We start from the raw sequence: 144,179 nt of genomic DNA, 5'->3' as shown, positions 1-144,179 counted from the left end.
TATGTTTTTGCATATAAACAACATCCTAAAGCTTTTTGTCCAAAAGAATGAAGAATATCTTTCAAACATGAAAAAAATAAGTCATTTAGATGTCTAAGCACAAAGTTATAACCAAAACAAGTCGATTTGACTACTACCTAAAACACTTGTTTTAAGGAAAATTTGACTTAAGTTTTGATTTTGACATTCAAATTTGCCAAATTTGTTTTCTTACTATAATTTAAACTCAACGCGTTAAACCATACCTGAAAATGATGAATGATTAGAAAGATATGGTCAAAACAAGTCAACTTGTTAGTGCAGTCCAAGCATGTCGGTCTAGAATTGTAGGAGTGAAGTGTTGAGTTGATATAATTTAAAGAAGGCAAGAGGCAGGGCCAAAGTAATATAAAAGTAGTACGTATTTTTCACATTTTCATGTTTCTTAGATTACACAAAGGGATATAGCAAATAAAACTGCTAATGCCACGAACATGTCGTAAACTGTTAAAGCTTCCATGAGTACCCTGACTGAAGCAACAGAAATTAGGGGATTCATATTAAGCTCCGAACAAAAAAAAAATGAAGAAATGGTTAATGATATAATCAAATAAACAAATTAATTATTATATATTACTTAATTAGTGTGCTTAATTAATGTTATTTATATATTTATAATATTAATTAGTTGCATTACTTTCATATTCCATCAGTAAGATCCATCCAACTAAACTAAGAACCGCCAACCTAATTTGCGAAGGGATGATATTTGATATTACTGAATCATCAAAAGTACTTCAGTATCTCGTTTTTATTTCCTATCAAATTTTTTGTAAATCCATATAATATATCCAAACCCATTCTTTCAATTCTTCATTCCTTCATCTTTTTTAAACGCTTTCATGGGCTTGACTTTGTATTCAATCCACAAATACAGATAGAGATAGAAAAAGAAGGGCTTATATTGTAATCATATGTGGAAGGTGGAATCTATACCTATATAAAGTCTATAGTAATATAGGGAATGAAATAATATACATGGGTAGTCTATATATATAACTATTGAATATCAACTATCACATATACATGTGTTTCTTCCATATAAACCGTCATCATCTTATTTCTACTTAATGGGATCAGATCCTGTAATCATTCTTCTAAGCATACACTGGATTACACGTATAATATGTAGCTACGCTATCTAGCTCGACCCACGTAACCTACTTGATTTTTACTTGTCTTTATCATTATCTCACAAGTATTCAAACGAAGAGATTCATCAAAGCAAATCATCATATATCTAGATTTGATTGATTTATTCAATTGCAATTAATTCCAATTTTGGTTAATTGTTGAATAGAATGGAATGAAATAGCAACGGTTTCGCATAACATAGTTCATGTTGTTTGGTCGCACGACCCAAACGAGTCACAATTATTACCCCAATAATGAATCATCGTAATTGACTGGTGAAAATAAAGGAGATGTAAAACTTGAATAAGACAAAAGGGGATCTTAGAAAAAATTGGGAATCCCCCCCTTTTTTTACAATTCCGTAGTGTAATATGTAATATAATAAATATTAATATTGTACATATATTTCTCTTGCTCTTGTTTTCTTCCTACACTAAATACTACATATCGTAAATAAATAAATTTATATCAATCATGTTCCTCAAGAAAGTATCTTGAGCTATGCATGAATTAATTATTGGAATAAGATTTATGGGCTTACTTAATTTTGAATTTAAATCAATTAAAAAAGAAAAAGCAACTCTTTGAAATTCAAAGCATTATTTTATTATTTATTCGATGGAAAGCTTCTTAATGATGACCTTCCATGGATTCACCTGTATAAACCACAAATAAGGTTGCAAAAATCAGAGCCTGAATACCGCTTGTGAATAATATGAGGAACATCACATGTATAGGAATCTCTAAATGTATTAAAGAAACAAGAACAACAACTACTAATTCAACCGCCAACATATTCCCGAAAAGTCCAAAACTATGTGATAAAGGTTTTGTGAAATCTTCTGAGACATTAATTGGTAAAAGTATTGATGTTAGTTGAATCTATTTACCGAAATAACCCAATCCCTTTTTAGAGAGGCCTGCATAAAAATGTGCCACTAACGTCAGTAAAGCTAAAGCAACATTATCATTCCAACTAACTCCCCATGAGGTAATTGTATGATTCTCCAAGGTAAAAGCACACCTCACCAGTTAGAAACAAAAATAAATAGGAACAGAGTTCCAATAAAAGGAACCCAAGGACCATATTCTTCTTGTCCACTTTGAGTTTTGCTCATGTCTTGAATGAATTCAAGAACATATTAGAAAAAATTCTGGCCGTCGGTCAGAATAGTTTGTGGATTCCGAACTGCTATAGCAGCTGAACCTAATAAGATAGTAATTACAACCAAAGAAGTTATAAGTACTTGGGCATGCACTTGAAAACCTCTTATTTGCCAATAGAAATGTTGGCCTACTTCCACAACGGATATCTCGTATAACTCCTTTAGTGTGTTTATGGAACATGGTAGGACATTCGTAGGACCGTCTGACAGAAATGAAACTTAAGAATGAATTGTTTTCATTCAACCATTTCTTTTTCTACTCTCTTACCTAATTTAATCATATATTCCGGTTACTAAATTTTATAGGACGACTATTAGGCCCGCTTTACTATATGGTACGGAATGTTGGGCTGCCAAGAGACATCATATTCAAAAAATGAGTGTAGCTGAGATGCGTATGCTGAGATGGATGTGTGAAAATACAATAAAAGATAAGATTCAGAACGAGGAGATACGTAAGAAGGTATGCGTTGCACCCATTGAAAATAAGATGAAAGAGAATCGTTTACGGTGGTTTGGACATATTCGGCGAAGGCCTAATGATGCTCCAGTTAGAAGGATGGAGAAATGAGAAAATATATTAGTTAAAAGAGGTCGGGGTAGGCCTAGGAAGACATGGATGGAGGTGATAGGAAAGGATATGAATGCTTGGATAGAAATGATTGGAGGAGAAGGATTCATGTAGAAGACCCAAAATGATTTTCTTTTTTGGTTCATATCGCCGACCCCAATTGTTTTGGGATGAAGGCGTAGTTGTTGTTGTTGTTGTATTCCGGTGTACTAAATTAGTATAACAATTCATTGGTTTATTTGGTTATATCATTAACCATTTCTTCATTTTTGGTTGTGAGGAGCATACCATGAATCCCCTAATTTCTGCTGCTTCCGTTACTAGACATAAAACTTGCTTCTATTGGACCCAGAGTTAGTCAAGGTACTGTTATAGGCCAAGCCGTAGAAGGTATTGCTAGTCAACTAGAAGAAGAGGGTAAAACACGAGGTACTTTATTGCTTAGTTTGGTTTTTATGGAAGCTTTAACAAATTATGGCCTGGCCGTGGCATTAAGCACTTTTATTTGTTAATCTCTTTGTGTAATCTTAGATACGTGAAAACGTTAAAAATACGTACTTAGTCACAATTCATGCTTAAAAACATTATGCATAACTTAACCAATATAAAACACAAGAATTAACATGCACAAGTCAAACTTTCTTAACAATAAACACTTATAAAGTATGAAAAAATAACAAAAACAAGCTCAAATAGGTAAAACCCAGAATCCTTAAAATAGGACCGATCTAAAAACACCTCGAACTGGTCTGAAACGACTTAGAATCAGCCATCTAAGGGTCTGAACCGGTTTTGGACCTAATGAACCGGTATAATACATGAACAAACAACCCTATAACTGAATGAGAAAATCTGTCTTTTTATGGATTCATAAAAATAGGGTCTCTACATCTTGAAACTGATGAAAAACTAAAAAGAACCAGTCAAAAATAGCTCTGAACCGGTCCTATAAAGGGTTGTATCGGTCACTGATCCAATTTACGTATAAATAGTGCCCAGACCGTATTACAGATCTTATCCGATCCAATTCGGATATGGATTCGACACATAACAGAAACCCATGTTTGACCTGATCCAAACAAGATCCGAGTCAAAACCGATCCAAACATGATTCGGGACGGACCCGATCGAAACCAGATCTAGGACGGACCCGATCCAGCAAAGATCCAGATCCGACCCAATCCAAATTGGAACCGGGCTGGACCCGATCCAAACCGGATCCAGATTGGTCTCAGTCCAAAAAGGATCAGGGTCGGACTCGAAAAGAATCGGATCTAAGTTTGACACGATCCAATCCGGATTCGGGTGTGACCCGATCCAAACATAATCAGGGTCTGACCTGATCCAAACCGAAACCGGGTCCGATCCCAACCGAATCCGGGTCAGATTCGATCTAAACAGGATCTGGGTCAGACCCGATGCAAACCAGATTCAGACCAGACCCGATCCAAACACAATCCGGGTTTGACACGATCCAAACCGAAATGGGGTCAGACCCGATCCAAACAAGATTCAGGTCCAACGGGATCTGAGAATGACCCGATTCAAACCGGATCCAGGCCCGACCTAACCCAAACACAATCCGGGTTTGACCCGACACAAAAAGGATCCGGGTTTGACCCAACACAAACAGGATCTGGGTTTGACTCGACAAAAACAGGATTCGGGTCAGACCTGACCCAAATACGATCCGGTTCGGACCCCATCCAAACATGATGTGGGCCAAACTCGACCTAAAAAGGACCCGGGCCAGACCCATCCCAAACAAGATCTGGGTTGAACCCATCCAAAATAGGAGTCGAGCCAGACCCGATCCAAACCGGATCTAGTTCCAACTCGATACAAACACGATTCAGGTCCAACTTGATCCAAACATGATCCGGGTCTGACCCGATCCAAACATGATCCGAGCCGCACCCGATCTAAACCAGATAGGGGTCCGACCCTACACAAACATGATTCAAGATGGACCCGATCCATACTGGATCAGGGTCCAACCCAATCCAAACAAGATCCAGTCCAAACCTGACCCAAGCAAGATCCGGGCGACACCTGATCCAAACCAGATCTGGGTCTGACCTTATCAAAATCGGAAGCGGATCCACCCTAATCCAAATAGGATCCAGTCTAGACACGACCCAAACATGATCCGGGATGGACCCGATCTAGACCGAATCCGGGTCTGACCTAAATCAAACAAGATCCGAGCGACAGTCGATCCGGGTCCGACCTGATCAAAATCGGAACCGGGTCAGACCTATCCCAAATCGGGTTCAGATCAGCCGCGATCCAAATAGGATCCGGTCTAGACCCGACCCAAACATGATCCCAGTCGGTCCCCATCCAAACGTGATCCGGATTCGACCCGATCCAAACTTGATTCAGGCCGAAAAAAGATCCAGAAAGGATCCGTGCCGGACCAGACCCAAACAGGATCCGAGATGGACCCAATACAAATGTGATCCAAATTCGACATGACCCTAACAGGATACGGGTCAGAACCGGTCCAAACAGGATACAGGCGAGACACGACCCAAAATGAATCTGTGTTGGACCGAATCCAAACAGGAACTGGGACGAACCAGATCCAAACGTGATCCGGATTAGACTCGATCCAAACAATGATCTGAGGTGAACCTGACCCAAACAAGATACGGCTTGAGATTGATCCAAATACATATATGCATGATTGAATCACAATAATTTTTTTGACAGACTTATAACAATATATGTATGATTGAATCACTATAAAAATTTTTTGACAGACAAAGAACCCACATGCAAGATTGAATCATTATGAATTTTTTTTGAAAGACTTAGAACACATATATTCAAGATTGAATCATTATGATTTTTTTTGACAGCCTTGGAACACATATATGGATGATTGAATCACTATGAAATTTTTTTGACAGCCTTAGAACACATATATGCATGATTGAATCGCAACAAATCTTTTTGACAGTGTTAGATCAAATATATGCATGATTGAATCTCTATAATATTTTTTGACAACCTTAGAACACATATATGCATGATTGAATCAGCATGAATTTTTTTTGACAACCTTAGACTACAGATGCAAGATTGAATCACTATGAATTTTTTTTACATCATTAGAAACACATATAAACGTGATTGAATCACTATAATTTTTTTTGACACCCTTAGAACACATATATGAATGAGTGAATAACTGATTTTTTTTAAGCCTTAAAACACATATATGCAAGATTGAATCACTATGAACTTTTTTTACAACCTTAGAACACATATATGCATGATTGAATCACTATAAAATTTGTTTAACAGCCTTAGAACACATATATGAATTATTGAATCACTATAAATTTTTATTGACGGCATTAAAACACATATATGGATGATTGAATCACCATAAATTTTTTTTTGACAAGCTTAGACTGCATATCTGCATGATTGAATCACTATGATTTTTTTTTTAACTGCCTTAGAACACATATATCCAAGATTGAATCACAATGAAATTTTTTGAAAGCCTTAGAACACATATATGCATGATTGAAACACTATGAATTTTTATTGACAGCCTTAAAACACATATATGCATGATTGAATCCCTATAAATTTTTTTGACAACCATAAAATATATATATTCATTATTGAATCACTATAAATTTTTTTTGAGAACCTTAGGACACATATATGCAAGATTGAATCACTATAAAATTTTTCTGACAGCCTTTCAACACATATATGAATGATTGAATCACTATGAATTTATTTTGATAGCCTTAGAACACAAATATGCATGATTGAATCACTATGAATTTTTTTAGACAACCGTAGAACACATATATGCAAGATTCAATCACTATGAAATATTTTTGATAGTCTTAGAACACATTTATGCATGATTGAATCACTATGATTTTTTTTTGACAGCCCTAGAACAAATATATGCGTTATTCAGTCATTATGATCTTTTTTGACAACCATAGAACACATATATGCATGATTGAATAACTATGATTTTTTTTTACTGCCTTAGAACACATATATGCATGATTGATTTTTTATTGACAGCCTTAGAACACAAATATGCATGATTGAAAAACTATGAACTTTTTTTGACAGCATGTCTGAACGAATATGAGTTTTTTTTATAGCCTTAGAACACATATATGCTTGATTGAATCACTATGATTTTTTTTTGACGGCCATAGAACACATATACGCATGATTGAATCACTATGAAATTTTCTCGACAGCCTTAGAACACATATCTGCTTGATTGAATCACTATGAATTTTTTTGACGGCCTTAGAACATATATATGCTAGATTGAATCACTATGAAATATTTTTGACAACCTTAGAACACATATATGCATTATTGAATCACTATGAATTTTTTTTGATAACCCCAGAACACATATATTTATGAATGAATCACTAAGAAATTTTTTTGAAAGCCTTAAAAACCCATATATGCATGATTGAATCACTATAATTTTTTTTACAGCCTTAGAACACATATATGAATGATGGAATAACTATGAAATTTGTTTGACAACCATAGAACACATATATCCATGATTGAATCACAATGAGATTTTTTTGACAACCTTAGAACACATATATGCATGATTGAATCCCTAGAATTTTTTTAATAGCCTTAGAACACATATATGCACGATTGAATCACTATGGTTTTTTTTTGACAACGTTAGAACACATATTTGCATGATTGAATAACTATGATTTTGTTTTGACAGTTTTAGAACCAATAAAAGCGTGATTGAATCTCTAAGACTTTTTTTGACACCATTAGAAGACATATATGCTTGATTGAATCATTATGATTTTTTTGTGACGGCCTTAGAAAACATATATGCAAGATTTAATCATTTTGAATTTTTTTTACAGCCTTAAAACACATATATGGATGATTGAATAATGATAATTTTTTTGACAGACTTAGAACGCATATATGCATGATTGAATCACTATAATTTTTTTTGACCGCCGTAGAACACATATATGCTTGATTGAATTACTATGAAATTTTTTTGACAGCCCTAGAACACATATATGCTTTATTCAATCATTATGATTTTTTTTGACAACCGTAGATCACATATATGCATGATTGAGTCACTATGATTTTTTTGACAGCCTTAGAACACATATATGCATGATTGAATCACTATAATTTTTTTTTGACAGTCCTAGAACACTATGATTGTATGATTGTATAATTGAATCACTACAAATTTTTTTTACAGCCTTAGAACACTACATATTTGTATGATTGAATCACTATGATTTTTTTTATAGCCTTAGAACACATATATGCTTGATTGAATCACTATGAATTTTTTTTCACAGCTTTCGAACACATGTATGTATGATTGAATCACTATAACTTTTTTTGACAACCTTAGAATACATATCTGCATGATTGAATCACTATAAAAAAGTTTTGACAACCTTAGAACACATATATACATGATTGAATCACGACGATTTTTTTTTGATAATCTTAGAACACATATATACAGGATTGAATCACTATTTTTTTTTTGAAAGCCTTAAAAAACATATATGCAAGATTTAATCACTATGATTTTTTTTTATAGCCTTAGAACGCATATATGTATGATTGAATCACTATGATTTTTTTCGACAGCCTTAGAACACATATCTGCATGATATAAATTTTTTTGAAAGCCTTAGAACATATATATGCACGATTTAACTACTATGATTTTTTTTTACAGCCTTAGAACACATATATGCATTATTGAATCACTATGAAAATTTTTTGACAACTTTGGAACACATATATGGATGATTGAATCACTATAATTTTTTTGACAACCTTAGATTACATATTTGAAAGATTGAATCTCTATAAAAAGCTTTTGACGGCCTTTGAAAACATATATACATGATTGAATCACTATGAATTTTTTTGATAGACTTAGAACACATAGATTCAAGACTGAATCACTATGATTTTTTTTGACAGCCTTAGAACATATATATGCTTGACTGAAACACTATAAATTTTTTTTGACAGCATTCAAACATATATACAAAGTTTTTGGACAACCTTAGAACACATATCACTAAGAAGTTTTTGGACAGCCTTAGACCACATATCACTATGAAATTTTTTGACAACCTTAGAATACATATATGCATGATTGAATCACTATAATTTTTTTTGGACAACCTTAGAACACATATATGCTTGATTTAATACCTATGAAAGAGTTTTGACAAGCTTAGACTACATATACGCACGATTGAATTACTATAAATTTTTTTTGACATCCTTCGAACATATATGCATGATTGAATCTTTACAACTTTTTTTTGACATGCATGATTGAATCCCTATAATTTTTTTTAACAACCCTAGAACACATATCTACATGATTGAATCACTATGAAATTTTTTTGACAACCTTAGAACACATATATGAGTGATTGAATCACTATGATTTTTTTTTATATCCTTAGAACACATATATGCAAGATTATATCACTGTGAAATTTTTTGACTGTCGTCGAACACTTATGTGCAAGATTGAATCACTATGAATTTTTTTTAACATATTTAGAACACATATATGCATGATTGATTCGCTACAAATTTTTTTGACAATATTAGAACACATATATGCATGATTGAATAACTATAATTTTTTTTTGACAACCTTAAAACAATTACAAAGAAATTTTTTTGACAACCTTATAACACATATATGCAATATTGAATCACTATAAATTTTTTTTGACAGGCTTAGAACACACACACACACACACATATATATATATATATATATATATATATATGATTGAATCACTATGAAATATATTTGACAACCTTAGAACACATATATGCATGATTGAATCACTATAAATTTTTTTTGACAGCTTTGGAACACATATATGCATGATTGAATCACTATGGAATTTTTTGAGAGCCTTAGAACACGTATATGAAAGATTGAATCACTTTTAAATTTTTTTGACAGCCTTAGAGCACATATATGAATGATTGAGTCACTTTGAATTTTTTCTCACAACCATAGAACACACATATCCATGATTGAATCACTATGAGATTTTTTTGGCAGCCTTAGAACACATATATGCATGATTCAATCACTACAAATTTTTTTTTACAACAATAGAACACATATATGCTTCATTGAATCACTATAATTTTTTTTGACAACCTTAGAACACGTATATGCATGATTGAATAACTATGATTTTTTTTGACAACCTTAAAACACATATATGCAAAATTGATTTTTTATTAATAGCCTTAGAATTCTAATATGCATGATTGAATCACTATGAAATTTTGTTGACAGCATGATTGTCACTATGAATTTTTTTTTTGATAGCCTTAGAACACATATATGCATGATGGAATTATCACTATGATTTTTTTTTGACAGCCATAGAACACATATACGCATGATTGAATCACTATAAAATTTTCTTGACAACCTTAGAACCCATATTCTAGTCAAATCTAAGTGTATTTTGTCTTTACTACAAGTAATTTTTATTGGTTAACTATGCAATGATGGAAGGCTTGCTAACCGGAAGGCATGGCATAGTGACTAGTGACGAGAGCAGGGAATCTATGATTGACCTGCCTTAGCTTGTGTTCCTGTTTCAGGTGAGGATGCAGGCGCTTTCGGGTTCGGTGACGGGACGGAAGTAACAAGGTATCGCATAGCAAAAGGGCCGGTGTAGAACTAGTACGAGCAGCTATTCCTTTAACTTGGCGAGCAGCATTCATTCTCCCCTGTGGCTTGCTACCAATTCAATTAAAGCTCGCTCCGTGGGACTAGGATGGAAGGGCAGTGGCTTGACCCGAGGAGATGAAGGTGACTCATGTTCCAGTGAATAAACCTCTTCTTTGTGACTCCTCTGCGGGCTTTACTTCTTCAGTTGGCTTGCCTTCCATAGTCTAAAAGGCTTGCTCCTTCCTAACCGAGTTCAAAAGAAACGAAACAAGGCGAAGAAAGGCGATAACAATCATTGTTGTTTTGCCCATATCTGCGGGTACCTTAATTGCCCTTCTCCCTCATAGAGGAAATAAGGTAGTTCGATCGTATACTATTTGTATCTGCTTATTTGAACTCCTTCTAACGACCTACATATTCTGTTATCATTTTCAATTGGACAATCCATTAATCCATTGGAAGAAGATTTTAACTGGATAAATCTTTTTTATTTTCACTTGAGACTCGGAATCGAGGAACTTTCCATAGGACCTATTTTATTATGCTTGATTGAATCACTACGAATTTTTTTGACGGCCTTAGAAAAAAATATATGCATGATTGAATCACTATGAAATATTTTTGATAACCTTAGAACACATATATGCATTATTGAATCACTATGAAATTTTTTTGACAGACTCAGAACACATATATGTATGAATGAATCACTATGGAATTTTTTTGAAAGCCTTAGAACACATATATGCATGATTGAATCACTGTGAATTTTTTTCGACAACCTTAGAACACATATATGAATGATGGAATCACTATGAAATTTGTTTAACAACCATAGTACACATATATCCATGATTGAATCACAATGAGATTATTTTGACAACCTTAGAATACATATATGCATGATTGAATCCCTAATTTTTTTAAGACCCTTAGAACACATATATGCACGATTGAATCACTATGATTTTTTTTGACAACCTTAGAACACATATATGCATGATTGAATCACTATGATTTTTTTTGACAGTTTTAGAACCAATATAAGCCTGACTGAATCCTATGAATTCTTTTTTACAACATTAGAACACATATATGCTTGATTGAATCATCTTTAAAACACATATATGGATAATTGAATAATGATAAATTTTTTTGACAGACTTAGAACACACATATGCTTGATTCAATCACTATGAAATTCTCTTGACAGCCCTAGAACACATATATGCTTTATTCCATAATTATGATTTTTTTGACAACCGTAGATCACATATATGCATGATTGAGTCACTATGAATTTTTTTGATAGCCTTAGAACACATATATGCATGATTGAATCACTACAAATTTTTTTTGATAGCCTTAGAACACATATATGTATGATTGAATCACAATGAGTTTTTTTTATTGCCTTAGAACACATATATGCATGATTGAATTGCTATAAAAAAACTTTTGACAACCTTAGAACACATATATACATGATTGAATCAATATGATTTTTTTTATAACCTTAGAACACATATATACAAAATTCAATCAATATAATTTTTTTTAAAGCCTTAGAACACATATATGCATGATTGAATCACTATAATTTTGTTATAACCTTAGAACGTATATATGCATGATTTAATAACTATGATTTTTTTTGACAGCTTAGAACACATATCTGCATGATTTAAATTTTTTTGATAGCCTTAGAACACATATATGCATGATTCAACCACTATGATTTTTTTTGATAGCCTTAGAATACATATATGCATGATTGAATCAGTATGAAATTTTTATGCATGATTGAATCACTATAATTTTTTTGACAACCTTAGATTACATATTTGCATGATTGAATCTTTATAAAAAACTTTTGACGGCCTTAGAAAACATATATACATGATTGAATCACTATGAATTTTTTTTGATAGACTTAGAACACATATATACAAGATTGAATCACTATGAATTTTTTTTCACAGCCTTAGAACATATATATGTTTGACTGAAACACTACAAATTTTTTTTGACAGCATTCAAACATATATATGAATTATTGAATCACTCTAAAGTTTTTTTGACAGCCTTAGAACACAAATCACTATGAAATTTTGTGACAACCTTAGAATACATATATGCATGGTTGAATCACTATGAAATTTTTTGGACAGCCTTAGAACACATATATGCTTGATTTAATACCTATGAAAGATTTTTGACAAGCTTAGACTATATATACGCATGATTGAATTACTATAAATTTTTTTTGACATCCTTAGAACATATATGCATGATTGAATCTTTACAATTTTTTTTGACATATCTACACGATTGAATCACTATGAATTTTTTTGACAACCTTAGAACACATATCTGAGTGATTGAATCACTATGATTTTTTTTGATAGCCTTAGAACATATATATATATATATATATATATATATATATATATATATATATATATATATATATATATATATATATATATATATATATATATATATATATATATATATATATATATATATATATATATGCAAGATTGTATCACTATGAAATTTTTTTGACTGCCTTCAAACACTGATGTGCATGATTGAATCACTATGAATTTTTTTTAACATATTTAGAACACATATATGCATGATTGAATCACTACAAATTATTTTGACAACATTAGAACACATATATGCATGATTGAATAACTATAAATTTTTTTTGACTACCTTAGAACATATATGTGCATTATGGAATAACCATGATTTTTTTTACAGCCTTAGAACATATATATAAAAGATTAAATCACAAAGAAATTTTTTTGACAACCTTAGAACACACATATATATATATACATGATTGAATCACTTTGAAATATATTTGACAACCTTAGAACACATATGCATGATTGAATCACTATAATTTTTTTTGACAGTTTTACAACACATGTATGCATGATTGAATCACTATGGAATTTTTTCACAGCCTTAGAACACATATATGAAAGATTGAATCACTTTAAATTTTTTTTGACAGCCTTAGAACACATATATGAATGATTGAATTACTTTGAATTTTTTCTCACAACCATAGAACACATATATGCATGATTCCACTATGAGATTTTTTTGACAGCCATAGAACACATATATGCATGATTGAATCACGATGATTTTTTTTTGATAATCTTAGAACACATATATACAAGATTGAATCACTGATTTTTTTTTTGAAAGCCTTAAAAAACATATATGCATTATTGAATCACTATGATTTTTTTTTTTGATAGCCTTAGAAGGCATATATGCATGATTGAATCCCTATGAATTTTTTTTGACAGCCTTAGTACACATATCTTCATGATTTAAATTTTTTTGAAAGCCTTAGAACATATATATGCATGATTCAAATACTATGAATTTTTTTTTACAGCCTTAGAACACATATATGCATTATTGAATCACTATGAATTTTTTTTGACAACTTTGGAACACATGTATGGATGATTGAATCACTATAATTTTTTTGACAACCTTAGATTACATATTTGAAAGATTGAATCTCTATAAAAAACTTTTGGCGGCGTTAGAAAACATATATACATGATTGAATCACTTTGAATTTTTTTTGATAGACTTAGAACACATATATACAAGATTGAGTCACTAAGAATTTTTTTTGACAGCCTTAGAACATATATATGCTTGACTGAAACACTACAAATTTTTTTTGACAGCATTCAAACATATATACGAAGTTTTTGGACAGCCTTAGAACACATATCACTATGAAGTTTTTGGACAGCCTTAGAACACATATCACTATGAATTTTTTTTACAACCTTAGAATACATATATGTATGATTGAATCACTATGAATTTTTTTGGACAGCCTTAGAACACATATATGCTTGATTTAATACCTATGAAAGGTTTTTGACAAGCTTAGTATGCACGATTGAATTACTATAATTTTTTTTTGACATCCTTTTAACATATATGCATGATTGAATCTTTACAAATTTTTTTTTGACATGCATGGTTGAATCCCTATAATTGTTTTTAACAACCCTAGAACACATATCTACATGATTGAATCACTATGAATTTTTTTTGACAACCTTAGAACACATATATGAGTGATTGAATCACTATGATTTTTTTTTATAGCCTTAGAACACATATATGCAAGATTATATCACTGTGAAATTTTTTGACTGCCGTCGAACACTTATGTGCATGATTGAATCACTATGATTTTTTTTAACATATTTAGAATACATATATGCATGATTGAATCACTATAATTTTTTTTGACAACATTAGAACACATATATGCATGATTGAATAACTATAATTTTTTTTTGACAACCTTAAAACATATATGTGCATTATTGAATAACCATGAATTTTTTTGAAAGCCTTAGAACATATATATGCAAGATTGAATCACAAAGGATTTTTTTTGACAACCTTATAACACATATATGAGATTGAATCACTATAAATTTTTTTTGACAGACTTAGAACACACACACACACACACACACACACACATATATATGATTGAATCACTATGAAATATATTTGACAACCTTAGAACACATATATGCATGATTGAATCCCTAAAAAAATTTTTTGACAGCTTTGGAACACATATATGCATGATTGAATCACTATGGAATTTTTTGACAGCCTTAGAATACATATATCAAAGATTGAATCACTTTTAAATTTTTTTGACAGCCTTAGAACACATCTATGAATGATTGAGTCACTTTGAATTTTTTCTCACAACCATAGAACACATATATGCATGATTGAATCACTATGAGATTTTTTTGGCAGCCTTAGAACACATATATGCATGATTGAATCAGTACAAATTTTTTTTGACAACATTAGAACACATATATGCTTCATTGAATCACTTTAAATTTTTTTGACAGCCTTAGAACACGTATATGCATGATTGAATAACTATGATTTTTTTTTTACAACCTTAAAACACATATATGCAAAATTGATTTTTTATTAATAGCCTTAGAACACAAATATGCATGATTGAATCACTATGAATTTTTTTGATAGCATGATTGATTACCTATGAATTTTTTTTTTATAGCCTTAGAACACATATATGCATGATTGAATTATCACTATGATTTTTTGTTGACAGCCATAGAACACATATACGCATGATTGAATGACTATGAAATTTTCTTGACAGCCCTTGAACCCATATTCTGGTCAAATCTAAGTGTATTTTGTCTTTACTACGAGTGATTTTTATTGGTTAACAATCATTGTTGTTTTGCCCATATCTGCGGGTACCTTAATTGCCCTTCTCCCTCATAGAGGAAATAAGGTAGTTCGATTGTATTCTATTTGAATCTGCTTATTTGAACTCCTTCTAATGACCTACATATTCTGCTATCATTTTCAATTGGACGTTCCATTAATCCATTGGAAGAAGATTTAAACTGGATAAATCTTTTTGATTTTCACTTGAGACTCGGAATCGACAGACTTTCCATAGGACCTATTTTATTATGCTTGATTGAATCACTACCAATTTTTTTGACGGCCTTAGAAAAGATATATGCATGATTGAATCACTATGAAATATTTTTGATAACCTTAGAACACATATATGCATTATTGAATCACTATGAAATATTTTTGACAGACTCAGAACACATATATGTATGATTGAATCACTAAGGATTTTTTTTGAAAGCCTTAGAACACATATATGCATGATTGAATCACTGTGAATTTTTTTCGACAACCTTAGAACACATATATGAATGATGGAATCACTATGAAATTTGTTTGACAACCATAGTACACATATATCCATGATTGAATCACAATGAGATTTTTTTGACAACCTTAGAATACATATATGCATGATTGAATCCCTAATTTTTTTTAAGACCCTTAGAACACATATATGCACGATTGAATCACTATGATTTTTTTTTTGACAACCTTAGAACACACATATGCATGATTGAATCACTATAATTTTTTTGATAGTTTTAGAACCAATATAAGCATGATTGAATCACTATGAATTTTTTTTTACAATATTAGAACACATATATGCTTGATTGAATCATTATGAATTTTTTTTGATAGACTTAGAAAACATATATGTAAGATTTAATCAATTTGATTTTTTTTGACAGCCTTAAACCACATATATGGATGATTGAATAATGATAAATTTTTTTGACAGACTTAGAACACATATATGCTTGATTCAATCACTATGAAATTTTCTTGACAGCCCTAGAACACATATATGCTTTATTCAATCATTACGATTTTTTTTGACAACCGTAGATCACATATATGCATGATTGAGTCACTATGAATTTTTTTGATAGCCTTAGAACACATATATGCATGATTGAATCACTACAATTTTTTTGGCAGCCTTAGAACACATATATGTATGATTGAATCACTATGAGTTTTTTTTTATTGCCTTAGAACACATATATGCATGATTGAATTGCTATAAAAAACTTTTGACAACCTTAGAACACATATATACATGATTGAATTAATATGATTTTTTTTGATAACTTTAGAACACATATATACAAAATTCAATCACTATAAATTTTTTTTGAAAGCCTTAGAACACATATATGCATGATTGAGTCACTATAAAATTTTTTATAGCCTTAGAACGCATATCTGCATGATTTAAACTTTTTTGATAGCCTTAGAACACATATATGCATGATTCAACCACTATGAATTTTTTTTGATAGCCTTAGAACACATATATGCATGATTGAATAAGTATGAATTTTTTAAGCATGATTGAATCACTATAATTTTTTTGACAACCTTAGATTACATATTTGCATGATTGAATCTTTATAAAAAACTTTTGACGGCCTTAGAAAACATATATACATGATTGAATCACTATGAATTTTTTTTGATAGACTTAGAACACATATATACAAGATTGAATCACTATGATTTTTTTTTCACAGCCTTAGAACATATATATGCTTGATTGAAACACTATAATTTTTTTTGACAGCATTCAATCATTTATATGAATGATTGAATCACTATGAAGTTTTTTGACAGCCTTAGAACACAAATCACTATGAAATTTTGTGACAACCTTAGAATACATATATGCATGGTTGAATCACTATGAAATTTTTTGGACAGCCTTAGAACACATATATGCTTGATTTAATCCCTATGAAAAGTTTTTGACAAGCTTAGACTATATATACGCACGATTGAATTACTATAAATTTTTTTTGACATCCTTAGAACATATATGCATGATTGAATCTTTACAATTTTTTTTGACATGCATGATTGAATCCCTATAATTTTTTTTACTAGCCCTAGAACACATATCTACACGATTGAATCACTATGAATTTTTTTTGACAACCTTAGAACACATATATGAGTGATTGAATCACTATGATTTTTTTTTGATAGCCTTAGAACACACACACAAACACACACACACACACGCACACACACACACACACACACACACACACACATATATATATATATATATATATATATGCAAGATTGTATCTCTATGAAATTTTTTTGTCTGCCTTCAAACACTTATGTGCATGATTGAATCAATATGAATTTTTTTAACATATTTAGAATACATATATGCATGATTGAATCACTACAAATTATTTTGACAACATTAGAACACATATATGCATGATTGAATAACTATAATTTTTTTTTGACTACCTCAGAACGTATATGTGCATTATTGAATAACCATGATTTTTTTTTTGACAACCTTAGAACATATATATAAAAGATTAAATCACAAAGAATTTTTTTTGACAACCTTAGAACACATATATGCAAGATTGAATCACTATAAAATTTTTTTGACAGCATTAGAACACACATATATATTATTGAATCACTTCGAAATATATTTGACAACCATAGAACACATATGCATGATTGAATCACTATTATTTTTTTTGACAGCTTTACAACACATGTATGCATGATTGAATCACTATGGAATTTTTTACAGCCTTAGAACACATATATTAAAGATTGAATCACTTTAAAATTTTTTTGACAGCCTTAGAACACATATATGAATGATTGAATTACTTTGAATTTTTTCTCACAACCATAGAACACATATATGCATGATTGAATCACTATGAGATTTTTTTGACAGCCTTAGAACACATATATGCATGATTGAATCACTACAATTTTTTTTTGACAATATTAGAACACATATATGCTTGATTGAATCACTATAATTTTTTTTGACAACCTTAGAACACGTATACGCATGATTGAATAACTATGAATTTTTTTTGACAACCTTAAAACACATATATGCAAGATTGATTTTTTATTGATAGCCTTAGAACACAAATATGCATGATTGAATCACTATGAATTTTTTTTGTACAACATGAATTTGTCACTATGAATTTTTTTTGATAGCCTAAGAACATATATGCATGATTGAATCACTATGATTTTTTTTTGACAGCCATAGAACACATATACGCATCATTGAATCACTAAGAAATTTTCTTGACAGCCTTAGAACACATATATGATTGATTGAATCACTATGATTTTTTTTGACTGCCTTAGAATAGATATATGCATGATTGAATCACTATGAAATATTTTTGACAACCTTAGAACACATATATGCATTATTGAATCACTATGAAAATTTTTTGACAACCTCAAAACACATATATGTATGAATGAATCACTAAGGAATTTTTTTGAAAGCCTTAGAACACATATATGCATGATCACTGTGAAATTTTTTTCGACAGCCTTAAAACAACATATATGAATGATGGAGTCACTATGAAATTTTTTTGACAATCATAGTACACATATATCCATGATTGAATCACAATGAGATTTTTTTGACAACCTTAGAACACATATATGCATGATTGAATCCCTAAATTTTTTTTAAGAGCATTAGAACACATATATGCATGATTGAATCACTATGATTTTTTTTGACAACCTTAGAACACATATATGCATGATTGAATCAGTATGATTTTTTTTGACACTTTTAAAACCAATATAAGCTTGATTGAATCACTATGAAATTTTTTTTGACAGCATTATAAAACATATATGCTTGATTGAATCATTATGATTTTTTTTTGACAGCCTTAGAAAACATATATGTAAGATTTAATCATTTTGAATTTTTTTTACAGCCTTAGAACACATATATGGATGATTGAATAATGATAATTTTTTTGACAGACTTAGAACTCATATATGCATGATTGAGTCACTATAATTTTTTTGACAGCCTTAGAACACATATAAGCTTTATTGAATCACTATGAAATTTTTTTGACATCCCTAGAACACATATATGCTTCATTCAATCACTATGATTTTGTTTGACAACCGTAGATCACATATATGCATGATTGAGTCACTATCAATTTTTTTTGATAGCCTTAGAACACATATATGCATGATTTAATCACTACAAATTTTTTTTGATAGCCTTAGAACACATATATGCATGATTGAATCATAAGATTTTTTTTTGACAGCGTTAGAAGACATATATGCAAGATTGAATCACTATGATTTTTTTTTGTCAGCTTTAGAACACATGTATGCATGATTGAATCCCTATAACTTTTTTTGACAACCTTAGAATACATATCTGTATGATTGAATCTCTATAAAAACTTTTGACAACCTTAAAACACATATATACATGATTGAATCACTATAAATTTTTTTGATAACCTTAGAACACATATATACAAGATTGAATCACTGTAAATTTTTTTTGAAAGCCTTGGAACACAAATATGCATGATTGAATCACTATTAAATTTTTTTGACAGCCTTAGAAGGCGTATATGCATGATTGATTAACTATGATTTTTTTTGACAGCCTAGGAACACATATCTGCATGATTGAATTTTTTTTGACAGCCTTAGAACACATATATGCATGATTCAACCACTATGAATTTTTTTTGACAGCCTTAGAACACATAAAAGCATGACTGATTCACCATAAATTTTTTTTGACAACTTTGGAACACATATATGCTTGATTGAATCACTATAATTTTTTTTGACAACCTTAGATTACATATCTGCATAATTGAATCTGTATAAAAAACTTTTGACGGCCTTAGAAAACATATATACATGATTGAATCACTATGAATTTTTTTGATAGACTTAGAAAACATATATACAAGATTGAATCACTATGAATTTTTTTTGACAGTCTTAGAACACATATATGCATGATTGAATCATTATGAAAATTTTCTGACAGCCTTAGAACACATATATGCATGATTGAATCACTATGATATTTTTCTGACAATCTTAGAACACATATATGCATGATTGAATAACTATGAAATTTTTTTAACGGCCTTAGAAAACATACATGCATGATTGAATCACTAAGAATTTTTTTTGACACCCTTAGAACACAGATATGCATGATTTAATCACTATAAAATTTTTTTGAGTGCCTTAAAACATATATATGCTTGACTGAAACACTACAAAGTTTTTTTGACAGCATTAAAACATATATATGAATGAATGAATCACTGTGAAGTTTTTTTGACAGCCTTAGAACACATATCACTACAAAATTTTTTGACAACCTTAGAATACATAAATGCATGATTGAATCACTATGAAATTTTTTGGACGGTCTTAGAACACATATATGCTTGATTTAATACCTATGAAAGATTTTTGACAAGTTTAGACTACATATACGCACAATTAAATTAGTATAATTTTTTTTGACAGCTGTTGAACATATATGCATCATTGAATCTTTACAATTTTTTTTTGGACATGCATGATTGAATCCCTATAATTTTTTTTAACAACCCTAGAACACATATCTACACGATTGAATCACTAAGAATTTTTTTTGACAATCTTAGAACACATATATGTGTGATTAAATCACTATGATTTTTTTTGAAAGCCTTAGAACACATATATGCTAAATTGTATCACTGTGAAATTTTTTTGACTGCCTTCGAACACTTATGTGAATGATTGAATCACTATGATTTTTTTTAACATATTTAGAACACATATATGCTTGATTGAATCACTATAATCTTTTTTGACAACATTAGAACATATATATGCATGATTGAATAACTATAATTTTATTTCGACAACCCTAGAACATATATGTGAATTATTGAATAACCATGAATTTTTTTGACAGCCTTAGAACATATATATGCAAGATTGAATCACAAAGAATTTTTTTTGACAATATTAGAACACATATATGCAAGATTGAATCACTATAATTTTTTTGATGGCCTTAGACCACATATATACATGATTGAATCACTATGAAATACCTTAGACAACCTTAGAACACATATATGCATGATTAAATCACTATAAAATTTTTTTGACAGCTTTAGAACACATATATGCATGATTGAATCACTATAAAGGTTTTTGACATCCTTAGAACACACATGAAAGATTGAATCACTTAAAATTTTTTTTGACAGCCTTAGAACAAATATATGAATGATTGAATCACTTTGAGGTTTTTCTCACAACCATAGAACACATAGTGTATGATTTAGTCACTATGAGATTTTTTTGACAGCTTTAGAACACATATATGCATGATTGAATCACTACAAATTTTTGTTGACAACATTAGAACACATATATGCTTGATTGAATCACTATAATTTTTTTTGACAGCCTTAGAACACGTATATACATGATTGTATAACTATAAATTTTTTTTGACAACCTTAGAACACATTGATGCAAGATTGATTTTTTATTGATAGCCTTAGAACACAAATATGCATGATTGAATCACTGTGAAAATTTTTTCACAGCATGATTGAGTCACTATGAATTTTTTTTTGACAGCCATAGAACACATATATGCTTGATTGAATCACTATGAAGTTTTTTGACGGCCTTAGGATAGATATATGCATGATTGAATCACTATGAAATATTTTTGACAACCTTAGAATACATATATGCATTATTGAATCACTATGAATTTTTTTGACAGCCTCAGAACACATATATGTATGATTGAATCACTAAAGAATTTTTTGAAAGCCCTCGAACACATATATGCATGATTGAATCACTATGAATTTTTTTTACACTCTTAGAACACATATATGAATGCTGGAATCACTATGAAATTTGTTTGACAACCATAGAACACATATATCCATGATTAAATCACAATGAGATTTTTTTGACAACTTTAGAACACTTATATGCATGATTGAATCCGTAGAATTTTTTTAAGAGCCTTAGAACACATATATGCACGATTGAATCACTATAATTTTTTTTGGCAACCTTAGAACACATATATGCATGATTAAATCACTTTGATTTTTTTTTTTGACAATTTTAGAACCAATATAAGCATGATTGAATCACTATGATTTTTTTTTACATCATTAGAACACATATATGCTTGATTGAGTCATTATGAATTTTTTTTGACAGCCCTAGAAAACATATATGCAAGATTTAATCTTTATGAATTTTTTATGACAGCCTTAAAACACATATATGGATGATTGAATAATGATAATTTTTTTTGACAGACTTAGAACACATATATGCATGATTGAATCACTATAATTTTTTTTGACTCCTTTAGAACTTATATATGCTTGATTGAATCACTATGAAATTTTTTTGACAACCCTTTAGAACATATATATGATTTATTTAATTACTATGATTTTTTTTGACAACCGTAGATCACATATATGCATGATGTGTCACTGTGAATTTTTTTTGACAGCTTTAGAACACATATATGCATGATTGAATCACTATGATTTTTTTTAAAGCCTTAGAACACATATATGCATGATTGAAGCACTATGATTTTTTTTGACAGCTTTAGAACACATATATGCGTGATTGAATCATTATAACTTTTTTTGACAACCATAGAATACATATCTGCATGATTGAATCACTATAAAAAACTTTTGACAACCTTAGAACACATATACACATGATTGAATCACTAAGAATTTTTTTTAATAACCTTAGAACTAAAAGATTGAATCACTATAATTTTTTTTAAAAGGCTTTGAACACATATATGCATGATTAAATTACTATTAAATTTTTTTGACAGCCTTATAATGCATATATGCAAGATTGAATTACTATGATTTTTTTTGAAAGCCTTAGAACACATATCTGCATGATTGAAATTTTTTGACAGCCTTAGAACACATATCTGCATGATTCAATCACTATGATTTTTTTGACACCCTTAGAACACATATATGCATGATTGAATCACTATCAAATTTTTTTGACAACTTTGGAACACATATATGCATGATTGAATCACTATAATTCTTTTTGACAACCTTAGAATACATATGTGCATGATTGAATCTCTATAAAAAACTTTTGATGGCCTTTCAACACATATACATGATTGAATCACTACGATTTTTTTTGATAGACTTAGAACACATATATACAAGATTGAATCACTATGATTTTTTTTTTACAGTCTTAGAACACATATATGCATGATTAAATCACTATAAATTTTTTTAGACAACCTTAGACCACATATATGCATGATTGAGTCACTATGAATTTTTTTTGATAGCCTTAGAACACATATATGCTTGATTGAATCACTATGAATTTTTTGCACGACCTTAGAACATATATATGAATGATTGAATCACTATGAAATATTTTTGACAGCCTTAGAACACATATATGCATTATTGAATCACTATGAATTTTTTTTGACAGCCTTAGAACACATATATGTATGTTTGAATCACTAAGGAATTTATTTGAAAGCCTTAGAACACATATATGCATGATTGAATCACTATGAAATTTTTTTGACAGCCTTATAACACATATATGAATGATTGAATCACTATGAAATTTGTTTGACAACCATAAAACATATATATCTATGATTGAATCACAATGAAATTTTTTTGACAACCTTAGAACACATATTTGCATAATTGAATTCCATACAATTTTTTTTAACAGGCTTAGAACACATATACGCATGATTGAACGCCTATGATTTTTTTTGACAACCATAGAATACATATCTGCATGATTGAATCACTATAAAAAACTTTTGACAACCTTAGAACACATATACACATGATTGAATCACTAAGAATTTTTTTTAATAACCTTAGAACTAAAAGATTGAATCACTATAAATTTTTTTTAAAAGGCTTTGAACACATATATGCATGATTAAATTACTATTAAATTTTTTTGACAGCCTTATAATGCATATATGCAAGATTGAATTACTATGATTTTTTTTGAAAGCCTTAGAACACATATCTGCATGATTGAAATTTTTTGACAGCCTTAGAACACATATCTGCATGATTCAATCACTATTATTTTTTTGACACCCTTAGAACACATATATGCATGATTGAATCACTATCAAATTTTTTTGACAACTTTGGAACACATATATGCATGATTGAATCACTATAATTCTTTTTGACAACCTTAGAATACATATGTGTATGATTGAATCTCTATAAAAAACTTTTGATGGCCTTTCAACACATATACATGATTGAATCACTACGATTTTTTTTGATAGACTTAGAATACATATATACAAGATTGAATCACTATGATTTTTTTTTACAGTCTTAGAACACATATATGCATGATTAAATCACTATAAATTTTTTTAGACAACCTTAGACCACATATATGCATGATTGAGTCACTATGAAATTTTTTTGATAGCCTTAGAACACATATATGCTTGATTGAATCACTATGAATTTTTTGCACGACCTTAGAACAAATATATGAATGATTGAATCACTATGAAATATTTTTGACAGCCTTAGAACACATATATGCATTATTGAATCACTATGAAATTTTTTTGACAGCCTTAGAACACATATATGTATGTTTGAATCACTAAGGAATTTTTTTGAAAGCCTTAGAACACATATATGCTTGATTGAATCACTATGAAAATTTTTTGACAGCCTTATAACACATATATGAATGATTGAATCACTATGAAATTTGTTTGACAACCATAAAACATATATATCTATGATTGAATCACAATAAATTTTTTTTGACAACCTTAGAACACATATTTGCATAATTGAATTCCATACAATTTTTTTAACAGGCTTAGAACACATGTACGCATGATTGAACGCCTATGATTTTTTTTGACAACCTTAGAACACATATATGCATGATTGAATCACTATGATTTATTTTTGACAGTTTTAGAACCAATATAAGCATGAGTGAATCACTGTGATTTTTTTTTCACTGCATTAGAACACATATATGCTTGATTGATTCAATATGAACTTTTTTTGACAGCCTTAGAAAAAATATATGCAAGATTTATTCATTTTGATTTTTTTTACAGCGTTAAAACACATATATGGATGATCGAATAATGATAAATTTTTTTTGACAGACTTAGAACACATATATGCATGATTGAATCACTATAATTTTTATTGACAACCTTAGAACACATATATGCATGATTGATTTTTTTTAAAGCATTAGAACACATATATGGATGATTGATTCACTACAATTTTTTTGATAGCGTTAGAACTTATATATGAATGATTGAATCACTATGAAATTTTTTTGTCAGCCTTAGAAAACATATATGCTTGAATGAATCACTATGAAATTTTGTTAACAGACATAGAACATTTATATGCTTGTTTGAATCACTATTAATTTTTTTTGATAACATTAGAATACATATATGCGTGATTGAATCACTACAATTTTTTTTGACAACCTTAGAAACAATGTCTATTTGATTTAATCATAATGAAATTTTTTTGACAGCCTTAGAAAACATATATGCATGACTGAATGAGTATGAATTTTTTTTCACTCCCTTAGAACATATATTCATGATTGAATCACTATAATTTTTTTTTGCCAGCCTTAGAAATTATATGCGTGATTGAATCTTTACAAATTGTTTTTGACATCATTAGAACACATATATGCACGATTTAATGCCTATAATTTTTTTTAACAACCTCAGAACACATATCTACATGATTGAATCACTATGAAAATTTTTTGACAACCATAGAACACATATATGAGTGATTGAATCTCTATGAATTTTTTTGATAGCCTTAGAACACATATATGCAAGATTGTGTCACTATGAAAATTTTTTGACTGCCTTCGAGCACTTATGTGCATGATTGAATCACTATGAATTTTTTTTAACGTCCTTAGAACGCATATATGCAATATTGAATCACTACAAATTTTTTTGACAACATTAGCACACATATATGCATGACTGAATAACTATAATTTTTTTTGACGACCTTAGAACACATATGTGCATTATTGAGTAACCATGAATTTTTTTTGACAGCCATAGGACATATATATGTAAGATTGAATCACAAAGATTTTTTTTGACAACCTTAGAACACATATATGCAAGATTGAATGACTATAATTTTTTTTTGACAGCCTTAGAACACATATATACATGATTGAATCAATATGAAATATCTTTGACAACCTTAGAACACATATATGCATGATTGAATCACTATAAAATTTTTTTGACAGCTTTAGAACACATATATGCATGATTGAATCACTACGGATTTTTTTGACAGCCTTAGAACACATATATGCATGATTGAATCACTATAATTTTTTTGACAGCCTTAGAATACATATATGAATGATTGAATCTTTACAAATTTTTTTTGACATCATTAGAACACATATATGCATGATTGAATCCCTATAATTTTTTTTAACAACCTTTGAACACATATCTACACGATTGAATCACTATGAATTTTTTTGACAACCTTAGAACACATATATGAGTGATTGAATCATTATGAATTATTTTTGATAGCCTTAGAACACATATATGCAAGATTGTATCACTGTGAAATTTTTTTGACTGTCTTCGAACACTTATGTGCATAATTGAATCACTATAAATTTTTTTTAACATCCTTATAACACATATATGCATGATTGAATAACTATAAATTTTTTTGACAGCATTACAACACATATATGCATTACTGAATGAGTATGATTTTTTTTTCACAGCTTTAGAACATATATGCATGATTGAATCATTACAATTTTTTTTTACATCATTAGAACACATATATGCATGATTGAATCTCTATAATTTTTTTTAACAACCTTAGAACACATATCTACACGATTAAATCACTATGAATTTTTTTTGACAACCTTAGAACACATATATGAGTGATTGAATCATTATGAATTATTTTTGATAGCCTTAGAAAACATATATGCAAGATTGTATCACTGTGAATTTTTTTTGCCTGCCTTCAAACACTTATGTGCATAATTGAATCACTATAAATTTTTTTTAACATCCTTATAACACATATATGCATGATTGAATAACTATAAATTTTTTTGACAGCATTAGAACACATATATGCATTATTGAATAACCATGATTTTTTGACAGCCTTAGAACATATATATTCAAGATTGAATCACAAATATTTTTTTTTGACAACCTTAGAACACATATTATGTAAGATTGAATCACAATAAAATTTTTTTGATAGCCTTAGAACACATACATACATGATTGAATCAGTATGAAACATCTTTGACAAGCTTACAACACATATATGCATGATTGAATAGCTATAATTTTTTTGATAGCTTTAGAACACATATATGCATGATTGAATCACTATAGAATTTTTTGACAGCCTTAGAACACATATATGCATGATTGAATCACTATAATTTTTTTTTGACAGCCTTAGAACACAAATATGAATGATTGAGTTACCATGAATTTTATCTGACAACCATAGAACACATATATGCTTGATTAAATCACTATGAGATTTTTTTGATAGCCTTAGAATACATATATGCGTGATTGAATCACTACAAAATTTCTTTGACAGCATTAGAACACATATATGCATGATTGAATCACTATAAATTTTTTTGACAGCCTTAGAACACATATATGCATGATTGAATCGCTATAAAATTTGATTTACAACATTAGAACACAAATAAGCATGATTAAATCACTATGATTTTTTTTAGACAGGCTTAGACCACATATATGCATGATTGAGTCACTATAAATTTTTTTGATAGCCTTAAAACACGTAAATCCATGATTGTATCACTATAATTTTTTTTGATACCATTAGAACATATATAAGCTTGATTGAATTACTATGAATTTTTTTGGACAACCGTAGAACACATATATGCATTATTGAATCACTTTGAAATTTTTTGACAAGCTTTGGACACATATATCCATGATTGAATCACTATGAAATTTTTTTGACAGCCTTATAAAACATATAATCAAGATTGAATCACTATGAAATCTTTTAGACTGCCTTAGAAGACATATATGCTTGATTGAATCACTAAAAAGTTTTTTTTACAGATTAAAACACATATATGCATGATTAAATCACTATAAATTTTTTTTGACAACATTAAAACACATAAATGAATGATTGAATCACTATGATTTTTTTTTGACATCCTTAGAACATATACATACATGATTGAATCACACTAATTTTTTTTTGACTACCATAGAACACAAATCTGCATGATTGAATGACTATGAATTTTTTTGGACAGCCTTAGAACACATATATGGATGATTGAATCACTATCAAACTTTTTTTGATAGCCGTAGAACACATATGTGCATGATTGAATCACTATGAATTTTTTCGACAGTCTTAGAACACATATACGCAAGATTGAGTCACTATAAGTTTTTTGGACAACATTAGAACACATATATCATGATTGAATCCCTATAATGTTTTTTTGACAGACTTAGAACAAATATATGCATGATTGAATCACTATGAATGTTTTTTGACATACTTTGAACACATATATGCATGATTGAATCACTACAATTTTTTTGACAATATTAGAACATATATATGCATGATTGAATCACTATAATTTTTTTTTGACAACCTTAGAACACATTTTTGTGTGATTGAATTAATATGAATTTTTTTAGAGCGCCTTAAAACACATATATGCGTGATTGAATCACTGTGGATTTTTTTTGACAGCCTTAGCGAACATATATGCATGAATGAATCACAACAAATTTTTTTTCATAGCCTTAGAACACATATATGCATGATTGAATCATTATAATTTTTTTTGACAGGTTTAGAACCCTTATATGCTTTATTGAATCACTATGAAATATTTTTGACAATCTTAGAACACATAAATGCATGATTGAATCACTTTGAATTTTTTTTGACAACCATAGAACACATATATGCATGATTGAATGACGGTGAGATTTTTTTGACAGACTTAGAACACATATTTGCATGATTGAATCACTATAATTTTTTTTCACAGCCGTAGAACACATGTATGCATGATTGAATCATTATGAATTTTTTTTGACAGCCTTAGAACACATATAAGCATGATTTAATCAATATAATTTTTTTTGGCAGCCTTGAATCACTATGAATTTTTTTTGACAACCTTAGAACACATATATGAGTGATTGAATTACTATGAATTTTTTTTGACAGCTTTAAAATACATGTATGCATGATTAAAATCACTATAAATTTTTTTTGACAGCCATAGAACACATATATGCATGATTGAATAACTATAAAACTTTTTTGACAACGTTAGAAGACATTCATGACTCAATCGCTATAAATTTTTTTGACCACTTTGAAACATATATATGAATGATTGAATCACTATGAAATTTTTTTGACAGCCTTTGAACACATATATGCTTGTCTGAATCACTATGAATTTTTTTTAACATCCATAGAACATTTATATACATGATTGAATCACTATAAATTTTTTTTGACAACATTAGAATACATATATGCATGATTGAATCAATACAATTTTTTTTGACAACCTTAGAAACAATGTCTATTTGATTTAATCACTATGAATTTGTTTTGACAGCCTTAGAAAACATATGCATGATTGAATCTTTACAAATTTTTTTGACATCATTAGAACATATATATGCATGATTGAATCACTATAATTTTTTTTAACAACCTTAGAACATATTTCTATGTGATTGAATTAATATGAAAAGTTTTAGAGAGCCTTAAAACACATATATGCGTGATTGAATCACTATGGAATTTTTTTGACCACATATATGCATGATTGAATCGTTATAAATTTTTTTTGACAAGTTTAGAACACTTATATGCTTTATTGAATCACTATAAAATATTTTTGACAATCTTAGAACACATAAATGCATGATTGAATCACTTTGAAATTTTTTTGACAACCATAGAACACATATATGCATGATTGAATCACGGTGAGATTTTTTTGACAGCCTTAGAACACATATTTGCATGATTGAATCCCTACAATTTTTTTTTCACAGCTGTAGAACACATGTATGCATGATTGAATCACTATGAATTTGTTTTGACAGCCTTAGAACACATATAAGCATGATTTAATCAATATAAATTTTTTTGACAGCCTTAGAACACATATATGCATGATTTAATAACTATGATTTTTTTTGATAGCCTTAGAACACATATATGCATGATTGAATTACAATGAAATTTGTTTTGCTGCCTTATGACACATATAGGCATGATTTAATCACTACTGAATTTTTTTTGATAGCCTTAGAACTCATATACGCATGACTTAATCACTGTAAATTTTTTTTGATAGCCTTAGAAGACATATATGCAAGATACAATAACTATGATTTTTTTTTACTGGCTTAGAACACATATATGTATGATTGAATCACTAAGAAATTTTTTTGACAGCCTTAGAGTACATATATGCATAATTGAATCACGATGAATTTTTTCTGCAGCCTTAGAACACATATATGAAAGAGTGAATCACTATGAAATTTGTTTGACAGCCATAGAACACATATATCTATGATAGAATCACTATGAGATTTTTTTGATTGCCTAAGATCACATATATGCATGATTGAATCACTATAATTTTTTTGACAGCCTTAGACCATGTATATGCTTGATTGAATCACTATGAATTTTTTTTGAAAGATTTTTTTTGAAAATCGTAGATCACATATATACTTGATTGAGTCACTATGAATTTTTTTTGATAGACTTAGAACACATATACGCATGATTGAATCACTAAAATTTTTTTTTGACAGCCTTCGAACACATATATTCATGATTGAATCACTATGATTTTTTTTGACAGCCTTAGAACACAAATATGCATAATTGAATCACTATGAAATTTTTTTGATAGCCTTAAAACACATATATGCATGATTGATTTTTTATTGACAACCTTAGAACACATATATGCATGATTGAATCACTATGATTTTTTTTATGGCCATAGAACACAAATATTCATGATTAAATCACTATGAATTTTTTTTGAGATCCTTAGAACACATATATGCATGATTGAATCACTATAACTTTTTTTGACAACCTTGGAGTACATATCTGCAAGATTGAATCACTATAAAAAACCTTTGAGAACCTTAGAACACAAATATACATGATTGAATCACTCTAAACTTTTTTTGATAACATTAGACACATATATACAAGATTGAATCACTATAAATTTTTTTTGAAAGCCTTAGAACACATATATGCATGATTGAATGACTATTAAATTTTTTTGCCAGACTTAGAACGCATATATGCATGATTGAATAACTATGATTTTTTTTTTGACAGCCTTAGAACACATATCTACAAGATTGAAAATTTTTGGACAGCCTTAGAACACATATATTCAAGATTTAATCCCTATGAATTTTTTATGACAACCTTAGAACACATATATGCATGATTGAATCACTATGAATTTTTTTTGACAACTTTGGAACACATATGTGTATGATTGAATCACTATAATTTTTTTTGAAAACCTTAGAATATATATCTGCATGATTGAATCACTATAAAAAACTTTTGACAGCCTTACAACACATATATACATGATTGAATCACTATGACTTTTTTTTGATAGACTTAGAACACATATATACAAGATTGAATCACCATGAAATTTTTTTGACAACCTTAGAACACATATATGCATGATTGAATCACTATGAATTTTTTTTGACAGCCTTAGAACATATATATACATGATTGAATCACTATGAACTTTTTTTGACAGCCTTAGAACACATACTTGCATGATTGGATTACTCTGAATTTTTTTTGACAACCTTAGAACACAGATATGCCTGATTTAATCACTGTAAAACTTTTTTGACAGCCTTAGAGCACATATATGCTTAAATGAATCACAAGATTTTTTTTTGACAACATTAAAACATATATACGAATGATTGAATCACTATGAAGTTTTTTTGACAGCCTTAAAACACATTTACGCATGATTGAGGAGCAATGAAATTTTTTGATAACCTTAGAATACATATTTGCATGATTGAATCACTATGAATTTTTTTGGATCGCCTTAGAACAAATATATGCAAGATTGAATCACTATGAAAGATTTTTGACTAGCTTTGACCGCATATACGCATGATTGAATTACTATGAATTTTTTTTGACAATTTTAGAACACATATAAGCATGGTAGAATCACCATTAATTTTTTTTGATACTTAGAACACATATATGCTAGACTGAATCATTATAACTTTTTTTGACAGCCTTAGAACACAAATATGAATGATTAAATCACAATGAAATTTGTTTGACAACAATATAACACATATATCCATGATTGAATCACTATGAGATTTTTTTGACAACCTTAGAAGGCATTTATGCTTGATTGAATCACTAAATTTTTTTAGACAACCTTCGAACACATATTTGCATGATTGAATCATTATACATTTTTTTTGACAGTTGTAGAACACATATATGCATGATTGTATTACTATGATCTTTTTTGACAGCCTTCAAACACATATATGCATGATTGAAATACTACAAATTTTTTTTGATAGCATTAAAAAACATGTCTGTTTGATTTCGGCACTATAATTTTTTTTGATAGACTTAGAACACATATATGCATGATTGAATGACTATGAATTTTTTTTGACAGCCTTAGAACATATATATATTTATTATTGAATCACTATGATTTTTTTTTGACAGCCTTAGAACACATATATGGATGATTGAATCACAATTTTTTTTTGACAGCTTTAGCACAGATATCTGCAAGATTGAATCACTATGAATTTTGTTTGCAGCCTTAGAACATATATATGCATGATTGAATCACTCTAATTTTTTTTGACAGCCTTAGAACACATATATGCATCATTAAATCACTATAGATTTTTTTTGACAGCCTTAAAACACATATATGCATGATTGAATCACTAAATTTTTTTTCTGACAGCCTCAGAACACATATATGAATGATTAAATAACTATGAAATTTTTTTGACAACCATAGAACACATATATGCATGATTGAATCACTATGAGAATTTTTTGACAGCATTAGAACACATATATACAAGATTGAATCCATTAAACTTTTTTTTGACAGCCTTAGAATACATATATGCATTATTGAATCACTAAGAAATTTTTTAGACACCGTTAGAACACTTATTAGAATGATTTAATCACTATGTTTTTTTTTGACAGCCATAGAACACATATATGCAAGATTGAATCACTATGATTTTTTTTGACACTCTAAGAGCACATATATGCATGATTGAATACTATAATTTTTTTTGCAATCTTAGAACACATATATGCTTGATTGAGTCAGTATGAATTTTTTGGCAGCCTTAATACAATATATATGCATGATTGAATCACTACAATTTTTGTTGAGAGCACTAGTACACATATATATGCATATTGAATCACTATAATTTTTTTTTGACATCTTTAGAACACATATTAGCATGATAGAATCACTATGAATTTTTCTCGATAGCCTCAGAATACATATATGCATGATTGAATTACTATGAAATGTTTTGGACACCCTTAGAACACATATTAGCATGATTTAATCACAATGAATTTTTTTTGACAGCCTTAGAATAGGTATATGCATGATTGAATCACTATGATTTTTTTTTGACACCCTCGAAACATATATACACATGTTTGAATAACTATAAATTTTTTTGCAGGCTTAGAACACATATGTTTATGCTCAAATTGCTATAAATTTTTTTGACAACCTTAGAACACATATGTGCCTGATTGAATCACTATGAAATTTTTTTGACACCCTTAGAACACCTTTTAGAATGATTAAATCACTATGATTTTTTTTGACAGCCATAAAACACATATATGCAAGATTGAATCACTATGAAATTTTTTGGACACCCTTAGAGCACATATACGGATGATTGAGAACTATAATTTTTTTTACAGCCTTAGAACACATATATGCTTGATTGAGTCAGTAAGAAGTTTTTTTGGCAGCCTTAGAACAATTTATATGCATGATTGAATCACCACATTTTTTGTTGAGAGCATTAGTACACATATATGCATATTGAATCACTATAAATTTTTTTGACATCTTTAGAACACATATATGCATGATAGAATCACGATGAATTTTTTTTGACAGCCTCAGAATACATATATGCATGATTGAATCACTATGATTTTTTTTGACACCCTTAGAACACATATTAGCATGATTTAATCACTATGAATTTTTTTTGACAGCCGCAACACTTGCTCGTCCCTTGTGTTAGGCAAGGTCATGGTTTTGCGCATCTGTGTCTGCGACACTTGTGATGCGGCCCTGCTATCGATCAACATGATTATGACTGAAAGCCTCTAAGTGTTGCTTGGTTGCAACACTTGCTCGTGCCTTGTGTTGGTAGGCAAGTTCGAGGTTTGCACACTAAGTACGACACATGTTGCACGGTCGCAACACTTGCTCGTCCCTTGTGTTCGTAGGCAAGGTCACGGTTTGTGCTCAGCTGGAATTGGTGATTGCGCTCGGCTGGAATTGGTGATTCGACGATCTAGAGCTCGATTGAGAATCATAGACTCGTCAGATGCTCTTCTTCAATCGGTTGAATGAGTGTCGATATTACAATCTTGGGGGTCAAAATTTTTTTGTGGTTGCGCGGGTGTTTTTCATATTCGTTCCTGTCAGCGGGGGTTAGAACAGGTATATGCATGATTGAATCAATATGATTTTTTTTGACACCCTCAAAACATATATACTCATGTTTGAATCACTATAAATGTTTTGCAGACTTAGAACACATATATGCATGATTAAATTGCTATAAATTTTTTTGACAGCCTTAGAACACATATGTGACTGATTTAATCACTATAATTTTTTTTTGAGAGCATTAGAACACATATATGCTTGATTGAATCACTATAATTTTTTTTTGACAACCTTAGAACACATATCATCATGATTGATCACCATGATTTTATTTTGATAGCCTTAGAACATATATATGCATGATTGAATCACTATGATTTTTTTTTGACAACCTTAGAACACATATACGCATGATTGACTCTCTATAATTTTTTTGACAGCGTTAGACGGCATTTATGCATGATTAAATCACTGTAACTTTTTTTTTACAACCTTAGAACACATACCTCCATGATTGAATCACTATTAAATTTTTTTGACAGCCTTAGAACACATATACACAGGATTAAACCACTGTGAATTTTTTTTGACTGACTTAGAATACATATATGCGTGATTGAATAACTATGAATTTTTTTTGACAACCTTAGAACACATATTTGCATGATTGAATATGTATAAAATGTTTTTGACAACCTTAGAACATATATCTGCATCTATGAATTTTTTTTGACAGCCTTAGAACATATATCTGCAGGATTGAATCACTAGCACATTTTTATGGTAGCCTTCGAACACATATATGCTTGATTGAATCACTATGACTTTTTTTTGACATACTTGGAACACATATATGCATGATTGAATCACTATGAAATTTTTTTGATGTCCTTAAAAGACATATGTATAATTGAATCACTATAAGATTTTTTTGACAACCTTAAAACAAATATAAGCATGATTGAATCACTATGATTTTTTTTTGATAGCCTTAGTACACATATATCCATTATTGAATCACTATGATTTTTTTTGTAGAGTTAGAACACATATATGTGATATTGAAACACTATGAATTTTTTTTGACATCCTTAGAAAACTTATATTCATGATTAAATCACTACAATTTTTTTTTGAGAGCATTAGAAGAGCTATATGCGTGACTGTGTCATTATAATTTTTTTTATAACCTTAAAATACATAACTACGTGATTGAATCAGTATTAATTTTCTTAAACAGCCTTAAAACACATATATGCATGATTCAATCACTATGAATTTTTTTTGACGGACCTAGAATACATAAAAGCATGATTTAATCACTATGATTTTTTTTGGCAGACTTAGAACACATATATGCGTGATTAAATCACTATGAATTTTTTTTGAGAAACTTAGAACAAATATACACATGATTAAAACACCATGATTTTTTTTGCATCCTTAGAACACATATATGCATGATTGAATCACTATGGAAATTTTTTGAGAGCCTTAGAACATATATATGTGATTAAATCACTATAAATTTTTTTAGAGCATTAGAACACATATATGCATGATTGAATCACTACTATTTCTTTTTGAGAGCCTTAGAACACATATCTACATGATTGAATCACTATGAAATTGTTTTGACAGCCTTAGAACACATATATGCATGATTGAATCACTATGAAAAATTTTAACAGCCTTATAACACATATATGCTTGATTGAATCACTATAAAATTTTTTTGACAGCCTTAGAACACATATATGCATTATTGAATTTGTATAATGTTTTTTTTACTGCATCAGAACACAAATATGCATGATTGAATCACTATAATTGTTTTTGACAACTTTTGAACACATATCTGCATGATTAAGTCACTATGAATTTTTTTTGACAGCCGTAGAACACATATATGCATGATGGAATCACTGTGATTTTTTTTTCGACAGCCTTAGAACACATATATGCATGATGGAATCACTATGGATTTTTTTTATAGCCGTAGAACACATATATGCAAGATTGAATCACTATGGAATTTATTTGACAACCTTAGAACACATATATGAATGATTTAATCACTATGATTTTTTTTTGACATCCTTAGAACACATATATGCATGATTGAATCACAATGAGATTTTTTGGCAGCATTAGAACTGATATATGGATGATTGAATCCATACAATTTTTTTTTGACAGCCATAGAATACATATATGCATGATTGAATCACTATGATTTTTTTTGACACCCTTAGAACACATATTAGCATGATTTAATCACTATGATTTTTTTTTGACAGCCGCAACACTTGCTCGTCCCTTGTGTTCGTAGGCAAGGTCATGGTTTTGCGCATCTGCGTCTGCGACACTTGTGATGCGGCCCTGCTATCGATCAACATGATTATGACTGAAAGCCTCTAAGTGTTGCATGGTTGCAACACTTGCTCGTGCCTTGTGTCGGAAGGCAAGTTCGAGGTTTGCACACTAAGTACGGCACATGTTGCACGGTCGCAACACTTGCTCGTCCCTTGTGTTCGTAGGCAAGGTCACGGTTTGCGCTTGGCTGGAATTGGTGATTCGACGATCTAAAGCTCGATTGAGAATCATAGACTCGTCAGATGCTCTCCTTCAATCGGTTGAATGAGTGTCGATATTGCAATCTTGGGGGTCAAAATTTTTTGTGGTTGCCCGAGTGTTTTTCGTATTCGTTCCTGTCAGCGGGGGTTAGAACAGGTATATGCATGATTGAATCAATATGATTTTTTTTTGACACCCTCAAAACATATATACTCATGTTTGAATCACTATAAGTTTTTTGCAGGCTTAGAAAACATATATGCATGATTAAATTGCTATAATTTTTTTTGATAGCCTTAGAACACATATGTGACTGATTTAATCACTATAAATTTTTTTTGAGAGCATTAGAACACATATATGCTTGATTGAATCACTATAAATTTTTTTTGACAACCTTAGAACACATATCATCATGATTGATCACTATGAATTTTTTTTGATAGCCTTAGAACATATATATGCATGATTGAATCACTATGATTTTTTTTTGACAACCTTAGAACACATATACGCATGATTGACTCTCTATAATTTTTTTTGACAACGTCAAACGACATTTATGCATGATTGAATCACTGTAACTTTTTTTTGACAACCTTAGAACACATACCTCCATGATTGAATCACTATGAATTTTTTTTGACAGCCTTAGAACACATATACACTGGATTAAATCACTAAATTTTTTTGACTGACTTAGAATACATATATGCGTAATTGAATAACTATGAATTTTTTTTTACAACCTTAGAACACATATTTGCATGATTGAATATGTATAAAATGTTTTTGACAACCTTAGAACACATATCTGTATCTATGAATTTTTTTTGACAGCCTTAGAACATATATCTGCAGTATTGAATCACTAGAAAATTTTTATGGTAGCCTTCGAACACATATATGCTTGATTGAATCACTGTGACTTTTTTTTGACATACTTGGAACACATATATGCATGATTGAATCACTATGAAATTTTTTGGGTGCCCTTAAAAGACATATATGTATAATTGAATCTCTATGAGATTTTTTTGACAACCTTAAAACAAATATAAGCATGATTGAATCACTATGGTCTTTTTTTGATAGCCTTAGTACACATATATCCATGATTGAATCACTATGATTTTTTTTGTAGAGTTAGAACACATATATGTGATATTGAAACACTATGAATTTTTTTTGACATCCTTAGAAAACTTATATTCATGATTAAATCACTATAATTTTTTTTGAGAGCATTAGAAGAGCTATATGCGTGACTGTGTCATTATAATTTTTTTTTATAACCTTAAAATACATATCTACGTGATTGAATCAGTATTAATTTTCTTTAACAGCCTTAAAACACATATATGCATGATTGAATCACTATGAATTTTTTTGACGGACCTAGAATACATAAAAGCATGATTTAATCACTATGATTTTTTTGGCAGACTTAGAACACATATATGCGTGATTAAATCACTATGAATTTTTTTTGAGAGCCTTAGAACAAATATACACATGATTAAATCACCATGATTTTTTTTGCATCCTTAGAACACATATATGCATGATTGAATCACTATGGAAATTTTTTGAGAGCCTTAGAACATATATATGTGTGATTAAATCACTATAAATTTTTTTAGAGCATTAGAACACATATATGCATGATTGAATCACTACTATTTCTTTTTGAGAACCTTAGAACGCATATCTACATGATTGAATCACTATGAAATTGTTTTGACAGCCTTAGAACACATATATGCATGATTGAATCACTATGAAAAATTTTAACAGCCTTATAACACATATATGCTTGATTGAATCACTATAAAATTTTTTTGACAGCCTTAGAACACATATATGCTTGATTGAATCACTATAAAATTTTTTTGACAGCCTTAGAACACATATATGCATTATTGAATTTGTATAATGTTTTTTTTACTGCATCAGAACACAAATATGCATGATTGAATCACTATAATTGTTTTTGACAACTTTTGAACACATATCTGCATGATTGAGTCACTATGAATATTTTTTGACAGTCGTAGAACACATATATGCATGATGGAATCACTATGATTTTTTTTTCGACAGCCTTAGAACACATATATGCATGATGGAATCACTATGGATTTTTTTTTTATAGCCGTAGAACACATATATGCAAGATTGAATCACTATGGAATTTATTTGACAACCTTAGAACACATATATGAATGATTTAATCACTATGATTTTTTTTTGACATCCTTAGAACACATATATGCATGATTGAATCACAATGAGATTTTTTTGGCAGCATTAGAACTGATATATGGATGATTGAATCCATACAATTTTTTTTTTGACAGCCATAGAATACATCTATGCATGATTGAATCACTATGATTTTTTTGACACCCTTAGAACACATATTAGCATGATTTAATCACTATGATTTTTTTTTGACAGCCGCAACACTTGCTCGTCCCTTGTGTTCGTAGGCAAGGTCATGGTTTTGCGCATCTGCGTCTGCGACACTTGTGATGCGACCCTGCTATCAATCAACATGATTATGACTGAAAGCCTCTAAGTGTTGCATGGTTGCAACACTTGCTTGTGCCTTGTGTCGGTAGGCAAGTTTGAGGTTTGCACACTAAGTACGGCACATGTTGCACGGTCGCAACACTTGCTCGTCCCTTGTGTTCGTAGGCAAGGTCACGGTTTGCGCTCGGCTGGAATTGGTGATTGCGCTCGGCTGGAATTGGTGATTCGACGATCTAAAGCTCGATTGAGAATCATAGACTCGTCAGATGCTCTCCTTCAATCGGTTGAATGAGTGTCGATATTGCAATCTTGGGGGTCAAAATTTTTTTGTGGTTGCCCGGGTGTTTTTCGTATTCGTTCCTGTCAGCGGGGGTTAGAACAGGTGTAAGACCCGCAATTTTTCAGAAAATATCTGAATAAAATTCATGAGGCATTTACCGGTAAAAATAGCATTTCTTCTCAGAATGCGAAACGAATCAATTCCTGCGAGCCAGTTATACTTAGGATATTCGTCGAATCACGAATATATCCTCAAACACTCTGGAAACCATAACTTCCTACCTGAATAAAATCAAAGGATTCCTGCGAGCCAACTTTCTTAGTTACGTCAATACGAAGGGAATGGCGTACTCAGAATTTTTCGGAAAAAAATCGTCGGAAACCCGAAATTCTTGCGGGACCCACGGAAATATTGGTGGGACCCACAGAAATATTCCTCAGAAAATATCTGGTGGGACCCACAAAAATATCCCATGGAATATCCAAGTGGGCCCCACACCAAGGAACCTCTTGGAATTAAAAAGAAGCCAAGGGGGTAGAAGGGGGATGAAAAAAACCAAGAGGAGGTGGGCTTGGGCTATAAATAGCCCTCCCCACTCTCTCTCTTCTCATAAAAATCGACCCCCCCTCTCTCTCTTGCCTTCTCTCTCTCTCCTAAACCTCCCCTACCTAGCCTAGCCCACCTGAGCCCACCTGACCTGGTCTGAGCCTGCCTGACTTAGCCTGAACCTGCCTGACCTGGTCCTAACCCACCTGACCTGGGTCTGAACCCACTTGACCTGGTCCAAACCCAGTTGACTTGACTTGAACCTAGTTGGGTTTAAAGTCAAAGTCAAAGTCCTTTTTAGTCCTAATTCCAGTTTGGGTTTCTGAACCCAGACTTAGCCTACTTGAGCTGAGTTCGAACCTGCTGAACCCAGTTGACTTGGATTGAACCCTGTTAGGTTCAAACCACTTAGGTTGAGTAGCTTGACCTGCTCTACCTCTTTCTCAACTAAGTCAGCTTCATCTGACTTAGTCTGACCTCTCGAAGGAAGGCTCGAAGCCAAAGAAGCAACCCGGAGCCGTTTCTTCCACGATTTGAAGTAAGTTCGCTTCGTTGATCCATCTCTCTCAAGTATTTGGTTGTTTGTATATAGAATATACTTTCTGAAGTAGTATCTTGCTTTAGTTCTTGGTTGAGCCCTCTAGGACGCTTCGGTGTTCACGCGCTCGCCTCGTAACTATCGTCGGATATATATGTTCGAATGCGCAGTATATGCGTTCTTCAAAAATAGTATCTCACCCTAGTTCTTGGTTGAGCCCTCTAGGACACTTTGGTGTTCACTCGCTCGCCTCGTAACTATCGTTGGATACAGATTTAGGTGTATATCTGCTGATTCTGCCGACGCGTCTTATATCGCACAGGCTATGTAATTTACCTTTGCCGTCGCATCGTATGATGCCAAGGCTCCCTGTTTTCTGCACTTCCGATTACTGCACTTCCGATTATGCATTTACTTACGCCGTCGCGTCGAACGATGCCAAGGCTCCTGCTTTCTGCAATGTCTTTACTTACGCCGTCGCGTCGAACGATGCCAAGGCTTCTGCTTTGTTATATATGTAGAATATTTCGTTCAGTTACACACCCTGAACAATAGTATATGCATTTCTTTACGCCGCCGCTGTATAAAGCACAGGCTTCTGCTTATACTACATATATAGCGCATAAATGAGCGTTCAAATGGAGATCAACTCCAAATCGCCCATGCGATTCCTTGACCGCTCCTCGTTCAAGATTCTGCTTGACGAATGAAGCCCCTATTGGAAAGGCTTCGGTTTTTGGCAAAATGCTCTTTACGTAATGACTAAGTCAATTTCGTATGGCCTGGCTATGGCCAAGGGTTCCTGCAACCTTGATGGATGCAAAGTACGCACAACGGTGCGCATCCATTTCCCGAATTAAGCGTGGCGATTTCCTACCAAAGAGGGGAGATGCCGCTGAAATGGATAAAAGAAACGCACGCTTTCTCCATAAAAGAGAGGAAGTGCTGCTGAAATTTCTGAAGAAGCTAAGAATAGCTCAGAAAGAACGTAGCAGGATACTCTGACATATAGCAGAGTGCTACCCAGTTCATGGTTTGCCCTCTACAACGTAGAAGGGTTCGTCGCACCACTGCCGGTAGAGCAGGGGAGGTGCTGACGAAATGGTTGGCAGAAGAGCTGCCGGAACCAATGGAACGGCATAATGATGTCCGTTGATGGAACGATGCCAGATCGGCTCGTATCCTTGTGCCTGCAAGGGCACCTTGCTCGTAAGGGCCGCTGAGCCGGAGTAGAGGTTGCGCCTTGGCTAGGTTTGGACTCGTTGCGTAAAAATACGCCGAGTAGCCGATCTATTTAGATCGAGTCATATGCATGCTCATTGAGAACGGTTACACAACCAGACTCGTAAGGGCCGAAGAGCCAGAGTGTGTTGTTTCCACCCAAAGAGGTGTGATGCTCGTGGTGGCCGAAGTGCCAAAGAGCGGTGTTCTGCATGCATATGAATAAGACTTAAGGTCGCACATACCCCCGCGGTTGAAGATCGTGTTAGGGGTACCCCCTCAGTAATGACTGTGTTGGGGAAGACTGAATGGGGTCGGGTACATACTCCCGTAGTGCTGAAAGCACGGGCTGCCTAAATGGCATGCAGATTCTGTCCAAGTAATTGTAAGACTGGCAGACCCCTTCAGGAATTATGCTCACTGTGGAATGACAGTGATGGTACAGCCTTGAGTGACATGTATTTTACTTTGGACCTGATAGAGTCCACGATGGCCTCAGTCACTCATGGGTTTTGGGGTCGTGGTTATCCTTAAGATCTAAGGATTGAACCCAACTACTGCAAGTAGAGGATGCATCCGAATATGGGCCTAGTAGGATTCTCCCAGTTGAAACACACTGCCCTACTATGGATAGGGTCAACAGGCCTCTGGGGTATCTAAAATACATGGAATAATCAACCCCCAGAACGTCGCGTTGATGCCCGGACAATAGCTCTACCTGCGTACCAAAGGCGGGAGCTGTTAATTATCAAACAATGCATTAGCTTAGGTTCAGCGATGCTTTGAATGTATGAGTGGATGACGTGTTGAGTCAGTCCTGCATAACCTTTGTGAAGGTGTCATGTTCGGTATACTACTGGACCGACTGGGCAAAGACCCGTGTTGTATCCGCACGACTAAGCGAAGCTCGAGGAGTTGTCCTTAGATGCGTGGGATACGGATGTGCCAAGTATGAAGACTTGAGCTAGACATCACTTTGAGACCCGGAAGAGGTCATGGCTAAGTCATGGAGACTTAAGCGGCTATTCAAATCACAGCCCTGAAAAGGCTTGCTCTAAGTCATGAAGACTCGAGCGGATGTTCAACTCATAGCCCTGAGGAGGCTCTTGCGATATACGCTAAGTCTTGGAGGCTTGAGCGTCGTTATTGCGCATTGCGACCCTGAGTGGTCATTATCGTGCTTGAGTTGAATGGTTACATGATTGCATGCTTACCAGACCATCAGTGGTTCTGACCCCGTTTCATGGGGATTTCAGGTGTTGTACCTGCGTGGCGATATGCGGAGCAAGGCGGCATCGAGTTCCAGGGTTTCTCTAGACAGAGTTGTACTGCTTCCTTTTATTGAACCTATACTGCTTTTCCAAGCAGTGATGTTGTAATAAACAAGTGGTTTTCGATAAAATGGAACACTTTGGTGGTCAATGAGTTGCTTGGCCACATACCTGCAACGTGCTCGGGGTTTTCTAAAACTGACGACTCATTATCGTCTTATTCCGCTGCTAAAAGCTTTTCTAAGTTCCGCTGCAATGAAAAAAAAAGAAATTCATGAAAATTTTAACTTAGCTTTGTTTTGGAAATCCGGGGCGTTACAGAATTGGTATCAGAGCATGAGTCTGAGAAACCTGGTTCAAGATCCGTCATGGTCCCGATATCGCACTGTAAGTATATGTTTTTATACTTTTGTTCTGATTTGGGTGCATCTTTGTATAGATGGCAACTCATGACTCGCGTGGATATTGCTATCGCTGCAAGGTCATGCACGATGAGTGGATATGCCCGTATGAAGTCCAAGACTGCCAATACTGTGGCGAAGATGGGCATTCCGCCAACAAATGCCAAAGGAAATATACCGCCGATATGGGTCGGCGGGCTTCAAAGGGTCTCAGGGATGAGACTTTGCGTGTCAGTGGACCGCATCACTCTAGTGTTGGGAGCAACCATACCCCAACATCTTTTGATGAATTACCAAGGCTGAGGGATTTTGATTTGAACTTCCCTGCAGAAGTCTATCACTCGCCAAGCTACCATCCGGCATCACATATGCGGAGCTTAAATGGCAGGAACAAAAGAGGGGATTCTTTCTGTTCGCCAATCATTATTCCAGACTCCCAGAGTCTTGATCTTGCTGACTGGGAAAGTGGACTGGAGTCTCTCATATATCCCCAGTATTCGCTTGCTAGTGCGGAAGTGCCGCCCAAGCCAAAGCTAGTAGTGCCTGCACCAAGGCCATGTGGCAATAGATGGACCTTTTGGAGTTCGTCTTCATCAAAGAAATCCAAGTCTTAAAGAGACTGGTGATGTTTTGGAGTCAGTAGACTCATGTATATAGTTTCTCAACGCCTAAAGTCTGCCAGTGCGGCATGACGTTTTGTTTAAGGCGATACTTGTGTAAATGTGATGTATATTAAGTAAATAAGGCTTTTACTTCCTCATATACATCAAGAAACTAAAAACAAGTGCTTGTGTGTGCATAGATAAATGACTCCTACGACGAGGAGAACCATACCAAGCGAGGAGTCTCATACGCAAGGATTCTTGTTGGAGACACTCAACAACCTGGTTACCGCCATCCGTGAAACGAGGCCAGAACCAGTCGCACCACGAAACGAGCACCTAGGAGGAGTGACTTATGAGAAGTTCCTCAAGCTTGACCCGCCAGTTTTCATTGGCAGAGCCGATCCTGAGCTCGCGGAGAGTTGGATCAAAGAGACAGAACGTGCCTTCTCAGTACTGGGAGTACCAGAAGAGAAGAAGACCAACTTTGGCACGTATCGATTAAAAGATAATGCACGGAAGTGGTGGGATACCACTAAACTTATCCAGTTCTCACAAGTTGAAGTCATTCCTTGGACTGACTTTCGGAGGACTTTTATGGATAACTACTTCCCGTTGCATTCCAGAAACAAGAAAAAGATGGAGTTTCTGGAGTTGGAACAGGGCGGTATGAGTCTAATGGACTATACCACCAAATTTCAGAATCTAGAGCGCTACTGCTCTCGATTGTTTGAAACAGACCAAGAAAGGGCCGACAAATATGTGAATGGTCTGCGCGAAGGGCTGCGATCTCGAGTGATAACAAGCATGCCTTCGACTTTTCAGGCTGCGGTAGCAGCAGCTTCAAAAATCCAAGAGGACTGGGCACGATCTAAAGTGATCGTAGCAAAGAAGCCCATAGTAAATGGTGGGAATCGTAAAAGGACGTTCCCAAGTGGCCAGGGTTCACGACAACCCTTTCAAAAGAAGAAGTTCCAAGGAGGGAACAACACTCAGCAAGTCGTGAGGCCAAGACAGAACCCAACTCCGAATGGTCAGCAGTCCAACTTCAGCTGCCCAAGGTGTCGTATGAACCACCCCGAAAAGCCATGTCCTCGTGACATTGGTGGGTGCTTGTATTGTGGCAAGATGGGCCACTTTATAAGGGATTGCGCCAAGAAGGCTGCAGATGAACAGAGGAGTAATGCCGGATCTGCCGGACCCTCTCGACCAGCACCACAACGTTCTCAGTTTCAACGACCTCCACCTAGAATAGAACAAAGGCCTGCTGCAGGTCGTGTATATGCTGTAACGACTGAACAAGTCGAAAATGGTGACCTGATTGAAGGCACCGTACCTGTTAATGGACATGCAGCTTACGTCTTGTTTGATTGTGGTGCTACTCATACGTTTATCTCTAACGATTTCACCGAACAACTCCACGCTTCGGTGCAACCGATTGTGTAAGACCCATAATTTTTCAGTATCTTTTTGAAGAAATTCACGAGGCATTTTCAAGTAAAAATAGCATCTGAACCCGAAATACGAATCAGATCGATTTGTACGAGCCAGTTATACTTAGGATATTCGTCGAATTGCGAATATATGCTCAAACACTCTGGAAGCCATAACTTCCTAACTAAACGAAATCAATAGATTCGTACGAGCCAACTTTCTTAGTTACGTCAATACGAAGAAAATGGCGTACTCAGAATTTTTCGAAAAAAATCGCCGGAAACCCGAATTTCTTGCGGGACCCACGGAAATATTGGTGGGACCCACAGAAATATTCCTCAGAAAATATCTGGTGGGACCCACAAAAATATCCCATGGAATATCCAAGTGGGCCCCACACCAAGGAACCTCTTGGAATTAAAAAGAAGCCAAGGGGGTAGTTTGGGCATGGAAAAACCCAAGAGGAGGTGGGCTTGGGCTATAAATAGCCCTCCCCACTCTCTCTCTTCTCATAATTTCGACCCCCCCTCTCTCTCTTGCCTTCTCTCTCTCTCCTAAACCTCCCCTAGTGAGCCCAAGTGAGTCTGAGCCCACCTGACCTGGCCTGAACCCACCTGACCTGGTCTGAGCCTGCCTGACCTGGTCCTAGCTCACCTGACCTGGGTCTGAACCCACTTGACCTAGTCCAAACCTAGTTGACTTGACTTGAACCTAGTTGGGTTTAAAGTCAAAGTCAAAGTCCTTTTTGGTCCAGATTCCGGTTTGGATTTCTGAACCCAGACTTAGCCTACTTGAGCTGAGTTCGAACCTGCTGAACCCAGTTGACCTGGATCGAACTCTGTTTGGTTCAAACCACTTAGGTTGAGTAGCTTGACCTACTCTACCTCTTTCTCAACTAAGTCAGCTTCATCTGACTTAGTCTGACCTCTCGAAGGAAGGCTCGAAGCCAAAGAAGCAACCCGGAGCCGTTTCTTCCACGATTTGAAGTAAGTTCGCTTCGTTGATCCATCTCTCTCAAGTAGTTGATTGTTTGTATATAGAATATACTTTCTGAAGTAGTATCTTGCTTTAGTTCTTGGTTGAGCCCTCTAGGACGCTTCGGTGTTCACGCGCTCGCCTCGTAACTATCGTCGGATATATCTATGTTCAAACACGCAGTATATGCGTTCTTCAAAATGGTATCTCGCTTTAGTTCTTGGTTGAGCCCTTTAGGACACTTCGGTGTTCACCCGCTCGCCTCGTAACTATCGTTGGATGCGGATCTAGGTGTATATCTGCTGATTCTGCCGACGCGTCTTATATCGCACAGGCTATGTAATTTACCTTTGCCGTCGCGTCGTATGATGCCAAGGCTCCCTGTTTTCTGCACTTCCGATTACTGCACTTCCGATTATGCATTTACTTACGCCGTCGCGTCGAACGATGCCAAGGCTCCTGCTTTCTGCAATGTCTTTACTTACGCCGTCGCGTCGAACGATGCCAAGGCTTCTGCTTTGTTATATATGTAGAATATTTCGTTCAGTTACACACCCTGAACAATAGTATATGCATTTCTTTACGCCGCCGCTGTATAAAGCATAGGCTTCTGCTTATACTACATATATAGCGCATAAATGAGCGTTCAAATGGAGATCAAACTCCAAATCGCCCATGCGATTCCTTGACCGCTCCTCGTTCAAGATTCTGCTTGACGAATGAAGCCCCTATTGGAAAGGCTTCGGTTTTTGGCAAAATGCTCTTTACGTAATGACTAAGTCAATTTCGTATGGCCTGGCTATGGCCAAGGGTTCCTGCAACCTTGATGGATGCAAAGTACGCACAACGGTGCGCATCCATTTCTCGAATTAAGCGTGGCGATTTCCTACCAAAGAGGGGAGATGCCGCTGAAATGGATAAAAGAAACGCACGCTTTCTCCGTAAAAGAGAGGAAGTGCTGCTGAAATTTCTGAAGAAGCTAAGAATAGCTCAGAAAGAACGTAGCAGGATACTCTGACATATAGCAGAGTGCTACCCAGTTCATGGTTTGCCCTCTACAACGTAGAAGGGTTCGTCGCACCACTGCCGGTAGAGCAGGGGAGGTGCTGACGAAATGGTTGGCAGAAGAGCTGCCGGAACCAATGGAACGGCATAATGATGTCCGTTGAAGGAACGATGCCAGATCGGCTCGTATCCTTGTGCCTGCAAGGGCACCTTGCTCGTAAGGGCCGCTGAGCCGGAGTAGAGGTTGCGCCTTGGCTAGGTTGGACTCGTTGCGTAAAAATACGTCGAGTAGCCGATCTATTTAGATCAAGTCATATGCATGCTCATTGAGAACGGTTACACAACCAGACTCGTAAGGGCCGAAGAGCCAGAGTGTGTTGTTTCCACCCAAAGAGGTGTGATGCTCGTGGTGGCCGAAGTGCCAAAGAGCGGTGTTCTGCATGCATATGAATAAGACTTAAGGTCGCACATACCCCGCGGTTGAAGATCGTGTTAGGGGTAACCCCTCAGTAATGACTGTGTTGGGGAAGACTGAATGGGGTCGGGTACATACTCCCGTAGTGCTGAAAGCACGGGCTGCCTAAATGGCATGCAGATTCTGTCCAAGTAATTGTAAGACTGGCAGACCCCTTCAGGAATTATGCTCACTGTGGAATGACAGTGATGGTACAGCCTTGAGTGACATGTATTTTACTTTGGACCTGATAGAGTCCACGATGGACTCAGTCACTCATGGGTTTTGGGGTCGTGGTTATCCTTAAGATCTAAGGGTTGAACCCAACTACTGCAAGTAGAGGATGCATCCGAATATGGGCCTAGTAGGATTCTCCCAGTTGAAACACACTGCCCTACTATGGATAGGGTCAACAGGCCTCTGGCGTATCTAAAATACATAGAATAATCAACCCCCAGAACGTCGCGTTGATGCCCGGATAATAGCTCTACCTGCGTACCAAAGGCGGGAGCGGTTAATTATCAAACAATGCATTAGTTCTAGGTACAGCGATGCTTTGAATGTATGAGTGGATGACGTGTTGAGTCAGTCCTGCATAACCTTTGTGAAGGTGTCATGTTCGGTATACTACTGGACCGACTGGGCAAAGACCCGTGTTGTATCCGCACGACTAAGCGAAGCTCGAGGAGTTGTCCTTAGATGCGTGGGATACGGATGTGCCAAGTATGAAGACTTGAGCTAGACATCACTTTGAGACCCGAAAGAGGTCATGGCTAAGTCGTGGAGACTTAAGCGGCTATTCAAATCACAGCCCTGAAAAGGCTTGCTCTAAGTCATGAGGACTCGAGCGGATGTTCAACTCATAGCCCTGAGGAGGCTCTTGCGATATACGCTAAGTCTTGGAGGCTTGAGCGTCGTTATTGCGCATTGCGACCCTGAGTGGTCATTATTGTATTTGAGTTGAATGGATGTATGACTGCATACTTACCAGACCATCAGTGGTTCTGACCCCGTTTTATGGGGATTTCAGGTGTTGGACCTGCGTGGCGATATGCGGAGCAAGGCGGCATCAAGTTCCAGGGTTTCTCTAGACAGATTTTGTACTGCTTCCTTTTATTGAACCTATACTGCTTTTCTAAGCAGTAGTGTTGTAATAAACATGTGGTTTTCGATAAAATGGAACACTTTGGTGGTCAATGAGTTGCTTGGCCACATACCTGCAACGTGCTCGGAGCTTTCTAAAACCGACGACTCATTATCGTCTTATTCCGCTGCTAAAAGCTTTTCTAAGTTCCGCTGCAAAGAAAAAAAAAAAAAGAAATTCATGAAAATTTTAACTTAGCTTTGTTTTGGAAATCCGGGGCGTTACAGATTGATAAAATGATCGAAGTATATAACCCATTGGGTTCACGCACCAAATGTATCCGGTGTGTGAAAAATTTGGATATTGAGATAGCAGGGCAACACTTGCCTACTGACGCCATCCTGATCGATATGATACAGTACGATGTCATTTTAGGAATGAATTGGTTGGCTCAGAATAATGCCAAGATTCTGTGCCGCGAGGGCAGAGTGATTCTATCTCGACCCGGATTGCCTAAGATGGAATACCGGTTATCCAAACCAGTTCCACAGAAAAGGCTCATATCAGCACTTAAGGTACAAAAATACCTTAGGAAGGGTTGTGTGGCCTTCCTGTTGAGTCTCTCGGTGGAAAAATCCAACGACCAACCCCTTGAGAGTTTGGAAGTGGTACGGGAGTTTCCCGATGTGTTTCCTGAGGAATTGCCAGGACTTCCGCCACTTCGTGAGGTTGAATTTGGGATTCAATCCTTACCTGGAACAGCGCCGATATCCAAAGCCCCGTATCGAATGGCGCCAGCTGAACTCAGTGAGTTGAAGTGTCAGTTGGAAGAACTGATGGAACAAGGGTTCATCCGACCGAGTGTGTCACCGTGGGGAGCCCCGGTACTATTTGTAAAGAAGAAGGATGGATCCCTTCGGTTATGCATCGATTATCGGATGCTTAACCAGGCAACTGTTAAAAATAAGTACCCGTTGCCTCGGATTGAGGACTTATTCGATCAACTCAGAACAGCGAGGGTGTTCTCCAAGATCGACCTCAGGTCTGGGTACCATCAACTCAGAGTAAAGGAAGAGGATATACCCAAGACTGCCTTCAGAACGAGATATGACCATTATGAGTTCGTAGTAATGCCCTTCGGACTCACTAATGCGCCTGCTGCCTTTATGGATCTAATGAACCGGATATTCAGACCATATTTGGATAGCTTCGTCATCGTCTTTATTGATGACATTCTTGTATATTCTGAGAACAAGGAACAACACGTGGAGCACTTGAAAATTGTCTTGAAAACCCTTCAAGATAACCAACTCTATGCTAAGTTTTCAAAATGTGAATTCTGGCTAGACAAAGTGATGTTCCTTGGTCATGTGATCTCAAAAGATGGAATCGCAGTGGATCCTGCGAAGGTGGAAGCTATGATGGACTGGAAGCAGCCAGAAAATATCACTGAGGTTCGTAGCTTCCTTGGACTTGCCGGATATTATCGGAAGTTCATACAAGACTTCTCCCGAATCGCCGTACCGATGACGAAATTGCTTAAAAAGGGAGTCAAGTTTGAATGGACTGACCAGTGTAAGGAGTGCTTTGAGGTTCTCAAACAGAGGCTTACCACTGCCCCTGTCCTTACCTTACCTTCTGGTCAGGGAGGCTTCGTTGCTTATACCGATGCCTTGGGAACAGGTCTGGGTTGTGTGTTGATGCAGCATGGCAAAGTAATCGCCTATGCGTCACGACAGTTGAGAGTCCATGAGAAAAATTATCCAACCCACGATCTTGAGCTTGCCGCGGTAGTGTTCGCACTTAAAATTTGGCGACACTACCTATATGGAGAGAAATTTGAGGTCATGTCGGACCATAAAAGCCTAAAATACCTCTTTTCTCAAAAAGAACTCAATATGCGGCAACGGCGATGGCTGGAATTCCTCAAAGACTATGAATTCACGCTTTCCTATCACCCTGGAAAGGCGAATGTTGTAGCAGATGCCCTTAGTCGCAAGACTGTTGGCACTCTGGCCAGCCAAACCGGACAATGGAAGTTGATGGAGGATTTCGTCAAGTGGAAGCCATTTTTGGCTGATTCAGGTAGAATCCAAATGTCATGTTTGACGATCCACATTGAGTTCCTCGATCGCATCGTAGCCGAACAGTTCATGGATCCCCAGTACTTGGAATTGAAAGCTCGTGCTGAAAAAGATAACACTTTCTTCCATTTGAAAGAAGATGGAGGAATATGGATGGAAGAAAGAATTTGGGTTCCAAATAACCCTGAGCTAAGACAGGAAGTACTCCAGGAGGCCCATAGTAGCAAATATACTATTCACCCTGGGGGTACGAAGATGTTCCGAGATTTGCAGAGAAAGTACTGGTGGAAAGGTATGAAGCGTGATGTGGCTACGTTTGTCTCGAAGTGTTTGATCTGCCAGCAAGTTAAGATCGAACATCAGCGACCTGGTGGAAAGATGCAACGGATCGAGATTCCAGAATGGAAATGGGAAGGCATTACGATGGATTTCATCGTTGGATTGCCTCGATCCAAGAGACAACATGACTCAATATGGGTGATCGTGGACAGACTCACCAAGTCTGCTCATTTTCTGCCAATCAACACTCGATACTCAACTGAACGATTGGCGGAGATCTACATTCGGGAAATCGTTAGACTCCATGGAGTGCCGATTTCGATCATATCTGATCGTGACCCGAAGTTCACCTCTCACTTTTAGGAGCAGCTTCAAAGAGCCCTGGGGACGAAACTCAAGTTCAGTACAGCATTCCATCCCCAAACAGATGGGCAATCAGAACGAACCATACAGACTCTTGAAGATATGCTAAGAGCCTGTATGCTGAAATGGAAAGGTGATTGGGATTCCCACCTAGCGTTGGCTGAATTTGCTTATAATAATAGCCACCACGCTAGCATTGGGATGGCGCCGTATGAAGCCTTGTATGGACGACCCTGTAAATCACCAATCCATTGGGGTGAAGTGGGTGAGCGAACCTTGGACTCGGCCATTGTGTTGCAGCATTATACTGAGCAAGTCCACATGATCAGAAAGAAGCTACTGACTGCTCAGAGTCGACAGAAGAGCTACGCCGATCAACGGCGTAGGGAACTCACTTTTGCGGTTGGAGATAAGGTTTTTATCAAGGTCTCTCCAACCAAGAGTGTGTTTCATTTTGGAAAGAAGGGGAAGCTCAGCCCAAGATTCGTTGGTCCCTTCGAAGTTTTGAGCCGGATCGGAGAGACTGCCTACCGAGTAGCATTGCCACCACAATACGCGCAAATACATGATGTATTTCACGTATCAATGCTAAGAAAGTACGTTCATGATCCTTCTCACGTCATTCAACATGAAGACATTGACATCCGAGAAGATATGACGGTAGAAGAAAGGCCAGTGGAGATCATGGACCGATGGGAGCAAGTGCTAAGAACGAAGGTCATTCCACTTGTTAAAGTGAGGTGGCAACATCATGGAATCGATGATTGCACTTGGGAGCCCGAATCGGATATGCGGGATAAATATCCTGAACTCTTCACCTTGTACTCTTAGCTGAATTTCGCGGACGAAATTCCTTTAAGGGGGTAATGATGTAAGACCCGCAATTTTTCAGAAAATATCTGAATAAAATTCATGAGGCATTTACCGGTAAAAATAGCATTTCTTCTCAGAATGCGAAACGAATCAATTCCTGCGAGCCAGTTATACTTAGGATATTCGTCGAATCACGAATATATCCTCAAACACTCTGGAAACCATAACTTCCTACCTGAATAAAATCAAAGGATTCCTGCGAGCCAACTTTCTTAGTTACGTCAATACGAAGGGAATGGCGTACTCAGAATTTTTCGGAAAAAAATCGCCGGAAACCCGAAATTCTTGCGGGACCCACGGAAATATTGGTGGGACCCACAGAAATATTCCTCAGAAAATATCTGGTGGGACCCACAAAAATATCCCATGGAATATCCAAGTGGGCCCCACACCAAGGAACCTCTTGGAATTAAAAAGAAGCCAAGGGGGTAGAAGGGGGATGAAAAAAACCAAGAGGAGGTGGGCTTGGGCTATAAATAGCCCTCCCCACTCTCTCTCTTCTCATAAAAATCGACCCCCCCTCTCTCTCTTGCCTTCTCTCTCTCTCCTAAACCTCCCCTACCTAGCCTAGCCCACCTGAGCCCACCTGACCTGGTCTGAGCCTGCCTGACTTAGCCTGAGCCTGCCTGACCTGGTCCTAACCCACTTGACCTGGTCCAAACCCAGTTGACTTGACTTGAACCTAGTTGGGTTTAAGTCAAAGTCAAAGTCCTTTTTAGTCCTAATTCCGGTTTGGGTTTCTGAACCCAGACTTAGCCTACTTGAGCTGAGTTCGAACCTGCTGAACCCAGTTGACTTGGATTGAACCCTGTTAGGTTCAAACCACTTAGGTTGAGTAGCTTGACCTGCTCTACCTCTTTCTCAACTAAGTCAGCTTCATCTGACTTAGTATGACCTCTCGAAGGAAGGCTCGAAGCCAAAGAAGCAACCCGGAGCCGTTTCTTCCACGATTTGAAGTAAGTTCGCTTCGTTGATCCATCTCTCTCAAGTATTTGGTTGTTTGTATATAGAATATACTTTCTGAAGTAGTATCTTGCTTTAGTTCTTGGTTGAGCCCTCTAGGACGCTTCGGTGTTCACGCGCTCGCCTCGTAACTATCGTCGGATATATATGTTCGAATGCGCAGTATATGCGTTCTTCAAAAATAGTATCTCACCCTAGTTCTTGGTTGAGCCCTCTAGGACACTTCGGTGTTCACTCGCTCGCCTCGTAACTATCGTTGGATACAGATTTAGGTGTATATCTGCTGATTCTGCCGACGCGTCTTATATCGCACAGGCTATGTAATTTACCTTTGCCGTCGCGTCGTATGATGCCAAGGCTCCCTGTTTTCTGCACTTCCGATTACTGCACTTCCGATTATGCATTTACTTACGCCGTCGCGTCGAACGATGCCAAGGCTCCTGCTTTCTGCAATGTCTTTACTTACGCCGTCGCGTCGAACGATGCCAAGGCTTCTGCTTTGTTATATATGTAGAATATTTCGTTCAGTTACACACCCTGAACAATAGTATATGCATTTCTTTACGCCGCCGCTGTATAAAGCACAGGCTTCTGCTTATACTACATATATAGCGCATAAATGAGCGTTCAAATGGAGATCAACTCCAAATCGCCCATGCGATTCCTTGACCGCTCCTCGTTCAAGATTCTGCTTGACGAATGAAGCCCCTATTGGAAAGGCTTCGGTTTTTGGCAAAATGCTCTTTACGTAATGACTAAGTCAATTTCGTATGGCCTGGCTATGGCCAAGGGTTCCTGCAACCTTGATGGATGCAAAGTACGCACAACGGTGCGCATCCATTTCCCGAATTAAGCGTGGCGATTTCCTACCAAAGAGGGGAGATGCCGCTGAAATGGATAAAAGAAACGCACGCTTTCTCCATAAAAGAGAAGAAGTGCTGCTGAAATTTCTGAAGAAGCTAAGAATAGCTCAGAAAGAACGTAGCAGGATACTCTGACATATAGCAGAGTGCTACCCAGTTCATGGTTTGCCCTCTACAATGTAGAAGGGTTCGTCGCACCACTGCCGGTAGAGCAGGGGAGGTGCTGACGAAATGGTTGGCAGAAGAGCTGCCGGAACCAATGGAACGGCATAATGATGTCGTTGATGGAACGATGCCAGATCGGCTCGTATCCTTGTGCCTGCAAGGGCACCTTGCTCGTAAGGGCCGCTGAGCCGGAGTAGAGGTTGCGCCTTGGCTAGGTTTGGACTCGTTGCGTAAAAATACGCCGAGTAGCCGATCTATTTAGATCGAGTCATATGCATGCTCATTGAGAACGGTTACACAACCAGACTCGTAAGGGCCGAAGAGCCAGAGTGTGTTGTTTCCACCCAAAGAGGTGTGATGCTCGTGGTGGCCGAAGTGCCAAAGAGCGGTGTTCTGCATGCATATGAATAAGACTTAAGGTCGCACATACCCCCGCGGTTGAAGATCGTGTTAGGGGTACCCCCTCAGTAATGACTGTGTTGGGGAAGACTGAATGGGGTCGGGTACATACTCCCGTAGTGCTGAAAGCACGGGCTGCCTAAATGGCATGCAGATTCTGTCCAAGTAATTGTAAGACTGGCAGACCCCTTCAGGAATTATGCTCACTGTGGAATGACAGTGATGGTACAGCCTTGAGTGACATGTATTTTACTTTGGACCTGATAGAGTCCACGATGGCCTCAGTCACTCATGGGTTTTGGGGTCGTGGTTATCCTTAAGATCTAAGGATTGAACCCAACTACTGCAAGTAGAGGATGCATCCGAATATGGGCCTAGTAGGATTCTCCCAGTTGAAACACACTGCCCTACTATGGATAGGGTCAACAGGCCTCTGGGGTATCTAAAATACATGGAATAATCAACCCCCAGAACGTCGCGTTGATGCCCGGACAATAGCTCTACCTGCGTACCAAAGGCGGGAGCTGTTAATTATCAAACAATGCATTAGCTTAGGTTCAGCGATGCTTTGAATGTATGAGTGGATGACGTGTTGAGTCAGTCCTGCATAACCTTTGTGAAGGTGTCATGTTCGGTATACTACTGGACCGACTGGGCAAAGACCCGTGTTGTATCCGCACGACTAAGCGAAGCTCGAGGAGTTGTCCTTAGATGCGTGGGATACGGATGTGCCAAGTATGAAGACTTGAGCTACACATCACTTTGAGACCCGGAAGAGGTCATGGCTAAGTCATGGAGACTTAAGCGGCTATTCAAATCACAGCCCTGAAAAGGCTTGCTCTAAGTCATGAAGACTCGAGCGGATGTTCAACTCATAGCCCTGAGGAGGCTCTTGCGATATACGCTAAGTCTTGGAGGCTTGAGCGTCGTTATTGCGCATTGCGACCCTGAGTGGTCATTATCGTGCTTGAGTTGAATGGTTACATGATTGCATGCTTACCAGACCATCAGTGGTTCTGACCCCGTTTCATGGGGATTTCAAGTGTTGTACCTGCGTGGCGATATGCGGAGCAAGGCGGCATCGAGTTCCAGGGTTTCTCTAGACAGAGTTGTACTGCTTCCTTTTATTGAACCTATACTGCTTTTCCAAGCAGTGATGTTGTAATAAACAAGTGGTTTTCGATAAAATGGAACACTTTGGTGGTCAATGAGTTGCTTGGCCACATACCTGCAACGTGCTCGGGGTTTTCTAAAACTGACGACTCATTATCGTCTTATTCGCTGCTAAAAGCTTTTCTAAGTTCCGCTGCAATGAAAAAAAAAGAAATTCATGAAGATTTTAACTTAGCTTTGTTTTGGAAATCCGGGGCGTTACAACAGGTATATGCATGATTGAATCAATATGATTTTTTTTTGACACCCTCAAAACATATATACTCATGTTTGAATCACTATAAATTTTTTGCAGGCTTATAACACATATATGCATGATTATATTGCTATAAATTTTTTTGACAGCCTTAGAACACATATGTGACTGATTTAATCACTATAAATTTTTTTTGAGAGCATTAGAACACATATATGCTTGATTGAATCACTATAAATTTTTTTTGACAACCTTAGAACACATATCATCATGATTGATCACTATGAATTTTTTTTGATAGCCTTAGAACATATATATGCATGATTGAATCACTATGATTTTTTTTTGACAACCTTAGAACACATATACGCATGATTGAGTCTCTATAATTTTTTTTGACAGCGTCAGACGACATTTATGCATGATTGAATCACTGTAACTTTTTTTTGACAACCTTAGAACACATACCTCCATGATTGAATCACTATGAATTTTTTTTGACAGCCTTAGAACACATATACACAGGATTAAACCACTGAATTTTTTTGACTGACTTAGAATACATATATGCGTGATTGAATAACTATGAATTTTTTTTTACAACCTTAGAACACATATTTGCATGATTGAATATGTATAAAATGTTTTTGACAACCTTAGAACACATATCTGCATCTATGAATTTTTTTTGACAGCCTTAGAACATATATCTGCAGTATTGAATCACTAGAAAATTTTTATGGTAGCCTTCGAACACATATATGCTTGATTGAATCACTATGACTTTTTTTTGACATACTTGGAACACATATATGCATGATTGAATCACTATGAAATTTTTTGGGTGCCCTTAAAAGACATATATGTATAATTGAATCTCTATGAGATTTTTTTGACAACCTTAAAACAAATATAAGCATGATTGAATCACTATGATTTTTTTTTGATAGCCTTAGTACACATATATCCATTATTGAATCACTATGATTTTTTTTGTAGAGTTAGAACACATATATGTGATATTGAAACACTATGATTTTTTTTTGACATCCTTAGAAAACTTATATTCATGATTAAATCACTACAATTTTTTTTTGAGAGCATTAGAAGAGCTATATGCGTGACTGTGTCATTATAATTTTTTTTATAACCTTAAAATACATAACTACGTGATTGAATCAGTATTAATTTTCTTAAACAGCCTTAAAACACATATATGCATGATTCAATCACTATGAATTTTTTTTGACGGACCTAGAATACATAAAAGCATGATTTAATCACTATGATTTTTTTTGGCAGACTTAGAACACATATATGCGTGATTAAATCACTATGAATTTTTTTTGAGAAACTTAGAACAAATATACACATGATTAAATCACCATGATTTTTTTTGCATCCTTAGAACACATATATGCATGATTGAATCACTATGGAAATTTTTTGAGAGCCTTAGAACATATATATGTGTGATTAAATCACTATAAAATTTTTTAGAGCATTAGAACACATATATGCATGATTGAATCACTACTATTTCTTTTTGAGAACCTTAGAACACATATATGCATGATTGAATCACTATGAAAAATTTTAACAGCCTTATAACACATATATGCTTGATTGAATCACTATGATTTTTTTTTGACAGCCTTAGAACACATATATGCATTATTAAATTTGTATAATGTTTTTTAGACTGCATCAGAACACAAATATGCATGATTGAATCACTATAATTTTTTTTGACAACTTTTGAACACATATCTGCACGATTGAGTCACTATGAAATTTTTTTGACAGCCGTAGAACACATATATGCATGATGGAATCACTATGATTTTTTTTTGACAGCCTTCGAACACATATATGCATGATGGAATCACTATGGATTTTTTTTACAGCCGTAGATCACATATATGCAAGATTGAATCACTATAGAATTTATTTGACAACCTTAGAACACATATATGAATGATTTAATCACTATGAATTTTTTTTGACATCCTTAGAACACATATATGCATGATTGAATCACTATGAGATTTTTTTGGCAGCATTAGAACTGATATATGGATGATTGAATCCATACAATTTTTTTTTGACAGCCATAGAATACATATGTGCATGATTGAATCACTATGATTTTTTTTTGACACTCTTAGAACACATATAAGCATGATTTAATCACTATGAATTTTTTTTGATAGCCTTAGAATACGTATATAAATGATTGAATCACTATGAATTTTTTTTAACAGCCTTAGAACACATATATGCTTGATTGAATCACTATAAAATTTTTTTGCAGCCTTCGAACACATGTATGCATGATTGAATCACTATGAATTTTTTCGACAGCCTTAGAACACATATAGCAAGATTGAATCACTACAATTTTTTTTAGAGCATTAGAACACTTATATGCATGATAAAATCACTATAAAGTTTTTTTGACATCTTCAGAACACATATCTGCATAATTGAATCACTATGAAATTTTTTTGACAGCCTTAGAACACATATATGGATGACTGAGTCACTATGATTTTTTTTTTACACCCTTAGAACACATATAAGCATGATTTAAGCCGTATGATTTTTTTTAACAGCCTTGGAACACATATATGCATGATTTAATCACTATGATTTTTTTTTGACAACCTTAGAACACATATAAGCATGATTGAATCACTATGGTTTTTTTTTGATAGCCTTAGTACACATATATCCATGATTGAATCACTATGATTTTTTTTGTAGAGTTAGAACACATATATGTGATATTGAAACACTATGAATTTTTTTTGACATCCTTAGAAAACATATATTCATGGTTAAATCACTACAAATTTTTTTTGAGAGCATTAGAAGAGCTATATGCGTGACTGTGTCATTATAATTTTTTTTTACAACCTTAAAATACATATCTACGTCATTGAATCAGTATTAATTTTCTTTAACAGCCTTAAAACACATATATGCATGATTGAATCACTATGAATTTTTTTTGACAGACCTAGAATACATAAAAGCATGATTTAATCACTATGATTTTGTTTTGGCAGACTTAGAACACATATATGCGTGATTAAATCACTATGAATTTTTTTTTGGGAGCCTTAGAATAAATATACACATTATTAAATCACCATGATTTTTTTTGCATCCTTATAACACATATATGCATGATTGATTCACTATGGAAATTTTTTGAGAGCCTTAGAACACATATATGTGTGATTAAATCGCTATAATTTTTTTAGAACATTAGAACACATATATGCATGATTGAATCACTACTATTTCTTTTTTAGAACCTTAGAACGCATATCTACATGATTCAATCACTATGAAATTGTTTTGACAGCCTTAAAACACATATATGCATGATTGAATCACTATGAAAAATTTTAACAGCCTTATAACACATATATGGTTGATTGAATCACTATGAAAATTTTTTGACAGCCTTAGAACACATATATGCATTATTGAATTTGTATAATGTTTTTTTGACTGCATCAGAACACAAATATGCATGATTGAATCACTGTAATTTTTTTGACAAATTTTGAACACATATCTGCAAGATTGAGTCACTATGAATTTTTTTTGAAAGCCATAGAACACATATATGCATGATGGAATCACTATGAATTTTTTTGACAGCCTTAGAACACATATATGCATGATGGAATCACTATGGATTTTTTTTACAGTCGTAGAACACATATATGCAAGATTGAATAACTATGGAATTTATTTGACAACCTTAGAACACATATATGAATGATTTAATCACTATTAAGTTTTTTTGACAACCTTAGAACACATATATGCATGATTGAATCACTATGAGATTTTTTTGTCAGCATTAGAACTGATATATGGATGATTGAATCCATACAATTTTGTTTTGACAGCCATAGAATACATATATGCATGATTGAATCACTATGATTTTTTTTTGACACTCTTAGACCACATATAAGCATGATTTAATCACTATGAATTTTTTTTGATAGCCTTAGAATACGTATATAAATGATTGAATCTCTATGAAATTTTTTTAACAGCCTTAGAACACATATATGCTTGATTGAATCACTATAAAATTTTTTTGCAGCCTTCGAACACATATATGCATGATTGAATCACTATGAATTTTTTTTGACAGCCTTAGAACACATATATGCATGATGGAATCATTATGGATTTTTTTTTGACAACCTTAGAACACATATAAGAATGTTTGAATCGCTATGACATTTTTTTGCAGCCTTAGAACATATATATGCATGATTGAATCACTATGAATTTTTTGTGACAACCTTAGAACATATATATGCGTGATTGAATCACTACAATTTTTTTTTGAGAGCACTAGAACACATATGCATGATTGAATCAATATGAAATTTTTTCGACAACCTTAGAACATATATTAGCATGAATGAATCACTATGATTTTTTTATAGCGTTAGAACACATATATGCTTGATTGAGTCACTATGAAATTTCTTTGACAGACTTAGAACACATATATGCAAGAATAAATCTCTATAAATTTTTTTTAACAGCATCAGAACACATATATGCATGATTAAACCACTATAAATTTTTTTTGACAAACCTTAGAACACATATCTGCATGATTGAATCACTATGAATTTTTTTTGACAACCTTAGAACACATATATGACAGATTGAATCACTATGAATTTTTTTGACTGATTTAGAACACATATATGCATAATTGAATCACTATGGATTTTTTTGACAGCCTTAGAACACGTATATGCATGATTGAATCTGTATAATTTTTTATTGACAACCTTAGAACACATTAATGCATGATTGAATCACAATGAATTTTTTTTGCTCACTTTGTGTATGATTGAATAACTATGAATTTTTTTTGATAGCCTTAGAACACATATATGCTTGATCGAATCACTATCAATTTTTTTTGATAGGCATAAAACACATATATGCATGATTTAATCTTTATAATTTTTTTTGACAACATTAGAACACATATATGCATGATTGAATCACCATAAAATTTTTTTGATAACCTTAGAATACATATCTGCATGATTGAATCACTATAAAATTTTTTTATAGCCTTAGAACACATATATGCCTTATTGAATCTTTATAAAATTATTTTGACAGCATTAGAACACATATATGCGTGATGGAATAACTATAAATTTTATTTAACAACCTTAGAACACATATATGCATGATTGAATCACTATAAATTTTTTTTGACAGCCTTAGAACACATATATGCATGATTGAATCTCTATAAATTTTTTTGGACAACATTAGAATACATATATGCAAGATTGAATCACTATGAAATCTTTTTGACATTCTTAGAACACATATATGAATGTTTGAATCACTATGAATTTTTTTTTACTACCCTAGAACACATATATACATGATTGAATCACTATGAGATTTTTTTGACTGCCTTAGTACACATATATGCATGATTGAATCACTACATGTTTTTTTGACAGCCTTAGAACTCATATATGTATTATTGAATCACTATGAATTTTTTTTTACAATCTTTGGACAACTATACGCATGATTTAATAAATATGAAATTTTTTTGATGGCTTTTGAACATATATATGCATGATTTAATCACTATGAATTATTTTTCACAGCCTTAGAACACATATATCCATGATTGAATTACCATAAATTTTTTTAAGATCATTAGAAGAACTGTAAGCAAGATTGAATCACTATAAATTTTTTTTGACAACCTTAAAACACATATCTGCAACATTGAATCACTATGAAATTTTTTTCACAACCTTAGAGCACAAATATACGTGATTAAATCACTATGAAATTTTTTTGACAACACTAGAACACATCTAAGCATGATTTAATCACTATGAAATTTTTTTGACAGCTTTAGAACACATATATGCTTGATTGAATCACTATGAGAATTTTCTGACAGCCTTAAAACACATATATGCATGATTGAATCACTATGAATTTTTTTTGACAGCCCTAGAACACATATATGCATGATTGAATCACTTTATAAATTTTTTGTCACCCTTGGAATACATATTCATGATTAAATCTTTATAGATTTTTGTTGACATCCTTAGAACACATATATGAATGATTGAATCACTATGAATGTTGTTTGACAAGCATAAAATACATATATGCATGATTGAATCAATATGATATTTTTTTTACAGCCTTAGAACACATATATGCATGATTGAATACATACATTTTTTTATAGCCTTAGAATGCATATATGCATGATAGAATCACTATGAAACTTTTTTGACACCCTTAGAACACATATAAGCATGATTTAATCACTATGAATTTTTTTTGAAAACCTTAGAACATATATATGCATATTTGAATCACTATGAAAATTTTTGGACAGCCCTAGAACACATATACGCATGATTGAATCACTATAATTTTTTTTGTAGCCTTAGAACACATATGCATGATTGAGACACTATGTATTTTTTTTGACAGCCTTAGAACACATATACTTGATTAAGTCATTACAAATTTTTTATAGTATTAGAACACATATATGCTTGATTGAATTAACTTAATTTTTTTTTGACATCTTTAGAACACATATCTTCATGATTGAGTCACTATGAATTTTTTTTACACCCTTAGAACACATATAAGCATGATTTAATCTGTATGATTTTTTTTGACAGCCTTACAAAACATATATGCGTGATTGAATCAATATGATTTTTTTTGACAACCTTAGAACACATATACACATGTTTGAATCACTATGATTTTTTTTTGCAGACTTACAACACATATATGCATGATTGAATCACTATGAAGTTTTTGTGAAAGCCTTAGAACACATATATGCGTGATTGAATCACTATAATTTTTTTTTGACAACCTTAGAACACATATATGCAGGATTGAATCAGTGTAAATTTTTTTTGACGACCTTAGAACATAAATCTGTATGATTGAATCACTATAATTTTTTTTGACGAACCTAGAACACATATATACATGATTAAATCAACATGAATTTTTTTGAGAGCCTTAGAACAAATATATGAGTGATTGAATCACTCCAATATTTTTTGAGAGCATTAGAACACATATATGTATGATTGAATCATAAAATTTTTTTTGACAACCTTAGAACAGATATCTGCATGTTTGAATCACTATAATTTTTTTTTGACATCCTTAGAACACATATATGCTTGATTTAATCACTATGATTTTTTTGCAGCCTTAGAATAGATATATGCATGATTAAGTCACTATGAAATTTTTTTGACTGCCTTAGAACACATATCTGAATGATTGGATCATTATGAATTTTTTTTATAGCCTTAGAACACATATATGAGCATGATGTAATCACTATGAAATTTTTTTGACACCCTTAGAACACATATGAGCATGATGTAATCACTATGAATTTTTTTTGACACCCTTAGAACACATATGAGCATGATGTAATCACTATGAATTTTTTTTGACACCCTTAGAACACATATGAGCATGATGTAATCACTATGAATTTTTTTTGACATCCTTAGAACCTGTATATGATTGATTGAGTCAGTATGAATTTTTTTTGACAGCCTTAGAACTCATATATGCAAGATTAAATCACTATGAATTTTTTTTGAGAGCCTTAGAACACATATATGCATGATTGAATCACAGAACACATATAAGAATGATTTAATCACTATGTATTTTTTTGGACAAGCCTAGAACACATATATGCATGATTGAATCACTATGAAATTGTTTTGACAACCTTAGAACACATATATGCATGATTGAATCTCTATAATTTTTTTTTAACAGCATCAGAACACGTATATGCATATTGAATCACTATAAATTTTTTTTGACAGCCTTAGAACACATATATGCAAGATTGAATCACTATAAAAACTTTTTGACAGCCTTAGAACACATATATGCATGATTGATTCACTATGAATTTTTTTTGATAACCTTAGAATACATATAAGCAGCATTGAATCACTATGAAATTTTTATGACAGTCTTAGAACACATATATGCATGATTTATTCACTATGAAAATTTTTTGACAGATGTGTTCCAAGGTAGTAAAAAAAGTGTCATTGTGATTTAATCATGCATATATGTGTTCTTTGGTTGTCAAAAAAATTTCATAGTGATTCAAACATTCATATATGTGTCCTAAGGCTGTCAAAAAGTTTTTTTAGAGATTCAATGTTGCATATATGTGTTCTAAGGCTGTCAAAAAATTTTCATAGTGATCCAATCATATAGTGATTCCATCAGGCATATATGTGTTGTAATGCTTTCAATTTTTTTCTATAAAGATTCAATCAGGCATATATATGTTCTAAGGCTGCAAAAAAAATTTCATAGTGATTCAATCATGCAGACATATATTATAAGGTTGTAATTTTTTTTATAGTGATTCAATCATACATATATGTGTTCTAATGCTGTAAATTTTTTTTTATAAAGATTTATTCATGCAAATATGTGTTCAATGGCTCTCAAAAAAATTTCGTAGTGATTCAATCATTTATATATCTCTTGTAAGGCTCTCAAAAAAATTTCATAGTTATTCAATCATATATATATGTGTTCTAAGGATACAAAAAAAATTCAATGTGCTTCAATCATGCATATATTTGTTGTACGATTGTCAAAAAATTTATATACAGATTCAATAATGCATATATGTGTTCTAAGGCTGTCAAAAAAATTACATAGTGATTCAATCATGCATATATATGTTCTAAGTCACAATGATTCAATATAAATTTTTTTACTGCATTAGTACACATATCTGCATGATTGAATCACTTTGTAATTTTTTTGACAGCCTTAGAACATATATATGCATGATTGGATTACTATGATTTTTTTTTGCTGCCATAGAACGCATATGTGCATAATTGAATCACCATGAAATTTTTTGGCCAGTATTAGAACACATATATGCATGATTGAATCACTATAATTTTTTTTTGAGAGCATTAGAATACATATATGCGAGATTGAATCACTATGATTTTTTTTTATAACGTTAGAACACATATATGCATGATTGAATACTACAAAGCATTTTGACAGCCATAGAACACATATATGCATGATTGAATCACTATGATTTTTTTTAAGAGCCTTAGAACACATATAAGCATGATTTGATCATTATGAAATTTGTTTGATAGCCTTAGAAAACATATATGCATGATTGAATAACAATTTTTTTTGGCAACCTTAGAATAGATATATGCATGATTGAATATCTATGATTTTTTTTACAGCCTTAGAACACATATATGCATGATTAAATCTCTACATTTTTTAGAGCATTAGAACACATATATGCAAGATTAAATCACTACAATCACTATGAATACTTTTTGACAGCCATAGAACACATATATGCATGATTGAATCACTATGAATTTTTTTTGCCAGCCTTAGAACACATATAAGCATGATTTACTATGATTTTTTTTTGACAGCCTTAGAGCACAAATATTCATGATTGAATCACTATGAATTTTTTTTTTGACAACCTTAGAACACATATATGCATAATTGAATCACTATTAATTTTTTTTGCAGCATTCGAAGATATATATGCTTGACTGAATCACAATGATTTTTTTTTGACGACCTTAGAACAAACAAATGCGTGATTGAATCACTATAATTTTTTTTTGTGAGCATTAGAACACATATATGCATTATTGAATCACTATAATTTTTTTTGACAGCCTTAGAACACATATCTGCGTGATTGAATCACTATGAATTTTTTTGATCGACTTAGAACACATATATGCATGATTGAATCACTATGATTTTTTTTTGATATCCTTGGAACACATATATGCATGACTGAATCTCTATAAAACTTTTTTGACAGCATCAGAACACATATCTACATGAGTCATTATGATTTTTTTTTTACTGCCGTTGAACACATATCTGCATGATTGAATCACTATGATGTTTTTTTGACAGCCATAGCACATATATATGCATGATTGAATCACTATGGCTTTTTGTGACAGCCTTAGAACACATATATGCAAGATTGAATCACTATAGAATTCTTTTGACAACCTTAGGACACATATATGCATGATTGAATCACTATGAATTTTTTTTGACAGCCTTAGAACACATATATGAATGATTGAATCACTATAATTTTTTTTTGACAACCATAGAACACATATATGCATGATTGAGTCACTATGAGATTTTTTTTGACAGCCTCAGAACACATATATGAATGATTGAATTCATACAAATTTTTTTGACACCCTTAGAACACATATATTCATGATTGAATCACTATGATTTTTTTTAACCGCCTTAGAACACATATATGAATAATTAAATCACTATGAATATTTTTTGACAACCTTAGAACACATATACGCACGTTTATATCACTATGAATTTTTTTGACAGCCTTAGAACACATATATGAATGATTGAATCACTATAATTTTTTTTTGACAACCATAGAACACATATATGCATGATTGAGTCACTATGAGATTTTTTTGACAGCCTCAGAACACATATATGAATGATTGAATTCATACAAATTTTTTTGACACCCTTAGAACACATATATTCATGATTGAATCACTATGATTTTTTTTAACCGCCTTAGAACACATATATGAATAAATGAATCACTATGAATATTTTTTGACAACCTTAGAACACATATACGCACGTTTATATCACTATGAAATTTTTTGGCAGCATTAGAACACAGATATGCATAGCTGAATCACTATGACATTTTTTTGATAGCGTTAAAACACATATATGCGTGATTGAGTCACTACAAATTATTTTTGAGAGCATTAGAACACATATATGCATGATTGAATCACTATAATTTTTTTTTGACAACCTTAGAACACATATCAGCTTGATTGAATCACTATGATTTTTTTTGACAGCCTTAGAACACATATATGCATGATTGAATCACTATGAAATTTCTTTAACTGCCTTAGAACACATATATGCATGATTAAATGTATATAAAAATTTTTGACATCATTAGAACACATATAAGGATGATTTAATCACTATGAAATTTTTTTGATGGCCTTAGAACACATATGTGAATGATTGAATCACGATTTTTTTTTGAGAGCATTAGAACCCATATATGTATGACTGAATCACAATAATTTTTTTTTGACAACCTTAGAACACATATTTGCACGATTTAATCACTATGATTTTTTTTTGACATCCTTAGAACACATGATTGATTTAATCACTATGATTTTTTTTGTATCCTTAAAACACATATATGCTTGATTGAATCACTACGAATTTTTTTTGACTGCCTTAGAATAAATATGTGCATGATTGAATCACTATGAATTTTTTTTGACAGCCTTGGAACATATATATGGGTCATTGAATCACTATACTTTTTTTTAAGATCATTAGAACTCATATATGGATGATTGAATCACTATAAATTTTTTTTGACAACTTTAGAACACATATATGCACCATTAAATCAGTATGATTTTTTTTTTATAGCCTTAGAGCACATATATGCATGATTGAATCACTTTGAATTTTTTTTGATAGCCTTAGAACACATATTTGCATGATTTAATCTCTATAAATTTTTCTTAATAGCCTCAAAACACATATATGCATGATTGAATCACTATAAATTTTTTTTGACAACCTTGGAACATATATTTGCATCATTAAATCACTATAATTTTTTTTGACAGCCGTAGAACACATATATGTATGATTGAATCACTATGAATTTTTTTTGAAGGCCTTAAAACAAATATATGCAAGATTGAATGACTTTGAATTTTTTTTGACAGCCTTAGAACACATATATGCATGATTGAATCTTTATGGATTTTTTTTGCCGGCCTTACAACACATATTTGCATGATTGAATCGTTATGAAAATTTTCTGACTGCCTCAGATCTCATATTCATATGTTTGAATCACTATGATTTTTTTTTTAGCCTTAAAACACATATATGCATGACTGAATCACTATGAATTTTTTTTTAGAGCGTTAGAACACATATATGCGTGATTGAATCACTAAATTTTTTTGAGAGCATTAGAACACATATATGCATTATTGAATCACTATAATTTTTTGTTGAGAAACTTAGAACACATATCAGCATGATTGAATCATTTTGAATTTTTTTTGACAGCCTTAGAACACATATATGCATGATTGAATCACAATGAATTTTTTTTGGCAGCCTTAGAACAAATATATGCATGATTGACTCTCTTTAAAATTTTGTTGACAACATAAGAACACATATATGCGTGATTGAATCACTATAAATTCTTTTTGACAACCTAGAAACACGTATCTTCATGATTATTCACTTCGAATTTTTTTTGACAGCCTTAAAACACATATATGCAGGATTAAATCACTATATTTTTTTTTTGACAGACTTAGAGTACATATATACATGACTGAATCTCTGTCATTTTTTTTTGACTGCCTTAGAACACTTATATGCATGATTGAATCTGTATAACTTTTTTTTGACAACGGTGGAACACATATCTGCAAGATTGAATGACTATGAATTTTTTTGACAGCCTTAGAACACACATCTGCATGATTGAATCCCTATGAAATTTTTATGACAGCCTTAGAACACATATATGCATGATTGAATCTCTATGATTTTTTTTGACATACTTAGAACACATATATGCATGATTGAATCATACTGAATTTTTTTTGACAGCCATAGAACACATATATGCATGATTGAATCACAAAGAATTTTTTTTGACAGCCTTTGAACACATATAAGCATGATTTAATCACTATGAATTTTTTTGATACCCTTAGAACACATATATGCATGATTTATTCAGTATGAAATTTGTTTGACCGCCTTAGAACACATATAAACATGTCACTATGAATTTTTTTTGATAGCCTTAGAACACATATATGCATGATTGAATCACAATAGATTTTTTTTGCAGCCTAAGAATACATATATGTATGATTGAATGATTATGATTTTTTTGACAACCTTAGAACACATATCTGCATGATCGAATCATTATGAAATTTTTTGACAGCCTTAGAACACATATATGCCTGATTGAATCACTATAAATTTATTTGACGGTGTTAAAACAATTATATGCATGATTGAATCACTATGAATTTTTTTTGACAGCATTAGAACACATATATGCGTGATTGAATCACTAGAAATTTTTTTTGTGAACTTTAGAACACATATCTGCACGATTGAATCACAATGAATTTTTTTGGCACCATTACAACACATATATGCATGATTGACTCTCTTTAAAATTTTATTGACAACATCAGAACAGATATATGTGTCATTGAATCACTATAATTTTTTTTGACAACCTAGAAACATGTATCTCCATGATTATTCACTATGATTTTTTTTTGACAACCTTAAAACACATATATGCAGGATTAAATAAATTTGATTTTTTTTGACAGACTTAGAGTACATATGTGCATGACAGAATCTCTATCATTTTTTTTTGATAGCATTAGAACACATATCTGCAAGATTGAATGACTATGAATTTTTTTGACAGCCTTAGAACACATATCTGCATGATTGAATCCCAATGAAATTTTTTGACAGCCTTAGAACACATATCTGCATGATTCAATCCCTGTTAAATTTTTATGAGAACCTTAGAACACATATATGCATGATTGAATCTCTATGCATTTTTTTTGACATACTTAGAACACATATATGCATGATTGAATTATAGTGATTTTTTTGGACAGCCTTAGAACACATATATGCATGATTGAATCACAAAGAAAAAATTTTGACAACCTTAGAACACATATAAGCATGATTTAATCATTATGATTTTTTTTGCATCCTAAGAATACATATATATGTGTGATTGAATCACTATAAAATTTTTTTAAAGCATTAGAACACATATATACATGATTGAATCACTATAATTTTTTTTTGACAATCTTTAAACACATATCTGCATGATTGAATCACTATGAATTTTTTTCGATAACCTTAGAACACATATATGCATGATTGAATCACTATGAATTTTTTTTGATAACCTTAGAACACATATATGCATGATTCAATCTATATAATTTTTTTTTAACAACATCAGAACACATATATGCATATTGAATCACTATAATTTTTTTTTGACAACCCTAGAACACATACATGTATGATTGATTCACTATTTTTTTTTGACAACGTTGGAACACATATAAGCAGGATTGAATCACTATGAATTTTTTTTTGATAGCCTTAGAACACATATATCCATGATTGATTCACTTAGAAATTTTTTTGATAGCCTTGGAACATATATATGTATGATTGGATAACTATGAATTTTTTTGCTGCCTTAAAACACAAATGTGCATGATTGAATCACTATGAAAATTTTTGCCCAGCTTTATAACACATATATGCATGATTCAATCACTATAATTTTTTTTGAGAGAATTAGAATACATATATGCATGATTGAATCACTATAAATTTTTTTTGACAACCTTGGAACACATATATGCATGATTGAATACTATAAATTTTTTTGACAACCGTAGAACACATATATGCATGATTGAATCTCTATGATTTTTTTGACAACATTATAATACATATAAGCATGCATTGATCACCATGAAATTTTTGTGATAGCCTTAGAAAACATATATGCATGATTGAATCATTATAAATTTTTTTGTAGCCTTAGAACAGATATATGCAAGATTGAATCACTATGATTTTTTTTACGGCCTTAGAACACATATATGCATGATTGAATCTCTATGTTTTTTTTGAGAGCATTAGAACACATATATGCAAGATTGAATCACTATAAATTTTTTTGACAGCCTTAGAACACAAACTTGTATGATTCAATAGCTATGAATTTTTTTTGATAGCCATTGAACACATATATGCATGATTGAATCACTATGCATTTTTTTTGCCAGCCTTAGAACACATATAAGCATGATTTTATCACTATGATTTTTTTTGACAGCCTTAGAACACAAATATTCATGATTGAATCACTATGATTTTTTTATGACTGCCTTAGAACACATATATTCATAATTGAATCACTATTAATTTTTTTGCAGCCTTCGAAGATATATATGCATGATTGAATCACTATGAATTTTTTTTGACAACCTTAGAACACATATATGCATGATTGAATCACGATAAATTTTTTTGTGACCATTAAAACACATATATGCATGATTGAATCACTATAATTTTTTTTGACAACCTTAGAACACATATCTGCATGATTGAATCACTAAGATTTTTTTTTGATAGCCTTAGAACACATATGTGCATGATTGAATCTCTATAAAACTTTTTTGATAGCATCAGAACACATATCTGCATGATTGAGTCATTATGATTTTTTTTTGACAGCCATTGAACACATATTTGCATGATTGAATCACTTTGAATTTTTTTTGACAAGCGTAGAACATATATATGCATGATTGAATCAATATGACTTTTTTTGACAGCCTTAGAACTCATATATGCAAGATTGAATCACAATAGAATTCTTTGGACAACCTTAGAACATATATATGCTTGATTGAATCACTATGAAATTTTTTTGACAGCCTTAGAACACATATATGAATGATTGAAAAACTATAAATTTTTTTTGACAACCATAGAACACTTATATGCATGATTGAATCACTGAGTTTTTTTTTACAGCCTTAGAACACATATATGAATGATTGAATCCATACAATTTTTTTTTGACACCCTTAGAACACATATATGCAGGATTGAATCACTATGATTTTTTTTCCCGCCTTAGAACACTTATATGCACGATTGAATCACTATGATTTTTTTTTTGCAGCCTTAGAACACCTATATGCATGTTTGAGTCACTATAAAATTTTTGACAACTTTTGAACACATATATGCATGATTGAATAACAACAAATTTTTTTGAGAGCATTAGAACACATAAAGGAATGATTGAATTACTGTATATTTTTTTTACTGCCTTAAAACACATATATGCATGATTGAATCACTATGATTTTTTTTTGACAGCCTTAGAAGACATTTATGGATGATTGAATCACTATGATTCAATCATCCATATAACCCATATATGGATTATTCAATCCCTATGAATTTTTTTTGACATCCTAACACATATATGCATGATTGAATCTCTATAGTTTTTTTTAGAGCATTAGAACACATATATGCATGATTGAATCACTACAAATTTTTTTTGGCAACCTTAGAACTCATACATGCATGATTAAATTATTATAAATTTTTTTGATAGCCTTAGAACATATATATGCATGATTGAATCACTATGAATTTGTTTTGACAGCCTTAGAACACATATAAGCATAATTTAATCACTATGATATTTTTTTGATAGCCTTAGAACACATACATGGATGATTGAATCACTATGAAATTTTTTTGGCACCCTTAGAACACATATATGCAAGATTGAATCACTATGATTTTTTTATAGCCTTAGAACACATATATGCATGATTGACTCACTTTGAAGTTTTTTTGACAGCCTTAGAACACATATATTCAAGATTTAATCACATATATATGCATGATTGAATTAATATAAATTTTTTTGACAACCTTAGAACATATATCTGCTTGACTGAATCATTATGATTTTTTTTTGACATTCTTTGAACACATATATGCATGATTGAATCACTATGCTTTTTTTTGACACCCTTGGAACAAATATACGCATTATTTAATCACTATGAACTTTTTTTGACAGCCTTAGAACACATATATGCATGATTGAATCACTATGAATTTTTTTTGACACCCTTAGAACATATATATGCAAGATTGAATCACTATGAAATTTTTTTGCAGCCTTAGAACAAAAATATGCATGATTGAGTCACTATGAATTTTTTTTGACAGCCTTAGAACACATATAATCAAGATTGAATCACATACATATGCGTGATTTAATTAATATAATTTTTTTTGACAACCTTAGAACAAATATCTGCATGATTAAATCACTATGAATTTTTTTGACAGCCATATTGCATATATATGCATGATTGGATCACTATGAAATTTTTTTGCAGCCTTAGAACACATATATGCATGATTGGATCACTTTGAATTTTTTTGGCCAAACTTAGAATACATATATGCATGATTGAATCACTACAAATTTTTTTTTAGAGCATTAGAACACATATACGCATGATTGAATAACTATAATTTTTTTTTGACAACCTTAAAACACATATAAGTGATTGGATCACTACATTTTTTTTTACAGCCTTAGAATAGATATATGCATGATTGAATCACTATGAAAATTTTTTGGCAGCCTTAGAACACATATAAGCATGATTTTATCACTATGAATTTTTTTGACAACCATAGAACACATATATGCATGATTGAATCACTGTGAAATTTTTTTGACAGCCTTAGAACACATATATGCATGATTGAATCACTATACTTTTTTTTAAGAGCATTAGAACACATATATGCATGATTGAATCACTATAATTTTTTTTTGACTAACTTACAACACATATCTGCATGATTGAAACAGTATAATTTTTTTTTGACAGCCTTAGAACACATATAAGAATGATTTGATCACTATGATTTTTTTTTGACAACCTTAGAACCCTTATATGCATGATTAAATCAGTGTGATTTTTTTTTGACAATGTTAGAACACATATCTGCATGATTGAATCACAATGAATTTTTTTTGAAAGACTTAGAACTCATATACGCATGATTGAATCACTATGAGATATTTTTGACAGTCTTAGAACACATATATAAATTATTGAATCCATACATATTTTTTTGATACCCTTAGAACACATATCTGCATGACTGAATCACTATGAATTTTTTTTGACAGCCTTAGAACACTTATATACAGGATTAATTCCCTATAAATTTTTTGTCAGCATCATAACTCATATATGCACGATTGAATCACTACAAATTGTTTTTGACAACCTTAGAACACATATCTGCAGGATAGAGTCACTATGAAATTGTTTTGACAACCTTAGAACTCATGTATGCGTGATTGATTCACAATGAAATTTTTTTGATAGACTTAGAACACATTTATGCATGATGGAATCACTAGGAAATTTTTTTGATACCCTTAGAACACATATATGCATGATTGAATCACAACAAATTTTTTTTTGAGCATTTAAACACATATATGCTTGATTGAATGACTGTAAATTTGTTTGACAACCTTAGAACACATATCTGCATGATTGAATCACTATGAATTTTTTTTGACAGCCTTAAAACATATATATGCATGATTGGATCACTATAAAATTTTTTTGCAGCCTTAGAACACATATATGCATGATTGAATCACTATAAATTTGTTTTGACAGGCTTAGAACACATATATGCATGATTGAATCACTATAATTTTTTTTTGACAGCATTAGAACACATATATGAGTGTTTAAATCACTATAATTTCTTTGTCCAATCCAGTTATGCCGATATACTCGAATCGAAATCCGAAGTACGTGACATAGAATTTCAACTCCGGTTCTAAGGTAAGGTTTTTCAACATCCTTGAGCGCCTACCGATATACTTCGGACTGTGGCCCGCGGTACGTGGTAGGGGGGTGTTAACCCAAATAGTTGGCCCAGTTGTGAGGCTCTGTCCCGAACTATGGTTCTGGAAGAAAGCCCAGCAACGTGAAGACCGGGTAATGATAGGTAATTGGGGTTTTAAAAAAAATGATCACATGCAAGAAATAGATGGCTCTAAATCCTAGAGAGATAGATCTTTTGAAAATCTTTTGAAATAAAAAGCATGTGCTATGGGAATTTTGGAAAATGTAAATTGGAAAATATGATGTATGTTTAGAAAACATTTGCAGTTGAAAGCATTTCTCAGGAAAATATGGAAATTAATCTCTCAGGAAACTCAGGCGAAGAAGGTTTGAAAATCTCAGGAAAGTTTATAAAGACTTAGAAAATCTTGAAGAGATGAGAATTTCAAGAAAATCTTGAGAAAGTTAGATGAGAATCTCGAGAAAATCTTGAGAGAATTTATAAAGACTTAGAAAATCTTGAAGAAGTGAGGATCTCGAGAAAATCTGGAGAAAGTTTATAAGGGCTTGGAAAATCATGAAGAAATGAGAATCTCGAGAAAATCTTGAGAAATTTTATAAAGATCTGGAAAATCATGAAGATATGAGAATCTTAGGAAAATTTTGAGAAAGCTTAGAAAGATTTGGAAAACCATGAGGAAATGAGAATCTCAGGATAATTTTGAGAAAGCTTAGAAAGATTTGGAAAACCATGAGGAAATGAGAATCTCAGGATAATTTTGAGAAAGCTTAGAAAAGACTTGAAAAAATGAGAATCTCAGGAAAATTTTAAGAATTCTTAAGAAAATATGAACTTTTGAAAAGGAAAGTACTTGTTGAGAAAATGCAGACTTTAAGAATTTTCTTAAGAAAATGTTAAGAAATTGATAGGAAAAATTCATTGGAGAAGGAAATTTAGAACTTAGGAAATTGAATTCCTGAGAATCTTGTCTTTTGAAATATCTGAAAATCAACTTGGATTTTTGAGAAAAATGAGAAATTCCTTTTGAAATGAACCTTAAGAAAATAACATTCCAAGGAAAATCATAGGAAAAACTTTGATTTTGGAAAATCCAACTTCGAATATCATCATAGTTTCTTGAGAAAATCGATTCCATGAAGTGAAAATCTTTTGAGAAAATCATGAGAAAAACAAATGATGCAGATGATATGAATGAATGAATGCACTTTTGAAAAGATTTCTGAAAATTTTATTGGAAAATGTGGATTAAGCCAAAGTAAATCCTTCATATATTCTGACTGTGGCCATGAATATATTCAGGGTTTATTTGAGTTAATTCACAATATTTTGAAAACATTGGAAATATGAGGTGCATTTTCAAGATAGCCTAAGAGTGTAGGCTCAGTGTGACTGGTAGAAAGATGATGGATCTGGGTCTCGTCCATATTCCGACTAGGGCCGTAAATATGGACTCCACCGAGTTCATCAACTCTCTAAGAGTTGGTGCACGTGCCATCCGTGTTCATCCACGGTGAATTTGGAAAATTGAGATATATGCATCATAGAATCAGGATATTACTGAAATCAAACTATATGAGATGCGGCCTAATCTAAGCAGTAAAAGTAAATCTTATTCCAAGGTTTACATTGGATTATTACATTTCATAACATAAAAAAAAAATTGAAATGGAGCCAAAGAATCAGCATCTTCTAGGTTTTCCTGCAAAATGAGAGTTAGTACAAGATAACCAAGGAAATGGGTATATATATACTATATATACAACAAAGATATACAAGTAAATGTAGAAATACTTGAATTTATGATGAATGATATATGATAATGAAGATATATTTACAAAGAGTAAGAGAAAAGGAAAATATATGTAATGACAAGTACACATGAAGGAATGTATATATATATATATATATATATATATATATATATATATATATATATATATATATATATATATATATATATATATATACGCATACATATAGGTAGATATACAATAAATATACATATACATAGATATATATATATTTATAATGAGAAAATATATATGCTAATGGAAATTACATATAATGGGTAAAACCAGAAATTACAGGTATATACAGTTTCTGTAGGCAATTTTACACAGCCGTAATTTTCAAACTATATCATATTTTTCGATAAAACTGGGTATAGAGCTTCTCTATATATCAATAATGAAGCGTACAAAAGATGGTCAAGAGATCATGAACGGATATGGATATATCCGTTCATGAAGGAGGCTGTTTATCATGACTGCACTCCTGCAGCAGAAATGAGAAGGGTATGAGTACAAAAGTACCATTGTAAGTGGTGGTGGTGAAGACGCAACAGGAGATGAAAATGTACAACTAACACAAGTAAAAGACATATTATGCATGCAAAGATTGTCATTATTAAATAAAGGCAGACTACATATTAGAATGGATGATGCCAAGGTTGACGATTATGATATGTGAGCTCTCAAGATTCTTTTAAATAAGTATCTCACCAAATAAAATAAATAAATGAATAAAACAAAATTAGAATAAGAAGATTTATGGGGATAACCTCTCGATAATGAAAACAGATTTTGCAAAATGAATGGTGCCATTCATAGTAACAACATAATCAGGACATATTTTTATTAAGAAATGATGCATTTTCAACAGCCACCATTGCAAAGAACAAAAGCCATAGAATCAATTATGAGTATCTTAAGCCATGATGACTACTAAAGGATGCAACAGAGGCTGTATCTTGGATGGGCAGCCACAATAAGGAAAAATTTCCATAGCAAAAACATCATACTTAATGCAACATTGAGTATGCATTAGTTTAAGGGTTCAAAAAAAAAAAAAAATTCAACATGCAGGAAAGGTCACAAGCATCGACCTTATCTCTAAAGATGGACAATAAAAGTACAACCAAAAAGATGAGGGATGTAAAAGATATGATTTTCAGAAAGTATTTAAACAGGTGATAACATTCTAAGCTATCAAAGACATCCAAAATTAATGAGGCAGGCAGCTGCAAGTACAGATTTGAACCAGTAGCACTTTGGTACATTCCTGTTGAACAACAACGATTAGGTCACCTCCAAAAGGTGTCAAATTGTCCTCTTCACCTCTGTATCACTCTTCTGAATTTGCACCCTACTCATGTATTTGCATCACAATCACACATACTGTTCTATGTATTCATGTGAAGTAGGTTAATGTTAACAAGCACATTTGAAAGGAAAAACATCTACTTATATGAAGAATCTTTTCCCTCCAGAAAATAAATTTCCCTTTTCCTCAATTGCCAATAAGAACAACCTAATGATCAAAAGCAAGGAACTAAGGTTAAGCACACAATAGCCAGAGTGAACAGCCAGCACGAAAACAATAACGCAAAGCATGGGGAGAGGTACAACATAGTCAAGTTAGTTTCTTCAGTGAATCACATACCACATATGGTGAAAGTAAAAAAAAAAAAACAAAAACTCAACATGCATATTTAAAATACATAATGGAATTTCGGAATGCAGAAATATTAAATATTCATGCCTGATTCAACCTCTTAGCCAATTGAGGAATGCTACAATGATCAGATAAGTTGTGATACACCGGACGACTACGAAAGAAGTTCTCCTCAAAGGCAAGTGCTTCAGCGATGCTCCTATTTTGTGTGATGTCCTTGGTTCAACAGAAGTTGCTAATGGAGAGGGAAAACAGCCGTTAGAGGTGGGGACTTCTCCAAGGAAAACGCAGACCCCTTTTGTGTTGGGCACTCTGCTGCTGGACTCAAAGAATAGGCAGCAACCGGGTGGCTTCTACTGATGGGTTGAAGAGGAAGAGGGATCCGCTGGATTTCTGTTGGATTGCATGAAGATGGGGAGCAACGGTTAGGCTGGAGGTCCTGTTGGTGTGAATGGATTGAAGAACAGGGGCAAACGTTGGTTGGGGCTGAAGAATCGAAGTTGGGGATGTAGGAATCGTTGAAATGTCTGCTGGTTGGGCTGAAGAAGATGATGGAAGATTCGGACAGCAACTGGCTAGGGCTGAAGAAGATGAAGACTGGGTGATGTTTCCTTCTGCAGGTGGGTTGAAGGCAGGATGAAGACGTGGCTGGGGATGGAGGATTGAAGTGGCTCTCGATCCTCCAATGGCTGGGGCTGGAGGAGATGCAGATGGCTGGAGGTGGTTCTCCTGCGGCTGGAGCTGAAGAAGAACCGGATGTTGATGGTGCTGAAGGCTGATGAAGGATGGTCTGAAGGAAATCTGCTGAAGGTCGATGAAGACGTGGCCCTTTCTTCCTTTCACTGTAGGAAAAAATGGTTTTTCCTCCTTTAATCCCCTGCGCTCTGCCTCCCCCAAAAGACCTCCTCTCTGGATAGAAGACCTCTGCATTAAGAATCCAACGAAAAAATTAATCGCCAGCCGGTCCTCCAGCCCCTTCCCAAATCTCCCCTCTTTAAAGATTTTGAAACCCCTCTTTCAAAAAAAAATCGCAGCTTCCTTCTAGGGGTCCGTTACTTTTTTTTTTTTGAAAGTTTTAAAACTGAAAATTTATTTGGTTTTTGAAAATTTGCCATTTTCAAAAAGGGGCGGATCTTGGGTTTTAAAAAGATTGGGTTCATTTTCCTAAAGTTTAGGTAAATGAGTATTTTAAGCAAGTTCGGCTGTGATTTTTTTTTTCTTTAAAACTGTTTCTAAAATGAATAGTGATATCATAAAAAAAAAAATTTTAATGATAGTAATAAATGGGAGATGCCACCTCAGCCATCTAAAAAAAAATATTTTTTTTTGAAAATAAAGTTTTATTTTGTTTTATAAACTCTTTTATTTTAAAATGGGGTGCCACATGTGTGTGGGCCCACTAAAAAAATAAATAAATAAGAATTTTAAAAAGAAAATTTTGCAAATTGGTATGACCTCCGGGTGGGTCCCACTTGAGAATAAGATACTTATCTGAGAGTCTGAGTATGATGCTAGTTCAAAGGCGGGTCCCGCTCCATTTATTTGAAAATACGAGATAAAACATTATTTGTTTTTCAAGAATTTGGAAAAATTGGGTTTTCAGGGCAAAAATATGGATAAATGTAAAAACAAAATTTGTAAAGAAATTTAAAATCTTTTGCAAAAAGTTTTGAGATAAAATCTTTAAAATCAATATCCAAATATCCAGATTGTTTTTCTTGAGAAAAAATTTTGTAATTCAAAGTCCTGGGGGTAAAATGGGAAAGATTGGCAATTTTGAAAACCCAGGGTTTTAAAAATCAATTTTGAAAAGTTTAAAAATCAAATCTGGATGGACAATTTTGAAAATTAGGAGTTCTGGATCTCAAACTGATATGCTATGCAATGAAATGATGCAAAGTGTTCATGCAATGCGATGCAAAGACATGTTTCAGTGAAATGTCACTCTGAACCAGGAAGTGGAAATTCTACTTTCTTCTCTAGGAAAAGGATTTTAAAAATTTTCAATTTGAAGATGTCTCTGAACCTAAATATAGAAATTTTGAGGCTCAAGAGTAAAATTTAGGACTTTCTGCCAGGTTCAATCTTTAAAAATGACTATTTTGCCCTTTATTGCTTCTGAAAAACTGAAATATGATAATTAAGGGCGATGTCAAGAAAGTGAGTGAAAATTTGGGGTGTTTACAGATGCCCCTCTTTGCTACTAAGCCTGCTTATGGTCGAGCTTAGTGGCAAAGAAAACACACCAAATTTGGGCTATATAAAAATGCCTCAGTTAGAAGGATTTGCCTGGGTATGAAGAAAATTAGCCCGAGGAAGATGGTAGATATGAAATGGAGAAATGAAGAGGACAGACTCACTCTGTGAGAGTGAAATTCAGGTTTATGCCCTTAACCTGGATGGGACAGAAAATGCTCCGTATGGAACGAAGCTCAGGCTTTGACCCTTAACCTGATCGGGTAGAAAATGGAATACCTCATTGAAGGAGGCTCAGGTTTATACCCTTATCTTGATCGGGTAGAAAATGGAATGGTATGATGGAACCTTCGGATTTTGCACAATAAATCCTACAGGGTTTGCAAAAGGAAGGAAAATGGGGTCCCTAAAGCTTGAAAAGGGCTAATCTTGGACGTCTCATTGCTGAGACTAAAATCAGCTTTTGAAATTGCCTCTTGCGAGAAAATGATTGGTGGTTCGACCTCGAACCGAAATGGGACTGTCTATGGTGGGACAGTGGGGACACAGGGAAGTGTGCAATCTGAGAGTTCATGCTCTCAAAGAAGGGAAGGAACCAAGTCCTTAAGAGGGATTTAAAATTGGTGTCAGGATGTATCAAAAATGGACATCAAGCTCTCACTTCACGTCAAGATAGCTAGAAAATATTGTCAACATGTTGGGAATTTTGTTGTTGATTCAAAGTTTTTGAAAATGTTGCACATTGTTGCAAAGATATTCTTTCTTTTCTACCCAAAGCATTACCTCCACACAAGGTTCACTTTGTAGAATCGAGACTTGAAAACCCAAATTGTTTACAATTGACCTTCTTCAAAGAAGTTATCAATTTCCTTGATATGAGTAGGAAAGAAAATTTGATGTTATAAAAGCAATTAATGAAAGAGTATTGATAATAGAATTTCACAAATTTAAAGAGGATTCTTGATAAATTTGGCAGTTTGATATCCTGAGGGCTTCTCTCATGATAATCTTTCTGCACTCTTTTGGTTCTCTGGGTTTTTTGCTACATTCTCCTTTATTTTGGAGATGTTCTGACTCTTTCTCTCTTTCTTTTTCCTCTCTTTCTCTCTTTTGGGAAGGGTACGTCACAAACTCCTTCAACTTGGAGATGTTTCGATCCTTCTTGGATGATGGGTTTGGAAATCTTTGGGCGATAGCTGAAATTAAATATCTTTTAGGGATTGTCGAGAGGTTCATCGCATCTGCCTTCATCTCGACAGTGCTTTGGACTTTCCCTGGAAGGATTCGTCACAAACTCCGTCATCTTGGAGATGTTTCGAATCTTCTTTGGCCCCGGGGGTCTACTCGCCTAATTCGCCTTCATATTGACGACAGGTGAGAGATCCCTTTTGCGGATACTTAATTGTAGCTTAAGTGATTTTGAGGAAACGGGGCTTGGGTAAATGCTCTCTTTTCTAGCGCTCAGGATATTTTCATTGCCTCGTCTTTGCAAGAATAGTCTTTAAAGATGTGCCATTGACTGTGATCAATATCAATCATTTATGGCTTTTTACTATCATTGAATCTTCTTTTCTGGCCATATCGAGGATCTATCCTTCATCCTTTTGGTTGGCCAATAGAAAGAATTTGAAGTTTGAATCCCTTTTCGCAAAAGCTTCGCTCTTTTGGAAGTAATGCTGAGGGTAAACTGACTAGTGTAATAAAGATTCTGAAATCAGCAAATAATTTTGACAAATTGACAAAATTTTCTTGAAATCCTTAGTGAAAGTGAGTATTTGAAATCCGGCTTAACGCATCCGTGACGAAAATTCTCCTCTCTTTTTCCCCAAAAGAGAGACTCAGGCTTAGCCTTTACCTGAATGGAAAATGGGAAATACTCCTCTCTTCCCTAAAGAGGAGGTGTTTGCAAAATGAACTTTCGAAGAGAAATTGAGCTTTCGTCAAAGCTCCTTAATATTAGGCTTCTCTTATGGAAAGGGGGACGATAATAGTGAGGTCTGAAAATTGGGTCATGAAAGGAACGAGTCCATCACACTCTCCCTGCAAAGAGGGTCTTTCATAACGAAAATGGCCTAGTATGAAATTGGGGGGTCACAAGAAAAGCGAGTCTCCGTCAAGCCTCTCCCTTAAGAAGGGTTCCTCGTGTGAAATTGGAAATTGTTTTGCAAACGGTTCACAAAGACGCGAGTCCCTTCAAACTCTCCCTGAAAAGGGGCTAAGTGAACGAATTGGATAGCATGCGAAAAGAACGAGCTCCCTCGAACTCTCCCTAAAAAGGGTCTCTCGCAAGAGAAAATGATTTGAAATTGGATATTGATATTGATTGACCCAAAGGTCGAAATTGGAAATCGGAAAATTGGTTGTTGAAAATTGAATGACCCGAAGGTCAAAATTGGATGACCTGACGGTCGAAATTGAGAATTGATTGACCCGAAGGTCGAAAATTTGGCATTGGTTGACCGAAAGGTCGAAATTGTGTGACCCCAAAGGTCGAAATTGAGAATTGATTGACCCGAAGGGCGAAAATTGGAAATTGATTGACCCGAAGGTCAAAAATTGGAAATTGGTAATTGAAATTGAGGATTGGAAATTGGGTGACCCAGAGGTCGAAATTGGAGAATTGCCTGATTTGAAGATTTAAATTGGAATTTGGAGGTCAAAATGTCAAATTCGAGCAATTGACAGACTTTGATGATTGAAATGACTTGGATTAATCAAAGGAGAATGATGAGTTCGAGTCAGAGCTCGAATAAAATTCAGAGATCACGAGTCGGAACCCGGATCAACAGAAGAAAATGAAGCGCTTGAGTCAAGACTCGAGTAACTAAAGAGATCTCGAGTCGGAACCCGGATCAACAAAAGAAAATGAAGAGCTCACATCTGAGCTTGAATAAGATAATGAGATCACGAGTCGGAACTCGGATCAACAAATGAAAATGAGGAGCTCAAATCTGAGCTCGAATACATAGAGAGATCTCGAGTCGGAACCCGGATCAATAAATGAAAATGATTTGAATAAAAAACCCGAGTCGGAACTCGGTTTTCTAAAAAATTGGGATTTTGAAAATGTGCCAGTTTGAGTATTGGATTTTGAAATAATACCAGTTCGAGCACTGGGTTTTAATTCAGTATTGGTAATTACCTTCAAATTTTGAATCATTAGAAATTGTGATGGGACTGTTTATTGAAATCCCACTACTGACTGAGCTTGTTGTTAATGTAGTTGAATGCAAATGAATATGAATTGATGCACATGAATGCACAAGTGCGTGAAATGAGGAATTTGTTTATCCTGCCTGCATACAGAACAAAATTTTAAAATGCCCCAGTGTAACTAGGAAAGTTGAATCATTATTTGAAGGAAACAGGCAGATTACAAGAGGAGACTAAATGTTTCAAGTGTAGAACTTTTTCAAGTGTCGAGCATTAATGGGATCTGGCAATTCTACTCCATCGACGTTGATGAGCCGATATGAGTTTCGGGGTAATGCTTCTTTGACGACATATGGGCCTTCCCAATTTGGCGACCATTTCCCGCCGGTATGATGCTTGAGATAAGCCGTGGATCGAAGTACTAAATCATTGACTTTGAACCTTCTTTCGATGACAGACTTCGCATACTGCTTGGCTACTCTCTGGCGATAGGATTGAGCATGTTCTGCTGCTTTCAGCCTTCTCTCGTCGAGTAAGTCTAACTGTACCAATCGCTGCTGCTGATATCGATCAAGGGGTAATTCTAGCAGCGATGCAAATTTTAAAGCGGGCTTTTGAACATGTAGCGACAATACTACTTCTGTTCCATATACCAATTCTGATGGAGTAGCATTCGTTGGGGTGCGAATAGTGGTCCGGTAGGCCCATAGTGCATCGTGGATCTTCTCATGCCAGTCACGACCTGTTTCCACAGTTCGCTCCAAGATATAAATTAAAATCTTGTTGGTGGCCTCTGCCTGACCATTCCCTTGAGGATAATATGGAGCGGAAAAATGGTGATAGATCTTGAATTTTGAGCAGAGTGTCTTCATTCTTTCATTCTTGAAATGACTACCATTATCTGATACAATGTCATGCGGGATGCCGAAACGACAAAGGATGCTCTTGTGAATAAAAGAGACCACATGTCGGCCTTCTACTGTGCGAAGAGTGATAGCTTCTACCCACTTGGTGAAATATTCTGTTGCAGCAAGGAAATATTTATGGCCATTTGAAGCTGAAGGAGTGATGGGACCTACGACATCGAAGGCCCACATGGAGAACGGCCATGGAGAAACAACCGACTGTAAATAAGTTGCTGGAGCATGGATGGAAGGTGCATGTATCTGACATTGTACACACTTCTTCACATAATGATAACAGTCTTGTTGCATAGTCTTCCAATAGTACCCTGCTCTTATGATTTGCTTGACAAGGGTTTGGTAGCCGACGTGGCCACCACAAATGCCTTCGTGTGCTTCTCGCACGACTTCTTTGGCTTCGTCTTCATCTAAACATCTGGAATACTCTGAACTGAATCCACGGCGATAGAGGACATTGGCCAAAATGAAGTATCGAGTAGACATACGCTGGATTGCTCGCTGCTCTTTCTTTGAGAGTTCTGGAGGAAATTCGCCGGTTTCTATGAAATTTTTGATGTTGTAATACCAAGGTTTCTTCCTTTGCTCAGCCTGGTTTACTTGTTCCGCTGGAAGGAAAGCAGGTTGGTCAAGTTGGCCAATTTCAAAAGAGCGACAAGATTCTCCATTTCTGAATGCCATAATAGAGCCTAAACTGGCTAGACTATCGGCCACTTGATTAAAATCTCTTTTGATGTGGAATAACTGAAATTCTTCAAACTTGCTGACAAGAGCTAAAACAATTTTCTGATAGGGGAATAACTTCTGATCTTTCACTTGCCATTCGGCTCGAACTTGATTGACAACGAGTAATGAGTCACCGTAGGCATGTACTCTCTTGACATTGAAGTCTAGTAGAATCTTTAGACCTTGAATCAAGGCTTCATATTCAGCCATATTATGAGTGCATTGAAAATCTAACTTGAGGGAAAATGGAATCATCTCCTTCTCAGGAGTGATTAATAAAATTCCGATGCCTATTCCGGCCATATTCTTAGAACCATCGAAAAATAAATTCCATACTGGAAATTGCTGGATATTGCAAATCTGCTCATCAGGGAAATCATCTTTGGCTTTCACTTCTTCTGCCAGAGGAAAATCCGCCAATTGGTCTGCAATTGCTTGGCCTTTGATTGATTGCTGCGAGACATATTCTAAGTCATACTGCATCAATAAGACTTGCCATTTTGCGACTCGTCCGCTGAGGAAAGGCTGCTCTAAAATATACTTGAGAGGATTGAGTTTAGACAAGATTTTGACTTCTGATGCTAGCAGGTAGTGTCTTAGCTTCTGACACATCCATACCAGAGCTAGGCAGGTCTTCTCTATTTGAGAGTATTTCTTTTCATAATCTATGAAAGTCTTACTCACATAATAGATGGCATGTTCTATCAGGCTGCCTTCTTTGTATTGGGCCAAGAATCCGCCACATGCGACTTGATTAACTGAGATGTATAACAGAAGAGGTTTTCCCAATTCTGGCGGCTTCAGGATTGGAGAATTGAGAAGATACTTCTTGATCCGATCGAACGATAGCTGACACTCTGGTCCCCATTCGAACTTTACTCCTTTTCTGAGCAGGTGGTTGAAAGGTTCACATCTCATCGCCAAGTTGGAAATAAATCGCCGAATTGATTGCATGCGTCCCTGAAGGCTACGCAACTCTTTGAGATTTTTCGGGGGTGGCATATCAATGATAGCCTTGGCTTTGGCTGGGTCAACTTCAATTCCTTTTTTACTGACCAGAAAACCCAGTAGTTTGCCTGATTCGACTCCAAAGACACACTTTTGTGGGTTAAGCCTTAACTTGTAAAGAATAAGTCTTTTAAAGACTTGATCAAGTGCTTCGAGGTGATCCTCCCCCTCTTTAGATTTCACAAGAATATCGTCAACATACACATCCATGATTTTGCGCATTTGATCATGAAAGATAACGGCCATCGCCCGTTGATATGTTGCTCCAGCATTCTTGAGCCCAAAAGGCATAACTGTATAGCAAAAAGTGCCCCAAGGCGTAGTAAAGGAAGTTTTTGATTGGTCGCGGGCGACCAACTTAATCTGGTTGTAGCCGGAATATCCATCCATGAAGGAGAACATGGCATGTCCTGCTGTGCTGTCAATCAGCAGATCAATGCTTGGCAGTGGATAGTCATCCTTCGGAGTTGCCTTGTTGAGGTCTCTGAAGTCTATGCAAATCCTGACTTTGCCACTTTTCTTTGGGACAACGACGATATTGGCTAACCAGTCTGGGTAGTCAATAGTTCGAATAAATCCTGCTTTGAGCAGATCTTCAAGTCCTTCTTTGACTTGTTGCTCTATTCTAGGATCCATTTTTCTCAGCTTTTGCTTAACTGGCTTTACATCTGGCTTCAAAACAAGTCGGTGTTCGACCAATTTGGGATCTAAACCTGGCATATCTTCATATGTCCACGCGAACACTTCTTCATGTTGCTTGAGGAACTTTGTAAGCCTTTCTTTCTCTTTCAGACTTAGACTGGTACCGATCTTGAGAATCTTGGGATCTTCCTCTGAGCCGATATTGACATCTTCAGTAGGATCTTGTACTAGAGTGGATGGTTCATCTTGTTTCTGAACTGAGGCGAATTCTGGTAATTCCTGAAGAGACGGATCAAATTCTGCATAATTATCTAACTGCTTTGCAACCTTGCTATCTCCTGTGCTTGCTTTGACTCGGTGAATTGATGCCGATTTCTGGAAAGCCTTGGGATTGATAACGAGTTTCTTGATTGCTCGGGAAGACATTTCTGAAATTTTAGATAATACATGGGATTCAGGAAAAATCGTCCATCATACAACAAACCATCATTTTAAAAGAATTATGCATAAAATGACATTGAGTTATAAAATGAGGATGTAGAGACAAAAAAGGCAGATGGCATCCAGATAGACAAAGAAACTTGACATTTTATTGATTTCAATTGATAAAAGACATTGAGACATTTATTTTGGAAGGAATAGAAAGGAAATGCAACAACGATTCTCAATGTGCCCCTCTAACAAAAACAGTCTTCTTTGGTGAGCTCCCGCCGGAAAACCCTAATCCTGCCCTGTGGGGACAGTGCTTTTGGATCATTGGCTCAACACGACCATCTTCATTTTTGCCCAGTCCTTTAAAGGGTTGATAACCATGCTTCAGAAGTAAATCGAATCCCTTTCTTACTTTCATGAATTGTGGAAACAATGGATGATCTTTGACAGTGTCGTAGCTGACACGACCTCCAATCTTGAAAACTTGGGACCTTTCCATCGGGTCATAGCTACAGTGTGCAGGGATAATTCTGATGTTGCCTGGAGTATCTCCTGACTTTCTTTGAGACTGATTTCTTCATTCTCTCTAATGCTAGGAATATCTGCAATAAATGATGGTCGAGGTATCATAGGCTGTGGGAGCCTTTCTTCCGAGTCCTCTCCGAGCACTGTTGTAATCATTCCACCTTTTGACCATTTTACGCATTGATGTAAGGTGGAAGGTACTGCATTTGCATTATGAATCCATGTCCTTCCAAGCAGCAAATTGTAGGTGGGTGGCACATTGACCACATGAAAAAACACTGAATGTACCGAATAATTAATGAATACTTCCAGGAATATCTTGCCTTTTGCCGTCTGACCATGGTTGTCAAACCCATAGATGGTGATAGGATCTGGAATGTATTCTTCTTCCTTAATGCCTAGCGCCTTTGCGGTCATTTCGGGACATATGTTGAGGCTGCTGCCTCCATCAACTAGTACATGGGGTACTGTCATTCCCTTTACCCGAACGACAATGTAAAGAGCATTATTGTGAAAGGAATGAGGCTTTGGAAGGTCCTCATCCGAGAAAGTAATCGGCGCATTAGTCATAGCTGAATTCACAATTTGTGCCATGTCTTCAGGAGTAATACTGAGCTTAACTTTGATTTTTCTGAGCAGATCGTCCAGTACTTGCTGATGCTTGCAGGAACTTTTGGCCAAGTCAAAAATAGAAACATTGGAAAGAGCGGTCAGAGGCTTCTAACTTGAATTCCCCGGCTTGGGCTTGATGATTTGATTGAGAAAATCAGGAAGTCCCTTTGACTTGGGGACTGACTTTACCGATGCTTCGAAGACTTTCATCTTACCCAATGCTGAGATTAGATCCATCTTCTTAGAATCAGGAGTCGCTTGTCGAAGCACTGATACCTGATGTTAAACTTGTAGATCTTGTGTAGAACACGGCTTGATGTGTTCGTGAGGCAGGAATGGTTGGGCAGATACTACTGCTGTGGTGTGTGCAGGAAAAGGCTGCTTAAGAATGTCCATTTTTTCTTCTTCTTCTCCTTCTACCAATAGATTTTTATCGATAAGATCCTGCACAATGTTCTTGAGAACGAAACAGTTCTCAGTGCTATGTCCCACTGTTCTGTGGAACTTGCAAAATTGATCCTTCCATTTCCCCATAGGCACAGGTGGATCGACCAGTCTAGGCAACTTGACCATTTCTTTCGACAGCATATACTCGAGCACATCTTCGAGTGATTGGTCGAGAGGAGTGAATTTTCGGTCATAACTCCATCCTTCATGTTTAACTTTTTCGCGCAATTTCGGCCCTTGGTCTTGCTGAGAAGGCTTGCTGTATTGAGGAGCAGGCTTTGTTTTCTGATCTCCTTTATTGTTGGAATTGTTTGTGCCATAGCAGTAATCTTTCTTCTGCCCTTTGTACTGATTTTTGTTGTTGTTGTTGTTATTGTTGGCAGAGAAGGTGAAGTGAGCTTTCTTCTTCTGCTCACCCTGAGAGTTGTTCTTGGAAAAGGTAAAGCCTTCATAGACTCCATTTTCCACACTCAGTTCGAGCCATTCGGCTCGTTCAGTCAGCTCAATGAAGGTCCTGGATGGCGCTGTGGAGATCAATCCTCTTAACGGCTGCGAAAAATTGTTGAGGATTAGGGACAATGCATGCCTTTCCGAGATAGGATCTCTCATCTTATTACAGGCTGACCTCCATCTGTGAATGAAGTCCCGTGCTTTTTCATTCTCATTCTGCCTCAGACTGCAGAGATGACTTAATGTCGGGAGCGCTTCTGTATTGAACAAAAAGCGTTCAATAAATAAATTTACCACTTTATCAAACTCCTTGAGCTCGATGGGATTGATGTGCTCAGCATACCATTTAGCTGCAACTCCTTCCAAGCTGCGAGGGAAACACAGGAACAGTGCTCTGTTATCTCTCTTGAATCTTGAACACTCTGCGAAGAAAGTGGCGAGATGGGCTTTCGGATCGCCAGAGCCATCGAACTTGATGAATTTCCGGGGAAGGTTTTCGAGATCATCATCCCCTTCGAGGCTGTCATAGAAGTCCTCACTGATAAAGACTTTCTTGCCCTTGTCACGGGCTTGGAGATCCTTAACAACTCGGGCCATTTTCCTGAATTGTGACTGCAGGGGCTCCTCTGTAACTTGATTCTTTGCTTTTCGGCTCTTCCTTTGTTCTCGGCCACGTTTCTGAAATGCCGGAGGCACCTCATATTCTTCCTTAGTGTCTTCAGTTGATTCAGATTCATCTGAGATTTCTTCTGATTGAATCTGCTTTTTGGGAGCCTTCTTATTCTTGTGCCCGTGGAACTTTTCTCTGAATTGATTTTTTTCTGCACTAGTCCCAGCCTGTTCACTCATTATTTTATTCATCATCTTTTGGAACATGGCGTACATTTGAGGGTCTATGCCGTCATCCTCTTGTTGCTGCTCTTGACTCTTCTCGGATCGGAGAGAGCCCATCTCTTCTTCTGAGGCTGACGAGTACTGCGATACCGTTGTTCTTTTGCCTGATCTTGTCTCAACCATCAAATGATATGGATGCTCTCAGATTTTGCTGCGGATGCTCTCTGCAGGGCAAAGACCTGATTAGATTATGAAGGAATTGGCTTTTGGAAGAAATATTTATTGAAAAATATGATAGACAATTTGAAGAAGATGTCCCATTACTAGGGACTGAGTCGTTGCGAGAATCACGACAATTGTGTTGTCAATTCTTAGCACGAGAAACAAACAACGAAAATATGCTTTGTTGCCTAGGCGAGATCATCAAGCCATAATAGAAAAAGAGAGAATTTTATTAAAATGAGAAAACATGATTTTATTGATCTTGACAAAGAGGTGGAGGACAAACAATTTGCCACCATTCACGATAATCAGCAGACACTCTAGGACCAGGGAAAATTTTAAGAGAGACAAAGGAATCCCAGCCGTAGCGGGCAGAATGATATGCCCCGGACCATTGCGCGGAAGTGAGATCAAACTCTGCCATAACACCTGATAACAATCGGGCTTCGACGTACTGCTGTCTCTGGGAGAACTGCCGGACACATCTCTCTGGTTGGTAGTAAGTGCAGAAGAATGGGCCCAGTAACTTGAACCTCTTGCCATAAGCATAGGTGTATCTGGGAGGAGATAATTGCCGATCAAAATAGTCCCAGACTACATTATCTTCTTGAATGTTGTTGATCATAGACCGGTACTGTGCCACTGAAAGAAGTTCTTGACCATTATATCTGAAAGAGCTTGCTCGGGCTGGAACATGCTGAAAGAACCAGGATTGAAGCGCGTAGATGCATCCTTCAACTAAGATGGATTCTCCAAGTGAGAATTGAGTCAGACCTCGATATAGGAAGGCGAGCACTGCCATGGCTATGGAGAGGCGATTAGTCTGCCGACTTCCCCATCTTCTCATGAGCTGAATTATTCTGATGTCCATGTAGTTTTGTCCATCTGGGAAGAGGGATAATCCTACGGTGCACAGAACCATTGCATTCTGAATCCTTTCTTTGGCTGTTCTTGATAGCGAGCTAACTTCGACGAAGGTCCCGTACTGGCGGTACAACTCGAGCAAATCGACATATTCATTCCCTTCCAACTGGATCAAAGGCTAGGATCGGCGGCCTGTCATACGAGCTAAGGAGTCTCGGGGGTCCAAACCCTTGACATTGATCAGGAATTGATGTTCTAATGGATCACTTGGCTGACCGGCTGGTTCTGGTAATCCCATGATTTTTGAAAATTCATCCATTAAAACAGTCATCTCTCCCCACGGGAACCAGAAGGTACACGTTCGAGGATTCCATCGCTCTGCCATTGCATGGATCAGGTTGCCATTGATGGTCTGTTTTCCGACTGCTGATGCCAGCTCCAATCCGCACTCGCTCAAATGGTCCGGGAACATTCGGGAAAAGCTCTTTAGCCAGGAATAATACCACCGGGGAATGAAAGTTCCAGTGCTAAGGGCTCGATGTTCAGGACGACGTTGTCGCACCTCGAAGGAGATGTGACCTTCAGGAAAGATAGGATCGACTTGACTGGATGCCATCGAACTGAAAACAGAGAAAGACTCAGAATGAGACTTAGGAAAATGTGAGAAATTTTGAAAAATTTTGCAGGCAGGATGAAAATGCAGCTAGAAATTTGAGATCCAGTAGAAAGGTAGAATGAAAAATCGCCTGGAGTTTTGAAAGAAATTGGATATTTGTGGAAATCATCCAGGGTTTGAGAAAACATCTTGTGGAAAATAAAGATGTTTTGAAAAAGGCCTAAGAAGTTGGAAAACATTGGGAAATATAAGAAATTAAGGAAATCATACACATACAATCACATCCTGCACAAACATTCATGCACATTCAGCACTCCCTAAAAGGCTGACTCTAGATGCATCCATTTGAAAACAGCTGTAGGACTTTACATCCTAACTCTAGGTTCAGATCATCTTTGTCCAATCCAGTTATGCCGATATACTCGAAACGAAATCCGAAGTACGTGGCATAGAATTTCAACTCCGGTTCTAAGGTAAGGTTTTCCAACATCCTTGAGCGCCTACCGATATACTTCGGACTGTGGCTCGCGGTACGTGGTAGGGGGGTGTTAACCCAAATAGTTGGCCCAGTTGTGAGGCTCTGTCCCGAACTATGGTTCTGGAAGAAAGCCCAGCAACGTGAAGACCGGGTAATGATAGGTAATTGGGGTTTTAAAAAAAATGATCACATGCAAGAAATAGATGGCTCTAAATCCTAGAGAGATAGATCTTTTGAAAATCTTTTGAAATAAAAAGCATGTGCTATGGGAATTTTGGAAAATGTAAATTGGAAAATATGATGTATGTTTAGAAAACATTTGCAGTTGAAAGCATTTCTCAGGAAAATATAGAAATTAATCTCTCAGGAAACTCAGGCGAAGAAGGTTTGAAAATCTCAGGAAAGTTTATAAAGACTTAGAAAATCTTGAAGAGATGAGAATTTCAAGAAAATCTTGAGAAAGTTAGATGAGAATCTCGGGAAAATCTTGAGAGAATTTATAAAGACTTAGAAAATCTTGAAGAAGTGAGGATCTCGAGAAAATCTGGAGAAAGTTTATAAGGGCTTGGAAAATCATGAAGAAATGAGAATCTCGAGAAAATCTTGAGAAATTTTATAAAGATCTGGAAAATCATGAAGATATGAGAATCTTAGGAAAATTTTGAGAAAGCTTAGAAAGATTTGGAAAACCATGAGGAAATGAGAATCTCAGGATAATTTTGAGAAAGCTTAGAAAGATTTGGAAAACCATGAGGAAATGAGAATCTCAGGATAATTTTGAGAAAGCTTAGAAAAGACTTGGAAAAATGAGAATCTCAGGAAAATTTTAAGAATTCTTAAGAAAATATGAACTTTTGAAAAGGAAAGTACTTGTTGAGAAAATGCAGACTTTAAGAATTTTCTTAAGAAAATGTTAAGAAATTGATAGGAAAAATTCATTGAAGAAGGAAATTTAGAACTTAGGAAATTGAATTCCTGAGAATCTTGTCTTTTGAAATATCTGAAAATCAACTTGGATTTTTGAGAAAAATGAGAAATTCCTTTTGAAAAGAACCTTAAGAAAATAACATTCCAAGGAAAATCATAGGAAAAACTTTGATTTTGGAAAATCCAACTTCGAATATCATCATAGTTTCTTGAGAAAATCGATTCCATGAAGTGAAAATCTTTTGAGAAAATCATGAGAAAAACAAATGATGCAGATGATATGAATGAATGAATGCACTTTTGAAAAGATTTCTGAAAATTTTATTGGAAAATGTGGATTAAGCCAAAGTAAATCCTTCATATATTCTGACTGTGGCCATGAATATGATCAGGGTTTATTTGAGTTAATTCACAGTATTTTGAAAACATTGGAAATATGAGATGCATTTTCAAGATAGCCTAAGAGTGTAGGCTCAGTGTGACTGGTAGAAAGATGATGGATCTGGGTCTCGTCCATATTCCGACTAGGGCCGTAAATATGGACTCCACTGAGTTCATCAACTCTCTAAGAGTTGGTGCATGTGCCATCCGTGTTCATCCACGGTGAATTTGGAAAATTGAGATATATGCATCATAGAATCAGGATATTACTGAAATCAAACTATATGAGATGCGGCCTAATCTAAGCAGTAAAAGTAAATCTTATTCCAAGGTTTACATTGGATTATTACATTTCATAACATAAAAAAAAAATTGAAATGGAGCCAAAGAATCAGCATCTTCTAGGTTTTCCTGCAAAATGAGAGTTAGTACAAGATAACCAAGGAAATGGGTATATATATACTATATATACAACAAAGATATACAAGTAAATGTAGAAATACTTGAATTTATGATGAATGATATATGATAATGAAGATATATTTACAAAGAGTAAGAGAAAAGGAAAATATATGTAATGACAAGTACACATGAAGGAATGTATATATATATATATATGTATCTAAGTATGTATACATGTATATATATATATAGACATATATATATGTATATATATATATACGCATACATATAGGTAGATATACAATAAATATACATATACATAGATATATATATATATATTTATAATGAGAAAATATATATGCTAATGGAAATTACATATAATGGGTAAAACCAGAAATTACAGGTATATACAGTTTCTGTAGGCAATTTTACACAGCCGTAATTTCCAAACTATATCATATTTTTCGATAAAATTGGGTATAGAGCTTCTCTATATATCAATAATGAAGCGTGCAAAAGATGGTCAAGAGATCATGAACGGATATGGATATATCCGTTCATGAAGGGGGCTGTTTATCATGACTGCACTCCTGCAGCAGAAATGAGAAGGGTATGAGTACAAAAGTACATATTATGCATGCAAAGATTGTCATTATTAAATAAAGGCAGACTACATATTAGAATGGATGATGCCAAGGTTGACGATTATGATATGTGAGCTCTCAAGATTCTTTTAAATAAGTATCTCACCAAATAAAATAAATAAATGAATAAAACAAAATTAGAATAAGAAGATTTATGGGGATAACCTCTCGATAATGAAAACAGATTTTGCAAAATGAATGGTGCCATTCATAGTAACAACATAATCATGACATATTTTTATTAAGAAATGATGCATTTTCAACAGCCACCATTGCAAAGAACAAAAGCCATAGAATCAATTATGAGTATCTTAAGCCATGATGACTACTAAAGGATGCAACAGAGGCTGTATCTTGGATGGGCAGCCACAATAAGGAAAATTTTCCATAGCAAAAACATCATACTTAATGCAACATTGAGTATGCATTAGTTTAAGGTTCAAAAAAAAAAAAAAAAAATTTTCAACATGCAGGAAAGGTCACAAGCATCGACCTTATCTCTAAAGATGGACAATAAAAGTACAACCAAAAAGATGAGGGATGTAAAAGATATGATTTTCAGAAAGTATTTAAACAGGTGATAACATTCTAAGCTATCAAAGACATCCAAAATTAATGAGGCAGGCAGCTGCAAGTACAAATTTGAACCAGTAGCACTTTGGTACATTCCTGTTGAACAACAACGATTAGGTCACCTCCAAAAGGTGTCAAATTGTCCTCTTCACCTCTGTATCACTCTTCTGAATTTGCACCCTACTCATGTATTTGCATCACAATCACACATACTGTTCTATGTATTCATGTGAAGTAGGTTAATGTTAACAAGCACATTTGAAAGGAAAAACATCTACTTATATGAAGAATCTTTTCCCTCTAGAAAATAAATTTCCCTTTTCCTCAATTGCCAATAAGAACAACCTAATGATCAAAAGCAAGGAACTAAGGTTAAGCACACAATAGCCAGGGTGAACAGCCAGCACGAAAACAATAACGCAAAGCATGGGGAGAGGTACAACATAGTCAAGTTAGTTTCTTCAGTGAATCACATACCACATATGGTGAAAGTAAAAAAAAAAAAACAAAAACTCAACATGCATATTTAAAATACATAATGGAATTTCGGAATGCAGAAATATTAAATATTCATGCCTGATTCAACCTCTTAGTCAATTGAGGAATGCTACAACGATCAGATAAGTTGTGATACACCGGACAACTACGAAAGAAGTTCTCCTCAAAGGCAAGTGCTTCAGCGATGCTCCTATTTTGTGTGATGTCCTTGGTTCAACAGAAGTTGCTAATGGAGAGGGAAAACAGCCGTTAGAGGTGGGGACTTCTCCAAGGAAAACGCAGACCCCTTTTGTGTTGGGCACTCTGCTGCTGGACTCAAAGAATAGGCAGCAACCGGGTGGCTTCTACTGATGGGTTGAAGAGGAAGAGGGATCCGCTGGATTTCTGTTGGATTGCATGAAGATGGGGAGCAACCGTTAGGCTGGAGGTCCTGTTGGTGTGGATGAATTGAAGAACAGGGGCAAACATTGGCTGGGGCTGAAGAATCGAAGTTGGGGATGTAGGAATCGTTGAAATGTCTGCTGGTTGGGCTGAAGAAGATGATGGAAGATTCGGACAGCAACTGGCTAGGGCTGAAGGAGATGAAGACTGGGTGATGTTTCCTTCTGCAGGTGGGTTGAAGGCAGGATGAAGACGTGGCTGGGGATGGAGGATTGAAGTGGCTCTCGATCCTCCAATGGCTGGGGCTGGAGGAGATGCAGATGGCTGGAGGTGGTTCTCCTGCGGCTGGAGCTGAAGAAGAACCAGATGTTGATGGTGCTGAAGGCTGATGAAGGATGGTCTGAAGGAAATCTGCTGAAGGTCGATGAAGACGTGGCCATTTCTTCCTTACACTGTAGGAAAAAATGGTTTTTCCTCCTTTAATCCCCTGCGCTCTGCCTCCCCCAAAAGACCTCCTCTCAGGATAGAAGACCTCTACAATAAGAATCCAACGAAAAAATTAATCGCCAGCCGGTCCTCCAGCCCCTTCCCAAATCTCCCCTCTTTAAAGATTTTGAAACCCCTCTTTCAAAAAAAAATCGCAGCTTCCTTCTAGGGGTCCGTTACTTTTTTTTTTTTTGAAAGTTTTAAAACTGAAAATTTATTTGGTTTTTGAAAATTTGCCGTTTTCAAAAAGGGGCGGATCTTGGGTTTTAAAAAGATTGGGTTCATTTTCCTAAAGTTTAGGTAAATGAGTATTTTAAGCAAGTTCGGCTGTGATTTTTTTTTCTTTAAAACTGTTTCTAAAATGAATAGTGATATCATAAAAAAAAAATTTTAATGATAGTAATAAATGGGAGATGCCACCTCAGCCATCTAAAAAAAAAAATTTTTTTTTGAAAATAAAGCTTTATTTTGTTTTCTAAACTCTTTTATTTTAAAATGGGGTGCCACATGTGTGTGGGCCCACTAAAAAAATAAATAAATAAGAATTTTAAAAAGAAAATTTTGCAAATTGGTATGACCTCCGGGTGGGTCCCACTTGAGAATAAGATACTTACCTGAGAGTCTGAGTATGATGCTAGTTCAAAGGCGGGTCCCGCTCCATTTATTTGAAAATACGAGATAAAACATTATTTGTTTTTCAAGAATTTGGAAAAATTGGGTTTTCAGGGCAAAAATATGGATAAATGTAAAAACAAAATTTGTAAAGAAATTTAAAATCTTTTGCAAAAAGTTTTGAGATAAAATCTTTAAAATCAATATCCAAATATCCAGATTGTTTTTCTTGAGAAAAAATTTTGTAATTCAAAGTCCTGGGGGTAAAATGGGAAAGATTGGCAATTTTGAAAACCCAGGGTTTTAAAAATCAATTTTGAAAAGTTTAAAAATCAAATCTGGATGGACAATTTTGAAAATTAGGAGTTCTGGATCTCAAACTGATATGCTATGCAATGAAATGATGCAAAGTGTTCATGCAATGTGATGCAAAGACATGTTTCAGTGAAATGTCACTCTGAACCAGGAAGTGGAAATTCTACTTTCTTCTCCAGGAAAAGGATTTTAAAAATTTTCAATTTGAAGATGTCTCTGAACCTAAATATAGAAATTTTGAGGCTCAAGAGTAAAATTTAGGACTTTCTGCCAGGTTCAATCTTTAAAAATGACTATTTTGCCCTTTATTGCTTCTGAAAAACTGAAATATGATAATTAAGGGCGATGTCAAGAAAGTGAGTGAAAATTTGGGGTGTTTATAATAACTGAAGTCACTGTAAAATAAGTAACTAAGAGCAGTAACATAACTGAAGTAACTGTAAAACAAGTAACTAAGAGCAGTAACAGAACTGAAGTAACTGTAAAACAAGTAACTAAGAGCAATAACAGAACTGAAACAACTACTAAACAAGTAAAGTAACTGAAACAACTGCTAAGGAAGTAAAGCAATAAGTACAATAAGTCAGCTGTGATTGGTTAGTCCTTAAGTTCTTCTTGTTACTCCTTCGGGTACGTAAAGAAACCTCACATTCTGTGAGACATGCACCCGGCGTCTGTTATTCAATTTCTAATGTGGTAACCGGGGATGCTACAGACTGAGTAAACCTCTTGCGAGCAACATGCAGCTGAGAGAAACTCTCGCATAGGCAAGGATTACAATCCATACTACTGCAGTAGTGAGGTCCTAAAAATGCAACCACCGAGGGAGCATGCATGCATAGATGCATTGGCTCCTCGGTTTCATGATGTACGAAAACAATGTGTAAAGCGTACCTTCGGAGCTCGGAAGTGAAAAATGGAAGTCACGGCTGCAATGGCGTTCTTTAAACGTCGATGGTGGAGATGCACCCCACGGCTGGGAGAAAGAGGAAGGAGAAGAGAGAGTATGGGAGAGAGAGAGAATGAGAGAGTGAGAATGAGCCTTGAAAACAAATTGCCCCCTATTTGGGGTGCTCGATTTTCCAAAAGGGGGGTCATTAAGGCCCTGGTTGAGATGGAGGGTGGAGGTTCACCCTCTAAGATGTGGGGCTGAGAGTGGGTCACGAATTCTCACCGCTGTCCAGCTCCTCCATACACCTTGGAAGATTCGAAAATCCTCATAAAAATATCGAAAATGCCATGGGGCTGCCGCCCCATGCATCCAATGAGGTTTTCCAAGCCTTATTATGACTCTTCCACCTTGGGAAGAGCCCTTGGGATTCCTTGAATCCCAAGACAAGGGGATCTCAAAGCCCACACACTCCCCAAGGAGGATGTCGACCCCTCTCACGCCAAGCACTCCTTCTTAATACTCCTTTAGCTTCTCGATTAGATTCAACAAAAATTATTTTATTTTATTTTATTTTTGATTGATTTAAGTAGGGCCAATTGTGGCCCTCCCTTAATATTACTTTTTAGTCTCTTACGAGACTACCACTCATCCAGCTGGTCAACGTGACCAGCTGGTTTCATGGCCATGGTCGTCTCAAGGCCATCCTGAATGGACGAGCATGGCCTTGGTCAACCTTGACCAACAAGAAAAACGATTATTTATTATACTGAGTTAATTGCTAATTGGATTTTAAATATTTTTCCATCATATATAATTATTTTTATTTTATATTATTAATGTAAATAACATTTCTAAGCTACCGAAATGAAGAAATCTCCGTTACAAACAAAATGGGCCTCGTTTAGGCCCTCACTAAGTCTCTAAGCGATCTCTCCGTAAATCACATGCACTGACGAGGTTTTTTCGTCGTTCGGACCTCGAATTTGGGGAAAATCACAATATACATATTATAAACTTGTCCTAAAAATTTCGGAGGTTAATTCACTATAGATTTCCCTTAATTGCTATTTAGTGCAAAATTACGTGATTTGACTCGTATCTCTAGGCAGGCTGAAATACGAGAATTGCAATTCAACAAAAATTCTCGATCTCAACACAATTCGCGTAATATTACCTCAAAATTAAATCATGGACCTTACATCCTCCCCTCCTTAAAAAGGATTTCGTCCGCAAAATCACCTTTATCAAGTTACAAACAGTTCTGGATATTTCTCTCTCATATTCGCTTCTGGTTCGCAAGTGCATTCTTCGATGCCGTGGTGTTGCCAACATACCTTAACTAGTGGAATAGTCTTGGTATGCAAGGCCTGATCTCGTCGATCAACTATCTCAATAGGCCGTTCTGTCAAAGTCAGATCTTCCTGCACTTCCACATCTTTGTAGCGAATGATGTGCGATGGGTCAGGAATGTACTTCCTTAGCATCGACAAATGAAAAATATTGTGAATGTGGGCATACTGTTGAGGTAACTCAACACGATGTGCCACTTCACCGATCCTTGCCGAAATCTCGAACGGTCCAACGTATCTAGGGCTCAACTTCCCTTTCTTATCGAAACGGAACACACTCTTGGTCGGTGAAACTCTGACAAAAACCATGCCACCAACTTCAAATGATAACTCGCGTTGTCTCCTATCAGCATAACTTTTCTGACTGTCTTGTGCTGCCTTCAATCGTTCTCGGATCTTCTGCACCTGTTGAGTGTAGTGCTGAAGAACAATCGGCGATTCTCTAGATCTGTCACTGATATCGTCCCAATAAGACAATGATCGACAAGGTCTCCCATACAATGCTTCGTACGGGGCCATCCCGATACTAGCATGGTAACTATTATTGTATGCGAATTCAACCAAACACAGGTGTGAATCCCAATCACCCTTCCAATCGAGCATACAAACTCGCAACATATCTTCTAGCGTCTGAATCGTCCATTCGGATTGTCTATCTGTTTGAGGGTGAAAAGTTGTACTGAACTTCAACTTTGTACCCAAAGCATACTGCAACTGACCCCACAATCGCGATGTGAACCGGGGATCATGATTAGAAATAATCGATCTCGACACACCATGCAGTCGCACAATCTCTCTGACATACAGGTCAGCTAGACTCTCAAGGGATTGACTGATTCTGATAGGCAAGAAATGGGCAGACTTGGTGAGTCTGTCCACGACTACCCAAATTGCATCATGCTTACGTCTCGTCTGCGGTAAACCTACCACAAAATCCATCGTAACATCTTCCCACTTCCATTGAGGAATCTCGATCCTCTGCATGGAACTGCCAGGACGCTGGTGTTCCACCTTAACCTGCTGACAAGTCAAGCATCTCGCAACGTACGCTGCTATCTCGCGCTTCATACCGTTCCACCAATATTTCCGTTGCAAATCCTTAAACATCTTCGTTCCGCCTGGATGAATCGTATATCTCGACATATGTGCTTCATCAAGAATCTCTTTCTTCAGCTCAGGGTCGCTCGAAACCCAAAGTCGATCTCTCATACGAATGCTGCCCTCATCTGACACACTAAAAGAGGTATCTGCTTGTCTTGCCAAGGCTAGAAACTTACCATACTGGTCATCAAGCTTCTGAGCCTCCATAATTCTAGGCAAAAACTCTGATCGAATGGTCAGACCAAACAATCTGATCGATCCGCCCCCAACTGAAAAAGGCTTCCAAACAATAAAATCTTCAATCAGCTTCTGGCTCCACACGAGACTAGCCAGAACACCACTCGACTTGCGACTAAGCGCATCCGCCACTACGTTCGCCTTACTAGGATGGTAAGACAACGTAAAGTCGTAATCCTTGATGAACTCGAGCCAACGTTGTTGTCTCATGTTCAACTCCTTCTAAGAGAACATATATTTAAGACTCTTGTGGTTTGAGAAGACCTCAAACGATTCTCCATACAAATAATGTTGCCACGATTTCAAAGCAAACACAACCGCTTCTAGTTCCAAATCATGTGTCAGGTAATTTCTCTCATGGTTCTTCAACTGTGTAGAAGCATAAGCAATCACCCTACCGTGCTGCATTAGCACACAACCCAATCCGGTACCAGAGGCGTCAGTGTACACCACAAACCCACCTCTGCCTGACGATAAAGCTAACACCGGCAAGGTCGTCAGCTTTGACTTCAAGATCCGGAAACTGTCTTCACAAGCGCTATCCCACTCGAACCTGATACCTTTGCGCAAAAGCTTCGTCAACGGTAAGGCAATCCTCGAAAAGTCTTGGATAAATCATCGATAATATCCTGCCAACCCAAGAAAACTGCGAATCTCTGACACATTCTGAGGCTGCTTCTAGCCTAAAACTGCTTCAACCTTTGCTGGATCAACTGATACTCAGTCCTTGGATATCACGTGACCCAGAAACATAACTCGCTCAAGCCAAAACTCACACTTGGAGAACTTGGAAAACAATCGATGCTCACAGAGAATACTCAAAATAATACGCAAGTGTTCCTGATGCTGCTCAGAACTCTCTAAGTAGATCAAGATGTCGTCAATAAACACGATCACGAATGCATCCATGAATGGGCAAAAAATCCTGTTCATCAAATCCATGAATGCAGCTGGTGCATTCATGAGGCCAAAAGGCATCACCACAAACTCATATAAACCATACCGCGTTCGGAAAGCTGTCTTCGCAATGTCTTCCTCTCTAATACAAAGTTGATGATAACCTAACCTGAGGTCAATCTTCGAGAAAATCTTTGCTCTCTGCAACTGATCGAAAAGATCTTTGATCCTGGGTAACGGGTATTTGTTCTTAATCGTCACTTGGTTGAGCATTCAATAGTCGATGCACAACCTCAAAGATCCATCCTTCTTCTTTACGAACAACACTGGTGCTCCCCACGGAGAAACACTGGGTCGAATGAAACCTTGATCTAAAAGTTCTTCCAACTGCCGCTTCAATTCCTTAAGCTTTGCCGGAGCCATACGGTAAGGTGCCTTGGAAATAAGAGTAGTTCCAAGCAACAACTCGATGCAAATTCGTTTTCTCGCTTAGGAGGTAAACCAGGCAATTCCTCTGGAAACACATCGGAAAATTCTCGAACCACGTCTAAGTCATCAATCAAAACCATCTCAGGTTGGACTGGGGTAATACTGACAAAAAACGCAGTACCCCCATTCCGCAAATACTTCTGGGCCTTAAAGGAAGAAATCAGACGACTATCACGCAAGGGTCGAGGAAGCTTGATCTCCAAGACGGGACGATTAGGCTGAAAAAGAACAACCTTGCCTTCTCGACAGAAAACTTGAGCGTGATACTCAAAAAGCCAATCCATGCATAGAATGACATCAAACTCAGTCATGTCTAGCAGGATCACATCAGCTGACAGGTTCTGCCCTGCCACTAACACCTTGATGCTCAGAATATAAGAATCACAAAAGAACTGATCACCTATCGGAGTATGAACCTCCAACAAGAAATTCAAGAACTCTACGGTCAAAGGCAAAGTACTGACAAATCTAGTAGCTATGAAAGAATGCAAAGCACCACAATCAAATAACGTAAAGGCTGCATGTTCTGCGACTGGAGTAGTACCTTGGACCAATTCACCCTTGGTCACTTGCTCCATGGTCGCCGCGTAAGCATATCCTGCAATGGCCTTGTGACTGCCCTGCTTCTGCTGATGCTGTTGCTGTGGCTGATATGATTGAGGCTGCCTCGGCTGCGCCGGTTGAGATGTCCCGGGTGTGTTTCTTCGCTGATCGTCTGCTTGCTTCTTTCGGCAGCCCTTGATATAGTGGCCCATCTTGCCACAATAAAGACATCCTCTCGTATCTCGTGGGCAGGGTCATCCTGGATGATCGACGGAGCACTTCGGACAACCCGCCGCTGTGATCTGCCTCTACAACTGCTGATACTGGCGCTGCTGCTGTGGATTCTGGGGTCGTCGATTCTGATATTGCTGCTGGTTGTTGTTGTTGTTGTTTCTATTCTTCTTTGAAGGGGGATGAAACTTATTTCCACCCTGATGCCTCTAAAACTGACGCTTTCTAAGCCAACTCTTTTGGCCTTGCTATTGTTGTCCTCTGGATGCTGGTGTCCTCTGGGATTCTGTCCAATCATGCTCTAGAAGTGAGGATGTCTCCAGAGCCTCGTCCACAGTCGTAGGTGCACGCGTATACACCTTGGTTCGCAGAACTGGCTCCAGACCTCGAGCAAACTTCAATGCTTGCTCCTTCTCGGTTGCATACAGGTTAGGACAATATCTTTCAAGACTACAGAAATGAGTGACGTACTCCGCTAGTGTCAAACTTCCTTGTTGTAGGTCGAGGAATTCCTGCATCTTTCCTGCTCCTCTTCTGAGCCGGAAAGTAGGCAACATAGAAAACCTCTACAAACTGCTCCCACGCAATCGACTGGTTGTCAAACTTGATCTCCCATGTGGTAGCCCACCACCTTTCAGCATCCTTTCGGAGACGATACATCCCGAAATCAACCTTTCGATCGTCGCTCACCTGTAGGACACGAAAGATCCGCTCTATCTCTCGTACCCAGTCTTACACTGCTTCTGGTGCCGCCTTTCTGTCAAACGAAGGAGGATTCATGCTCATAAACTGCTTATACAAAATTACGGTGGCAGAAACTTGGGCAGGAGTTCCCTGACCTTGGGCGGTCTGCTGTATGTGTTCGCCCATGTTCCTCATCGTCTCAGCTTGACGTCCAACCACCTCAGTGAGGTTGTTGAGTGTCTCCATAAGATCGTCACATTGTGTACGCCACACCATCTAAATAAGCAAAAAACATACATAAGCAACTGGGCAAGTACTCGAATGTAGAAAAAATTCATTGCATTAATAGGAAAATTGCATGCATTACAGAAACACCTTTCATCCAGACAGGGTTAACCAAAACACTGCTAACAACTTAAGCAAAAACTCAGAAATGAAACACTAACTCAGTGTCTCTAACAACATATCATAACATTATCACGGCCTGCTAGTGTAAAAATCTCGGTAGTCCTTCCGACTTCTACAACGTCGCGGCTTGATACGAGGAGGAGAAGTAGGAGTTCTCAATGACGTATCAGATATCTCCTAGACTTCCATCAGTACTGGTGGCACAGGAGGTTCTGACACGTATTCCGATGAAACCACGTAAGGATAAGATTTAGGAAAATACTTGGGAGAGTCCGGCGATCCACGCCTGTCTCCATCCTGACTATCCACTTCAACCACCATGGGTCTAGTGACCGAAGACACATCATCAATATCGTCCGCATTGCTCTTCCAAAGCTCATCTCACAACTTCGTTTGACATTCTTCCTCGATATGCCCACAAAGACCACAATATGGGCAATCAGACAATTCACGGGGACATATTTGTCCAGCGTGACCTACTAAACACCTGGCACAAGGAGGTGTCTGCTGTGCCAGCATATGCACATTGCGAGCTAGGTGTTGCACAACTCCACCCAAGGACTCCTCGCCTCGGACCAAGTTTTGGAGAGCTTCCAAAATCTTCTCGTAGCTTGAGTTTGTCGCCATCTAACACACACAGAACCAAGCACACAATGCTAACTAAGCAGTAAAGAACATACAAATAAATAAAAAGTAATCATACTTACAGTGCGATGGACGATGCACGATGAAGCCTTGGACCACACTTAAATGCTGCTCTGATACCAAACTTTGTGGCACCCCAAACCCCGACCTTGGAAAAACCTTAGATTTTCTATGATTTTTTTTTGAAAAGTTTTACTGAAAACAACGGAAACAAAGTGTAAAGAAGGTAGCAAGGCTGCAAGTCTGGACGACCACAGGTATTAAACAACATTCGTAACTAAAAAGTACAATCACAAATATACTGGGGTTTTCAACCCGACAGTTTAAGAGTTACAAAATGTGATAATATAGCAAGTCTCAAAATAGGGATTGTATCCCGACAAAAACCAGAACCCAAAACCAACAGGTACAAGATCTGCAGCTAAGTGTGTGTCCCCAAGCCTCCACCGTGTGCCGTCGCATCAACACCATACCTATTCGTCACCTGCATCCCCATAAAATGGGGTCAGTTCTCTTGCGAGGTGGTGAAGAAACAATCACGATATATATATCAATCTAAGAGAAAAAACAGAAAACAGTAATGTGAAATAACAAGTACGTGTGTCAATGTGAGGTAAGTGCGTATGTGACAAGTGCTAGTCGAGTGAAACAGGTAACAAAACTGAAGTAACTGTAAAACAAGTAACTAAGAGCAGTAACAAAACTGAAGTAACTGTAAAACAAGTAACTAAGAGCAGTAACAAAACTGAAGTAACTGTAAAACAAGTAACTAAGAGCAGTAACAAAACTGAAGTAACTGTAAAACAAGTAACTAAGAGCAGTAACAGAACTGAAACAACTACTGAACAAGTAAAGTAACTGAAACAACTTCTAAGCAAGTAAAGCAATAACTACAATAAGTCAGCTGTGATTGGTTAGTCCTTAAGTTCTTCTTGTTACTCCTTCAGATACGCAAAGGAACCTCGCATTCTGTGAGACATGCACCCGACGTCTGTTATTCAATTTCTAATGTGGTAACCGGGGATGCTACAGACTGAGTAAACCTCATGTGAGCAGCACACAGCTGCGGGAAACTCTTGCATAGGCAAAGATTGCAATCCATACTACTGCAGTAGTGAGGTCCTAAAAAGGCAACCTCGACCTCCCTGACTCTGAGTGACTGGAGGTCAAAGGACGCTACAACTCCTATCAAAAACACGTGTCGTAGTAATGACAAGTCACTCAAGGTTGTACCATCCACCCTCTCCAAGGTGAACCATTTTGTGAATGGGGCGAAGCAGGTTTATCTTTCTTAGGCTCATTGTTTAGTCATACCTCTTGACGAGGATTTTATGCCTCATGGTCCCCATGGGATACGCAAAACGAGGACTTAGCCTGCCCATCCACGTGCTCAGCTTCACGTGGCTAACAAGAGCACATCGCTCATGAAAGTGATCTTAACACCATATTATTTCTTTTCTAATTTAGGGTATAGTCATACGTGAGTTTACTCACGACAGAAGGGCCTTTGCCCAGTGACTCCATCCGAGTCCAATACAAATCATGTTTCTACATACCCTATGGTGTTTAACTTGTATATCAGCATTTTCATTTCATTAAGTGCACTTCGTGCACTCACCAATGCCTCAATCAATGTACCAGTCGAGGTACACACTACTCAGTATGAGTGTCAGGATGTGCTACGTGCAAAGTGTAATTAAATACCACACGCTTTTCTATCAATTGCACAAACATAAGGGACAAAGGCATTATACCATTTTGTATTTGAGAGACAAGATAATGTGCATGTGAGTGTACAATTCGTAAATTCCAAGAGGCATGCATATGCGATTTCATCAATTTCAACCACTCAAGTAGTTGGAACTAAATCATTAAGACTGACACTTTACATAACATGAGACCATCCTTGTAGGGAAGACTCCTGATTTGGCGTACTTATGTGTCGAGATTAAACTTTACGATATTCCCATACGTATGGGAATTACATTCGCGTTCCAAAGTGGGTTGTCGCTCTTGCAGGAGGAAAGGTGCCATAGAGACACGAAAGAGCATTATATGCTTAGACCTTTGCTTGGCTACTTGATTCAACACACATACGTGTTACTGAGGGAATCCGGGATATTCCCAACTTATGGGAATAACATTAGCATTTCCACGGTTTGGGGTGCCGCACCTGCGGACCCGAAACGAAACTTCGGACAATGTTCGTGACTCGAAATCATGTAGACTTCAAACATGTGGGATTAGCCAAGGTAAACTAACCCAAGGTAGGCATGCATATATATATATATATATATATATATATATATATATATATATATATATATATATATGTACATATGTGTACACCCGTATACATATATACATACACATCTATATGTATATATAAATACATATATTTATATGTATATATACACATACGTATATGAACACCTGCTCATGTGCATCCCGAGACATGTGCGTGCAAGCCAAATCTCGGCAACCGCGATCTACACTGCCAAACACCCTAACTGATTTGCGAAATGGTGCGGGGCAAAACAAAACATGAGTCTGGACCAACTAAAGTTCGACTATGAGCAAGGTTTCGTGCTGGACATAGAGGGGTCATCACTGGGGACAACCGATTAGAGGGGTACCAAGGCTGCAGGGGTTCTGGGGCAAATGAGTTGCGGACCTGCTGCCAAAGCGGGTCTACACGAATATGCAGGTCTGGTCCTTCGGACCAGACTGCTAGGTACACAAAAAGGTCTTGGTCCGACTCACGGTTTGGACAAGACTGCATAGGTAATTCAGTTAGGTCTGAAATGGGCTGCCAAAATGGCAACAATAGGTAACCTTGCAGTGCTGGGGTACCAACGGGGTTAAGACATGGGTCTGGTCCATAGGACCGAACCTTGCCGTTAAGGCTCACATAGGTCTGAACCCGTGGTTCAGACCTGAACCGAAGAGGTTCAAACGCTGGATGGCCCGGGTGCCTAGCACCCCATGGCTCGCACACGACAAAAAAAAAGGAAAACTGGACCGGCCCAAAGGAGCCATGGCTTGGTTGGAGTTTGGCCTATGAACCAGACAACCTAGCCTGCTGTAGCACTGGTCTGAACCCACGGTTTAGACCAGTACTCCAGCCAAAACACTTGCTAAAAAAAAAAGAAAAAGAGATCTGGGCGACCTAGCAGTGCGTGCGGGCAACCCGTATGGTGCCCGACTCCAAACCAAAGGAAAACATTGGTTCAACAAAAGGGTCTGGTCTGCTGGACCAGACCTTGCGACCTTCTATACCCAAGAGCACAATCCCATGGGCTCGGACAACCGTGCTAAAGGGGTCTGGTACCTGATATAGGCTTGCCCAACCGGCTAAGCCATCCGGGTGCCTGTGGCTCCCGGGTGACTCACAGCGCCTAAAGCCCAAAAAAAAATAAATAAAGGGGCCTGAGCCCCTTTCTCGTGGAGACCCTGGTCACACCGTGACCTAGGTCACATCACCCTTGATGTGCCAGTCCCAAACACCTTGGGACTGGGCCTGAACCCAACACACCAAAAAAAAAATACCACAAAAAAGAAGAAGAGTGGCTGCAATGCACCAGCCACAGCATGCCTGCGCTCCAAGGGATGCCGAAAAGGGCTGGGTGCGTCTGGACGAGCCCAGCTTGGTCCAGAGCATGCCTAGCAAGGCCACCAAGCTTATGAACGCGCCAATATGGCCAACAACGAATGCGAAAGGGAACAACAAGAACGAAGCTTCAGAAAAAAGAGAATGCTATTGGTAAAAAAATAAATAAATAGAATATATATGAATGCAACAACAAACAAATGCAAACCATTGTGAATCTGCGACGCCCCTAGAATTCCTGACTTGTAAAATCCTTTAAAATCCTTTGGATTTTTGGGCAAACTTTTTTTTTTGAAAACCATTGTGCAAGTGCGGAAGTACCAAAAGGAAACAAGCGGCAAACTCCGGGGTGGGTCGCAGGAGTGAAACAACACTGATTTGAAACAACTTTTACTATTTACAAATTTACAAATGGTACAACCAATCCCTTTACAAAAACACTGCCAAGATCCTTGATGGTTCAGAAGTGTGGGTTCAGGTCCGCTGCCGCACATCGAGCTCCATCGCACGCCTAAGCAAACACCTGTATCCCCATAAAACGAGGTCAGTACTCTTTCGAGCTGGTGAGACAAACCACAACACAATATACCAATGTGTGGAAAACGAAAGCAAGCTATTCAACACATACATAGCATGCTTATTTACAATAATTGAGCAGTTACATCATGAGCAAGTATAAAGCAGTGATAAAACTACACATGGAGCAATAATGACAATTACTAGCAATAACATGGTATGCATCAAGGAACATAATTAACCAATGTGTTATGCAGAACATATAAGTTATCATGGATTGTGCAAAAGTATAAGTGAACAAGCATGTACATCATGCAACAAGTACGTGTATCTAACAATGTGGCAATACAAAACACCGAACATTCAATGAGGCAGTTAGAAACATTTGCCACTGTAAGGCGTGATTCGCAAGTTGTGTAAAAGCGCATAAACCATGTATCTCGACCATAAGCGAGCTTGTCTCGTGAAGTGGGTCCATCGCCCACAAACAACTCGCCAAGGAGTTCCAATTATCACACAAGTCTCAAAGGGCTAATAATTCCCTACCAAGTGCCTCGAGTCCCTTCACACTTAGGGAAAACCATTCGTTTGCCAATGTGGTTTGTACATTCAAGTATCGCGAGCAAAAACATGCGAGTACATTAATTCATGGAATAGCTTTCGTGCTAGGGTGAGTGGCAGTGCACGTACTTTTTCATCATACTATATCGCGTAGCACATGTTAAACATATGATTTTATGACGTGTCAAGGTGCCCAATTACGTAGGACAAGGAAAGCGCCATATTCTTTTATTTCTTTTGATATACGCCATAGATTTCTCAATCTCGCTAAAACCTCATTTTATTTAAAGGTATTGAAGAAAGCAATCACTTGCGAGCATAATACGCCAGGTACGCGAACAAGCAACATTGATATTACAAAGCAAGGTGCATCATTTGCAAGCACTTTGCGTGCTATGCAAGAGCGGCCATATTCCCAACGAAGGTGAAATCTACACTACAAGCATTGACAGTTTTACCGCTTCTTCACGCGTACAAAACTATGTGTATATATATATATATATGTATATATATATATATATATATATATATATATATATATATATATATATATATATATATATATATATATATATATATATATATATATATATATATATATATATATATACCCTTTGGGCAATCATGCACGCTCTACGTCCACGTCATGACAAGTCAACTACTATGGGATTGTCGGGCCATTTGGAACCCGTGTCGTAGGCACTCATGCAGCCCCAAAAGCTGCAGTCTGGAGTTTGCTATCGAAGCCAAAAAGCGTGGCGAAACAGGAGGAAGAAAACCACAGTTGGGCTGGAGCTGTCAAAACAGACCCACACCCGACCGGTGCCATGGAGCACCACACGCACACAGCAGACCCAAAGATGGGCGGTCCTGCTGAACCAAAAGAAGTCAGCAACTACTGCGATATGACAATAACATGCTTGCTGCTGGGGCCGAACCTCCTGGACCAAGTGGGTTTGGTCCAGGGGAAGACCACAAGAGGTGGTCACGGCAACCAGGGAAGGCCCAGGTCTGGACCAAATCGGTCCAGACCCATGCTGGGCCAGCACAATAAAGGTGAGGCCTGGACTGGACGTCCAGACCAGAGGTGGTTCAACTATCAAAAACCGTCCAGGTCTGGACCAACTGGTTCAGACCATGGAGGGCATGCTCTAACATTGAGCACGGTCTGGACAGAACGTCCAGACCCAGCTGGCTTCAGCCAACACCAAAAGGAGTGGGGTGCAGGCCCGCGCAGTCTGCACCCAGCTGCAGCCCAGCTGCTGCAACTCGGTTGCAGCAGGTCCGAGGAGCTCCAGCCCAACCACTGCATGGTTGCAGCAAGTCTGGAAACTCCAAGCGATGGCATGAAGGGGCTCAACACCCTGGCTCGGGACGACCTTTGACAGGTCTGGACCATATCCGGTCCAGACCATGTCAGGCCCAAGGCAAAAATCCAAAACCCATAGCCCCTAAATGGAGCTCGGCTCACGAGTTTCGAAGTGCTGAAAGGCGCCAAAAGAGGGGAAGGTCCTGGCTGACCCTTTGTGGTCAACCAGGGACATGCATTGCTGGGCTCGTCCAGCTGGTTGTACTGGTCCAACCGAACCGGGGACCAAGGCGTCCCAAGCCGGTCAAAAAGAAAGAAGGGGGGGGGGGGGGGGGGCGATGGTACTGGACCCTTCCGGCTCAGCCTGCCTTCCTTGCTCCAGCAACACCCGAACCCAAGAGGGTCGACCCAGGTGGGTATGGCTGTTGGACAAAGGGGTTGGTCTAAGGCTTCCTAGTCAACATACAGTGCCTTGGCAGCACAATTTCACTGCCATACCAGGGCAGAACTGTGGCTGCCATGAATCAAGCCAATGAACATGAACAATGCATGTAATGTAATGAAGAACAAAGGCAAACTGCAACCCAAAATGATTTCATGGTATTAAGACTACGTTGCACAATGCAAAGGTATGCAATCATGCTCAATAAGCCACAAACATGATGTATGCAAGCATTCTTATTAAAATCCACAATTACAATGCATGTAAGTACACTTAATGAAAGCAACAAATGTGAACTAAAAACCCAAATGCTTTCAAGCCAACAATGACTACATGGCACAATGAGGAAAACAAATGCATGAAGGCATGCTCAACCGAATACCACTTTCATGGATAGGTGCAGGAGTGTCTCACCTCCGAGGCTTCTACAACGGTGGAGATGGAAGCTAGGGTTGGAGCTGCAACTAAGTGGTGATCCACACCACTCTCACTAACTCTCTCTCACACGTCTAGGAGAAGAAGGGAATGAGAGGGAGAGGAGAGAGGGGAAAAACGCCCAAGAGAAATGCCTTCTCTCTCTTGCTTAATGCCTTAAGTATGTAGGGTTGAACAAAATGGACGACTGGGATTATCCTAGCTTGAATGGAGGGCTGGGGTGCTCCACGCCCCCCATAGCTGCCCACGCCCAATGCATGTCTTGCTTTTAAAAACTTTTGAAACTCTTTCAAAAATGCCATTGAACAAGCTTTATTAAAGCCATTAATGTTTTGAAAAATTATAAGGGCTGCCCAAGGCTAGCCGCCCAACTCATCCTATCATTTTTCACCATTTGAAAATGTTTAAACTTATTACAAAAACACCATGGGGTGCCAGCCCCATGCTCCCCTTATGAAAAGTCGCCCCTCATGATGAGCTTCAAGCCTCATCATGAGGCCTTGAGACTAGAGAATGGCCAATCATGGCCCTTTTTTCTCAAGCCATGAAAATCCTTTCAAGAATGCCACTCAGCTGGTCAACTGCTGACCAGCTGGTCCACCATCACCAAAATCGTCCTCCTAGAGGTGCGCACATTGGGTTTGGGCCACCTCTAGTTGACCCAGAAACAAATCCAAAATCTCCAATTGTAATGCTTTTAAAATAATGCTTATTTTATGCATTTAAATATTAAATTAACTTCAACAAATCATTTAGTTATTTTCAAACCCTCAATTAACATGGAATGTTCAATGCCTCTTAAGAAAATTCCCCTTCATTTGCGATAATTAGGCTTATTACAATTCACGTTCAATCGTAGAGCAAATCTCGTAATTCACATGCATTGACGAGGTTTTTACGTTGTATAGGTCCCAAATTCGGGGACAAACTATATAAATATATTATAAATTAACCCTTAAAATTTCAGAGGTTAATTCGACCAGAATTAAGCTCTTTTTACTTACATAGTGTATTTACGCGATTTTCGGGTCGCGCACACAAAGCTAAGACACAAGGCATAGTCAATTTATATCAAATTACGTGCTATAATCTCATAAACACACGCAAGCATACATATCAACTCAAAGCAAACAGTAAATTCCTCAGAAAATTTTGCGGGTCTTACAGAATCAATGTTAAAAAAAAAGCTTATTCAAACTAATCCACCGATAGAGCATGCATGCATTGGCTCCTTGGTTTCATGATGTACGAAAACAATGTGTAAAGCGTGTTGAACCTTCACCTTCGGAGCTCAGAAGTGAAAAACGGAAGTCACGCCTGCAATGGCGTTCTTCAAACATCGATGGTGGAGATGCACCCCACAGTTGGGAGGAAGAGGAAGGAGAAGAGAGAGTATGAGAGAGAGAGAGAATGAGAGAGTGAGAATGAGCCTTGAAAAAAAATTGCCCCCTCTTTGGGGTGCTCGATTTTCCAAAAGGGGGGTCATAAAGGGGCTGGTTGAGATGGAGGGTGGAGGTTCACCCTCCAAGATGTGGGGCTGGGAGTGGGTCACAAATTCCCACTGCCACCCAGTTCCTCCATACACTTTGGAGGATTCTAAAATCCTCATAAAAATATCGAAAATGCCTTGGGGCTGCTGCCCCATGCATCCAATGAGGTTTTCCAAGCCTCATTATGTCTCTTCCACCTTGGGAAGAGCCCTTGGGATTCCTTGAATCCCAAGGCAAGGGGCTCTCAAAGCCCACACACTCCCCAAGGGGGATGTCGACCCCTCTCACACCAAGCACTTCTTCTTAATACTCCTTTAGCTTCTCGATTAGATTCTACATTTTTATTTTATTTTATTTTTGATTGATTTGGGTAGGGCCAATTGTGGCCCTCCCTTAATATTACTTTTTAGTCTCTTACGAGACTGCCACTCATCCAGCTGGTCAACATGACCAGCTCGTTTCATGGCCATGGTCGTCCCAAGGCCATCCTGAATGGACGAGCATGGCCTTGGTCAACCTTGACCAACAAGAAAAGCGATTATTTATTATACTGAGTTAATTGCTAATTGGATTTTAAATATTTTTCCATCATATATAATTATTTTTATTTTATATTATTAATGTAAATAACATTTCTAAGCTACCGAAACGAAGAAATCTCCGTTACGAACAAAATGGGCCTCGTTTAGGCCCTCACTAAGTCTCTAAGCAATCTCTCCGTAAATCACATGCACTGACGGGGTTTTTTTGTCGTTCGGACCTCAAATTTGAGGACAATCACAATATACATATTATAAACTTGCCCTAAAAAATTTGGAGGTTAATTCGCTATAGATTTCCCTCAATTGCTATTTAGTGTAAAATTACGCGATTTGACTCGTATCTCTAGGCAAACTGAAATACAAGAATTGCAATTCAACAAAAATTCTCGATTGCAACACAATTCATGTAATATTACCTCAAAATTAAATCATGGACCTTACATAGAACACATATATGCATGATTGAATTACTATGATTTTTTTGACAGCCTTAGCATGATTGAATCACAATGATTTTTTTTTGCAGCCTTAGAATGTATATATGCATGATTGAATCACTATGATTTTTTTTTGACAACCTTAGAACATATATATGCAGGATTGAATCACTATAATTTTTTTTTGAGAGCATTAAAACATATATATGCATGATTAAAAAACTATAAATTTTTTTGTCAGCCTTAAAACACATATAAGCATGATTTAGTCACTATGATTTTTTTTTACAGCCTTAGAAGACATATAAGCATGATTTAATCACTATAAGATTTTTTTGATAGCCTTAGAACACATATAGGCATGATTAAATCACTATGAATTTTTTTGACATCCTTGGAACACATATATGCATGATTGAATCACTATGAATTTTTTTTGCAGCCTTAGAACATATATGTATGCATGATTGAATCATGATTAAATTTTTTTGACAACCTTAGAGCACATATATGCGTGATTGAATCTCTATGATTTTTTTTGTCAGCCTTGGAACACATATATGCATGATTGAATCACTATGATTTTTTTTGCAGCCTTGGAACATATATGTATGCATGATTGAATCACTATAAATTTTTTTGACAACCTTAGAGCACATATATGCGTGATTGAATCACTACAATTTTTTTTGAGAGCACTAGAACACATATATGCATGATTGAATCACAATAATTTTTTTTGAAAACCTTAGAACACATATCTGCGTGATTGAATCACTATGATTTTTTTTGATGGCCTTAGAACACTTATAAGAATGATTGAATACCTATGATTTTTTTTTGACACTCTTAGAATACATATATACATGATTTAATCACTATGAATTTTTTCGATAGGCTTAAAACTCATATATGCATGATTGAATCACAAGAATTTTTTTTTGACATCCTTAGAACATATATATGCATGATTGGATCACTATGATTTTTTTTTGTAGCCTTAGAACACATATATGCATGATTCAATCTCTATGGCATTTTTTTGACAGCCGTAGAACACAAATATGCATGATTGAGTCACTATGAAATTTTTTTGACAGCATTAGAACATTTATATGCATGATTAAATCACTATAAAATTTTTTGGAGAACCTTAGAACACATACCTGCATGATTGAATCACTAAGAAATTTTTTTGACAGCCTTAGAACACATATATGCATGATTGAAACACGATGATTTTTTTTGACAGCCTTAGAACACATATATGCATGATTGAATCACTATAAATTTTTTTGGACAGCCTTAGAACAGATATAAGCATGATTTAATCACTATAAATATTTTTTGAGAGCCTTAGAACACATATATACAAGATTGAATCACTATGATTTTTTTTGACAGCCTTCGAACACATATATGCATGATTGAATGACTATGATTTTTTTTTGCAGTCTTAGAAGATATATATGCATGATTGAAGAACTATGATTTTTTTTTGACAACCTTAAAACCCATATATGAATGATTGAATAACTACAATTTTTTTTAAGAGGATTAGATCAGATATATGCATGATTGAATCACTATAAATTTTTTTTGACAACCTTAGAACACATATCTCCATGATTGAATCACTATGATTTTTTGATAGCCTTAGAATACACATATGCCTGATTGAATAACAGTGAATTTTTTTTGACAACCTTAGTACACATACATGCATTATTGAATCTCTATAATTTTTTTTGATAGCATCAGAACACTTATATGCATGATTGAATCACTATAAATTTTTTTGACAACCTTAGAACACATATCTGCCTGATTGAGTAACTATGAAATTTTTTGACAGCCGTAGAACACATATACACATAATTGAATCACTATGATTTTTTTTGACAAACTTAGAACATATATATGCATGATTGAATCACTATAATTTTTTTTTGACAGCCTTAGAACACATATATGCATGATTGAATCACTATGAAATTTTTTGACAGCCTTAGAACACATATAAGCATGATTTATTCCCTATGATTTTTTTGACAGACTGTAAACACACCAAATTTTTACCTTCATCCAGTGTTTGTCCATTTCATAAGTCATCACAGATCATTGCATGTCATTGCACGCATTATGCATAGCATTGTATGACATTGCATCTCATTTTCGAGATCCAGCACTGCTATTTCAAAACATTCAATCTAGATTTGAATTTTAAAGCTTTATTTCAAAATCAATTTCAAAACCTGGGTTTTTATTCAATACTCTGTCATTTTCCAACCCCAGGACTTTGTATTTCATAATATTTTCTCAGAAAACAATCTGGATTCCTTTTAAATTCAAACTTTAATCGATTTCAATTCACAGATAAGACCCATTTAGATGGTGTCGCTTCTGAATGCCTCTATTCATTAAATTTCTCAAATTTTTGAAAGTTTCAGTCCGATCAGAACTCTGTCTCAGAGTCCTAATCCGGTCAGAAGTTTGGTTTTTAAGTCTGTTTTACTTCCATTCTCAATCTTTTTCGTTTGTTTTCGAAATTTAGGTCATTTCACAGAGTCCAGTTAGTTCAGGACTCTATTTTAGAGTTCGGTCGAGTTGGGAGTCTAACCCTGACTGTGTTTTCTGACTTATTTCATCATTTCTTGATAAAATCTTTTAAAAATTCTTTCATTTGGCGTTTAAAATCTAAAATCTCAGAGTCCTAAGAGTTCAGGAATCTAATCCGGAGTTCCAGTTCGCTTGAGACCCTATTTTCAAAGATCTTGAATTTCAAATACTGATTTTAACCCTTTTTCAAAGCCATTTTCAGTGTTTATTTCAAAAATGTTCAAAATTTGATGTGGGCCCACTCAGTTGGCACCATATCCAGAGGAATTCTAACTCAGTTAGGACCTTATGCCATTTCAAAAATCCTAATTTTAAGTTTACTTTTGAAAATCTTTTGAAAACTCCTTCAATTTCAAGTTTTAAAATCGCTTTTTGAAAAACTCAAGTAGGGCCCACCCGGGGTGGTGCCATATTCGAGTAAGTCAGGGCTAGACTAGGGTTAGTTGATGTCTTGGTTAGTGTTAGAGGTTTAGAAGAGTCGAAACCATTTTGAAAAACTCATTTTTGAAAGTTAGTTTTTAAAACTAGTGTTTTTAAAGGTTTTTAAAAATGTTTTAAAAACCCAATGTGAGAGAATGCCAAGTGGCACCACATTTGGGGGATTCTTAGGTTTAGCTAGGGGTTAATTAGGAACTATTTAGGATAATTTAGACTAAGGGCATATAGGTAACTCCACCCAAAAATCACCCCCCCCTTTAGAGTCCAAGATTTTCAAAATTGTCAATTTTTAAACCTAATTTTTTTATTATAAATAGAGGCATAAGGGGGGTCGATTTTCCCATCTCTCTCTTATTGGATTCTTGGAGCTTCTCTCTCCTCTCCAGCCCTTCCTCCATTGCTGCAACTCCAAGGTATGAACTTCTTCACTTTTCTTATTTTATTTAATGTTTTTTAATGCTTTAAACCTAGATTTAGGCTTGGACACCCCTCCTTATGGAAGATCAACCATGGTTTCACCTCAAGAACCATCAAGAACCAGCAAGAACAATCCAAGAAGGTGATCTAACCCTGTTTTGGATAATTTACAGAGATTTTAATCCATTAGAATTGATTTTAACATGATTCTTTGCATTATTAACCAATAAAATATATGATTTACCCTTTTTAATGGGTTAAATCTATGTTTTAAAGGTGATATCAAATTCCATCCATTGATTCCCTGTTTTTAATTTATTTTCATGGTTTATTCATGTTTGTTTTACGTTCTAAGCATAGAAATAAGTTTTTTTTACTGTTTATGGTTTATTTTATTTATTTACATTAGTTAATGCATGGTTTTTCAAGTTTCTTAAATTTCTGTGTGTTCTAGGTTTAGAACAGTAAAGATGATGTTATTTCGGATTGAAGCACTCATTGTTTATTTCTGATTTTTTTATATGTGATGCATGCATGAGTTATTGAGTTACTGTAGAAAAATCAGAGGTTTTAGATCTCGGGAACCCTGTCAAAAAAAATCAGACATCAAATCGGGTTTTTAACGCTTTAAAATCGTGGTTAAAATCAAGAAGGTAACTTGCTGTTATGATATTTCTCTCATCTTATATCCGATTTTAGATCTGTAAAGTGCTATGGATTCACATTGAGTAGATCTGTCTTATGTGAAATTTTCGGAGTTTTTGATCACTATTTAGTATTTTTCCCTTTTTAGAGAATCTGTTTTTAAATTTAAAACTCGTTAGGGTTTACCAAAACCCTAATCAGACTTGTGTTAGTCATAAATCCCGAACCACAGATCCGATTTTAGATCTGTAAAAAGTGAGTATTATTATTTTTCTGTCTGCTGTTCACCACTAAAATTTCAGAGATTTTTGTTTAGAATTGCTATTTATGTCTGTATTTTCAACCTGGAATAGCTGTTTTAATCCCTGTTAAGAGTGATATATTTAAGCTCAGATTGCCGGAAGGGTTTCTCCCTAATCGAAGATGATTTTTCCAATCTGTAAATTGGGAAATCTCTGTTTTTTTTTCTAGTTATTCTCTGTAAAATTTCATAAATTTCTATGGAGATTTGACCCCTGGTTCAGGTCTTGAACTGAGACTGGTTGGTGAATTAGGTCAAAAATAGCATATTTTTAGGGTTTAATGCAATTTTCGGATTAATTTAATGTCAAAAAATTATTTTTATAATTCCAATTCGACATTAGGGTTATAACAAGTGCAGGTACCAATTTTTATAGATTTTGGAATCCATTTGATGGCTGAATTGAGCAAATTGCAAAAACCGGGTTCCTGAAAGATCCAAAAACACTGCTAAAATCACAGTTTTTGTGATATTATTGGATTTTCGTGCATAAGCATATATTTTTAGGGTTTAATCATGTTCATAATCATGTTAGGATGCTTTAGGTTTAATTTTGTGCTCATTTGATTTCATTTAGTGCATAAAACCTAAATTTTTACCAAAATCTCTTTCTAAAAACCCTGATTTCAAGGCCATAGTCTTGCTATCGGGGGCAATTTGGTCATTTGACCTAAATTTTGAAATCCCTAACCCTAATTTCATATTTTTAATCATGTCATAGCATATTTGGTTTGAGTTTATTCCATTCAAATTTCAAAACTTGCATTTTATCAAAATATCTTTCTAAAAACCCTAATTTCAAGACCATAGTCTTGTTATTAGGGGTATTTTGGTCATTTGGACCCCAATTTCGAAATTTCATATTTTATCTTCCTTATTTATTCAATTTTATTTCATACTTTATCATTTTGATTTAAGGGAATCATGGCAAAAATGCTTATATCTAGCAAAATCCAATAATTTCCTGATATTGTTGGATAAATCTAGAAAAGCCAACATATTTTCATTAACCAAGTTTTCTAGTTTTGCAGGTACATTGAAGACTTTATTTTCCATGTATTTAAATTTCAATAGTGATGTAATTTGTAATTAAACTTTGGAATAAGAATTTACATTTCCTGCTTAGCTTAGGCAGCATTGCATATAGTGTATTTTTATAATTTTAATGTGTGATGGATGATGATTCATGCATATTTTTACAAATTCACCATGGTCTACACGAATGTCACATGCACTAGCTTTTATGAAGTTTGTAAACTTGGTGGAATTCATATTTATGGCCATAGTTAGAATATGAATGATACTTAGATTTATGATCTTCACATTAGCCACATTCAGCCTACACTCTTAGGCTAACTTCAAAATGCACTGCATTTCTCAAAAATACAAAAAAGTATTTCTCAATTCCTCAAATCCATATTCATTCATTTCATGCATTTTCCAATTCCAATTCAAATTCTAAGTCAAGGGAAATTGAATTCCTCAAAATCTCCTAAGTCTTATAGCAAAATCGATTTTCCCAAAAGCATTGAATTTCAAAGAATATTTCAAATATTTCCCAAGTTCCAAATTCAAATTTTCTAAGTTAGAATTTCAATTTCAAAGTTTGAATTCAGAGAAACCAAGTTTCTCAGAATCGATTTTCACCAAATGTCAAGGATTCCTCAAAATCGATTTTTACTTCTCTCAGAAGTACATTTCAAATCCCATTTCACGATTTCTCATGTGATATCATTTCCAAGATTTACATTTTCTGAATATTTCAATCATTCAAAGCAAACATCATGTTTTCAAATGTGCATTTTCTGAAAATTCATAGCACATGCCTGATTCTATGTGCATTTAGAAATTAGAATATGATTTAGACAATTTGAATAGAGTAGAGCATAAGATTGATCCTTGGTTCAATTACCCCTGTTAAAGGTGGCAGGAACGGTTGAACCTCGTACCGACAGGCGAGTCCCATTCTACAGAATTTTCCCGCATTTTAAAACGGAGGCGAGTTATTTTCAAAAACTTTTTCAAAGGTCAGTTTGATTTGCAAAAGTAAAAATTTTGCAATGATAACACAGACTTAGAATGCATATATGCGTGACTGAATCACTACGATTTTTTTTTGCTGCCTTAGAACACATACATGCATGATTAAATCTCTATGATTTTTTTTTGAAAGACTTAGAACACATATATGCTTGATTGAATCACTATAAATTTTTTTGAGAGCATTAGAACACATATATGAATGATTGAATCCCTAATTTTTTTTTTTGACAACCTTAGAAGACATACGTGCTTGATTGAATCACTATGAATTTTTTTCGATAGCCTTAGAACTAGGGGTGGCAATTGTGTTGGGTTGGCGGGTCGACCCGACGGGTTTGCGGGTCAACATACCTCAACCAGAACCGACCCATTTATTAAACGGGTCGGCTGTGGCAAACACGATCCCGACCCGTTTAATAAACGGGTAACCCGACACGACCCGCCAACCCATTTAATAAATGGGTTGGGTCGGGTAAACGGGTTCTCAGGTTCGAGGGTCGGGTTGACGGGTCGGGTTGGCGAGTTGACGGGTCGGGTTGGCAGACGGGTTGGTGGGTTGACCCACCCGCCTAACCCGTTTATTAAACGGGTCAGCCGGGTTGGCGGGTTGGCATACCCCTAACCCGAACCCGACCTGTTTAATAAACGGGTTACGCGGGTCGACCCGTTTATTAAACGGGTTGGCTTAAGCCCAACCCGAACCCGCCTAAGAGGCGGGTTGGCGGGTCATGTCAGATTTTGCCACCCCTACTTAGAACACATATATGCATGATTGAATCACTATGAAATTTTTTTGATAGCCTTAGAACACATATATGCATGATTGAATCATTAAGATTTTTTTTTCACAGCTTAGAACACATATCAGCATGATTTAATCACTAAGAATTTTTTTTGACAGCCTTAGAATACATATATGCCTGATTCAATCACTGTGAATGTTTTTGACAGCCTTAGAACACATATATGCATTATTGAATCAGTATGAATTTTTTTTGCAAACTTAGAACATATATATGCATGATTGAATCAAAAACAAAGTTTTTTTTACAACCTTAGAAAACATATATGCATGCTTGAATCACTGTATTTTTTTTGACAGCCTTTGAACACATATATGCATAATTGAATCACTATAAAATTTTTTGACAGCCTTAGAACACATATAACCATGATTTAATCACTATGACATTTTTTGGACAGCCTTAGAACACATATACCCATGATTTAGTCACTATGATTTTTTTCTGCGGCCTTAGAACACATATATGCATGATAGAATCACTATGATTTTTTTTGACGGCCTTAAAACACATATATGCATGACTGAATCACTATAATTTTTTTTTGAGAGCATTAGAACAAATATATACATGATTGAATCACTATATTTTTTTTTGACACCCTTAGAACACATATATGCATGATTTAATCAATATGAAATTTTTTGACAACCTTAGAACACATATGTGCATGATTGAATCACTATGATTTTTTTTTGACAACCTTAGAAGACATATATGCATGATTGAATCTCTAATTTTTTTTAAGAGCATTACAGCTCATATATGCATGATTGAATCACTATAAATTTTTTTTGACAACCTCAGAACACATATCTGCATGAGTGAATCACTATAAATTTTTTTTGACAACCATAGAACACATATCTGCATGATTGAATCACTATGATTTTTTTTTGAAATCCTTAGAAAACATATATGATGAATTTTTTTTGACTCCCTTGGAACACATATAAGCATGATTTAATCACTATGATTTTTTTTGTTTGCCTTAAAACAAATAAATGCGTGATTGAATCACTATGAAATTTTTGAGACATCCAGAAAACACATATATGCAGGATTGAATCACTATAATTTTTTTTTAGAGCATTAGAACACATATCTGCATGATTGAATCACTATAAACCTTTTTTGACACCCTTAGATCACATTTATGCATGATTAAATCACTATGAATTTTTTTTGACAGCCTTAGAATACATATAAGCATGATTTAAACACTATAATTTTTTTTTGACATCCTCAGAACATATATATGCATCAGAACACATATCTGCATGATTGAGTGATTATGATTTTTTTTGACAGCCATAGAACACATATCTGCATGACTGAATCACTATGATTTTTTTTTGACAGCCGTAGAATACTTATATGCATGATTGAATCACTATAAATTTTTGTTGGCAACCTTAGAACACATATCTGTAAGATTGAGTCACTATAAATTTTTTTTAACAGCCTTAGAGCACATATCTGCATGATTGAATCTCTATGAAATTCTATGGCAGCCTCAGAACACATATATGCATGATTGAATCACCATGAATTTTTTTTGATAGCCTTCTAACAAATATATGAATGATTGAATCATTATGAATTTTTTTTGACAACCTTAGAACACATATATGCATGATTGAATCCGTACAAAAATTTTTTACAGCCTTAGAACACATATTTGCATGATTGAATAAGTATGAATTTTTTTTGACACCCTTTGAACACATATAAGCATGATTTAATCACCATGAAATTTTTGGACAAACATAAAACACATATCTACGTGATTGAATCACTATGATTTTTTTTGATAGACTTAGAACACATATTTGCAAGAATGAATCAGTATGAATTTTTTTTGACAGCCGTAGAATACATATATGCATGATTGAATCACTATAATTTTTTTTGACAGCCTTAGAACACATACACATGTTTGAATCACTATGAATTTTTTTGATAGCCTTTGAACACATATATGCTTGATAGAATCACTATGATTTTTTTTGACAACCCTAAAACACATATATGCATGATTGAATCAATATAATTTTTTTTGACAACCATAGAACACATACATGCAATATTGAATCACTACAATTTTTTTTTGAAAGCCTTACAACACATATATGCTAGATCATGATTGACTCACTATGATTTTTTACAGCCTTAGAACACATATATACATGATTGAATCTCCATATATTTTTTTTGACAACATCAGAACACATATATGCATGATTGATTCACTATAAATTTTTCTTGACAACCTTAGAACACATATGTTCATGATTGAGTCACTATCAAACTTTTTTTACAGTCTTAGAAGACATATATGCAGAATTGAATTAGTATGAATTTTTTTTACAGCCTTAGAACACATATATGCATGATTCAATCACTTTGGAATGTTTTTGACAGCCTTAGAACAATTATATGCATGATTGAATCACTATAATTTTTTTTGACAACCTTAGAACACATGAATGCGTGATTAAATCACTACAAAATTTTTTTGAGAGCATTAGAACACATATATGCATGATTGAAACACTATGAAATATTTTTTACAGCCTTAGAACACATATATACATGATTGAATATCTATAATTTTTTTTGACAGCTTCAGAAAACATATATGCATGATTGATTCACTATAAATTTGTTTTGACAACCTTATAATACATATATTCAAGACTGAGTCACTATGAATTTTTTTTGACAGCCTTGGAACACATATACGTATAATTGAATCACTATGAAATTTTTTTGACAACCTTAGAACACATATATGCATGATTGAATCAGTATGAATTTTTTTTTCACAGCCTTAGAACACTTATATGCATGATAGAATCCCCATGATTATTTTTTGACACGCTTAGAACAAATATATGCAGAATTGAATCATTTTTAAATTTTTTTGACAGCCTTACAACACATATATGCTTGATTGAATCACTATGATTTTTTTTTACAAACTTAGAACACATATATGCATAATTGAATCACTATGAAATTTTTTTGATAGCCTTAGAACACATATTAGCATGATTTAATCACTATGAAAAATTTTAGTCACCCTCAGAACACATATAAGGATGATTTAAACACTATAAATTTTTTTGTGAGCCGTAGAATACACATATGCATGATTGAATCACTATGAAATTTTTTTGACAGCCTTAGAACACATATATGCTTGATAGATACACTATGATTTTTTTTTGAGAACCTTAGAACACATATCTGCATGATTGAATCACTATAAATTTTTTTTGACAGCCTTAGAACACTTATATGCAAGATTTAATCACATGATATTTTTTTGACACCCTCACAACAGATATAAGCATGATTGAATCACTATGAATTTTTTGATAGCCTGAGAACACATATATGAATGATTAAATCAATATGATTTTTTTTTGACAGCCTTAGAACACATATACGCATGATTAAATCACTATCATTTTTTTATGCATCCTTAGAAAACATATTAGCAATAATGAATCACTATGAATTTTTTTTGACAACCATAGAACTCATACATCCAGGATTGAATCTCTATGATTTTTTTTTTGACAACCTAAGAACACATATATGCACGATTGAATCACTACAATTTTTTTTGACTGCCTTAGAACACATATATGCATGATTGAATCTGTATAATTTTTTTTGACAACCTTAGAACACATATCTGCATGCTTTAATCACTATAATTTTTTTTTGACTACCTTAGAACTCATATTTGCATGATTGAATCACTATGATTTTTTTTGACAGCCTTAGAACACATATATGCATGATTGAATCACTATGATTTTTTTTTAACGGTCTTAGAACACATATATGCATGATTTATCTCTATGAAATTTTTTTGCATCCTTAGAACAGGTATATGCATGATTGTGTCACTATAAGTTATTTTGAATGCCATAAAACACATATATGCATGATTGAATCAGTATAATTTTTTTTGAAAGAATTAGAACACATATATAGATGACTAAATCACTATAAATTTTTTTTGATAACCTTAGAACTCATATTTGCATGATTGAATCACTATGATTTTTTTTGACAGCCTTAGAACACATATATGCATGATTGAATCACTATGAATTTTTTTTGACACTCTTAGAACACATATAAGCTTGATTTAAACCCTATGATTTTTTTTGACCGCCTTAGGAGACATATATGCATGATTGTATCACTATGATTTTTTTGACAGCCTTAGAATATATATGCGTGTTTGAATCACTATAAAATTTTTTTGACAGCCTTAGAAAACATATATGCGTGATTGAATTGGTATGAATTTTTTTTGATAGCCTTAGCACACATATATGTGTGATTGATTCACTATAATTTTTTTGAGAGCATTAAAACACATATATGCATGATTGAATTACTATGAATTTTTTTTGACAACCTTAGAACACATATCAGCATGATTGAATCACTATGATTTTTTTTTGACAGCCTTAGAAGACATATATGCATTATTGAATCACTATGAATTCTTTTTTAAAGCCTTAGAACACATTTATGCTTGATTGAATCACAATAAATTTTTTTGAGAGCCTTAAAACACATATATGCATGATTTAATCACAATGAATGTTTTTTAACAGCCTTAGAACACATATGTGCTTGATATAATCATTATGATTTTTTTTTGATATCCTTAGAACACATATATGCATAGTTGAATCACAATTAATTTTTTTTTGCAGCCTTAGAATACATATATGCATATTTGAATCACTATGAAATTTTTATATCAGCCTTAGAACACATATATGAATGATTGAATCAATAGGAATTTTTTTTTGAGAGCTTTAGAACACATATATGCATGATTGAATCACTATAACACAAATATGGATGATTGAATCTGTATAATTTTTTTTTGATAGCATCAAAACTGATATATGCATGATTGAATCACTATAAGAATTTTTTGACAATATTAGAACACATATCTGCATCATTGAATCACTATGATTTGTTTTTAACTGCCCAAGAACACATATATGGATGTTTGAATCACAATGATTTTTTTTTGTCTGCCTTAGAACACATATATGCAGGATTGAATCACTCTGAATTTTTTTTAACAGACTTGGAACACATATATGCATGATTGAATCTATAAGATTTTTTTTGACAACCTTGGAACATATATATATGTATGCATGATTGAATTGCTATGAATTTTTTTGATAGCCTTAGAACACATATATGCATGATTGAATCACTATGAATTTTTTTGACAACTTTAAAACCCAAATATGCATGATTGAATCACTATGCAATTTTTTAGACGGCCTTAAAACATATATATGCATTATCTAATCACTATGCACTTTTTTAGACAGCCTTAAAATATATATATGCATTATTGAATCACTATGATTTTTTTTGACAGCCTTAGAACACATATATGCGTGATTGAGGCACTACAAATTTTTTTTGAGAGCATTAGAACAAATATATGCATGATTGAATCACTATGAAATTTTTTAACAACCTCAGAACACATATTTGCATGATTGAATCACTATGATTTTTTTTGACGGCCTTAGAACACACATATATGCATGATTGAATCACTATGAATTTTTTTTGACAGCCTTAGAACACATATATGCAACAATGAATCACTATGAATTTTTTTTGACAGACTTATAACACAGATATACATCATTGAATCACTATGATTTTTTTTTGACAGCCTTAGAGCACATATATGCATGATTGAATCACTACGATTTTTTTTTTAGAGCCTTAGAACACATATATGCATGATTTAATCACTTTGAATTTTTTTTGATAGCCTTAGAACACATATATGCATGTTTTAGTCACTATGAAAATTTTTAGTCACCCTTAGAACACATATAAGCAAGATTTAAACACTATAAATTTCTTTGAGAGCCTTAGAATACTATGAATTTTTTTTGACAGCCTTAGAAGACATATATGCATGATAGATACACTATGAAATATTTTTGACAACCTTAAAGCACATAGCTGCATGATTGAATCAATATAAACTTTTTTTGACAGCCTTAGAACACATATATGCGTGATTGAATCACATCATATTTTTTTGACAACCTCACAACAGATATAAGCATGATTTAATCACTATGATTTTTTTGACAGCCTTAGAACACATATATGCATGATTAAATCACTATGAATTTTTTTTGACAGCTTTATAACACATATATGCTCGATTAAATCACTATGATTTTTTTTATGCATCCTCAGAAAACATATAAGCAATATTGAATCACTATGGATTTTTTTTTACAACCTTAGAACATATATATGTAGGATAGAATCACTATGATTTTTTTTTTACAGCATTAGAACACATATATGCAAGATTGAATCACTATCAATTTTTTTGACTGCCTAAAAACACATATATGCATGTTTGAATCTGTATAATTTTTTTCGACAACCTTAGAACACATATCTGCATGATTTAATCACTAAAATTTTTTTTGATAGGCTTAGAACACATATCTGCATGATTGAATCACTATAACTTTTTTTGATAGCCTTAGAACACTTATATGCATGATTGAATGACTATGAAATTTTTTTGACGGTCTTAGAACACATATATTTATGATTGAATCTCTATGAATTTTTTTTTCAGCCTTAGAATACATATATGCATGAATGTGTCACTATGAGTTTTTTTTGATAGCCTGAGAACACATATATGCATGATTGAATCACTATAAATTTTTTTTGAGAGCATTAGAACACATATATGTGTTACTAAATCACTATAGTTTTTTTTTGACAAACTTGGAACTCAAATCAGCAGAATTAAATCACTATGATTTTTTGACAGCCATAGGACACATATGTGCATGATTGAATCACTATCAATTTTTTTTGACACTCTTAGAACACATATAAGCTTGATTTAAAACATTTGAATTTTTTTTGACCGCCTTAGGGTTCCTTCCTAACTGATTGAATCACTACGAAGTTTTTTGACATTGTTAGAATACACATACGCGTGTTTGAATCACTATGAATTCTTTTTGACAGCCATAGAAGACATATACGCATGATTGAATCACTATGAAATTTTTTTGACAGCGTTAGAACACATATATGCGTGATTGATTCACTACATTTTTTTTTTGAGAGCATTAAAACACATATATGCATGATTAAATTACTATGATTTTTTTTGACAACCTTAGAACACATATCAGCATAATTGAATCACAATGATTTTTTTATAGCCTTAGAACACATATATGCATGATTGAATCACTATGATTTTTTTTGACAACCTTAGAACACATATATGCATGATTGAATCACTATGAATTCCTTTTGAATGCCTTTGAACACATTTATGCTTGATTGAATCTCCATGAAATTTTTTTGACAGCCTTAGAACACATATATGCATGCTTTAATCACTATGATTTTTTTAACAGCCTTAGAACACATATATGCATGATTTAATCATTATGATTTTTTTTTTTTATATCCTTAGAACACATATATGCATGATTGAATCTTAATGAATTTTTTTTGCATCCTTAGAACACATATATGCATATTCAAATCAGTATGAAATTTTTTTATCAGACTTATAACAAATATTTCAATGATTCAATCACTAAATTTTTTTTTGACAACCATAGAAAATATATTTGCATGATTGAATCACTATAAATTTTTTTTGACAGCCTAGGAACACATATATGGATGATTGAATCTTTATAAATTTTTGTGGATAGCATCAAAATTCATATATGCATGATTGAATCACTATAAATTTTTTAGACAACCTTAGAACACATATCTGCATGATTGAATCACTATGAATTTTTTTGACAGACTTAGAACACAGATATGCATGATAAAATCACAATGATTTTTTTTACAGCCTTAGAACACATATATGCAGGATTGAATCACTATGATTTTTTTTAACTGGCTTAGAACACATATATGCATGATTGAATCTATACGATTTTTTTTGACAACCTTACAACACATATATGCATGATTGAATCACTATGAATTTTTTTTGATAGCCTTAGAACACCTATATGCATGATTGAATCACTATTATTTTTTTTGACAACTTTAGAACACATATATGCATGATTGAATCTCTATGCAATTTTTTAGACAGCCTTAGAACACATATATGCATGATTGAATCAGTTTGATTTTTTGTTGACCGCCTTAAAAAATATGTATGCATTATTGAATCACTATGCATTTTTTTTGATAGCCTTAGAACATATATATGCGTGATTGAGTCACTACAAATTTTTTTTGAGAGCATTAGAACACATATATGCATGATTGAATCACTATAAATTTTTTTGACAACCTTAGAACACATATCTGCATGATTGAATCACTATGATTTTTTTTATGGCGTTACAACACATATATGGATGATTGAATGACTATGATTTTTTTTTGACAGAATTAGAACACATATATGCAGGATTGACTCACTATGAGTTTTTTTTGACAGACTTATAACATATATATGCGTCATTGAATCACTATGAAATTTTTTTGACAGCAGTATGAAATTTTTTGACAGCTGTAGAACACATATATGCATGTTTGAATCACTACAAAATTGTTTTGACAGCCTTTGAACACATATATGCTTCATTGAATCGCTATGAATTTTTTTTGACAGCCTTAGAACACATATAATCATGATTTAAACACTATGAATTTTTTTTGACAACCATAGAACACATATTTGTATGATTGAATCACTATGAAATTTGTTTGATAGCCTTAGAACACATATATGCATGAATGAATCACAATTAATTTAGTTTGCAGCCTCAAAACACATATATGCATGTTCAAATCTCTCCAAAATTTTTTTGTCAGCCATACAACATATATATGAATGATTGAATCACTATGAAGCTTTTTTCACGACCATAGAACATGTATATGCATGATTGAATCACTATGAGATTTTTTTGACCACCTTTGAACACATATATCCATGATTGAATCAATACTTATTTTTTTGACAGCCTTAGAACACATATATGCATGATTGAATCACTACAAAGTTTTTTGACTGCTTTAGGACACATATATGTATGATTGGATCACTATGATTTTTTTTTTAACAACATTAAAATACATATAAGAATCATTTAATCACTATGATTTTTTTATGATAGCCTTAGAACACATATATGCTTGACTGACTCACTATGATTTTTTTTTGCAGCCTTATAACACATATACGCATGATCGAATCACTATGGAATTTTTTGACAGCTTTAGAACACAAATATGCTTGATTGAATCCCTACAATTGTTTTTGAGAGCATTAGAAGAACTATATGCATGATTGAATCACTATAATTTTTTTTGACAACCTTAGAACACATATCTGCATGATTGAATTACTATGAATTTTTTTTGATAGCCTTTATACATAAATATACATGATTTAATCACTGTGAATTTTTTTTGACAGCCTTACAACATATATATGCATGATTTAATGGCTTTGAATTTTTTTTGATAGACCTAGAATACATATATACTTGATTAAATCACAATGAATTTTTTTTGCTTCATTAGAATGTATGTATGCGTGACTGAATCACTATGAAATTTTTTGACAGCCTTAGAACACATATATGCCTGATTGAATGACTACAAAATTTTTTGAGAGCATTAGAACACATATATGCATGATTGAATCACTATAAATTTTTTTTGACAACCTTAGAACACATATCTGCATGGTTTAATCACTATGATTTTTTTTGACAGCCTTAGAACACATATATTCATGATTGAATACTATAATTTTTTGTTGACAACCATAGAACATATATCTGCATGATTGAATCATTATGAATTTGTTTTTTACAGCCTTAGAATACATATAAGGATGATTGAATAACTATGAATTTTTTTAACAGCATTAGAACACATATAAGCATGATTTAATCACTGTGAATTTTTTTTAATAGCCTGAGAACACATATATGCATGATTGAATAACTATGACTTTTTTTTGACAGCCTTAGAGCACATATATGATTGATTGAATCACTATGATTTTTTTTTCGTAGCCTTAAAACACATATGCATTCTAAGGCTGTCAAATTTTTTTTATAGTGATTCAATCATGCATATATGTGTTTTGAGCTGTCAAAAAAATTTGTATTGACTGAATCTTGCATATATATGTTCTAAGATTGCTAAAAAAATTGCATAGTGATTCAATCATGAATATGTGTCCTAAGGCTGCCAAAAAAAAATCATTGTGATTAAACCATGCAGATATGTGTTGTAAGGTTGTCAAAAAAATATATAGCGGTTTAATCATGCATATATGTCTTCTAATGTTCTCAAAAAAAATTTGTAGTGATTCAATCTGGCATATATGTGTTCTAAGGCTGTCAGAAAAATTTCATAGTGATTTAATCATGCATATATATGTTCTAAGGATGCAAAAAAGCTTCATTGTGATTCAACCAAACATGTATGTATTCTAGGGCTATCAAAAAAATTTCAAAGCCATTAAATCATGCATATATGTGTCCTAAGGCTATCAAAAAAATTTCGTAGTGATTAAATCATGCATATATGTGTTCTAAGGCTGTCAAAAAAATCATAGTAATTCAATCATGTAGATATGTGTTCTAAGGTTGTCAAAAAACATTATAGTGATTCAATCATGCATATCATTTTTTTAACGGTATCAAAAAAAAATGTAGGGATTCAATCATGCATATTTGTGTTATGAAGCTGTCAAAAAAATTCATAGTGATTCAATCATGCATATATGTACATGATTGAATCACTATGATTTTTTTTGACAACTTTAGAACACATATATGCATGATTGAATCACTATGAAATTTTTTAGACTACTTTAGAACACATATATGCATGATTGAATCACTATAAATTTTTTTTGACAGCCTTAGAACACATCTATGCATGATTAAATCGCTATAAAATTTTTTCGATAGCCTTAGAACACATATATGCCTGATTGAATCCCTATAAATTTTTTTTGACATCCATAGAACACATATGTGCATGATTGAATCTCTATGATTTTTTTTTTATAGCATCAAAACACATATATGCATGACTGAATCACTATAATTTTTTTTTGACAACCTTAGAACACATATATGCATAATTGAATCACTATGATTTTTTTTGACAGCCTTAGAACACTTATATGCACGATTGAATCACAATGGACTTTTTTGACAGCCTTAGAACACATATATGCAGGATTGAATCACTAAGATTTTTTTTTGATATCCTTAGAACACATATATGCATGATTGAATCTTAATTATTTTTTTTGCATCCTTAGAACACATATATGCATATTCGAATCACTATGAAATTTTTTTATCAGCCTTATAACAAATATTTGAATGATTGAATCACTATAAATTTTTTTGACAACCATATAATACATATATGCATGATTGAATCACTAAATTTTTTTTTGACAGCCTGAGAACACATTTATGGATGATTGAATCTTTATAATTTTTTTTTGATAGCATCAAAATTCATATATGCATGATTGAATCACTATAAATTTTTTTTGACAACCTTAGAACACATATCTGCATGATCGAATTACTATGAAATTTTTTTGACACACTTAGAACACAGATATGTATGATAAAATCACAATGATTTTTTTTTACAACCTTAGAACACATATATGCAGGATTGAATCACTATGAAGTTTTTTTAACTGGCTCATAACACATATATGCATGATTGAATCTATACAAATTTTTTTTGACAGCCTTGGAACACATATATGCATGATTGAATCACTATGAATTTTTTTTGATAGCCTTAGAACACCTATATGCATGATTGAATCACTATGATTTTTTTTGACAACTTTAGAACACATATATGCATGATTGAATCACTATGCAACTTTTTAGACAGCCTTAGAACACATAAATGCATGATTGAATCAATATAAATTTTTTTTGACCGCCTTAAAAAATATGTATGCATTATTGAATCACTATGATTTTTTTATGACAGCCTTAGAACATATATATGCCTGATTGAGTCACTACAAATTTTTTTTTGAGTGCATTAGAACACATATATGCATGATTGAATCACTATAAAAGTTTTTTGACAACCTTAGAGTACATATCTGCATGATTGAATCACTATGATTTTTTTATGGCGTTACAACACATATATGGATGATTGAATCACTATGATTTTTTTTGAAAGAATTAGAACACATATAAGCAGGATTGAATCACTATGAGTTTTTTTTTACAGACTTATAACACATATATGTGTCATTGAATCACTATGAAATTTTTTTGACAGCCTTAGAACACATATATGCATGATTGAATCACTATAAATTTTTTTTGATAGTCTTAGAAAACATATATGCATGATTGAATCACTATGAATATTTTTTGACAGCCTTAGAACACATATATGCAAGATTGAATGTCTATGAATTTTTTTTGATAGGCTTGAAACACATATCAGCATGATTGAATCACTATGATTTTTTTTTATAGCTTTAGAACACATATATGCTTGATTGAATCACTATGAATTTTTTTGACAGCCTTAGAACACATATATGCATGTTTGAATCACTACAAAATTTTTTTGACAACCTTCAAACACATATATGCATGTTCAAATCACTATGAAAATTTTTTGTCAGCCATACAACATATATATGAATGATTGAATCACTATGAAGCTTTTTTCACAACCATAGAACACGTATATGCATGATTGAATCACTATGAGATTTTTTGACCACTTTTGAACACATATATGCATGATTGAATCAATACATATTTTTTTGACAGCCTTAGAACAGATATATGCATGATTGAATCACTACAAAGTTTTTTGACAGCCTTAGGACACATATATATATGATTGGATCACTATGATTTTTTTTAACAACATTAAAACACACATAAGCATCATTTAATCACTATGATTTTTTTTATAGCTTTAGAACATATATATGCTTGACTGACTCACTATGATTTTTTTTTGCATCATTAGAACACATATATGAATCATCAAATCACTATGGAATTTTTTGACAGCTTTAGAACACAAATATGCTTGATTGAATCCCTACAATATTTTTTGAGAGCATTACAAGAACTATATGCATGATTGAATCACTATAAAGTTTTTTGACAACCTTAGAACACATATCTGCATGATTGAATTACTATGATTTTTTTTGACAGCCTTAGTACACAAATATGCATGATTTAATCACTGTGAGTTTTTTTTGATAGGCTCACAACATATATATGCATGATTTAAAGGCTTTGAATTTTTTTTGAAAGAGCTAGAATACATATATACTTGATTAAAGCACAATGAATTTTTTTTGCTTCATTAGAATGTATGTATGCGTGATTGAATCACTATGAAATTTTTTTGACAGCCTTAGAACACATATATGCTTGATTGAATGACTACAAATTTGTTTTGAGAGCATTAGAACACATATATGCATGATTGAATCGCTATAAGTTTTTTTTGACAACCTTAGAAAACATATCTGCATGGTTTAATCACTATGATTTTTTTTGACAACCTTAGAACACATATATTCATGATTGAGTCACTATATTTTTTTGTTGACAACCGTAGAACATATATCTGCATGATTGAATCATTATGAATTTGTTTTTTATAGCCTTAGAACACATATAGGCATGATTGAATAACTATGATTTTTTTTAACAGCATTAGAACACATATAAGCATGATTTAATAAGTATGAAATTTTTTTAATAGCCTAAGAACACATATATGCATGATTGAATAACTATGATTTTTTTTGACAACCATAGAGCACATATATGATTGATTGAATCACTATGATTTTTTTTGTAGCCTTAGAACACATATATGCATGCTTGAATCACTATGAATTTTTTTTGACAGCTTCATAACACAAATATGCATGATTGAATCCCTATAATTTTTTTTTGAGAGCGTTAGAAGAATGATATGCATGATTGAATCACTATAATTTTTTTTGACAACCTTAGAACACATATCTGCATGATTAAATTACTATGAGTTTTTTTGACAGCCTTAAAACACATATATGCATGATTTAATCACTATAAATTTTTTTTTGATAGCCTTAGAACACATATATGCATGATTTAATGGCTTTGAAATTTTTTTGATAGCCCTAGAATACATACAAGTTTGGTTGAATCACAATGAAGCTTTTTTGCATCCTTAGAACATATATGTGCATGATTAAATCACTATGATTTTTTTTTGACAACCTTAGATAACATATATGCCAGATTAATCTCTATAAATTTTTTTTGTGAACATTAGAAGACATATATGCATGATAGAACCAATATAATTTTTTTGACAACCTTACAACAAATATCTTCATGGTTTAAACACAATGAATTTTTTTTGGCACCTTTAGGACACATATTCATGATTGAATCACTATGCAATTTTTTTAGCAATCTTAGAACACATATATACAAGATTGATTCAGTAAAATTTTTTTTTGACAGCCTCAAAACACATATATGCATGATTGAATCACTATAATTTTTTTTTGACAGCCTTAGAATGCATATATACATAATTTAATCACTATGATTTTTTTTGACAACTTTAGAACACATATATGCATGATTGAATCACTATGAAATTTTTTAGACCGCCCTAGAACACATATATGCATGATTGAATCACTATGACTTTTTTTTGACAGCCTTAGAACACATCTATGGATGATTGAATCACTATAATTTTTTTTTGATAGCCTTAGAACACACATATGTCTGATTGAATCACTATAAATTTTTTTTGACAGCCATAGAACACATATGTGCATGATTGAATCTCTATGATTTTTTTTTAATTGCATCAAAACACATATATGCATGACTGAATCACTATAAATGGTTTTTGACAACTTAGAACACATATATGCATAATTGAATCACTATGATTTTTTTTGACAGCCTTAGAACACTTATATGCACGATTGAATCACAATGGATTTTTTTTTACAGCCTTAGAACACATATATGCAGGATTGAATCACTAAGATTTTTTTTAACAGACTTAGAACACATATTTGCATGATTGAATCTCCATAAATTTTTTTTTACAGCCTTGGAACACATATATGCATGATTCAATCACTATGATTTTTTTTTATAGCCTTAGAACACATATGCATGATTGAATCACAATGAATTTTTTTTGACAACTTTAGAACACATATAAGCTTGATTGAATCACTATGAAATTTTCTTGATAGCCTTTGAACGTATATATGCTTGATTGAATCACTATGAAATTTTTTTGATAGCCTTAGAACATATATATGCATGATTAAATCACTATGAATTTGTTTTGATAGCCCTAGAACACACATATATGCGTGATTGAATCACTACAATTTTTTTTTGAGAGCATTAGAACACATATATGCATGATTGAATCACTATAATTTTTTTTTGATAACCTTAGAACACATATATAAATGATTGAATCACTATGATTTTTTTAACAGCCTTAGAACACATATATGCATGATTGAATCACTATGAATTTTTTCTGACCACCTTAGAACATATATATGCATGATCGAATATCTATAATTTTTTTTTGACAACATCAGAACACATATATGCATGATTGAATCACTATAATTTTTTTTTTACAACTTTAGAACACATATGTACATGATTAAATCACTATCAAGTTTTTTGACAGCCATGGAACACATATACGCATGATTGAATCTGTAATTTTTTTTTTGACAACCTTAGAACACATATCTGCATGATTGAATCACAATACAATTTTTGTGACAGCCTTAGAACAAATATTTGCATGATTAAATCACTATGAGTTTTTTTTGACATCCTTAGAACACATATATGCTTGATTGAATCACTATGATTTTTTTTTGACAACCTTAAAACACTTATATGCATGATTGAATCACTATGATTTTTTTTTGAAAGCCTTAGAACACATATATGCTTGATTGAATCACTATGTATTTTTTTTTACATCCTTAGAACACATAAATGCTTGGTTGAATCAGTAGGAATTTTTTTAGAGAGCCTTAGAACACATATAATCATCATTTCATAACTATGATTTTTTAATTTGACAGCCTTAAAACATATATATGCATGATTTAATCACTATGAAATTTTTTTGATAGCCTTAGAACACATTTATGCATGAATGAATCACAATGAAATTTTTTTGTAGCCGAAAAACACATATATGCATGATTGTATGACTATGATATTTTTTTGTCAGCCTTAGCACATATATATGAATGATTGAGTCACTATGAATTTTGTTTTATAACCATAGAACACATATATGCATGATTGAATCACTATAAGATTTTTTGACAACCTTAGGACACATATATGCATGATTGAATCACTATAATGTTTTTTTGACAACCTTATAACAGATATATGTAAGATTTAATCACTCTGAAACATTTTTGATAGCATTAGAACACAAATAAGCATGATTTAATCATTACAAAATTTTTTCATAGCCTTAGAACACATATATGCATGATTGAATCACTATGTGATTTTTTTGACACCCTTAGAACACATATACACATGATTTAATCACTATGAAATTGTTTTTACAGCCTTAGAACACATATATGCATGATTGAATCACTATGAATTTTTTTTGCGGCCTTAGAATAGATATATGCATGATTGAATCACTATGAAATTTTTTTGACAGCCATAGAACACGTATATACATGACTGAATCACTATATTTTTTTTAAGAGCATTAGAAGAGCTATATGCATGATTGAATCACTATAAATTATTTTTGACAACCGTAGAAAACATATCTACATGATTAAATCCTGAGGAAATTTTTTGATAGCCTTAGAACACATATATACATGATTGAGTCACTATGAATTTTTTTTGACAGCCTTAGAACACATATAAGCATGATTGAATCACTATGAAATTTTTTCGACAGCCTTAGAACATATATATGCATGATTGAATCACTATGAATTATTTTTGCAGCCTTAAAACACATATATGCATGATTGAATCACTATAATTTTTTTTGACAGCCTTATAATAGATATATGTAAGATTGAATCACTATGAATTTTTTTTGATAGCTTTAGAACACAAATAAGCATGATTTAATCACTATGAATTTTTTGGATAGCCATAGAACACATATATGCATGATTGAATAACTATGATTTTTTTGACAACCTTAGAACACTTATGTGCACGATTGAATCACTATGAAATTTTTTTGCAACCTTAGAACACACATATGCATGATTGAATCACTATGAATTTTTTTTGACATGCTTTGAACACGTATATACTTGATTGAGTCACTACAAAATTTTTTTGAGAGCATTAGAAGAACTATATGCTTGATTGAATCACTATAAATTTTTTTTGACAACCTTAGAAAAATATCTACATTTTTAAATCCTGATGAATTTTTTTTATAGCCTTAGAACACATATATGCATGATTGAAATACTATAAATTTTTTTGACAGCCTTATAACACATATATGCATGATTGAATCACTATGATTTTTTTTTTAAATTCACTTTTTAACGCCTTCAGAATCATGCTTAGTTTGAGCTGAGCGAGGGACAAAACAAATATTTCTATGGATTCTCGGTTATTATATCTGTCCATTGAATAAGTGAAGTGATGATCAAACGAAACCTACTCAGAGAACTTTTTTGTTCTGTTTTGTTCTTTGTTGAATTATCGTGGTTCTAGTAGAAATCTGAGGGTTCAATTGATTCATTGGAGCATATATATGCATGATTAAATCACTATGATTTTTTTTTCGCAAACTTAGAACACATATATGCATGAAATAATCACTATGAATTTTTTTTGACAACATTAGAACACATATATGCTTGAATGAATCACTATGAAATTTTGTTTAATAGCCTTAGAAAACATATATACATGATTGAATCACTATGAAAATTTTTAGACAACCTTGGAACACATATATGCTTGATCGAATCACTATGAATTTTTTTTTGATGGCCTTAGAACATATATATATATATATATATATATATATATATATATATATATATATATATATATATATATATTGAATCACTATGAATTTGTTTTGACAACATCAGAAATCATATAAGCATTATTGAATCACTATAAATTTTTATTAACAACCTCAGAACACATATCTGCATGATTGAGTCACTGTAAAACTTTTTTTACAACCGTAGAACACATATGCATGATTGAATCACTATGAAGTTTTTTTGACCGACTTGGAACACATATATACAGGATTGAATTACTATGAATTTTTTTTGATAGCCTTATGATCATGCATATATTTTAGGGTTATTTTATATCAAAAATATGCATGATTTCATAAAAAAATGATTTAAAACCCAATTTTATGCTGGTTTTGAGTAAATGAGCTAAAATGAATTAAAATTAGAAAATGCTTGAAAAAGTAGCTTTATTTTGCAAATTAGTTAATAAAAAAATTTTGGTTTTCTTTATAGAAAAGAAGAAAAAAAAATATTAAATATATAGATTAGAATAGTTATATTTTTTAGAAAAAAATAATAATCAAATGAGGTTTTGAGGTTTTTAGCAAATAAAAACTTTTAAATAGTTTATTTTAGATTTTTGAAAATAAAAAAATCAAACCATTACACGGTTTGTGATTTTTGAAAACTGAAAAAATTGAAAAAAAAATTATAATAACAAACCGGTTTAACCGGTTTGGGTTTTTTTTAAAACTGAAAAAAAAATAATCACAAACCGGTTTAACCGGTTTGCATTTCTTTCAAAACTGAAAAAAGCAAACAACAACAAACCGGTGAACCAATTTGCTTGTTGTTAAAAACCCCAAAAAAATGAAAAATCAGGCGTCTTCACCCTGTACGCCAGACCCTCTTCCCTTTCCCCTCTTTCCCTCTCTTCTCACCAGCTACCACCATCGGCTGCTTCTTTCCCTACCTTCCCCTTCTCCCTCTTTCTCTATTCAGTCTTCCAGCCGATGGTGGTGGTGGATCCTCAATCCGGCGACTGCGCACGGTGGATGACCGCCAGCTTCTCCTCTAACCCCTCTGGTCATGGTAATTCCTCTTCTTCTTCTTCTTTTTCTGATCTTCTTCTTCTTCTTCTTATTCTGATTCCTCTTCTTCTTCTTCTTCTTCAGATCTTCCTCCTCTTCTTCTTCTTCCGATTTTCATCTTCTTCTTCTTTAGGTCTTCTTCTGGTTGTTGATATGTCTGTAAAACAAAAAAAAAAAGAAAAGAAAAACTGAAAATGAAAAGAAAAAAAATCGATGTTGTTATGTTTTGTTATTTCTGAAAAAATGAAAGAAAAGAAAAAATGAAAAAATATATGCATCAGATTCAATTTCCTCTTTCTTTGTGTTTTTTTTCATCTTTCGGTTTTTGCTTTGTCTTAATTCAGCATATTTCATTTTTACAGATTCTTTGTTTTTTTAGTTCTTGTTCTATGCATTATCGCTGCATGTGCTTTCCTATGTATTCCTTCATTCTACTGTATCACATTAGCATTTCATCTGTAATTTTTGTTTTCTTTAGTTTGTTTATGTTGCATTTCTGCTATAGTCTATGTTAGATTGATCTTAATTTCTGTTCTGCAATTCATCTTTGTTGTTTTCTTTTATTTTTGTTCAATTTACATTTTCTTTGTTGCTTTCATTTCAGTTGCTATCGTTAATTGTTTTTTTTTTATTTTCTGTAATTTTTTTTCCTGTTTTCATTTCAGCAAATTCTTGTTTGATTCCTTTGCTTCATAAATTCCTGTTTTGCATTTTTATTTTTTATTTTTTCATTCCAAAGTATGCTGTTGATTAATTCCTGAATGTCCTGTAATTTTTTCTGTAATTCCCTGTTTTTACATATCTTAGTTTTAAATTTCCTGATTACTTTCATTTAAGCATGAGTTCATTTTTTTATATCTTTTGATTTCCTATTGTGTTTTTGAGTAATAGTAGATTTCTATTTTAATTCTTGTATCTTTTCTCTCTGTTTTCCGATTTTCTGTTTTTCCTGTTTTTACATTTCATTTTTCTGTTTTTTTTAGTACATTCATTTACTGTTTTTCTTGTATTACATATACTTTCTGTTTTACATTCATTTTTCTTGTTTTTTTTTAATACA

The sequence above is a fragment of the Nuphar pumila genome, chromosome 11, assembly GCF_984573655.1.
Source record: "Nuphar pumila chromosome 11, dmNupPumi1.hap1.1, whole genome shotgun sequence".
Lineage (NCBI taxonomy): Eukaryota > Viridiplantae > Streptophyta > Magnoliopsida > Nymphaeales > Nymphaeaceae > Nuphar > Nuphar pumila.
This window is presented reverse-complemented; position numbering follows the sequence as displayed.